This window comes from Dysidea avara, chromosome 4 (genome assembly GCF_963678975.1).
Source record: "Dysidea avara chromosome 4, odDysAvar1.4, whole genome shotgun sequence".
NCBI lineage: Eukaryota > Metazoa > Porifera > Demospongiae > Dictyoceratida > Dysideidae > Dysidea > Dysidea avara.
The window spans coordinates 27,788,859-27,933,037 of NC_089275.1; the positions used below are offsets into that span (position 1 = coordinate 27,788,859).

At 37.6% G+C, this 144,179-nt stretch overlaps 3 protein-coding genes across 3 annotated transcripts; all 3 read left to right on the plus strand.

Moving 5' to 3' along the window:
- The first annotated feature begins 6,184 nt into the window (after window positions 1-6,184).
- On the plus strand, window positions 6,185-7,838 carry LOC136253722 (uncharacterized). The gene is made up of 3 exons (XM_066046380.1): window positions 6,185-6,218; window positions 6,495-7,790; window positions 7,834-7,838. Exons 1-3 carry the CDS (start codon window positions 6,185-6,187, stop codon window positions 7,836-7,838), a joined length of 1,335 nt encoding a protein of 444 aa, XP_065902452.1.
- A 17,768-nt stretch (window positions 7,839-25,606) lies between these two features.
- Window positions 25,607-91,161, plus strand: LOC136253723 (adhesion G protein-coupled receptor L2-like). Its single transcript, XM_066046381.1, has 30 exons — window positions 25,607-25,664; window positions 27,841-28,110; window positions 29,158-29,420; window positions 30,608-30,866; window positions 39,310-39,413; window positions 39,463-39,570; window positions 39,629-39,707; window positions 39,836-39,946; window positions 40,009-40,294; window positions 40,400-40,457; window positions 45,316-45,387; window positions 45,542-45,671; window positions 48,645-48,803; window positions 48,851-48,911; window positions 48,971-49,067; window positions 49,240-49,292; window positions 49,386-49,509; window positions 49,596-49,690; window positions 49,747-49,858; window positions 49,914-50,070; window positions 50,119-50,185; window positions 50,229-50,295; window positions 50,343-50,440; window positions 53,209-53,335; window positions 53,396-53,437; window positions 77,883-77,933; window positions 78,005-78,089; window positions 90,570-90,680; window positions 90,747-90,866; window positions 90,929-91,161. The coding sequence occupies exons 1-30, from the start codon at window positions 25,607-25,609 to the stop codon at window positions 90,997-90,999; spliced, it is 3,495 nt and encodes a 1,164-aa protein (XP_065902453.1). The 3' UTR covers window positions 91,000-91,161.
- A 44,561-nt stretch (window positions 91,162-135,722) lies between these two features.
- LOC136253724 (uncharacterized) lies at window positions 135,723-137,708 on the plus strand. The gene is made up of 4 exons (XM_066046382.1): window positions 135,723-135,755; window positions 135,797-136,166; window positions 136,231-136,571; window positions 137,142-137,708. Exons 1-4 carry the CDS (start codon window positions 135,723-135,725, stop codon window positions 137,706-137,708), a joined length of 1,311 nt encoding a protein of 436 aa, XP_065902454.1.
- Window positions 137,709-144,179: the final 6,471 nt, after the last annotated feature.

Consider the following 144,179-nt stretch of genomic DNA (forward strand, 5'->3'; position numbering starts at 1 on the left):
TGTAACATTTGCAAGACAAACATATGCATACTCTTCATTGTAAGTTTAAATTTAAGTTGGATGTATACCACAAGCAAAAGCTACTCTTGTTTATCAGGTTTTAAATACATTTTACAACTGCTTTACAGTTGAGACAAGTGGCTGGCACAGCACAGAAACCTTAAAACCTCCCAGTTTACTTTGGGGTTGGCTTGTTTACCACACTATACCATCAACACATAACTTAATTAAATGCAAAATACCATATGTCTGGCCTCCCCCACATCATTATACCAAGCAGCGCCACTATTGTGCAACTATCGATATAACTGACTAGCTATATCATATCATATCACCACCTTGTTATATCGATACTATCGATATATTGATATATCGTGGCAACACTAGTGCAGTATAATTTATCCATGGCAGTGGATGCCTCGGTGGTAGGTCTGTAAATGGGAATATGTGTCCGAATTTGATAAAACAAGGCTCCCACACACATCCACTTCTATAACTTTGAAGCACCGTAACTCATTGTAGGAGTACGCCATTAGTTTCAAATTTTGACCTGGTATTTTACCATGCTATGGAAGATTTGTGTGAAAATTTAGGTAAATAGCTTGCTGACTAGTCAAATTACAGTTGGTTACATTCAGAGAATTGGATGTGTCCAGAAGCCTTGTTTTGTCAAATTCGGTACTTCAGATTGCAGCATTAGAGACTGACAATGAAGGTACTAAGGTGGTAGTAGTACTGGCAACATGTCTGCAGGTTAAGACAACACATTAATAGTTGACAATTGATAGTCACTGGAGTTGTGCTGGCAAATTTTTGGACACTACATAACATACTCAAAACATGTGTCGGATGTATATAAGTGTGCATGTGAATACCACAAGAGAAGATGACTATATGCACAAGCACATGCATCCATACAACAATTAAATAATGCATTTTGGATAGGTTTTCCACAAGGGTTTATAAAAATTACCCAAATGTTAATGTGGTGTGGGTGGGGCTGGGGAATAATTACAAGAACCTTGTTGTGAGCATGTGCTACTGTGCATGCGTCACTCTTATTGATGGCTGACATTATCCCTCCCCTACCCTGATCTGTATCATCCCCAACTGTATGTTGTTCACTCCATACATTAACCTTGTTTAAAAGGTTTAAACTTCATCTAATAATGTCACTCATCCATTGTCCTGTTAGGATGCACTATCTGGCTGGAGCTCCACTTCAAGTGCCTTACACAGTCTGTTGATTGTGGTATGTAAATGTAAAAGGCCTCAACTGTGATGGAGTAAAATAATTTGATACTTTTCAGTGGCCAAATATCTGGGTAAGAAAGATTTTGGGGCAAGGCAAGCTTTGTCCCTCCAAAGATCTTTCAAATTAGGCCAGAGAAAGCAAGCTGGTTGCTCTGGCCAGCTTTCACCCAACTATTCCAGTGATGAGATGGCTGACTATTCCTTGGTATAGAATGGTTGTCTATGCAAGTGAGACTGTGTATTGATTGTAAAGGCAAATAATAACAACAAAACAAATTAACCAATATCACATGCAGGAGTTACATGGTCGGTTGTGTTCTTACTGATCTAATGTATAACATTACTGTAGTACTCGCCTATAAGATGCTACATGATGCACATTAATTTATGGCTGGTTTTATTCTGCAAAGTTACAGGGAAAGCATCAGCTGAGTCTTTTTAGTATAGTGATAATTGGAAACCTGTTTTTCAAAATAATAGTTAATTCTGCCTATGTACACAGTTCTCCTTCACTATACCAACAACAAAGGAATGCTGCACATTACATAGACAGGTAAGCTAGATTTCAGGTGAAGACCAAAAAAAAAAAAAGTCGATACTTCCTAAGAATGGCTATACTCTCCACTAAATAATATTTGTATCACTATTAATTTAAATGCACATAAAAATCTTTATTCACAACTTCATAGTTTGCTACACTTTTTCTGAATACTGTGACTGCTCTATTAGAGTATCTTGATCTGAACGTGACCGGTTTCCGGAAACCTCAGAAACTCCCCTGGAGTTGCCCCCGACAGCCTATGCCTCCGCCTACAATTCAATGATAATTAGTTATTATTGCAGGAACCTAGCTCAATGCATTTTGTTCTACTTAAAGAGCTACGTATAAAGTGGTTAGTTTTGATTACATGCCTTCTCAACTAGTTCCTAATTTTACATTCTCTTGATTACTTGAATTGTGTGCTAGCAGAATCATTGGAATTTTGGTTTCACAAGCCTTATTTAAATCTCTGAGATCATTGCAAGTGTTCAAAATGAAATTAATTCTTGCTGAGATGTAGTACAGGTTTTTGGTTCTTCAGAGCATACGTATTTCAACCTGTCCTGGTGCCATCAGCTTTAGAAACTAAATAGCTATATAATTACACTGTACCTGCAGCTTTATTTACAACAGCTGTGTTTTTATAGTGCCTTTGAGCCTAAAACACTCTTACAATTACGGCACTTCCTTTAGAGGGTTGATGCTATGTGCCTTCATTGTTTTGCTCAATGTATGGCTCACAGTTTGCCTCTCCAAAGACTGATTTTAAACAGAGGGTCCATGGGTGCCATCTTTTGGCATAAAATAATTCTGGCCATTAGATACTGAAGATGTGCTGAGTCTCACCTACCTACTCTGATCTTGAGAAATATTACACCCTTGCTCTGCAGTTTTATTTGAAAATGACAAAAAATAAAGCATGGTTGAATGCATGAGATGCATTAATAATAAAAATTAAATATAGTTAGGTATGTAGTGGACTATAAGCACCGATCTTGTTATAGCTACACAGTGATCAAAAAGATGATGCTAAATTGCAATTCATTTATTCTTAACAGGAAGTGCATGAATGTCTGTAATGTACTTATCAATATTATTCTCCTCCTCTCCTCTCAAAGGGTGAATATAGCTAGCCATGGCTTCTGAGCACATTGATTGTGTTCATAGCAAGTATATTTGTTGTTCTACTGTATTTCACAATTCTCTTACAGTAGCCTGAGTTCATAATTTGGGATGTGATAACAAATGATGCTATATGGGTAGGGAATCTGATTGGAAAAAGTCAAACCCCTTACTATGGTTGCTGTGAGGTCAAGCTGATCACGCATTTACAGTTACACATCTGAAAGACATCCGAAATTGGTACTGGGATTCAATTAATAACTGCTTTAGGTTTACCAGATTTCAACTGAATTGGAGTGCGTGTTTGTGTTTTATAGCAGATTTTGCAAAGTACACAAAATGTACCGTAATAGAAGGAAAAAAAATACTGAAAATTTGGTCACCCTTATCTAAGAAATGGCTGGAACAATTTTCTTTGTATGTGGACTCCCATACAGTATCTGATGGACACCTCTACAGCAAAAGTGATCACAATCAGTTAAGGGATACATATTTGTGAGAACCACATTTCTTACTTCCTGTCATTATACCTACAATGTGGTACGCCAGTTTCTTGGAGTGCACAAAACACTACCATGTGTTTTGGTAATAATACTTTTCCAACCGCATGTTATTCTATCATTACCAGTACATCAGAAATGTACTACCATAAGTCTTTGAATTACTGTTTCCTTTTACTTCAAACTATTTAACTTACCTATGTCACTTGTAAATTACAGTATGTTCTGAAGCTTGTTTTGAGATTAGGGGTGTACTCTAAGGTAGTTATTGGTATGCATTGTAGCAGAAATTAGAATTTTATTCAACTGATTTAAATCTCAATAGTAGAACTGGCAGAGCAGCCCTAAGTATGCATGTGACCTATGCATAGCAAGAGTTTTGAGAAGCAACCTGGTATATAATAATGGCTTGCAAACATTCCTATATGTAGACAAGATAAAGATTGATAATTTGAAAAATTTTGACTATATAAATTAATGGTATGCTTCCCATGGTCACTTAGTATGATCTTCACACTTCACAGTATGAATATACAAACGTACTTCAGAAGTACACTGTATGTACATGTACTGTGAAATAGGTACATTGCACTAAGTGACTGCAGGGAGCATACTGTTAATTTACAGTGTTGAGTTTAGCCAGATGGCAAACAATTTTGGAATATGGTGGTATTTTGTCTGATAGTAGCTAAACCCATGCTGCACATGTATGAGCTGGGACTGATAGTTTGGAACCATTGCTGTATATATACTCCAACAGTATCAAAATTTCAGTTTCACACTGCTGTGGCTAGAAATAACTCCTAGTGTTGACAATGCAACAATTTATGCTTACAGTGTAGTATACACTTTGTATATCAGACATTTCCTTCAAGATCATTGTTTTGATTGATTTGCATAAAAGAAAAAGCTATTTACAAATTTATTATATAAAAAGTAATAGCACCATCTTTTATATTGCGCCTACAGATATCTAGCATCTGTCAGTGGTTTAGTAGTTCATTCTTGGAGGTCAAAGTTTCTCATTGCAGACCCTATCTGATAGAGGGACGTCATGTGGTTGCTATTCTTGACTATATCTAGTTCAAGTAATGTAGTTTTTGGATACTAGCACAGGATGCCAGTATTCCAATAGTGTAATTTTTACATAATATAATTAGTTTATTTCATTGTACAACCTTTTGTCTGTCACTGCTTTTTACACTGTAGAGTCTTCAAATAAGTAAATAATACTTATTAGACATTCACTAATTTTCAGGTTGCTCTTCAATTAGAACATTGATGTAAAATCAACTGCTGCATTAATTATCAAAAACTTGCCAACTGTAAAATCAAGTCAATTCCTAGCATTTCATACAAACATACGTATTTGTATTTTACACACAAATATATTTATGAAAATTTGCATGACAATCAGAGGAGGTTGGTACGCGTCATAATCCTATGCCGCAAAATTATGCAACCAAGCATTGTTCTACGTGTTAAGGCTTGTTTAGCAGCTAGGAAAGCAGGGCTAGGCCTGCGCCTATTATGCCGGAATAATCTTGAGAATAATAGGTCACCAATTCCGTGAGAATAATTCCGGAATTATAGGATGTTACAGGCATAATTTTAGAATAATTGGACGACCATGGGAATAATCGGTGGAATTAGGGGGCGTGTCTCTTTTTGATTACCTAGAAGAATGAGTTAAGCTACTACAAATGATATAAAGCTGACAGGAGTGCTGGCTGAAAGGAGCTGAAATGCCTCTAAAAGATCGATATACTCTAATAGAACGCTCAAATACTCTAATAGAGCAGTCAGATCGTTTCATGTTAGCCAGCATCAGGGATTTAACTGCATGATTATCTGCAATTCTGAAACTTGTACATCTTATTCCAGTGTATCTTCTTTAAGTCTTTGAGCATTATTATCTACCTAACTTAGTAGCTATACCAGTAGTTACAGCATATTATTAAAATACACTAATAATTAAATACACTTGAATTATTGCTGTACATAACTATTCTAAGTTTGCTGTAACTATTATGGATAGAAAAAATTGTGATGTGTAAGGTGGAATGCTTCATATAGCTATGGCTATTAATAATTCAGACAAAACTACTTATAGCAGCATCTTGAAAACTAAACGACTAGCCACAGATATATACTGAATGAGAATAATTATGGAATAATAGGCTGGATACAAGAATAACAAAAAGAATGATAGGAGAATTTTTTGGGAAATTCTGGAAAGAGTAATGGGTAAAATTTTGAGCATAATAGGCTCAGGCCTAAGCAGGGCATTGTACTGAGAAGGCTTGTAATATCACTGGGACGCTCTGGTATAGATATACAATCCGTCCTTTAGAATATTAAGAGGTGTGAAGGTTGCATTAGTTCAACCCTTCCTTTGAGATCACGAGATGAATGATGACATGTGACCAACCTCCACTGCATGATAATTATGGTATAAGCTATTATAGTATTTCTGTACATACACTGTATATCCTACATATATGACACAGTCTGGGAAAACCGGTCTTATCAACTATTTAAAATTATCGAGAAATACTGGTTTTAAGTGTTAAGTGTGTTGTGGCTCACCAATGGTCAAGGCTACTGTACATGTACCAAATTTTCACATGTGTTTACACCAAGATCTGGAAGCAGGCAAGGGACTGTTTAAAATATTAAAGGGGAGGCGTAGGGAAAAATTAGGCAAAGTTATGGGCCATTCAGGTCTCAAAACTAGCTCCAACAGCGCTGCTCTTTATTCAATATCATGGAGCTACACAGCCACACACAGCCATACCCAGGTTAGCGAGAGTTCCATTAAGGCCCACACCACTCATATGGATTGCCATGGTACTTGGGAAAAGAAAGCAGACCACTCAAGTTTGCTAATTTTGATTATAAAATATGATAGCTTATTCATGTAGCTTTGTGTTCTTGGTGAAAAATCAAATCTGCTGTCATGGGAAATAAGACCAGTTTTCCCAGACTGAGTCACATATTGGTATTGGTGGCGTAGTTTTAAAAACGATTCAGTCTGAAATGCACAATAATATGTGTTATTTGACCTATACATATAGGTGGTATTAGTACTAAAACAAATTACTACTTCGGATACTTCCCTAAAAGGAATCAACAAGGACCATCCCTCATAATAACAACATTAGAATCACAACCAGTGAACTATTCAATTGAGGCTCCAGGAGTACGATATTATACTAGTGGTAATGTTACAAGTGATAATGAGGTCATCATTAATCTTCCTACTACTCTGATAACATTATCACATACTGATCAGGATAAAGGAATTCATCTGATGATCAGTAGTGATAGAGTGACTGTGATTGGTCAGAATTTGGCACAGACATTTCTTTGTTTACCCATTACAAATGTGTGTGGTGGTGAATTTTTGTATTATGGGATATCTGTACCTAGGGCACCTTTTGGTGAATTCAATAGTAATGACAGTAGTTCTGTTTTAGTAGTTGGTACAGAGGATAACACAATAATGAAGTTGACAGTCACACAACCAGTCACCATTAGTGTTAGTAACTCTACAGTTGATCTCACTGCTGGTATACAATACTCATTTGTGATCAACAGGCTCCAAACTGTGTTGATTCGATCAGTTGATGACTTGACTGGAACTAAAATTGTTACAGATAAACCAGTATCTGTGTTGAGTGGTCATCAGTGTGCTAGTGTACCCAAAAACTCTGGTAGTTGTGAGTATCTAATAGTACAAGTTCCACCCACCACATTATGGGGTAGAGTATATTATACTGCACCATTAGCCACCAGAAGGTCATATACTATTAAAGTACTGGCAGCATATAACTCCACTGTTGTTGATATTTACTGTAACAATACAAGGGAGTCTTATAATATTAGAGAAGGAGAGTCTGTTAACAAAACTCTATCACTACAAGAGTATTGTGCCATTAATTCCAGTAAAGAAGTGCTAGTTGTTCAGCTCAGTCATGGACGCCAGGATGATGGTGTTGATAACATCTATGGTGATCCAATGATGACACTAGTACCAGCCACAAATCAGTATAGTAGCAAATTTCAGTTTTCTACACTTCAAGGTCGAGCAGGTTACACACACTATATGAACATCATAGTGTTAGCACAGTATTATCAATCTGACACAATCTACCTGATATCAGGAGGAGTAAACAGGTCACTAGATACAAACCAATGGGTACCAATTATGGTCAATAATGTTACTGAAGCTTATAGTGTACAAGTGATGATATCAGAGGTTGTGGCTGCAATCATCCAAAGCAACATTCAGAATTTAATGAGTGCAATAGTCTATGGATTTGCTAATTATCATGGATATGGTGATCCAGTAGGGAATTACACCATTACAGGTTATTTACATGATTGTGTTTATATAACTGTGTATGTATACAGCTTAGGCATGAGGCTATTATGCTCCAAAAATTGAGCATTATGCTTTTGAGCAGTGCTCAAAAAATCACCTATTATGCTTTTGAGAATTGCCCATTATTCCCAAAATTATGCCACCATAATTGGCTAATAATGCCAGTTTATTGTTGTGTCAGACCATTTTCATTGATGTTTAAGCTTTAAATAGTCTTGAATTCTTTAGCTGGTTGCTGTATTAGAGTATTTCATGTCAATGTGACTGTTGTATTAGAGTAAATCATATTCAGTGACTGTTCTATTAGAGTTTCTGACTGTTCTATTAGAGTATCTCGATTTTTAACGGAATTGTGGTGTCTGCAGATTTCCTACTGTTAAAGCTTTATAATCACCTCAAAATGCTAGCATAATTCCTGATTCTCACACATACCCATTATGCTTGAGATTATGCTGGCATAATCGCCGCATCCCTAATACAGCTGTATGTGTTAAGGAGTACACTGTACATGTTGCTACTAAACAAGTATAAAGCACTTTAATAATGTCGGTAATGGGGATGTGTATACATGTACATCTGTAGATCATAAATGGAAGGTGTGAGCTGGCCTGCATATCTAAGAATCAATTCAAAAGTAAAATGTATAAATTGTTTTAGCCAAAATAATTAAAAATAACATTTGGGATTAAAGGAACAGAGAGCAGGTATTCTGCAAAGACTGAAAAAGTCAGTGTCAAAAGATAGAGGTCAGCCCTGTATTCACTCAGTTGAGGTCAATGTGATTTTAAGTTTAGGCAGGAGTCTATTATGCTTTTTATGTTTCCAATTATTCTTTCTGGCAAAGTAGAATTATTACTGGGAGTTGACTGTTCTATTAGAGTAAGTGACTGCTCTATTAGAGTATCTCGATCTTTTTAGGCTTGCACTACTTCAGTGTTGTATCCAAAAGATATTTACATTACATCACAAGGAAAAACTTAAAATTTTGCACCAATTATTCCTAGAACTCATCAAATTATTCCAGAATATTCCCCAATTCTTCTGACTACCTATTATCCTTGAAATTATTCTGGCATAATAGACATGTCCCTAATACTAGTGTTTCTGTAAAATTGATATGACATCAGATACATGAAAATTTGTGAAGATATTTTATGAACAATACTTCTATAATAGTTGTTTTGTGACAGCATATTTTTAGAGATAACATGTCGTTTGGGATATTTATACCATTAATTAAGTACAGCTGTACTGACAATACAGGTGCGTGTATTGTCTACGCTCATATGTTAGCCATATTGTTGGTCATCCGAGGCCTCAAAGGTTGAGCATGAATACAAAAATACTGAGAAAACCTTAATACATTTAGTATTGTTTTTTCAGTGGCACATAGCACATGTGTATAGATTAGAGGTTACAGACCTATATAGCTATAAGGACAAGGGTCTTTGTGGATTTTAAAAATCAATGCAAAACCAAAGCAAAAAGTTGCAAGGGCATGGACTTAGATAATGAGGGTATTAAATATGGGTATGATGGCTAGGTGAAGTCATTGCAAGAATTTTTTTTAAATTGATGAACTACTGATGCTTATTGCATAAGGCATTGGTTAAAAGTTACACTTTATTGTTGTTCCTAAATGATTAAGGATCACCAAGGGAAAGCAAGATAATGAATAATGTTGATAAAACATTTTGAAGAGTTGTGTCACCTAATCACAACACTGTCAAAACCAGGGTGTATCCATTCACTGGACTGGATTACTGGACTAGATTACTTGACTGGACTACTGGACTAAATTTTTTTTGTTGTTTATTTGTTTTCTTACATTTCATTGCCAAACTTAACAAAATATCTTAGAAACTGACACCATTCACCATGGGACATTAAATTTGATCACAAAAAAAACTACACTAAAACCTTAATACAGTTTGTTATCAATAACAGTGGCGATTCTAGACCTGACCTACAGGGGGGGGCCCAGTAGGGAACAGCATAACTATTGTTGTTTGGCTATAGTATAAAGTAGAATTTTCAGGGGGGTCTGGGGGTGCAACCCCCAGAAGCTGCAGGATTTTTGCAATTTAAAGGCTTGAAAACAGCCTAAAATTTGTTCTAAAAACATGAAAAATGCTAAAAATAACAATGCCAATCTATACAGCAACTTTTCCCCAAGATTTTTTAAAAGTTATTTTTTAACAGGGGGGACCATGGCCCCCCTGGCTCCCCCTTAGAATCGCCTATGGTAATTATGATGGAATTTTGTCTGGTCCTGGTGCTTTATAAAATTCCAAAGTGGGAGACATAAGCATAATTAAAGTAAATAGGCTGATTATCAGGATAAGGACTTTTATCTGTTGTGAGAGTAGACTGGGTGTTTTCAGTGATAAATGTTATGCTAAAGTAATCATTGAGGATATTGGCTTTGTGTGTGGAATCACTGATGGTATGACCATTTTGTGACTGTAAGGGTAGTCCAATGTGATCTATAATTTTTTTGTCTTTTGATATATGACCATAGTTTTTATAAAAATTAGCTGTGGAACTGGAGTCAATGAGCTTCAATAAGTAGTCATTATATGCTTGACATCATTCTTTTAGAGCAAGATTTAGAGTTTTATAATGATGCAGGTGGTAGTCATCTGGCAACATAGAATTTATAGAGTCCTGGGGTGAGGGTCTCTGCACTGGTGCCAGGAGAGTTACCGGAAACATCTGGTGCTGCAGAGCTTTCTAAGTGCGATCATAGTAAGCTGCTGCATTGAAATAAAGTAACCCTTTTGCACATCTTGGTTGCAATACTTATTGTTCCTTGAAGTACCGGTAGATCCTGTTCATGCTGAAGTACTCTTCTCTGCTATCCAGTGTTTCAGCAGTCCAGATCCTTGGTGGGTATATACTTCCCATACTCAAGTTCCTCTAAATAAGATTTCTTGCAGCCGGTATTGATTTACTACTAACACATGTTGAGCATGCAATGCTGCACATGTGTTGTTCTTATTAGAGGCCACTCTTGCATTCAAGGACTTATGCAACCAGTGTTTCATAGCATTACAGTAAATACGTTTAATAAATTAATAATGGTTTTTTTCAATGGTGCACACTGCAAAAAGTGAACAAACAAGTGTAAGAGTAAAAAATTAAGAATTTTCCTAGCTGGTAGGATTACCATAAGAATCATTACAAAAAGTGCTTAAGTAATAGTTAGACATCAAAACACAAGGTTCTATGGAATTTAGAAACCCAAAAGGCCCTGTATCGTGGTGCATGAGTGAAGCAAAGGCGCTACGTTACTATAGGGCCTGAGAGTTTCTGATTTCCATAGAATCCTGTGTTTTGATGTCTAAAACTAATTTTGATCACAGTTCAATGTCGTACTGCTGCTTGTTGTACCTTCACAGCTACTTGTTACACAAGAAATGTAGCATTAGCAAGCCCAATACACCTCCCTGTAACTTGTAATGCATGTTATGGCACCATGCTATCCAGTTAAACGCCTGTGCGTTACCAATGTTACAGGGGCGTAATTGCCGTGTTTTGTATCGCCCCAGAGACAGGGATCTATTGAGACATGAACAAGGGATCTACAGGGTTTAGATACCTGTAAGTAGCCGATGAAATTCAAGCATTTCACCTTGCTTTGGTCTAAACAAGGAGGTCATTGTGTGAAGGGAAAGTTTAATTCCATGATAGCAGTTATGTAGCTACATGTCTAAAGTAGGAATACTATTTGTACTTCAGGTGATGCTCCTTTTTAAAGCACTTTCTTTTATAATGATTCCTACTAGCTAGCTTGTAAAATTCCTTTTATGAAATGCTGTCACAAAAGTATTATTTTTTGCATAAAACTATCCTCTGGTGTTTCTTGACAAGGAGTATACTGTTAGACAATAGTTAGTATCAAATTAAATGGTAACAGTAGCTAAGTGGTTTTTTAACAAAGCTGAAATTCATATAATTATTATTATTATTTATATTACGCTTTATGTATTTGTAGCACCAGTACTGCACAGTCATCAATGCTACTCAAATAGGCAGTACTTACCAAGTTATAGTAAGCAAAATTGCACACTTTGTGTGGCTTAAGTTTATTCTTTTCCTGATGTAAAGAAGTAGAAAAAAGAACATTAGCACTGATAAAATACAAACGAGGATTACTGACTAACAATGAACACAGAACATACACAGACAGAAAAACATGCTTACGTGCATTTATATATTTATTTATTATAGGTTCTAATAAATCATAATAGTAGAGTGGCTTAGTGAAATATTGTCCACTTTGTACAGAAAATATGAAACTTTGCACATAGTACCTACCTACTATGAAGTGTATTTTGAGACATGGAGCCATCACAGATTTAACTTTTGGTGTCCTCTACAGTTCATTTTATGCTCAAAAATATTGACCTGTGTCTGTATATCACCCGTACAAGACTCAATTTGTTCAAACGAGGTGCCAAATTGAAGATCTTTTTTCCAAAACACAATTTGATACTTGTTTCAAGTTCATAGCATATTACATTTCAAAGTTATGGTACTTTTTTACCAGCAGCAAATTCATATAAAGTCAACCACCCACACAATTGCACCCTTAATATGCATTCTTTGTTTTCATTCAATAATTTTTTTTTAAATTTAGCCATGAGCACTGCAGGTTACATAGCGCGGGCTATACAACCAAAACATGGAAAGATATCCAGGAGTGAGGCATGGGGGTTATGTACAATACTCCTGTAAGATAAATCAACAAACGTCATAATTTACAGTATGTAGTTTTGTCGTCAGATTAAAATCAAATTTGAGGTTGTTTATGTTATCTATATCAAGACACACGGTAGTGTGTCGTGCAGCCCAAGAAGCAGGCACACAACACCCGTGAGTATATTGACAGGAAGAACGAAAATGCAATTTTCGCACCTCCGTAGCTCTGTGCTGCCATGATGAAACAAGATGATTTTTGCTGTGGACATGCGCTCTAACTTCAGTACTCTACATTCCAAATTTGAGCGATATTGCTTCAAGCGTTCTCGAGATATGCGACTTCAAAAATTGGCTTAGTTTCTTAGTTTTTTTTCTTCCTATTTTCTTCCTCTTTTTGCACACTTACAAAATCTGCTATAAAACGCGAACGTCATATCCGATTGCCCTTGAAATTTGGCACACATAAGGGGGTATAAAAGTGCATCGCGGTACCAACTTTGGCTGGAATACGATGAACAGGCAAAGAGTTATGAGCGATTATTCACTTAACCTTTTTTTTTTCTTTACCACAGGAAGAAGAAAAGGTGAAGCAGATGTACTAATATTTCTGATTTTATCAGTAAAGTTTTAATGTACAGATTATTAATATAATACATATATTTATTACGGAACTCTCCATGGTGGTTTCTTTGTAACTGAACACTCTACAAGGTGACTTCTTCTAGCTGCTCTTACTACAGGGTGATTTGTTTGTAGCTGAACTATCTACAGGAGCGTAGGGAGGGGGGTTCCGGGGGTTCAGGAATCCCCCCAGTAAAATTTAGACTTCTGCAAGCAGGATCCTAACACAACATTTAGTGTGGCAGGACAAAATGAGTGAGCAATATAGTGTAATGGCACAGCACAACAGTTGATAAAACGTACATTCATCTCTCAGGGAAGGATTTACAGACGTACCATGAGCCCTCTTCAAAACTTGTTAAAAAGATCGATATACTCTAATAGAGCAGTCAGGTATATACTCTAATAGAACATGCATGTAAATATCCATGTCCATAAATTATGAAGTTTTTCAGACATTCCAACATTAAATGAAAAACTTAGCGTGAGTTTATACTACTATAGCTTTGGTGTGCAGTGTTTAAAGATATAGAGCTCCAGTAATTTATCACTTGTATTGTGCAAAATGAATTCATGCTATGCATATTTGTATAGTTATATTGTTTTGATTGTCATTTGTATCAGTGAATCCATGGCTCCTATACCACAGTGAGGTATAACCATCACTTACAGATTACTATATGTGTCTCTATGTGTTATGCTGTCTGTTTCCACTAGATGAGTTTATCTAGTACCACCTTCATCCCAGGGGCACTTAATGCATCATATTTAATGTACTTTTGCATAAAATATAGCAATTTGCTGAGTTTTGATTTCTTAAAATATTGAAAGTCTCAGAGGCTGGGGGCTGTGCCCCCAGACCCCTACTCCTAGTAACTCAATGCTGGTGCTGGAACCCCGCTTCAAAATATCGTGGCTACGCCTCTCATCTAAAAGGTAACATCTTCTAGCTGATCTCTCTACAGGGTGATTTCTTTGTAGCTGAATTCTGTATATAGGTGATTTGTTTGCAGCTGAGCTATTTACAGAATGGTTTCTTTGTAGCTGAACTCTGTACAAGGTAACTTCTTCAAGCTGATGTCTCTACAGGGTCACTAGTTTGTAGCTAAATTCTCTACATGGTGGTTTCTTTGTAACTGAAGTCTCCACAAGGTAACTCCTTCTAGCTGATCTTTCTACAGGGTGATTTTTTTGTAGCTGAATTCTGTATAGGTGATTTGTTTGTAGCTGAGCATTTTACAGAATGGTTTCTTTGTAGCTGAACTCTCTAAAAGGAAACTTCTTCTAGCTGATCTCTCTACTGGGATATTTGTTTGTAGCTGAACTCTCTACAGTTGTTTGTCTGCAGCTGAACTCTCTAAATGATGGTTTCTTTTTAGCTGAACTCTCTACAAGGTAACTTCTTCTAGATGATCTCTCTACAGGGCGATTTGTTTGTAGCTGAACTCTCTACATGATGGTTTCTTTGTAGCTGAACTCTCTACAAGGTAACTTCTTCTAACTGATCTCTCTACAGGGCGATTTGTTTATAGCTGAACTCTCAACATGGTGGTTTCTTTGTAGCTGAACTCTGCAAGGTGATCTCTTCTAGCTGAACTATCTCTTTCCATACTTGCATGAACTCTCTACAAGGTAACTTCTTCTAGCTGATCTCTCTACAGGGTGAATTGTTTGTAGCTGATCTCTCTACAGAGTGACTTGGTTGTAGCTGATCTCTATACAGGTTACTTGATCTCTTGAATTCTCTTCATTGTGACTGCTCTATTAGGATGACTGCTCTATTAGAGTATCTCGATCTCGCACTTACTACACCAAGTTGGATTTCGTGTTATAACTCCGTGGCTTTATGTCTGATTCTTCTACATCATTGAAGAGCCTTTTAAAGATGATTACTCCATCTATACAGCAATATTCAAAGCATTACCCCAAGCGGTTTATCTGGTAGGCGTGGCAAGCAATCGTTTTTTATTAGCTAATCTTGATTGCGTAATTGTTACACACTGTTGGTTTTTCGTTGTATCTTCCTGGTTTTTAGCTAGATTCCTTTCAAATCACAAAGGGTTTGAGGCTCAATAGTTAACCTATTCACCCACCGATTTTCAGCTTCTTCCCATGCGCGGTTTATCCTGTATGCGTGACAACATATTGGTGTTATATTTGCCTGTTTATTGTATTCCAGCCAAAGTTGGTACTGAGATGCGCCTTTGAACCCCCCTTATGTGTCCCAAATTTCAAGGCAATCTGATATGGCGTTCGAGTTTTATAGCAGTGTTTTGTAAGTGTGCGAAAAGAGAAATAAAAATAAGAAAAAAACGAAGAAACTAAGCCAATTTTTGAAGTCGCATATCTCGGGAACGCGTACAGCGATTTCGCTCAAATTTGGAATGTAGTGTACTGAAGTTGGAGGGAGTGTCCACAGCAAAAATCGTCTTGTTTTATCAAGGTAGCACAGAGCTACGGAGGTGCGAAAATTGCGTTTTCTTTCTTCCTGTCAATATACTCACGGGTGTTGCTCGCCGGCTTCTTGATATACTACCGTGTGTCTTGATACTGTATCAGCACATAAATAAAAGGTTCCGATCCAGTGTGATGAAACTCATCATGAAATCACCCACCCAAACACACATGAGAGTATTTAACTTCTGGAATGCACTGCATTAACACATACACAAAAGCTCTTCTTCACCTTTGATCACAATGATACATATTCAGGTTATTGAGAACTGTTCTGTAGTGTTGGAATGGTGAGGAATATGGTTATTGTGAATCACCACAATAACCATATTCAAGTTGATTCTTCTACCTCTTCAATGGTGTAGAAGAATCAGACTTAAAGCCACGCAGTTATATCACGAAATCCAACTTGGTGCAGTAAGTGTAAGATCGAGATACTCTAATAGAGCAGTCATTCTAATAGAGCAATCACCCTAAAGAGAATTCAAGAGATCAGCTAGAAACAAGTAACTTGTATAGAGATCAGCTACAAACAAGTCACCCTGTAGAGAAATCAGCTACAAACAATTCAGCATGTAGAGAAATCAGTTAGAAGAAGTTACCTTGTAGGGAGTTCATGCAACTATGGAAAGAGATAGTTCAGCTAGAAGAAATCACCTTGTAGAGTTCAGCTACAAAGAAACCATCATGTAGAGAGTTCAGCTACAAACAAATCACCTGTAGAGAGTTCGGCTATAAACTAGTGACCTTGTAGAGACATAAGCTAGAAGAAGTTACCTTGTAGAGAGTTCAGCTACAAAGAAACCATTCTTTAAAGAACTCATCTGCAAACAAATCACCTGTACAGAATTCAGCTACAAACAAATCACTCTGTAGAAAGATCAGCTAGAAGAAATTACCTTGTAGAGAGTTCAGCTACAAAGAAACTACCATAGCTGTAAAGAAATTACCCTGTAGAAAATTCAGCCACAAACAAATTTCCCTGTAGAAAGATCAATTAGAAGAAGTTACCTTGTAGAGAGTTCAGCTACAAAGAAACCATTCTGTAAAGAGCTCAGCTGCTAACAAATCACCTGTACAGAATTCAGCTACAAACATATCATTCTATAGAAAGATCAGCTAGAAGAAGTTACCTTGTAGATAGTTCAGCTACAAACACATCACCCTGTAGAGAGATCAGCTAGAAGAAGTTACCTTGTAGAGAGTTCAGCTACAAAGAAACCACTATGGAGAATCCTGTAATAAATATCAAGACACACGGTAGTGTGTCGTACTGCCCAAGAAGCCGGCGCGCAACACCCGTGAGTATATTGACAGGAAGGAAGAAAACGCAACTTTCGCACCTCCGTAGCTCTGTGCTGCCTTGATGAAACAAGACGATTTTTACTGTGGACACTCCCTCCAACTTCAGTACTCCACATTCCAAATTTGAGCGAAATCGCTTCAAGCATTCCCGAGATATGCGACTTCAAAAATTGGCTTAGTTTCGGTGGGTTTTTTTTTCTTATTATTAATTTTTTCTTCCTATTTTCGCACACTTACAAAAACTGCTATAAAACTCGAACGCTATATCCGATTGCCTTGACATTTAGCACACAGAAGGGGGGTATAAAGGCGCATCTCGGTACCAACTTTGGCAGGAATACGATAAACAGGAAAGGAGTTATGATCGAATATTCATGAACAATAACACCAATATGTTGTCACGCCTACAGGATAAACCGCGTATGGAAAGTAGCTGAAAATCGGTGGGTGAATAGGGTAACTATTGAACCTCAAATCTTTTGTGATATGAAAGAAATCGAGCTAAAAATCAGGAAGAAAGAACGAAAAAACCAAACAGTATGTAACAATTATGCAATCGAGATTAGCTAATAAAAAACAACTACTTGCCACGCTTACCAGAAAAACCGCTTGGGGTAATGCTTTGAAATTAGCTGTACAGATGGAGTAATCATCTTAGAAAGGCTCTTCAATGGTGTAGAAGAATCAGACTTAAAGCTACGGAGTTATAACACGAAATCCAACTTGGTGTAGAAAGTGCGAGATCGAGATACTCTAATAGAGCAGTCATCCTAATGGAGCAGTCACCCTGAAAAGAATTCAAGAGATCAGCTAGAAACAAGTAACCCGTATAGAGATCAGCTACAAACAAATCGCCCTGTAGAGAGTTCAGCTACAAACAATTCACCCTGTAGAGAGATCAGCTAGAAGAAGTTTCCTCATAGGGAGTTCAACTATGTAGTTCAACTAGAAGAAGTCACCTTGTAGAGAGTTCAGCTACTAAGAAACTATCATGCAGAGAGTTCAGCTGCAAACAAATCACCTATAGAGAGTTCAGCTACAAACAAATCACCCTGTACTGACATCAGCTAGAAGAAATTACCTTGTGGATAGTTCAGCTACAAAAAAATCACCCTATAGAGTGATCAGTTAGAAGAAATCACCTTGTAGAGAGTTCAGTTACAAAGAAACTACCATGTAGAGAGTTCAGCTGCAAACAAATAACCTGTAGCTAAAGAGTTCAGCTACAAACAAAATCACCCTGTAGAAAGATCAGCTAGAGGAAGTCACCTTGTGGAGAGTTCAGTTACAAAAAAACCACCATGTAGAAAGTTCAGCTACAACTAGTGACCCTGTAGAGACATTAGCTAGAAGAAGTTACCATGTAGAGAGTTCAGCTACAAAGAAACCATTATGTAGAGAGTTCAACTACAAACAAGTGACCCTGTAGAGACATCAGCTAGAAGAAGTTACCTTGTAGAGAGTTCAGCTACAAACAATTCACCCTGTACAGAGATCAGCTAGAAGGAATTACCTTGTGGAGAGTTCAGCTACAAACAAATCACCCTGTAGAAAGATCAGCTAGAAGAAGTCACCTTGTGGAGAGTTCAGTTACAAAGAAACCACCATGTAGAGAGTTCAGCTGCAAATAAATCACGTGTAGAGAGTTCAGCTACAAACAAATCACCCTATAGAGAGATCATCTAGAAGAAGTCACCTTGTAGAGAGTTCAGTTACAAAGAAACCACCATGTAGAAAGTTCACTACAAAGAAATCACCCTGTAGAAAGATCAGCTAGAGGAAGTCACCTTGTGGAGAGTTCAGTTACAAAAAAACCACCATGTAGAAAGTTCAGCTACAACTAGTGACCCTGTAGAGACATTAGCTAGAAGAAGTTACCATGTAGAGAGTTCAGCTACAAAGAAACCATTATGTAGAGAGTTCAACTACAAACAAGTGACCCTGTAGAGACATCAGCTAGAAGAAGTTACCTTGTAGAGAGTTCAGCTACAAACAATTCACCCTGTACAGAGATCAGCTAGAAGGAATTACCTTGTGGAGAGTTCAGCTACAAACAAATCACCCTGTAGAAAGATCAGCTAGAAGAAGTCACCTTGTGGAGAGTTCAGTTACAAAGAAACCACCATGTAGAGAGTTCAGCTGCAAATAAATCACGTGTAGAGAGTTCAGCTACAAACAAATCACCCTATAGAGAGATCATCTAGAAGAAGTCACCTTGTAGAGAGTTCAGTTACAAAGAAACCACCATGTAGAAAGTTCACTACAAAGAAATCACCCTGTAGAAAGATCAGCTAGAAGAAGTCATCTTGTATAGAGTTCATTTACAAAGAAACCGCCATGTAGAGAGTTCAGCTACAACTAGTGACCCTGTAAAGACATCAGCTAGAAGAATTTACCATGTAGAGAGTTCAGCTACAAAGAAACCATTATGTAGAGAGTTCAACTACAAACAAATCACTCTGTAGAGACATCAGCTAGAAGAAGTCATCTTGTATAAAGTTCAAGTTCATTTACAAAAAACCACCATGTAAAGACTTCAGCTACAACTAGTGACCCTGTAAAGACATTAGCTAGAAGAAGTTACCTTGTAGAGAGTTCAGCTACAAACAAATCACCGTATACAGAGATCAGCTAGAAGAAATTACCTTGTGGAGAGTTCAGCTACAAACAAATCACCCTGTAGAAAGATCAACTAGAAGATGTCACCTGGTAGAGAGTTCAGTTACAAAGAAACCACCATGTAGAGAGTTCAGCTGCAAGCAAATAACCTGTAGAGAGTTCAGCTACAAATAAATCACCCTGTAGAAAGATCAGCTAGAAGAAGTCACCTTGTAGAGAGTTCAGTTATAACGAAACCACCATGTAGAGAGTTCAGCTACAAACAATTCACCCTGTACAGAGATCAGCTAGAAGAATTACCTTGTGGAGAGTTCAGCTACAAATAAATCACCCTGTAGAGAGATCAGCTAGAAGAAGTCACTTTGTAGGGAGTGTTCAGTTACAAAGAAATAATCATGTAGAGAGTTCTGTAATATTATATATATATATAATTTGTACATTTACTAATAAAATCAGAAATTATTTAAAGTATTTATCACCTGCTTCATCTTTTCTTCTTCCTGTGGTAAAGAAAAAAAAGATAGGTTAAAAAAGTCCCAAAGTCAAATACAAAAAGAAGTGAAATCTAATCCAAAACAGCCAAGCCGTAATAAAAGTGTGTGGCCCTCAAAAAGGCAATGGTGAAAAGATGTGAAATCGAAGGTGGCGGCAAAGAAATGGCTTTGATGGTAGGTTAATGGTAAAAATTTTAATAATGACAATTCAGGTGTATTTTGTGCCAAGACCAAGCGGCACCAAATTCATCTGAATTGTCGTTATTAAATATTTTTTTACCATTAACCTACCATCACAGCCATTTCTTGGCCGCCACCTAAGCCCACCTTGGATTTCACATCTTTTTTCACCATAGCCTCTTTGAGGGCTGCACTCTTTTTTTACAGCTTGGCTGTTTTGGATTAGATATATATAACAATAATATTTTGATGCATAAAACTCTAGTGTTATACATGCTACTATCGGTCACATTTGTTGAAAAGCCTTTAAAGCCTTATACTTATGTAATACTGTATTGATAGCTAATTTTGTGGACTGACTATAGGGAGATTATGGTCATGAACTATACCTACATCTTGTATCCCCTTAAATATATATTTGCCTTTAGAGAGACACACACCCAAGATGTGGTGGAGTCTGAGTGCTTAACCAATTAGACAATTTGAATTTCACAATTTGGTTCTATATAGCAAAACGTGTTCCTTGTTTGCAAGTATAGCTAAAAAGCTAACGACTTCGATAAAATATTTTCCAAAGCTTTACAGCAATAAAATTTAGCATACAGGTTTTATAAACAGTACTAGCAGAGACCTTTATCTAGGAAATGACTAAAGAGGAGTCACAATGAGAATAATGGGGGACGATGGTTTTAAACATCTTTGCAGTCATGGCTAGTTCACACACGAGGCATCTAAAGGGGCATGCCATGCACCTAGGATATTTTAGATTCCATCAGGTGCATTCTCAGATACAATCCTAAAGTACCTGAGAATGATCTACAGTACCTGAGAATGATCAGAAGTAATCTCATGCTTGTATTCTCAGGTACAGTTCTGGGTTATTGTACATACCTGACAAAATACACGTGTCATGTATTTCATTCAGTTGTTGTTGACATATTCACTGAGATTTTAATTTAGAGATTAAGGAGTTCATTTGTCAAAGGGGGTAAAGGGGGGGGGGGGGGGGGGGGGTAAAAAAGCACTGACCCAAATGTACATGCCCCACCCCTGGATATCTCTCCACTTTTTGGTTGTATATGTAACCTGCAGTACTCATGATTAGCTTAAAAAATATACAAAAATTGAGTGGCAAACGAAATGTAGATGAAGAGTGTAATCACGTGGGCAGTTGGATTTATATGAATTTGCTGCTGGTAAAAAATTACCATAACTTTGAAATGGGATATGCTATGAGTTTGCAACAAGTATCAACTTATTTCATGGATAGAGATATTCAAAATGTGGCACCTAGTTTGAACAAATTGAGTGTTGTATGGGTGAAATATATACAACGGTCATTATTTGTGAGCATAAAATTAGTTGTAGTGGATACCAAAGGTCAAATATGTGATGGCTCCACATCTCAAAATACACTTCATGGTAAGTAGGTAGGTAGGTACTATGTGTAAAGTTTAATACTTTCTGCACAAAGTGCACAATTTGCTCATTTTTGCTAGCTAAGCCGCTCTACTATAAAGGATCAGTTCAGATCAACTAAGTTAACATGCTTATGCCTGCCCTATGTATTATTATGCTATATACTCTTTCTTCTAGCATTGACCTTATAAAGCCTTAAAACTGTACATATGGTTAATTCTTTCACTTGTAATTCTATAGATGGTTTTACTGGAATGAATTGTACAACAATTAACATAGATGATTGTAATCCTAATCCTTGTATGAATAATGGAACTTGTACAGATGGAGTTAATTCTTTCACATGCAATTGTGTGGATGGCTTTACTGGAGAGAACTGTACAACTAACATAGATGATTGTGATCCTAATCCTTGTATGAAAAATGGAACTTGTACAGATGGAGTTAATTCTTTCACATGTAATTGTGTGGATGGTTTTACTGGAGAGAACTGTACAACTAACATAGATGATTGTGATTCTAATCCTTGTATGAATAGTGGAACCTGTACAGATGGAGTCAACTCTTTTACATGCAATTGTGTGGATGGTTTTACTGGAGAGAATTGTACAGCTAACATAGATGATTGTGATCCTAATCCTTGTATGAATAATGGAACTTGTACAGATGGAGTTAATTCTTTCACATGCAATTGTGTGGATGGCTTTACTGGAGAGAACTGTACAACTAACATAGATGATTGTGATCCTAATCCTTGTATGAAAAATGGAACTTGTACAGATGGAGTTAATTCTTTCACATGTAATTGTGTGGATGGCTTTACTGGAGAGAACTGTACAACTAACATAGATTATTGTGATCCTAATCCTTGTATGAATAATGGAACTTGTACAGATGGAGTTAATTCTTTCACATGCAATTGTGTGGATGGCTTTACTGGAGAGAACTGTACAACTAACATAGATGATTGTGATCCTAATCCTTGCATGAAAAATGGAACTTGTACAGATGGAGTTAATTCTTTCACATGTAATTGTGTGGATGGCTTTACTGGAGAGAACTGTACAACTAACATAGATGATTGTGATCCTAATCCTTGTATGAATAATGGAACTTGTACAGATGGAGTTAATTCTTTCACATGCAATTGTGTGGATGGCTTTACTGGAGAGAACTGTACAACTAACATAGATGATTGTGATCCTAATCCTTGCATGAAAAATGGAACTTGTACAGATGGAGTTAATTCTTTCACATGTAATTGTGTGGATGGCTTTACTGGAGAGAACTGTACAACTAACATAGATTATTGTGATCCTAATCCTTGTATGAATAATGGAACTTGTACAGATGGAGTTAATTCTTTCACATGCAATTGTGTGGATGGCTTTACTGGAGAGAACTGTACAACTAACATAGATGATTGTGATCCTAATCCTTGCATGAAAAATGGAACTTGTACAGATGGAGTTAATTCTTTCACATGTAATTGTGTGGATGGCTTTACTGGAGAGAACTGTACAACTAACATAGATGATTGTGATCCTAATCCTTGTATGAATAATGGAACTTGTACAGATGGAGTTAATTCTTTCACATGCAATTGTGTGGATGGCTTTACTGGAGAGAACTGTACAACTAACATAGATGATTGTGATCCTAATCCTTGCATGAAAAATGGAACTTGTACAGATGGAGTTAATTCTTTCACATGTAATTGTGTGGATGGCTTTACTGGAGAGAACTGTACAACTAACATAGATGATTGTGATCCTAATCCTTGCATGAAAAATGGAACTTGTACAGATGGAGTTAATTCTTTCACATGTAATTGTGTGGATGGCTTTACTGGAGAGAACTGTACAACTAACATAGATGATTGTGATCCTAATCCTTGTATGAAAAATGAAACTTGTACAGATGGAGTTAACTCTTTCACATGCAATTGTGTGGATGGTTTTACTGGAGAGAATTGTACAACTAACATAGATGATTGTGATCCTAATCCTTGCATGAAAAATGGAACTTGTACAGATGGAGTTAATTCTTTCACATGTAATTGTGTGGATGGCTTTACTGGAGAGAACTGTACAACTAACATAGATGATTGTGATCCTAATCCTTGTATGAAAAATGGAACTTGTACAGATGGAGTTAATTCTTTCACATGTAATTGTGTGGATGGTTTTACTGGAGAGAACTGTACAACTAACATAGATGATTGTGATCCTAATCCTTGTATGAAAAATGGAACTTGTACAGATGGAGTTAACTCTTTCATATGCAATTGTGTGGATGGTTTTACTGGAGAGAATTGTACAGCTAACATAGATGATTGTGATCCTAATCCTTGTATGAAAAATGGAACTTGTACAGATGGAGTTAACTCTTTCACATGCAATTGTGTGGATGGTTTTACTGGAGAGAACTGTACAACTAACATAGATGATTGTGATCCTAATCCTTGTATGAAAAATGGAACTTGTACAGATGGAGTTAACTCTTTCACATGCAATTGTGTGGATGGTTTTACTGGAGAGAACTGTACAACTAACATAGATGATTGTGATCCTAATCCTTGTATGAATAATGGAACTTGTACAGATGGAGTTAACTCTTTCACATGCAATTGTGTGGATGGTTTTACTGGAGAGAACTGTACAACTAACATAGATGATTGTGATCCTAATCCTTGTATGAATAATGGAACTTGTACAGATGGAGTTAATTCTTTCACATGTAATTGTGTGGATGGCTTTACTGGAGAGAACTGTACAACTAACATAGATGATTGTGATCCTAATCCTTGTATGAAAAATGGAACTTGTACAGATGGAGTTAATTCTTTCACATGTAATTGTGTGGATGGCTTTACTGGAGAGAACTGTACAACTAACATAGATGATTGTGATCCTAATCCTTGCATGAAAAATGGAACTTGTACAGATGGAGTAAATTCTTTCACATGTAATTGTGTGGATGGCTTTACTGGAGAGAATTGTACAACTAACATAAATGATTGTGATCCTAATCCTTGCATGAAAAATGGAACTTGTACAGATGGAGTTAATTCTTTCACATGTAATTGTGTGGATGGCTTTTCTGGAGAGAATTGTACAACTAACATAGATGATTGTGATTCTAATCCTTGTATGAATAGTGGAACTTGTACAGATGGAGTTAATTCTTTCGTATGCAATTGTGTGGATGGTTTTACTGGAGAGGACTGTACAACTAACATAGATGATTGTGATCCTAATCCTTGTATGAATAATGGAACTTGTACAGATGGAGTTAACTCTTTCACTTGTAATTGTGTGGATGGTTTTACTGGTGAGAATTGTACAACTAACATAGATGATTGTGATCCTAATCCTTGTATGAATAGTGGTAAGTATAATGAGGGAAGTAACTCCAATAATATTTTATGTTTGTTTAGTAGAATTTTAGTGGTTTTGCTAAATGTTGTAAAGTGTAATTAGTTGATATGCTTTGATTGCCACTGTTTTTTAGCTTACTTTATTTATTCCGTTTAGCTACAAACTATACCCAAATTTCTAGTACATATCATTCATATGTACATATCCAGTAAAGTAATGCTTGTAAGCTAAATCCATGAAATTGTCATTTGCCTCCTTTGTTTCATAATTTTTTATTTCTTTCATCCCTACTATTATTTAATGTATGCTAAGTTCAGAGAGGAAAAGTGTGGTTCATATTCCATACTGTGCCATAGTGTGCTGTAGTTTATATCAAAGTGTGCTTTATATTCCTTTGTAGCCATGTGTATCACATCAAAGGAAAGGGCAGTAAAAAACCTGATAAAGTTTGTGTCTAGTTGTGTACCAAGTCTATAAATTGCTAAAATGTAAAGTGGCCATTGTACTTAGCTTTCAGCTATGTTTGGTCAGTCACACAATGCTATAAATGAAGAACAGTACAAGAAGTGCCTCTGAATTCACTCTTGAATACACTGATGCTCATGATAGTATATAAGCAGGAATCCATGACGTACTACCCACAAATCATAATCTACTGGTGTAGTGGAGAGCACAAGGAGAAAGGTAAGTCCATGATACACGCATTGTAGCTGCATCAGCAGATGAAATGTACTTCTTGGGCCTAAGCAATGCTTAACAGTTAAGAAATCAAGTTTGTTGCATTTAACATAGTGGAGTTATGCTTGGCTGAAGCGTCAGTCATTTAGTCATATAATTTTAGTCAATAGGAAATCGGTTAAATGACATTTTTAAAAATCCATTAAACCTACATTTAGGTCTGAAATTTTTGGCTTGATTATGCCTATCCAATATTGCTAAGCTTTGTGAAGAAAAGGTGAGGCTAGATTTTTTTGTTTTTTTAAGAAAGTGCAAATCTTTGTGACTTCTACTGTGCTATACAATACTGCCTTGTTGTATGATAAGTGGAATACTGAAGTACATACATGCAAGTGGCAAAGGGAAGTTAGAAGTTTATTAAGTTCAAGAATAGATGCTGACCTGTATAATATGCACTTATTCAATGGGGATGCATGAAATTCTCCCACACACCCTCAAAAATTTACTACGTATATACCTGAAAGTTATACCTTCTATATACTGTAAATCATAGCACAACAATTCTTTTGGAATTTCTTTTGGTTTGATGTGTAGTGTGGCCTAGTGGGTAATTAGCTAGAAACATGTTTAGGCCTGAGTCATATATATGCAAACTTTTGCCCAAAATGCTTTCAGAATTTCCCAAAATTTTCATCTATTCTGCTCTTCAGTGTTCCCATTGGCTTGCATTATACTTGTAGGTTAGCAACATTTCTTACAATTGTCTTGGAACATTTTAATCAGTGAATGCTCTAATATTAAAAGTATTTCACTACAGAGTGACTGTTCTATTAAAGAGAATTGATCTAAGATCTATGTATCATAAAGGGTATTTTTTGATGGGGAGCCACCTCAGATTTGACTTTTTGTGACTTTTACATCCAATTTAATACTTAAAAGTGGTCATTTTTTCATCTGTATTACCCATAAATGGTTCAAAATTCACAAACTTTGGTGTCAAATTAATGCTCTTGCTCTGAAGAGTACACTGACATTTAAAGAAAGTCCATGTATAATACACTTGAGTACTCTATTGCAGTTTGTAGTTTCCACTGACTGCTAGCTCTGTTAGGAAGCATTTGTGTATTTCATGGAATTAAGTTTCACAGTTTGAAATATCCACCTAATATGCTAGCATTATGCTGGCATCCACTCTAGCCTATTATGTTCGGCATATTTGTTACCGAATTTTGGATAATCACCTTTATGGTCATGCCTGAAACATCTGAAATTTTTGAAACTAGCTAGCATGGTACTGTTAATAGCAGAAAAATATTTTTCTAATATTTTAAATTTTTTCTTGTAATTCAAGGTATCTATGGTTTATTCTACCCATAAATAGGCAGGAATTTAACTTATAATGCAATGTTTCAGAACTAAATATTTAATGTGTTAAATGTACCCATAAGACTGATTACGAATACATGAGGTGAATACATGAGGTGAATACATTGCTACAAATATTTAAAAATTTTTTATTCAATAGATTTTCTGCTGCCTGACTGGCTTACTAATGCCTTTGTACAAGCATGGCTAAGGTTACGGTCTTGATTTTTTCATTCTTTGACATTACTTCAGCCTGACAAATGCCTTTTGGCCCACTGCTACATGTATCATGAACTTATCGTTGTCCTCCTTTGTGTCCCATTTCTTTAGCTGACAGCCCAAGGTGTTGATTTGCAGTAGCACATGATAGCTTCCTTGTATTTCTAAATGGGAATCATCCGTATTTTACATGACAACTGGATTGTTAGCAGAGGTGCTTCTTGTAATGCTGTGTAACAGCTGAAAAATAATGATGTGTAATGGTCACTTCACTTTCAAGTCGTCAATTGATAGTTGAGGTGCTCATTAGGCATGAGACTATTGTGCTCCAAAATTTTTCTTGAGAAGTGCTCAAACTCACCTATTGTGCTTTTTAAGAAATGCCCGTTATTCCCAAAATTATGCTACCATCTATGCATATAGCCAATAATGTTACTTTAGAAACTACTGAACTGCAGTACATATGTACAGTGTACTGTAGCTATACAGATGTACCTACTGTACTAAGTAATGATTTGAAAGGAAACTAGATTATGCCATTGAGAATGTAAAGATGTTGGATGTACTATTTTAAGGTAATATTAATATTTTTGTGTAGAATTAACAATTACAAGATCATTCACATCAGTTACAATACTGGAAGGACAATCAGTTAATATATCATGTTCACCATCCATAATTGAACTCTCCTTGATTTGGTTACACAATGGAACAAACATTGTAGTAGGTAGTATTACATTTTCTTCACCAAACAATCACAACCTTACCATTGGAAATGCTCTACCTACTCACAGTGGAGTGTACACATGTATAGCCACAGCTGGTGGGACAACAGCAGAACAACATATTTCCGTAAATGTTGTACAAGGTAAATACCGTACTGTAAGTTCTTATGCAAATTTAGTACCATAATATTATACTGTGGTACAAAGAGCAATACTATATATTCATGTGGCAATCATGTGAAAGTTAGTCTTAAAATTGCTGAACAAAAATAATGCAAAAGACAGGAATACACCCAGGTATACAACTGAAAAAGCTAACCAAGCCTTCATTGTTGAGCATATGATATCTTTCACGAATGTACACATGAAGGCTTGTGAGCTACGAGTGTATGAAGGTAAGTTATGGTGAGTTTGGGGATAGCTACTACTAAAGGTAAGTTTTTATTGAGATTAAGGCAAGCTAGGGTTTAATGATGTGAAACATCTGTTCCACCAAGAGTTGACCAGTTAAGATGGATTGGACAAATAGTAAAAAAAATTGAATTCTTCTGTTTGCTGTACAAATAGCCATGCCATAGTACAAAAATTTAATGAGGTATATAAAATTGCAATCCAGTAAAAATTGCTCCTTAAAATGTTTCATTAAAGTGTTATATTCTGTACTACAAATATTTCACTCTTCAAAATCTGATTCATAAAGAAATTTGCATATTAAACTTTTGCACTATACAGTGCAGTGGTTGTGATGTATGATAGTGCTAAACTATATTATATTAAATTAATATATTAATATAGCATTTAATATATTATATTAAATGCTATTATATTAAATTGTGATATTTATTTGCACTAATAGACATTATATAGGTTATAGTATTCATGGTTTTTATTGCTTATCACACTTTTAAGCAATGCTTCAGAACTTCTCTCAATTATGGTCTGATTGTTGTAGAGTATATATCAGAATAGTCATATATACGTATTATTATCATGTGACTGTTGTATTAAGTGAACCTCAACTTTTATGTATGTTATGTTCTGCATGTTGTGTGTTGTATACTGCTGTTGGTTCTAAAGTTCTGTCATACACAATACCAACTAAAACTTTGCTTGATAGTTTCTCAACCAATACTTCTAGCATTATGTTATGTAGCTTATTTTAGCATTCTATTTTTTCATTGTTTTATCAGTGTGCAAAGAGGATTTCTCAGAAGCTTTGTTCTGGCCTAACAGTAGACAGGATTCACTATTCACTCAATCATGTTCACAACTTCATCCCAGTTTTCGTTCTGGTGTTAATGTTGGTCGACAGTGTAGGAGTAATGGAAGTTGGTCTCCGGTTGATCTAAGAAACTGCACCATGTTCATAGGCTCAAAACCCGTTGTGATAGTTTACTTTACTGTGGCTACGAACAATACTGATGTGGTAACTCCAGTGAACATTACTGATAATGTGAGCGACTGTTAGTTAATGTGAATTGCTGTTATCAATGATCTTATTAAAAAATTGGTTTACCATCCAATGAAAGAGAGATTAAGTTGTGATTCCATGACAAATTGAGAAAACTTTAAGTACACACTGGAATAACAAGCTGTGACCATAGTATCTACAAGTCAGAGTATGTACAAGCTGAGCTTAGCCCTGTGAAAACAGAGAAAAAAGAAAGTATACCTTAATAATTATGATTAGTTATGAAAATAAAGATGTCAAGAGCAAACATGTGCGGTTTGGTTCCAATACAAGTGTGGGAAAGGGAAACAGTACTTTTATGGCTTCTAGACTTGTACCAATTATGCCACTATAATTTCAAGTATAATAGGCCAACAAAAGCATCAAGTATTATGGCAGCGTATATAGGATGACTTTCAACATTTAATTGAAATTCACAATGCATGTGCCATAGGGATAGCAAAACATGAGCACACAACACATTGTCATTGTATTTCATAGCAAGGAAACATTTAATGTTTATTGTTTTCACTATTTTTGGCTGACTATTTCCACTTTTCCATAGCAAGATCGACATACTCTAATAGAGCAGTCACTTACTGTAATACAACAGTCAGGAAATGCCGGTATGCTGCAACAAAGCTCTTGAGCATAACCTTGATTTTGAAAGCATAATTTTGAGCATATTAGGCTCAATCTTTAAGTACTGCTTAAAGCATAATAGGCTATTGTCAAAGTATAACTAATGAAGTTTATGGTGAGAATTTTGATTGGTCTTAAATATTAATTGTGTCAACCAATTAAATGAAAAGATTTTGATATATTTTTAGCAGATCAACCAGGACTACAAATGAGCAAAATTTCCATAACATGAGTAATTCCATCCTAGCATAATTAAATGGTTTGAGTGTTCAGCTCATCATGTACATACTTAAAGCAATTCTTACAATTTTAGATGTTTGAGGAGATTCCATATTCTATATTGCAATTCATAGCATTGACAAATAGTATAGCACAAGTTTTACAGTCTTTTAATGAATGATGATAATTATTGTAAATTGACTTCAATGTGGTTTTTGCTCTGCAATCATAAGAAAATCCCATGATAAAGTTACCCGTAGACCATTAATATTTTTTTGCAATGTCATAACATTTCATATAATTATATTTGGTATATATAAATTATACAGGTATTAGGAGTATTACAGGATGATCTTACACTGGATATTGGTAATGCTGTGAATAGAACTTGGAATTATTATAGCTCAAACACTGGAGTGATGTTTATGAGTTTTTCAATATCTTTTAATCTGCAAACCATGCCACTATCCAGTGCAGATATTTTGACAGATATCCAGAATATACTGACAACCAACCATAGCACACTTTTCCCTACTGGTTTTGACTTAACAAATCAAGGATTTCAAGTGTTGTCATTCCAGTCAAGCTGTAAGGATACATGTTTTATTATCACATTTCCTTGAAGGATATGAATGAATGTGAATTAAATGTAATTTTCTGCATTTATAGAACTTTGCGTGGGTGAGATCAAAAGAAAAAGTGTACTTTAAATTTCATAAAGTACACTTTAGGGCAAACAGTACTTTATTGCCCACAAAAAGTGCTTTATTGCACCGCAAAGAGCGCTTTAATCCTACAATAAAGCACTCTTTGTGGTACAATAAAGCACTTTTTGTGGGCAATAAAGCACAGTTGCCAAGTGCCTTAGTGCAGACTAATAGCCTGCGGCATTCATTCCAGTACAACTAATCCCCCAAGCCAGAGAAGGCTGATAGCCCTCGCCACGCTGAGTAGTCAATCACCCCAGCCGATACGAGTTCTACTACTGGATCGCATTTATAGACATAGGTATTTAAATGCTTCTATGATGGGTGGGAGAAGGTAACGTTGCTGTTACGTTTGTTAATGTAAGCGGACAAGTCCTGGAGATATCACGGAAATACTTCACCATGTGTCACAATAGAATCAATTGTGGGTTGTGACAAAACCTGCCAAAATACGCAGTAAACTACTATGCCAAACTATGGTGAACTACGCGTGAGTTACTTTGTTAAACTAGTTTGTGTGCATTCAGGCTGCTAATAGTTCATGCAATGCATGTTAATTATGAGTCCTAGTGTATGGTGAAGCTACACAACTAGAAAGTTCCATAAATTATTCAAAGCATTTCCTTGCTCGTGCTATATGAAAAATAAAACACTCAGAGCTTGGCCTCAATGCTAATAAAGCATTCGGCTTCATCTCATGCTTTATTAGCCTCTCAGCCATGTGCCTCGTGCTTTATTTTTCATATAGCACTCGTGGCAATGCTTTCACATAATACAAAACTGAGAATGTGGGCACCATAACAAAAAAAATAGATCATATTCTAGTGCTTGAATAAAATATCTTCATTCTGTAATTTGTATTACAAAGCCAAATAATTGTTATAATAAGGACAGTCATATCTTAATGAGAATGAATGTTGCAAGTAGGGACCCTCAGAATAATTATGTCTTAATCACTCCCTCTAGCAATTCTGTTTTCTTTATATACTATTCCCATAATTAATTTTTAAAGTGATTTGCATTTTACTACTTTTAATGCAGTTTCTAGTGTTAAACTGCAACTTACAATATCAAGACACTCTAATAGAGCAGTTGCAAACTCATCTGTGATTTTTTAGTAGGATGAGTACTTGAGTAGCAATTTCAATAGAGGTTCTCATTCCTTTTCATTCCAGTTTTACACCAGAAGTATTAAAGAAGTGTCTCCAAAAGAACTTTACTACATACTGCAAGTGAAATTGTTGATTATTCACAATTTATTATGTCAATTCTCAGAATATATCTCTACTTCCTTATACCATATATTATTCTCAAAATCATTCTGTGGGCCCCTAGTTATGAGTCAAAGGTTTGCAAAAGTAATGCCGACAACAGCTAGAATTCTCCAAACAATAAATTAATAGCATCCCCAAAAAGCTGCCACAGAATCTTGCACAATGAATTTATATACCTCAGTAAGTGATAGTATAATATTATTTAAATCCGTATTGATAGTTATTTTAATTATCAAAAAGTTAGGTGGCTGCCATGAAATGGCTGCAATGATGTTAATGAAAATAATTTTAATAATGACTTTGTGTATTGTTTAAATGTATTATCATTAACAAAATGGCCACCACCTTTCATTTCACAAAATCAGTTGTAAACTAGTTTACAAATGGTTGTAACAAGGCTAACTATCTCTTTTTGGCCACACAGTCTGGCCACTAATTAGTTACAGACATCAAACAAAACGACATACCAGACCAACAAAGGAAATCACAATACAAAGCAATGAATTTGGCTAATACATCAAGGAAATGAATTGCTTTGGAACAAATAAACATGCAGCACTCACTCATATGGACACAGTACAACTGGTGGACTGAGTCGGTATTTGTATACCACACGCTCGTTTGCCAATAAATCCAACTAACCAAGACTACCATAGCACTGCACCACTCAAAAATGAATATCAGATACTTTGGCTACACCTGTCTAAATGTGAAGTAGTACAATGGCTGAGTGGTTGGCATCAATATACCTGACCTCGCACTTGCACATGGTATATTTCATGCATTGCCCTGACCACAGGGCAATATCATGATATCGCCCTGTTAGAGCAAGATCATGATATAGCCCAGACCACTACTGCCTGTGATGCTGAGGCAATTACAAAGCATCAGTTTCCTTTAAATATTAATATAAAGATGCTTAAAATTTTGAATTGTGTGTTTGAGTTTAACATGTTTTTTTGGTTAGGCTAGGTGTTGTTTTGAAGGAAAAACAATGGAGCGAGTCAGCATTGCATACGGTAGTTCAGTTACTAGGCATCACTAGATAATCTTTTTCGCAATGTGGGAATTGTTTTTCTATACAGCACATTTCAACCACATGACAAGATGGCTCAGACATTCTAAAACTATATGCCTAAATAATCATTTATTTTAGCACCTTAGGTTACTTTAGGCATCCACAAAGTAGTTATTTGGTTTAAACTGGTATCACTACAACCAGCAAAACCCACAGTAATTTCTTTTCATGCCGACAATTTAAACCCACAATTGATGTTTGCAAACGTCTGTATAAAAATAATGTGGTGAATGCAGGTTTGTTCTTCACCTATTAGGTGAGAAGTGGTATAATATTACTTACATGTGGTCCAAGGCTGCAGGTATATAAATCAGGCAAATCTCAAGTGGCCATAGTATAACTATTAAATGTGACCAGATGTATGAAAAGGGGCCGTATAGCCTTTCCAATTGTATGTACTTGACAATCCATAACTTGACTTGTGAGTATGGTGGTACCAGCCTGAAATTTGGTCACTTTACACTCCTAACATAACACAATTCCTGGATGTAATTAAGATAATAGGTTGAACACATGATTGAGTTATGACTTGTCAAATTTGGAAAGACTATAAGACCCCTTTTCGCCAATCTGATCACAAATATATGTACAAGGTAAAGGATTTTTTAATAAAGTAATCATAGTCATAAAAAGTAGTAGTTACCTACACCTGTAGATATACTGCCTATTTCAGTCTCTACCAGGGATTAAATGTTCACCAGTATATGTGACCGGATTTGCGTAAAGGGGTCTTCCACACACATCAAATTGAAAGTTCATAACTTGGAATTGGAAAAATATATTTACTGGAAATTTAGCCAGTATTGAACACCAACATAATATTTTAGGTTTGTACCTTTCTTGAACATGAAGCTATGGTCTTCCAAGTTCATAGAATTGGATGTGTGTGGAAGACCCCTTTTTGCAAACCGGTCACATATCTGCAAATAATAGGAACCTCCCTTGTTTCATTACTTTTTACTATGTCCATAATCCCTAATCAAACTCATAATTTTTCTTGTACTTGTTTGTTTACTTTTCATATCAAGACACACGGTAGTGCGTCGTGAGGCCCAAGAAGCCGGCACGCCACACCATGAGTATATTTACAGGAAGAAAGTAAACGCAATTTTCACACCTTTGTAGCTTCATTCCTTATCCAATTGAAATCAAACTTGCTACAGAAGTGCCTGCTAGGTAGGGGAGCCCACATTCCAAATTTGAAGAAAATCGCTAAAGCCATTTCCGAAATAAGAACGGCCAAAGTTTTTTTTTTCTTAGTTTTTTTCTTCTACTTCTTTTCGCACACTTTGCAAAACCCGCCATAAAACGCGAATGCGTACTCAAATCGGGCTGAAATTTGGCACACTTAAAGGGATCATTAAGGCGAATCTCAGTACCAAGTTTGATAGGAATCCGATGAATATTCATGGTTTATGACCAATTATTTGCGTAAAATAAGGTCGAAGGTCTGTCACGCCCACAGGGTAAACCGCTTGAAGGAATGAGCTGAAAATTGCTATGTAGATGAAGTAACTATCGTAGAAGTGCCTTTTTGTGGTTTGAAATGAATCCAGTTAAAGGCCATCGAAATATGACACAAAACCCAACCTATGTCACAACTACGCGATCGATTTTTATGAATAAAAAAACTATTAGTTTTCACGCCTACCAGGCAAACCGCTTAGAGCAGTGAGCTGAAAATCGGTGTGTAGCTGGAATAATTATCATAGAATGTCCTTGCAGTAGTACAGAAGAATCGGACTACAAACCACTGAGTTATGATTCCAAAGCCAACTACGTGTAGCATATGCGAGATCGAGATACTCTAATAGAACAGTCACCCTAATAGAACATTCAGCTACTTTTATAACTTACTCCATTATAGAATTATATTACATTGCAAGTTATTCTGTAGGAGTTCAGCTACAAACAGTTAATCTTATAGACAATTCAGCTACAAGCAAGTCACCCTGTAGAGAGTTCAGCTACAAATATGTTGCTGTAGAGATTCAGAAAATTATAAGTCACACTGAAGAGAATTCAACTATAAACAAGTCACCTTGTAGAGACAACAAGTCACTCTGTAGAGAATTCAGCTACAAACAAGTCACTGCGTAAAGGGTTTAGCTCAGCGGCGGAGGAAGTAGTTGATATGAGGGGGGGCTGGGCTGACCCAGACTTATTTCTATAGTTTGGTAAGGTGAGACCAAAAAAAAAAAGGTCGCAACCAACTGACAAGAGCTTTCCACCTCACCAGCTACCATTTCTAGCTGATAAACTACATAAAAATCCTTTCATAGCTCGCTACACACTGACTACTTTATTAGAGTGACTGCTCTATTAGAGTATCTCGATCTTTATCACGGTTTTCAGCCCCACTCCAAGAAAGATAATTTCGGTGTGATATCATTCTGAGGGGGGGCTTTAGCCCCCTAGCTCCCCCCTTTCCGCCGCCTATGGTTCAGCTACAAAAAAGCTACCCAGTAGAGAGTTCATCCAGATCAGCTACAAACAAGTTACTTTATGCAATGTTCACTGAGCTACAAGTAAGTCACTCTGTAGAGACTTCAGCTACAAACAAGTCACTCTGTAGTACAAACAAGTCACCGTGTAGCTGGAGAGTTCAGCAACCAATCAAAAAAACCACTCTGTAAAGAGTTCAGCTATACAAACATGTTATAACTCTATAGAGAAATTTAGAAGTCTATAGAGAGATCAGCTAGAAACAAGTAGTCATCCAGTAGAGAGATCAGCTACAAGACATCACATTATAGAGAGTTTAGTTACAAAGAAACCACCATGTAGAGAGTTCAGCTACAAAGTTATCACTCTGTAGAGAGTGCAGCTATGAACAGATCACCCTGTAGAGAGTTCAGCTAGAAAAAGTCATCCTGTAGAGAGATCAGCTAGAAGGACCACCTTGTAGAGAGTTCAACTACAAACAAATCACCCTGCAGATAGTTCAGCTACAAACAAGTCACCCTATAGAGAGATCAGCTAGAATAAATTACCTTGTACAGAGCTCAGCTACAAAGAAACCATCATATAAAGAGTTCAGCTGCAAACAAATCACCCTGTAGAAAGTTCAGCTATGAACAGATCACCCTGTAGAGAGATCAGCTAGAAGAAATCGCCTTGTAGAAAGTTCAGCTACAAAGAAACCACCATGTAGAGAGTTCAGCTGCAAACAAATCATCTGTAGATAGTTCAGCCAGAAACAAGTTCACCCTGTAGAGAGATCAGCTAGAAACAAGTCACCCCATAGAGAGAGCAGCTACAAAGAAACCATCCTGTAGAGAGTTCAATTACAAACAGATAACCCTATAGAGAGTTCAGCTAGAAACAAGTCACCGTGTAGAGAGATCAGCTAGAAACAAGTCACCGTGTAGAGAGATCAGCTAGAAACAAGTCATCCAGAGATCAGTTAGAAACAAGTCACCCTGTAGAGAGATCACCTACAAAGAAACCATGCTGTAGAGAGCTCAATTGCAGACAGAAAGCCCTATAGAGAGTTCAGTTATAAACAAGTCACCGTGTAGAGAGATCAGCTAGAAAAAAGTCACCGTGTAGAGAGATCAGCTAGAAACAAGTCATCCAGAGATCAGCTAGAAACAAGTCATCCTGTAGAGAGATCAGCTAGAAACAAGTCACCGAGATCAGCTACAAAGAAACCATCCTGTAGAGAGTTCGATCGCAAACAGAAATCCCTATAGAGAGTTCAGCTAGAAACAAGTCACTGTGTAGAGAGATCAGCTAGAAACAAGTCATCCAGTGATCAGCTAGAAACAAGTCACTCTGTAGAGAGATCAGCTGGAAACAAGTCAACCTGAAGAGAGATCAGCTACAAAGAAACCATCTTGTAGAGAGTTCAATTACAAACAGATAACCTTCTAGAGAGATCAACTAGAAACAAATCACCATTTAGAGAGATCGGCTAGAAACAAGTCATCCAGAGATCAGCTAGAAACAAGTCACCCTGTAGAGAGATCAGCTAGAAACAAGTCACTCTGTAGAGAGATCAGCTACAAAGAAACCATCCTGTAGAGAGTTCAGCTACCATCAAGTTACACTATAGAGAGATCAGCTAGAAACAAATCATCTTGTAGAGAGTTCAGTTGCAAACAAATCACCCTGTAGAGAATTCAGCCACCCTGTAGAGAGTTCAGCTTGAACAAGTCACCTTGTAGAGAGTTCAGCTACAAAGAAATCACCATGTAAAGAGTTCAGCTAGAAACAAATCACCCTGAAAAGAGTTCAGCCACAAGCAATGAGATTTTCAGCTACAGTTCTGTTATGTAAGAAGTCACCTTATTAACTACAGTATGTGATAATCATCATTCAATGTTAAATATATAAATATTTCATCAGACAGAAGCTATACACACAATTATTTCCTTTCTTCCAAAATTCCTTACAAGTTAAAAGGAAGCAGCATCAAAGCCATATGGCCAGCTTTGTGACTTGCAATACAAAAAGAAGTGATATCTAAGCCAAAACAGCCAAGCTGTAAAAAAAGAGTGCAGCCCCCAAGGTGAAAAAAGATGTGAAATCCAAGGTGGCGGCCAAGAAATGGCTGTGATGGTAGGTTAATGACAAAAATTTTAATTATGACAATTCAGGTGAATTTGCAATTGGTGCCGAATCCTAGTGGAGGAGGCAACACAAATTCACCTGAATTGTTGTAATTAAAATTTTTGCCATTAACCTACCATCACAGCCATTTCTTGGCCGCCACCTTGGATTTCACATCTTTTTTCACCTTGGGGGCCGCATTGTTTTTTTACAGCTTGGTTGTTTTGGCTTAGATACCAGTTAACAAACACGGACAACTATTGTGATGGCATAGTAGTATGCCCTGAGTATTTGATTATAGGGCATGTGACCAGTAGTTTGCCTCTAGTCTTGTAGTTTAAGGCATGTGACAAGTAGTATTAGCATTAGGGTCATAGTCAGGTTCAGGTTTGGTTTATTCTTCACTTCAGTTGGACATTTATAAGGTAGAAACTAAGGCAGGTGGTTGCTGCAGCACCAGTGGTACAGCGCTTATGAGTATGGACCATGAATAGGGATGCTAGGGTTCAAGCCCCAGCTGAGGTAATTTTTTTTGTCTAAGTTTTTTTTAATGTACATAACATTTCAGCGCTCCACTTTCCATAAGTCTGGATCCGCCCCTGACTGAGCTATCTCTTCACCAACATTTTAATAGGGTTTGATTGAAACTACCAAAACCCACCACTAAGTCAATGACATAGGCAGTGGAGACAGGGGGCCATGGCCCCCCACTTTTTTGGGACACTGTTTGCAAGAAAAGATCAAGATACTCTAATAGAACAGTCATGATCTGAATACTCTAATAGAGCAGTCACATTATTCAGAGAAGCAGTATAGCAAATTACTTTGCTATGTATGTGTAATTATAAATAAGGAGATATAATTGGTGGTGAGCAGCTATTGTTAGCAGGTTGTGACCTTTTATTAATTTATTTTTTGATCTTCAACTCACAGCTGGCCTTGCCCCCTCACTCTTTCACCTGCCCCGCCGCCCCTGGTCAATGATATAATATGCTAATGAGTGAACTTAAGTGCTCTCCCAATTTATTGTTGTAGTGTGGTAAAATTCTATTCTGTGATGTATACACTAGTTTTACAAACAATTATGCAAAATTAATACAAAAAGTAACACTGCTGAATGCTATTCAGTTGATTACAAATTTTACAACACATAATTACAACAACACAAATTTTACAACACATTTTTTATTCAGTCAACTCATAATTTATTTTACTTGAATATTGCAACTGAACAGCTGGCTACAGTCTAAAGCAAAATAATTACAGTAACAAACTACCTGCAAAACATAATCACAATCATGTGTGTGCATTACTAAAAATAATCAGTCATTACTATATTCCTCATATTCAAGTTCAGGGGTCAGAATAATGTTGTGCAACATTCACTCTATGTAAAATGTTTTGGTATTTATTTATAGTAAGCTGTTCATGTTCTGTTGACATCAAAAATGATGATAGAAACTTCACAGTTTGCAGTGGACCTAGTGTTGCTCCATGTTTGTGTGGTTCTAATAGTTGCAAGGTATGCATAATAGAACCTATAAAGCTATATAGACACATATCCTATACAGTGTAACAGTCCCACTTTTGCTGGTGATGGAAATGTGTGTGGACTAGACTCTGACAGTGATGGATTTCCTGATGGTGATCTGGGTTGTGATGAACCATCTTGTGACAAAGTTTGTTTAGTAACAAATTGTTTTGTTATCTTTACAATAAGTATGTTTTGATAACTAGGATGAATGTCCAGAAGTGTTTAGCGTTGATAGTAATGGTGTACAAAATGATGCATTTTGTAAAGAGATGGATGATTCAGGTATACAGTGTATGTAATAAATATTTATTTTGCCAGAAGCTGTATATTGATATTGTTGCTACATGTATATATAGTCTTCCTTCAGTTTTCTTATTATGATAGTAGAATGAATATTATTTTTTTCTAAGACATTATTGGGTGCCAGTTGGAACAAGATGAAACTTGGAACATAACATGGCCAGCAACTGTTGTTGGCGAAACTGCCATTCAAAAATGTCCTGGAGGAAGTGAAGTGGAAGGTATGGAATGATCAAGTAGTAGAAATATTTACATAGCTGTATATGTTTCATTGTGAATGTAGGTCTAGCAAGCAGAAGATGTGTTAGTGATGATCAGTGGACATCTCCTAATGTATCACAATGTCAAACAATAGGGCAAATACGACTTTTGATGAGAGCTGTAGAGTTGAGCAATCTGGTCAATAACACAATTACATCTGAAGACAGAGATTTGACAATAATGTTTATGCCTGAAACTTTAGTGGAGATTGCAATTGAATTGAATGAGATAACAAATCTTTCAGAATCACAACCATTATTACCAAATGATATTTCTTCTTCAGCTATTACTTTGGATATTATTACTACGTATGTTTGTTCCTGATATAAAATATTAACTATGTACACAGCTGTGTCTATCTTTATGTAAACTATGTATTGATCTTTGTTCGATTTCTCATTTTTTGTTCACAGGGTAACTGAAACTGTTAATGATGAAATTGGTCATCCAATGTCCATGCAAATAGCTGAGGTAAGGTCTATATACTAAAGAATGAGTTCACATAATATAGTATAATGCTATGAGTGTAGCAGGTTGTTGATGCAAGCCTATAAAAGTTTTTGTACTTTATTAAACTGATTGTAAGGCAAGTAGTTTTGACTAAAAAATATTTTGCAAACACTTTGAGTATACTAACACTTCAGTTTCTTCTCAAAATGACCATATTCCTCACCATACCAACACTACAGAACAGTTCTCTATAGCCTGAATAGGCATCATTGTAATCAAAGGTGAAGAACTTTGTGCATGTATAATGATGTGTTCATACTGTAACAGCACATTCCAGAAGTTTAACTCTCAGTAGCAAGCATTACCGGCAATTTTCAAATAGCATTGTGTACTTAAGGGGTTAATATATTAACACACTCTGCTATTCACATAAAAGAGGTAATATTGTTATAATTATTACTGTTTCTTGGCTAATATTTTGTACCATACAGAAATAAGATCAAGACACTATAGAGCATTCATTTACTCAAAGGCAACAATCACGAAAACACTGTCAGCTCTTAATATTTAAAGCATACTACTAAGCATAAATAGAACAATACTCTTAATTAGACTATGATATAGCTCATTTAGAGGGTTACTAAATCACTTAGTCACCTGACATGCTCATTTAGTCACCTACACATGTTCATTTAGTAACCCGCCCTCAGGCAATTTTGTATGTGAAAAATAATTATAACACGAAAGGTACACTGGAGTACTTGATAATACTGTAATACAATTCTTCTCTGTGTTCTGTGAACAATTCTGGAGAAATAGTAGACTAAGCGGCATATCTACTATAGCTCTAGCCGTTACTCTGGTTACCGGTAGAATATTTATTTTTGTGGGCGCTGTAAGGACTTCAGGAAGAAACCGTTCTGCTGTTCTGCATTGCTCTTTCACGCCACCCTAATGCTCTGACTATAAAGGTATGTACTTTAAACCATAGTCTAAATAAGTTAGACACCGCGACCAACGGGAACTAAGCGATTTAGTAACCCCTCTGGCCCTTAGTAGCGCCCTCGCTGCGCTAGGGACGCTACAGCCTCAGGCCATCGGGGTTACTAAATCGCTTAGTTCCCTTGGTCTTGGTGTCTAACTATTATTTAAGCCATTTAATAAAAGGCTTGATTAAGGGCATTGTTCTAAGCTTATTAGGCTATTTTCAAAGCACTTGTATTTATAAAAAATTGTCAATTTAAGAATGAAGTAAGGATCTATGCAATAAAAAGTAGTGAAACAAGAGAGGTGAATGATGCATGCTATTACAGCATAGCTCGATGGTAAAGTCCCTACTTTGGCATTGAACAAAATAATTGCTATAGTTAATGTGCCAAAGTAGGGACTTTCCCATCAAGCCAATGCTGCAATAGCATGCATCATTCATTTCTTATTTCACTACTTATTATTGCATAGATACCTACATTATTAGTTTGTTTAGGTTTTTTTTGTTGTAGCACAGCTAGCTACAATGTAACTTCTATTAGAATCTCTTACATGACTGTTGTATTAGAGTATATCTTAAGTCAGCCAAGAGGTGTGCAGTGATAAGGGCTGCTGGGGTGAGGTTATCTTGTTTATTGATAAGTAAATAACTAGATTGTTAAGAGGTACATGTGGTCTCCATACTCTATCGCTATTAGTCCACCTATATAGATCTTTATTTGATGGGTGTGGTCACGAACCTATCACAAACGGGATCCCAATCACGAAGTTGCAGATATCTAGCTAGTATATCTCTTCTATAGTAGCACTTGAATTAAAGCGCTTCTGAAATGCAGCTCTGAAATAATTCTGTGGTGTCTAAATATGCAACTGAAAGAAGGTGTTGATATGGAAAATTAAAGCCTCTATATGGATTCGTTGGATAAAGAAGAAGACAAGCAGCCTAATTGAAGATAAAGTAAAGACAAGGCGCAGAGGGCCTACACTTGTCGAAACCTCAAAAGGCACTTCCCACTGGTGAGTTTGTTATTGTGGCATAAAATGGTGGCTGTGTGCTGCTTTGTTTGGCCTCTAGCTTTGCGACTGTGGTCTGGCAGTGAGACAGTGAAGCAGTACGACAAAATTTGAGTTTGGGCAATTTTTAAAAAATTCTATATACGGCCACCCATAAATGTTTTGTTATAATAATTTTAATATTTATATGGACTAGTACTATTCCATAAAGATGATTTTTTTCGTCTTGTAAAATGTTTCTAGGATGAATTTTAAAGGCAGGATTCTGGGGAGCACGCAAAATTTTCAGGGCGATCCATACTTAAATGCTACTACCATACCGTTACAATACCATTACATAAATAGCTCAAGCGTAACTTTAGTTGTAAAAATAATACCATCAGAGAATACATACCATCTATATTGATCTGTGGTAATGTGTTTGCATAACAAACAGCCAAGGTGTAGAAAAGGCTGTAACCTTCACAATATCCATGGTTTTAAAGTTCTAAAATTAAAGTTGGTGTCAAAGAAATGGCTACAATGATGTTAACATCAATACCAGAATAATATACTGTCATTATTTTTAACTGAATGTGCAGATGCAATAAAGACACAGAGATTATAATTGTATTGTATTGCATGTTTTATTTGACTAATATTATTGTAATACTCTAATAATAGAGTGCACTTTTTTTAGGATGTCTAATGGAAAGCACATAGAATGTACTAAAAAATCTAGAATTTCCTTTGGTACCTATGAAATTATGAAATTTTACTATTAAGTAGATTTTTCATTTAGAAAGTAGAAATTAGGTGAGGTGATCATCTGTGATAGTAGCGGCTCAGTATTTATAGATTTGGGTAGTCAGAATGGAGGTCCCTGATTTGAACTCAGGTAACATTTTTCATGCACTTTTAACTCTGCAATGACTGTTCTATTAGAACCCCGCAATTTACAGTTGTTTGGTTTTTTTTGCTTTTTAACTCTGTAGTGGTTAGTGTAGGGAATCAATTACTGACACCCTTATTATCACAGAACATACCTTCCACTGCAAACATTCCTCAGGCACACATTTTGGCAGAGGTATTCCCCTAGATATCATCCTTCTGTCGAAAGGAAAGTCTAGTTTGATGTCAATAGCTGGTTTCCCTGACCAGTAACAAATGAAAAGGTGTGGAGTTGAAATAACCAGTTAACGGAACCATAACGTGTTTACCGGAACTCACATACGCTTGCGTGTTTCAATTACCGGAACAATTTCTTACTACCAACGAAAAGGTTATTCCTGAAACCATCAAAATTTTGACAATATTCCCACACAATTATACGTGCCTATAACGGACATCCATGCATAATTTTAGAATGTCAGAATGCGTAATGTAGGAGTTACGATTTTTTTGGTAAAAATGTACATATGAATTGCTTGATAATTGAACACACAATGGTCATTTAACAGTTCTACAGTAATATTAATTAGAAGTGAAACAACAAGCTCCCAACCAATTCTAGATCCTTTGCTTTGCACTGTTCTTGATCTCTTGGTTTCAGATGTTTTGTAGGGATATCATGGTGGGATATTTCACTTCCAGTGATGAAATTGAGTACCCACACTTCTAAACAGTTGGCCTGATGGTAGTACACTATTCTGAACTATATTCTCACCAGCGTCTGCCTTCACCACAGTCGCCGTGTCATCTACGAACATGCCAGTTCAACTGCCATGTTTGATAGTAGCCTTACCATGTTTATTCGTGGAAGTTTTATCAAGTCCTGAACTTGGCCATGGCTTGTCTTGTTTCTTTTATTGTTTGGTGACTAACATTGAAGTAGAAATCAACAGTACTCTCTCAGAGCGATGGAGAACAAATGCCATTGATGGCGCACGGTAAACTATACATCCCCAAACTGTACAGAAGTCAAACAAGCTGTAAACTTTTGTCCATTCCTTTATCAGTAGAATTATAACCCTCAACAAACATAAAACAATTTTGTCGACTATTCCACTTCTTTGTACCACAGAATTCCGCTGTTTTTATTAGTAAAACACCTTTCCAATAATTGAAAAATATGTTTCCAGTAATTGAGTCAATCCGATAAATGATTGCTTATGCTACTCCTTTGTTTTTAAAACCATCAAAAGGTACAGTAACTGTTAGGATGTCTAGTCTGCACGCACCAAATTTCAAGTTATTTCCATGAGCGGTTTGTTTACCCTGTAGTCATGATAAAATTTTGATCTCTTTTTGCAAATAACATTCATAGCTCTGTTGCATATTCATCAGATTCATTGCAAATTTAATATGTTAATTCACCTTTATAGGCTTTTTATCTGCATCAAATTTCAAGATAATGCATTATGTAGCCTTCAAATGCTTGCCCATGTATTTCAAATGTTTGTGTACCCTCCATCACCACTATTTTTAGTTATTCTGTATAGTCCATACAATAAGCATTGATAACTGGAAATTTGTCCAACTAATCTCTTGGACTCACCCAGTAGGAAACAGAGGATGAAAAATACATATGAAGAAACTATGACAAATTTTGAAGTTGTTTATATACCTTGGGATGGCCAGAAAAATTTTGCTGAACTTTGGAATGGCCACCCTAAGAAATTTCCACTGCAAAATCATATCATTTGTTTACAGTAACAATCCTGTGTTCTTGGTTCTTGTATAAACAGTCTCCTGTCTGTCATGTGTCAATAGCATCATCTTCCCTTTTGAACATATGATACATTAACATATGTCCGACTCATAACAGTACTGTATGTTTAGACTGCACTGTATTTATTCTAATAGTAATTACAACCAATCTTCCTTAATTATTACATACAATGTACTAAAATATTATAATTATATCTTTGTCTTGTTGATCATTGTATTTCAATGATAGAATGTTGTGGATATACTGGATAACTTGCTTGATGAGAGAAATGATATTTCATTTCAAGACATGATAGATGAAGTATGTATTAAAGTCATAGTGCATTGATTAATTTTAAAATTGCACCCACTCCTGGTGAGGTGACGTTTATGTATATAAATGTGCAATTTGTCTAGCTTTGACACATGGAATGCTGGTACTAGCTCATTTATTATTTTCACAATGCCACTTACAGGAAGATGACACAACATCAACCAGTGAACTCTTACAAATGGCCACTGAGAGAATTGGCATACTATATAGTACCACGTTAAACACTAGTAGTAATGAATCTATGCCAGTAAGTTTGGTGAGAAATAATATTGGTAAGTTGACAAGTGTACTAATCAGATTCATTTGTATGTACCATGTCCTAACTCATCTGCTCAATTAGAATACCTAACGAGCCTTTTAGAATGTTCTACAGCCCCCCCCCCCCCCCCCTTCATTTCCACCATTTATGAGCAAAAGGATAAGTAATATGTTCTACAACTACTGTGATATATGGTAGATTGCTTATGTCCCATAAGGGTCAGACCTCTGTAATGCAACTGGCTTTTATTGACTCTTGTTTTAACACCTTTCATTGAGATAAAATCTAGCAGTAATTGTTTGTGCAATAACTATTGAGCAGTTCCAATATAAACTCCTTCACTAGGAATCTAAGTTTCAGTTAAACACCATCATCGGTACTATATATCAAACTGAGGTCGAGGCAAAGCCGAGGGCAAATATCCTACAAGTACAGGTGGGGCTTCTATCCTGCACTTTGAAGCACTTAATAAATGAACATTCTAAAACTTGTGGCTGTAAAAAGGGCTCTGCCAAGCAAAGTAGGATCAACATGACTGGTAAAAAGAAGGAGAGACATAAAGTTATGGCCAAATAGATTGGAATATTACCATCATCAATCTGTAAAACAACTGGTAAGAACAAGGACTGATATCAAGTTACAGCCAAGTGAATGCAACATTACCCATTCTCTTTGTAGGTAGCTATCTTTGATTTAAAAAGCAACTGTCTCTGATTATAGAGCAACTGTGATTAATACTTGGCCGCAAATTGATATCAGTCCTTGTTCTTACCAGTCGAGAGTCACTCATTTTTCACTGATGTTACCTATTAGAAACCATACAGCTAATCCTGACAAATTTTCACAGATGAAAATTTTGTGGACAGCCAAGCAACAGTGAAATCCACGAAAATTATATCCCCAAAAATTTGTATGTATACGGTAGTTATTTAACAAAGTGCATGCTTTGCAAAGCATGTATCAACCTAGAAAATTAGATAGTTTAGCTGAGATAAAACCTGTTTGATGGTAAGGTGTATTAAATGTGACCGGGCCTGCGAAAATAGGGCATGTGGGCACATGATTTTTGCCTACTTTTTCAAACTTCCATCGCTCATAACTTTTTATACCATTATGCCATTGCGGTCCAATTTTCAGCTCTTGGTTAGCATTTAATTGGCATTATGATGCAAGTTACAGAATGCAGATATTCTGTACCAGTACTGAGATATGACCTGTAGAGTGACGGGGTGTAGTTTGTGCCCACATGCCCTGTTTTCGCAGGCCCGGTCACAAATAATAATTTGGTCATTTGATGATATTAGAATTTTGATTGTTCTATTAGAGTAGTGACTGCTCTATTGGAGTATCTTGGTTGTTACACAAAAAATCAAACAGTTTGCCCAATCAAGCGGTTCAACACCACCCAAAAATCACATGTAAGATTACCAATTTTTTTGTGAAGATTTTGGATTTCCAGCTAAGATTCCAGATTCGAAATTTAAATAGCTGGCTACACATATGTGACTGTCTCTGGGAAAACCGGTCTTATTGCCCATTTAAAAGTATCGAGAAACGTCGGTTTTAAATATTCAGTGTGCTGTAGCTGGCCAATGGTGGTAGCTACGCATACCAAATTTTCACACGTTTCACAACAGTTTCTTACCTTCCTGATCATCCACTGAAGAAGTAGTCAACAGCTAAGTTTCCCGCCATTTTAGATAGTTTCTAAACCGAGGTTGTCTGTATCAGGCGAGTTCCAGAAGGGTGGGAGGTGGGGGCCCTGGAAGGAGGACAAGATGGTGTTCAAAAATTGAAAAGAAATGAGCTGGGATGAATTAGGCCAAGTTATAGGCCATTCAGGGCTCAGAACTGGCTAAAATGAAAGGAAATTTACAGCACAGGTCATTGTCCAACACCACGGAACTGTACAGCCACACACAACCATCTCCTGGTTGGCCAGGGCTCCATCAAGACCCCAGACCACTCGTACGGCTCGCCACTGTGCTCTAGAAAAGCAGCCAGCAAAAGCAGACCACTTTACTTTGGTTGACTGTGGCAGTGAAACTTGATGGTGCATTCATTAAGCTTTGTGTTTGTGTGAAAAAATCTAACTTCCTGTCTTGGGCGATAAGAACGGTTTTCGTAGATCCAGTCACATATATTAACACTGTTTATGCACTCAGCTGGCTTCCAGACTAATTGGATCACTGGCGAGGTTGTACAAACATGCTGAGATACATGCACAGTGCTCATGAGACTAAACTAGTTGCAACACCTAATTATACGGGAATAATTGGACTTAAGAACATTTATCAAAATTCCATTTGATTTAGAGTCTTGCCCAAGATTCCAGATTCCATTTTGGGATTCCAAGTGATTTGTGTTGGAATCCAGATCCCCTGGCCTCAATTTCTTCACAATGTATAGTTTATAAATATAAAATGCATTTATACTGTAACTGTTGTCTCCTATTTGTCCATCGCTTTCTGTACTCCAATACAGTGTGAATGATTCCCAGCTTGTTTTTAGCATCAATATAGTTCTGTAAGTCCTAGGGGGCATGAGAAGGGCAGAGGTAGGGGCACCTTCAGATTTACTTATGTCTAAGATTGTGCCATGAAGCGCACAAGTGACTGAAACTGACAGCCTTCGATTTTGAAACACAAGTTCTTTGCCTAGTTAAGTTTTTTCAGTACAAATCTTGTAGCTCCACCTCTCTTGTGAGAGCCACCATAAGCAATTTTCTGAAACTAACACAGCCTAAGATAAAAATGTTTGCCTCACAAGCCTATTTGTGCTAATGAGAATGCGAAGAAGAAGGAGGAGAATAATACGACATTTTGCACAAAATGTCATGGGGCATTACTAAAATAAGAGAGGGATTATTTTCTAATATTTAAAATTAGTTGGGTTAGAAGATTGGTGCATCTACTCTGCAGCAAATATACAGTAGTTTTACTACTATTATGATGTATGCTGTGATATTTTTGTTTTATTAATGTAGTTATTGAGGTACAGATTCCTACAGAAGAATATTTGATGAACATTGAAAGTGTGAGCTTTCCATCAGTTTTAAACACCGCTGGTAATAAGATGTTTGATAAAATGACACCCATGATTCAAATACCAAGCTCTATACTCCTTAACCAGATAATAGCCCAAGGTAATAACATGCATTATAATAAAAAATTAACAGTAATTTATTGACAGGAAGAAGAATTGCTGTGGTTAATGCTGTATCCAGAAATGTACATCTACCAACTGATCCTGGGTAATGGCAATTGTCTCTACATTTAATTTATGTATAGAAAATATATCTTGATATTTTAGGACAAGAATTGAAAGTCTGATCTTATCTAGTCAAATATCTACAGAGAGAGTAAACCTGGGCAATGACAGTGTTTCTTTATCATTCAACATTCAATTGGTATGTATATTTAATGTGTACACATCTGGTTGTCCTTCTGATGTTTATTCTAAACATTGCTGAAGTGACAAGATAATTACAAAATCACACTGGGAATAGTTTACATACAGTAAACTATTCTATAAACTGTAGTTCTAGTCTGGAATTGTTGTTTAACAATATTGTTTTGTAGGCTGAAAATCAATCATACTCTAACATACGTTGTGTCTTCTTTGATTTTTCAAGGTAAACACATATTGCCAATCTACTGTAATAATAATGTTACATTGATATCTGAAAATATCTGTGCACAAAATGATGTACTTTATATAACAATAGTTATCAACGTGGTCAGTTTTCTGAAGATGGTATACAACAGATAGGAAGCAACAGAAGTTTTGTTCAATGCACATCATCTCATTTGACCAGTTTTAGTGTTCTGGTAGATACAACAGGACAAAATGTAAGTTATAGTATGTTGATCCAATTCAATTCAATGATTCAACGTTGTACTGTTTTGCAAGTATAATCTATTTATGCTGCATGTAGGCTGAGTCTAAAGCACTCTCTATTGTTAGTTATGTTGGATGTGGAATATCTATTGTGTGTTTGACATTCACTGTAATAGTGCTGATTGTGTTACAGTAAGTGTGTTCACACCCATTGAATACAAGAGGCATATTATTTTATGTTTATGCAGTAAGCAAATCTTCCATAAAGTACCAGATTTTAATCACTTGAATCTTTCTATTGCATTGTTGATGGGTCTAATAATTTTTGTCAGTGGAATTGAGACAGCTACTGATAATAGGGTAACAGATTTTGAAGTATTTCATTGTAAATACATATCACTTGCTTTTCTTTTAGGCTGGCTGTCTCATCATAGCCATCTTGCTTCATTATTTTTTCATGGCTGCATTCAGCTGGATGTTGTGTGAAGGAATAATGCTATTCATTTGGTTGAACTTTGTTTTGTACAGTGGAATTTTCAAAACCAGGAAATTTTTCATGCTACTTGGTTGGGGTAAGTAGCAACAAATATTATTGTATTGTTTACTAGCATAATGTACAGGTTTACCTCTTCCCATTGTTATTATATCTTCTGCTGTATCACATGAACAATATGGGAGTAATGATAGGTGAGAAAATATGTTGTATAATTAAAATAAATCATAATTTTAGGTGTTGGATATCTGAAGAGAAAGGTGCTATTTGGGCATTTATTTCTCCAATGCTTTTGATCATATTAGTAAGATAACTAGGTTACAATTAACTAGTCCAGAGATTATTTTATAGATCAATGCATTTTGTTTAATTGCATCGCTATATCGGATTTACTCCAGCAAAAGTAATTCAGTGAAAGCCGCAAAGACCTCCAACATTGAAATTGCAAAGTAAGAAATGAATTAATGTATAAACACCTCAGTATATTGGATTTGAAACTGAAGTGTTGTGAACTATATTTGGCACGATTGTTGTTTGTAATTGCATTTTGAGAGTTGAAAGAAGATGGTGAGTATGATCAGTGCACAATTGAAAAGAACTTGTGAAGTTGTGAGCCTACATAATAGATGAACATAAGTACTCATAAGTGGGTGCATTAATGGTGATTGATATTGTACTTGAAGACAAATGTGACTGGATTTGACAAAATCCACCTTTCAGGTGGTGGTCAAATGGTTAATGGGCACCCTCATTGTTAGAAATCTTGTAGTAATTATTTAAAACCACATTATGCAATCTGTTACACCACAAGTACATATGATTAGTTACTGCATGGGCATAATTAAAGCTAACTGTCTCAAAGAAAATCTTGAGTGAATGGACAGCCAATAAAGACATGTCCTTCATAGAGGTATACATATCAGCAGCAAACATCCATGGCTGGCTGCATCTCCCGATGGTCTTGCAGATGATCCAACGGCAGAGGTCCAATTTTGAGTATCTGTGAGCCCTCCTTGCACTCAAATCACTCCAGACTGAAGAAGAATGAGAGCAGCCAGCTCTCCATAGTCTGGTACCACTTGACCCTTATGCAAAGGGTTGAATTCCACCAGCCTGGGCTTTTCCAGCTCACTTGATGCCCTTCTACCAAAGCAATGGCATCAAATCTCCACTTAAGGCCTTTACTGTGTCTGAGAAAAGCTGCTGCAGAGAGGAGACTTTCCAGCTTTGGAGAAATGACAGAGTGAAATATCATTGTACTGTATATTAGGCCAGCAATCTAATTATGATAAATATATGAGTTGATTTTGTGTGCATGTATGGAATCCTACTTATCAGGAGCTAAAAGGGGGCTAGTTGTGGCCCAAAAGCTAGTTGTAAATGACTTTTGGCTAGTTGTAATGGGATTAGGCTAGTTACAAAACTTAGACACAAAAGTAGCCAGCTGTACCACAGAAGAGTATAAAACTTTACTACAGGGATTGGACTAAAAGTACCTCCTCAAGATCCAATTTTGAGATAGTCACTTTCAAAAATTTTCCATTTTGTGGTTTACTCTTTAATTGAAAATTGCCTTACAATCCAACTAGTTTTAATTTTATTTCTAGCAGTACAGCATAAAATAAAATTGCCTTAACTCTGATAAAACAAGGCTTGCATGTAAATACAGTGTGTATTGTACATAGTTCTTATTTTTAAATTTGTCTCTTCAGTTTGCTAATTGCTTCCAAATCTCAATTATTTCACTACAATTGTTTCCAGATTCAATCTTGGCACACTTACATACATTTAAAACATTTCCTGGGAGAATATACCCCAGACCCCAGTTTAGTCAGTCATAAATCTTCCTCTTTGTCAGACAAGCCCTCTCTTTACTTTAAGTGTTTGGACAATCATAGAAATATACAGCACAAATCAAACACTATGTGTATCCCCAGTTAGGGCTAGTTGTAAAAATAGTTTTTTTAGCCACTGCTACTTATAAGTATATGTCAGATTTGGTCACAGATATTATCATTCAGTACAGTAGTACTGTACTGTATTTTTATTAGAGATCATGAAGTTATGGGCTTTCTTTCTCTTCAAAATCACCCTAAAACACCCTCATTTTTCCTTTAAAACAGCTTGCCAGTATTGGTTAAGCATAACCAAGCCCAAAAGTGCCATCAGCAAATCTTTCCAACAAGTTTATGTGAGATTTCTAACTGACTAACTAACTGATGCCTATAGCCAAGCATAACTCAACATTGCACTAGGCTACAGGCTAGATTTTTTCACTGTTCATCCCAGCCTATTTGTCAACCACAGTACGCATCACAGACTTACCTTTGTCCTTCTTTGTGTCCCAGTTATTATCACTACCAAAGCAAGGTGTCAGTTAGAGGTAGTTTGATATGGCTTCCGTGTGGCTGTGTTGGTAGATGTTACATTTATCACCCATATTTTCTGCAGTGATTGCAGGGACACTTATCGTACTGTTCTTCATTTGCATTGCTGTGTAATGCAAAACATAGCTGAAGACAGTGTAATGGCCACTGCACTTTCCAGTAATTGATGCTGGGGTATGCATTTAGATGCAAATTTATTTTATGCTATGCTGTTTTCTTTCTTTTTATGCAGTATGTGTGGGTTTGTTAGTCATAACTACTGTATGTTATAAACACATGCAGAAGGAAAATTACAAACGTTTAGGTGGATTAGGAATCAAAGCATATAAAAGTAGTGAAACAAGAGAAGTTGCCTATACCTGCAGGTTAAACTGCTGGACATTTACTTAATGCCTAATTCAGTCATAGTTTATAGACTGAAGTATACGGATTAAATGTCTATTAGTATATTCTGCAAGAATAGGTAAGCTCTCTTGTTTCACTACGTTTTGGCCTCACTGCTTTTGATCCCTAATCTAATTTCTAATTTTCCTTCTACAGTACTTGCATAACTTAAACCTACTAAGCATTTTGATTTGTTATATAATTTTTTTACTATGCTATACCATTATTGTAGCATGTACAGTATGCAGCACATTCAGTTATGTACACTGTGTTTTACAGTATTTGTACGTCATTGAGTGATTCAAAGATAATCATTGACCTAAACTTTTATGTACTATAATTTTTGTAATAGCATTATTGCAGAGTGCATGCAATACATTCAGGTACTGTATATATGTATATATTTGTGCATTATTGAGTGTTTCATATTTGGAGTTTTCTAATAGAGTACTGGTCAAGGCAGCTGTGTTAATACTTCCACTACTTGGACTAACTTGGCTTTTTGGATTATTGGCTGTGAATGAAGACACTGAAGTGTTTGCATGGATATTTACAATACTGAATACACTACAGGTAACAGTTATTCTATAATTTTATAATTATATGCAAGTATAAAATACTTTATACATTTAGGGTGTATTTATCATGTTGTTCTATGTAATCAGAAATGAAGAGGTAAGCACCAGTATAGCTGTCATTAGCAGAATCTATTTTAAGAATAGCTGTTATGTTAAGAATTTTTTGCATATTATTGTCACACACAAGATGGCTAGACCACATTCAATGCAACTACTATAACAGTAGCTAGAACAGTGGGTGTAATAATGACTGTTTATTAGACATAACTTTTTGTTGCGTACTCTCCCTTGCTCAAGAACATGCATGTATATTATGTTTAACATTTCTTTCTCTTACTACAGTACAATAGTGCAGATCATGGAGTTTTGTGCTTTTCACAAAATATATTGACCAAAAACCAGCCTCGCAATACTTTCATGGGGCCTTGGTAATGTTGCTTAGGTATAGTATAGCCAAGCTCAAAAGTGCCTTCAGTATAACTAGAAATGATTCCAATACATTGCTTCAGATTTTTAATATTTTGGTGGTGAAATTTTCTACTGCCTGAATGACTGACTGACTTACTAATTCCTTCAGACAAGTGTAACTCAATAATGGTTAAGGCTACAGGCTTGATTTTTTCACTGCTAGATATTACTTCAGCTCAACAGGTTCCCTTTGTCATACCACAGTACATACAATGAATGCATCATGGACTTACCTTTGTTCTCCTTTGTGTCCCAATTTCTCTTTGCTGACTGCAAAAGTTGTCAATTCACAGTAGCGCATAATAAAGGGGGTATCCAGGATATTTCAAGGGGGGTTTGAATTGGTAGCAGGTGTCTGGGACACAGTCTCCCGCCACTAACAGATTTTGAACATTAAATGCTTCAAATCTATGGATAATACAAACTATCAATATATAATCAGTATATGCTTAGTTGCTTAGCTCCCTTTAAATCCTGGTTATAATATGGCTGCTCAGGAGTATTGTAGTGATCCAAATAGCTACATCCAATTCTCCATGCAGTTAAAAACTCAAAATTTAAAGCTAGTCTTGCATTAACATTATTCTTTATTGAAACTATACCTGCAATCTATTATGAATAAGTGCTTTTTGACTGCTATATCAGAATACATCTGACTGCTCTATTCAAGTATCTTGATCTTTATTAACATTTTTCTTGTATAGTTAATTATACTCTTGTTCTCCCTAAAACCTTTAAAGCAAGCCTATTACATGCACTGTAGCCCTGCTCTATTCCAATCTTTCTGTATAATTTTGTGCAGCCAAACTGATGGTTTTACTTTGGTGTTCTTGCTGCAAGCCCACAAGTTCAAATTTCAAAGGGGGTCCCAGGAAACTCCCATAAATACACCCTTGTAATAACTTCCTTACATTTGAAATGGGAATCTTCTGTATTTTCCATAGTGAGTGGATTAATTGCAAAGGTTCTTCTCGAACTGTTCTTCATTTGTAACAATGTGTAACTAGTAAAAAAATTGTTCACTAAGCAAAAAAATTGTTCACTTTTCGATTAAAGCACCAAACTTGGCACAACATTTACTTGGTTCATACTATTTCATATTAGATATGGTGCCATTAAAATTACCAGCCATCTCATGCTTAAAGAACCTGACAAATAAAACAAATAGAAAATGTATTGGGAAGCCATAAAAGTACTCTATAGTTTTAATAATTGTGACCGGGCCTGCGATAATAGGGCATGTGGGCACATGATTTTTGCCTACTTTTTCAAACTTCCATAACTCATAACTCTTTGTACCATTATGCTATGGCAATGTAATTTTCAGCTGTTAGTAAGTATTTAATTGGCTTTATCGATGCAAGTTACAGAATTCAACTATTCTGTTTCAGTACTGAGATATGACCTGTAGAATTATGGGGTGTAGTTTGTGCCCACATGCCCTATTTTCGCAGGCCCGGTCACAATTATATAGTCTGTTCGCTTTCACCTGAGCCCTGGTTTCTTGTTAATAACTCTTGTTACATGGGTCAGCTTCCCAAACATTTAGTAGCGCTGTGAAGCCCTTTAAATGCCGGAACTGCTAATCAAAAAGCGCTTTGATATGGGTAAGAACAAGCAAGTTATGAGGCTTTAAAAATAGCCCATACATTTAGTATGGATGATTCAGGCGCACAAACATGTTTACAACATGAAAACATGCTTGTTCCAGTACAAAACCATTGGGAGTGAACACATGTTCACCTATTTGATATTACTATATTTGGTGGGGCTCAGGTGAACGCGTACCAACTATAATGGAACTTGGGAACTGCGTAGACAAGCGAGGGTTATTCTATAACTGACCAAGGGAGGTATCCATCCAGGTCATTAGCTTGCAATGTTAAGAAGCACAGAGGGTCAAGATATATGAAGCCGTAGGTATGCAATATAATATTTTTATTGGATTGTGTATACCTTTTATACTGAAATATTGGCTCCATTAGAAGTGTTTTTAATAAAAGCTTATTATACCATATTTGAAAGCTTTTCTGATTAGAGGTGTACCGATAATCGGATCGGCTACAATATCGGCCACCGATATGGCATTTTTTACCAATATCGGTATCGGTACAGAACAGCAGGAGGACCAATATCGCTACCGATATTTATACAGTAGCAATAGTTTGTACACAAACGTATTATGCACTGGTTTTCTACGTTATCCATGTGGCTCTGGCTTATTGTTTACTCTGCAACAAGTGCTACGCTACGAGAAGCCATATAATTACATGCAATTCTAGTGTTTGTTGCTGGAAAGCTTATCACAGTCTTTAGTTATAGAGTACCTTTGTAATAAAAGAAGGATCACAGGATAACCAAGGAAACTTGCTGTACCAGCTTTCTCACAAGCCATTAGAATGCAGAGTAATGCAGAAATATCCGTTTAAGGCTTCATGGGAGTATACATAAAAATGTTTGTAGGTGCCTAATTGTCTGGATTGCACAATAGAAATCCAAACTGTATACCACCACAGGCAATGAATACATGCACATGTTGTTGTAGGGTAGGTAAATGTACACTTTCGTTTGCTTAAAGTATTAATGCAAATATCGGATTGACTATCGGTTATCGGCTTCTTTTGGTTGCATCAATATCGGATATCGGTACATGCCAAAAACCCATATCGGTACACCTCTATTTCTGATTCGAATGTACTTGTATGGTTTCTTGACCAGCTAGAAATGGGTTTATAACCTAGTTTAAAGTTTCCAACCATGCCCTAAGGTAATGATTGTGATGTGGCACCATATCTCAAAAGATTAAGTATAGCTTCCTCAACTTCCACAGAAAATTTGGTGCTTCTATCACAAAGTGAATGATTTCATCAAAATTTGTTGCTTAGCTACTCTACTAAATGGGCGGAACATCTGCAACTGAATGCAAACTACAAAGGATGATGGCCACTTCAATTGCAGTAATTGATAGTTGGGACACAATTCAGATGAAAACATTCAGTCTAATGCCATTCTTTGTATTGGTATGGTATGAACTGGTTCACCAGTCATGATTAATATGTTACAAAAAAGTTAACAACAAGTAAAAAGAATGAATTTTAACTTTGATTAAGGATCATAAAAATAGAAAGTGGTAAAACAATGGAGGTCACTTACACGAAGTAGACATTTAATCTATACAAAAACAGCCAAACTGTGAAAAAAGGGTGCGGCCTCCAAAAAATCCAGGGTGAAAAAAGATGTGAAATCAAATGTGACGGCCAAGAAATGGCTGTGATGGTAGGTTAATGGCAAAAATTTTAATAACAACAATTCAGGTTAATTTGGTGCCAAATCCTAGAAGAAGGCAACACAAATTCACCTGAATTGTCGTTATTAAAAGTTTTGCCATTAACCTACCGTCACAGCCATTTCTTGGCCGCCACCTTTGATTTCACATCTTTTTTCACCCTTGCTTTTTTGGAGGCCACACCCTTTTTTTGCAGCTAGGCTGTTTTTGTATAGATATCACTTCTTTTTGTATTTGTATACTCCAAAGCTATTCTGTGGCCAGCTTTGTAGTTCTTTTACTTGTCTTTTTCTGTGGAAAGGAGAAGACATCAAGACCTGAATTCAATGGATACTTTATTATAATGATGCATTTTTTTTACAAAAATTAATACTGTATGAAAGTTATCACATGTACTCTCTCCTACAGGTAAACAACTTTGTAGCAGAAATCTCCACAAGGTAACTTGTTTGTAGCTGAAGTCTACAGGGTGACTTGTTTATTACTGAACTCTACAGGGTGACTTGTTTGTAGCATGAACTCTCTATAGGGTGACTTGTTTGTAGTTGAACTCTCTACAGGGTGACATATTTGTAACTGAACTCTCTACAGAGTGATTTATTTGTAGCTATTGTCTACATGGTGACTTGTTTATTGCTGAACTCTCGTCAGGGTAACTTGTTTGTAATTAAACTCTCTACAGGTGACTTGTTTGTAACTAAACTCTCTACAGGGTGATTTTTTTTGTTGTAGTTGAACTCTCTACAGGGTGACTTGATTGTAGTTGAACTCTCTTTTGGGTTAGCTGAACTATCTACATGGTGAATAGATTGTAGTTGAACGTTCTAATAGAAAAATTTATTATGAAGTTGAATGTTCTATTAGGGTGACTGCACTATTAGAGTATATCTCGATCGCGCACTTGGTACACATAGTTGACTTTCTTAGTGGTTTTTTAATCTGATTCCTTATAAGCTTGTTCTAAAACAATTAATCTACCTATGTACCTATTTTCAGCTGATTCCATAAACTAGTTTGCCTGGTAGGCGTGATAAGTAATGTATATATATATCAAGACACACGGTAGTGTGTCGTGAGGCCCATGAAGCCGGCGTGCCACCCGTGAGTATATTAACAGGAAGAAAGAAAACGCAATTTTCACACCTATGTAGCTCTGCGATCCCTTATCCGATTGGAACCAAATTTGCTAGAGAGGTGCCGGCCAGCTAGGGGAGTCTACACACCAAATGTGAAGAAAATCGCTCCAGCCATTTCCGAGATACGAGCGAACAAAATTTGTGGGGTCCTGTATTTGTGGGGTCCTGTAATTCTTCCCGTATTTTAGTGTCACGTTTAGTGGAAACTTTTGATGTTTTAATGCCATTTCCCGGGGAGGATTGTTCCCTCGCTTTCTTCGAAGGTATGTCTGTTTCTGTGTTGCAAAACTCCTCTCAAACTGACCTTCAAGCCATTTTAGATGATTCACTTTTTAAACAGCTTGTAAGCAGTTCCACCATTCGTGATCAAGCACGTCTGCGTGCTTTATCACATTTTTCTGGCACCAGCAGTGGTTGGCTTAAAGCACTTCCACAGCCTGCTTTGGGTCTAGCTATTATGCCCCAGGCGGGCTCTGCTAATTAAACAATATAATAATAATAATAATAAATTCCTCCTCACGATTTTACTATAGCTTTACGTTTGTGGCTTGGCATTCCTTTGTTCCCTTCTTTACCACTCTGTACTTGTCTATCTGTCATTGACCAGTTTGGTGATCATCTGCTGGGGTGCTCTCATGGTCCCTTGAGGATCCAGCGTCATAATGCTTTAGTGTCTGTTGTACACCATGCCTTGCTCCAAGATCACCCTGGTGTTCTTAGGGAGCAAGGCATTCCATCTGACCGATCTCGTCCTGGCGACATATACCACCCTGACTTTCATCTTGGTTGTCCTGCCTATTTTGATCTCTCCGTCAGGAGTACCACTCAGTCTGCTGTCATATCTTCTGCTTCTTCTCAGGCTGGGGTGGCCGCTGCTGTTGGTGAGATAGCTAAGGACAACCAATACCAGGACATTGTGAATGATAATGGAGGAGATTTTATCCCTCTTGTATGTGAGACCTTTGGTGTTTGGTCACCATATGCCCTATCAATTTTAGGATCCATAGCTGACAGAACAACTGTTAGAAACAGTTTACCTCGAAAGTTTGCTAGGCGCCAACTTCTCCAGCAACTGTCTGTGACTTTGTACAATGCAAAAATGATACTCCGCCAGTATTCGCTTACTGCTGAGGACGAATTTCCTGACTTTGACATTGGTTAAGTTAAGTACGTATAGGTAGTAATAAGTATATAGTTAGGTAATAAGTAGTAGTATGTTGTAGTTTTCAGTATGTACGTGTGTTATGATCAGCGAACAAAATTTCGTTTTAATTTCTTCGTTTTCTTCTTCATTTCGCACACTTCGCAAAATCCGCCATAAAACACGAATGCGTGCTCGGATTGGGCTAAAATTTGGCACACTTAAAGGGCTCATTAAGGCGGATCTCTGTACCAACATTGGTAGGAATCCGATGAACATTCACGGAGTTATGACCGCTTATTTGCGTAAAATAAGATCGAAGGTCTGTCACTCCTACAGGGTAAACTCCTTTGAGGAATCAGTTAAAAATGATATGTAGATGGAGCAACCATCGTAGGAGTGCCTTTTTGTGGTTTGAAAGGGATCGGGATAAAGACCATGGAGATATGACACAAAACTCGACCTGTGCCTTTTGTGTATGCCTTCCTTTTTGGTAAACTGTGTCAAAATTACGCGATCGATTTTTATAAATAAAAAAACTATTAGTTTTCGTGTCTACCAGGCAAACCGCTTAGAGCAACGAGCTGAAAATCAGTATGTAGCTGGAATAATCATCATAGAAAGTCCTTGCAGTAGTACAGAAGAATTGGATCACAAACCATTGAGTTATGATTTGAAAGACAACTACGTGTAACAAATGCGAGATAGAGATACTCTAATAGAACAGTCACCCTAATAAAGCATTCAGCTGCATTTATAATTTACTCAATTATATTACATTGCAAGTTATTCTGTGGGGAATTCAGCTACAAACAAGTCACCCTGTAGTCAGATCAGCCAGAAGAAGGTACCTAATAGAGAGTTCAGCTACAAAGAAACCATCATGTAGAGAGTTCAGCTCAAACAAATTGCCCTGTAGAGAGATCAGCTAGAAGAAGTTACCTTGTAGAGAGTTCAGTTACAAAGAAACAATCATGCAAAGAATTCAGCTGCAAACATATCACCCAGTAGAAAGTTCCGCTATGAACAAATCACACTGTAGAGAGTTCAGTTAGAAACAAGTCATCTTGTAGAGAGATCAGCTAGAAGAAGTCACCTTGTAGAGAGTTCAGCTAATAAGAAACCACCATGTAAGAGAGTTCAGCTGCAAACAAATCACCTGTAGAGAGTTCAGCTAGGAACAAGTCACCCTGTACAGAGATCAGCTAGAAACAATTCACCGTGAAGAGAATTCAGCTACAAACAAATCACCCTGTAGAAAGATCAGCTAGAAGAAGTTACCTTGTAGAGAGTTCAGCTACAAACAAATCACCCTGTAGAGAGTTCAGCTAGAAGAAGTTACATTGTAGAGAGTTCAGCTACAAAGAAACTACCATGTAGAGAGTTCAGCTAGAAACAAGTCACCCTGTAGAGAGTTCAGCTAGAAGAAGTTACATTGTAGATAGTTCAGCTACAAAGAAACTACCATGTAGAGAGTTCAGCTGCAAACAAATCACCCTGTAGAAAATTCAGCTACAAACAAACCACCCTGTAGAGAGTTCAGCTACAAACAACTCATCCGGTAGAGAGATCAGCTAGAAGGATAACCTTGTAGAGAGGTCAGCTACAAAGAAATCACCCTGCTTCATCTATTCTACTTCCTGTGGTAAAGAAAAAATGATAGGTTTAAAAAAGCCCTAAAGCCGGCCATAGGCCAGCTTTGGGGTATACAAATACAAAAAGAAGTGAAATGTAATCAAAAACAGCCAAGCTGTAAAAAAAGAGTGCAGCCCTCAGAAAGGCTATGGTGAAAAAAGATGTGAAATCCAAGGTGGCGGCCAAGAAATGGCTGTGATGGTAGGTTAATGGTAAAAATTTTAATAATGACAATTCAGGTGAATTTTGTGCCAAGACCAAGCAGCACCAAATTCACCTGAACTGTCGTTATTAAAATATTTACATAAAACTCGAATGCGTACTCGGATAGGGCTGAAATTTGGCATACTTGAAGGGCTCATTAAGGCGGATCTCAGTACCAACGTTGGTAGGAATCCGATGAACATACACGGAGTTATGACCGATTATGTGCGTAAAATAAGGTTGAAGGTCTGTCACGCCTACAGTACAGGGTAAACCCCGGAGAAATGAGTTGAAAATTGATATGTAGATGGAGTAACCATCGTAGGAATGCCTTTTTGTGGTTTGAAAGGAATTGAGATAAAGACCATGGAGATATGACACAAAACCCAACCTGTGTCAAAATTACGCGATCAATTTTTATGAATAAAAAAACTATTAGTTTTCACATCTACCAGGCAAACCGCTCAGTATGTAGCTGGAATAATCATCATAGAAAGTCCTTGCAGTAGTACAGAAGAATCGGATTACAAACCACTGAGTTATGATTCGAAAGGCAACTACGTGTAGCAAATGCGAGATCGAGATACTCTAATAGAACAGTCACCCTAATAGAACATTCAGCTACGTTTATAACTTACTCCATTATAGAATTATATTACATTGCAAGATACTCTGTACGGAATTCAGCTACAAACAGTTAATCTGATAGACAATTCAGCTACACGCAAGTCACCCTGTAGAGAGTTCATCTAGAAACAAGTCAATAAATAAATAAATAAATAAAGTCACTCTGTATCAGCTAGAAGAAGTCACCTTGTAGAGAGTTGAGCTACAAAGAAACCATCATGTAGAGAGTTCAGCTGCAAACAAATCACCCTGTAGAGAACTCAGCTACAAGCAAACATGCCCTGTGAAAAGATCAGCTAGAAGTTGTGACCTTGTAGAGAGTTCAGCTACAGAGAAACGACCTGTAGAGAATTCAGCCGCAAACAAATCACCCAGTCGAAAGTTCAGCTATGAACAGATTACCCTGTTGAGAGTTCAGTTAGAAACAAGTTATCCTGTAGAGAGATCAGCTAGAAGTATCACCTTGTAGAGAGTTCAGCTACAAACAAATCACCTGTAGAGAGTTCAGCTACAAACAAATCAATCTGTAGAGAGATTAGCTAGAAGAAGTCACCTTGTAGAGAGTTCAGCTATAAAGAAACCACCATGTAGAGAGTTCAGCTGCAAACAAATCACCTGTAGAGAGTTCAGCTAGAAACAAGTCACCCTGTAGAGAGATCAGCTAGAAACAAGTCACCCTGTAGAGAGTTCAGCTAGAAGAAGTCACATTGTAGAGAGTTCAGCTACAAAGAAACTACCATGTAGAGAACTCAGCTGCAAACAAATCACCCTGTAGAGAACTCAGCTACAAACAAATTTCCCTGTAGAAAGATCAGCTAGAAGAAGTTACCTTGTAGGGAGTTCAGCTACAAACAGATCACCCTGTAGAGAGTTCAGCTACAAACAAATCACCCTGTAGAGAGTTCAATTACAAAGAAACCACCATGTAGATAGTTCAGCTGCAAAAAAAAACAATCACTCTGTAGAGGGTTCAGCTAGAAGAAGTCACCTTGTAGAGAGTTCAACTGCAAATAAATCACCCTGTAGAGAATTCAGCTACAAACAAATCACCCTGTAGAAAGATCAGCTAGAAGAAGTTACCTTGTAGAGAGTTCAGCTACAAAGAAACCACCATGTAGAGAGTTCAGCTGCAAACAAATCACCTGTAGAGAGTTCAGCTAGAAACAAGTTACCCTGTAGAGAGATCAACTAGAAACAAGTCACCCTGTAGAGAGTTCAGCTAGAAGAAGTCACATTGTAGAGAGTTCAGCTACAAAGAAACTACCATGTAGAGAGTTCAGCTGCAAACAAACACCCTGTAGAGAACTCAGCTACAAACAAATAGCCCTGTAGAAAGATCAGCTAGAAGAAGTTACCTTGTACAGAGTTCAGCTACAAACAAATCACCCTGTAGAGAGTTCAGCTACAAAGAAATCATCATGTAGAGAGTTCAGTTGCAAACAAATCATCCTGTAGAGAGTTCAGCTATGAAAAGATCACCCTGTAGAGATTTCAGCTAGAAGAAGTCACCTTTTAAAGAGTTCAGCTACAAAGCAACCACCATGTAGAGAGTTCAGCTGCAAAAAAAAATCAATCACTCTGTAGAGAGTTCAGCTACAAACAAATCACCCTGTAGAGAGTTCAGCTAGAAACAAATCACCCTGAAGAGAGATCAGCTAGAAACAAGTCACCCTGTAGAGAGTTCACACAGCAAAACTCATGTATTGATACTAAAAAATACTGACTGATACTAACTCTGTATTTATTGAATTTTACTCAGTATCACTCTGTCTTGGAACAATTTTTTTCAAGTAAAGCTTAGCAAGAAACAAAACTAGATTACTAGTCATAGTAGTAGACTATTAGTGTACAAATTTTGACAGAATTTGAATAATGGTCCCAAGATGGTCCCAAGATGGTCCCAAGACGGAGCAATACTGAATAAAATACGGAGTTAGTATCAGTCAGTATTATTTAGTATCCATACATGAGTTTTGCTGTGTCAGCTAGAAGAAGTTACCTTGTAGAGAGTTCAGCTACAAAGTAACCACCATGTAGAGAGTTCAGCTGCAAACAAATCACCTGTAGAGAGTTCAGCTAGAAACAATTCACCCTGTAGAGAGATCAGCTAGAAACAAGTCACCCTGTAGAGAGTTCAGCTAGAAGAAGTCACATTGTAGAGAGTTCAGCTACAAAGAAACTACCATGTAGAGAGTTCAGCTGCAAACAACCACCCTGTAGAGAACTCAGCTACAAACAAATCGCCCTGTAGAAAGATCAGCTAGAAGAAGTTACCTTGTAGGGATTTCAGCTAACAACAAATCACCCTGTAGAGAGTTCAGCTACAAAGAAATCATCATGTAGAGAGTTCAGCTGCAAACAAATCATCCTGTACAGGGGCGTAGCAAAGCAAAAAACTATAGGGGGGCCACTGCTGGTAAGTAAAGCAGTGGTGAAGGAGAATGCAGCTATACTTGTGGGTACATGTATAGTGCGCGAAGCGCACTCAGAGCATGCTCTCCTTCTAGGGGGGTCTGGGGGCAAGCCCCCCCCCCCCAGGAAATTTTTGAAAAATAGGAGCTATGAGGTTGAATCTGGAGGCAATTTTAGCCAATAATCATAATCACAGTTATGCTAGATAAGTAATCTTATAGCAACCTTGTATACCACGTTAATTATGTGATAGAATGATGACATCACAAAACACAATTAATAAAGCTTTTAAGGGGCTGTTACTTGAATTAATTTCATGTTGTTAAATATACCCCCAGAAATACACATAGATAGGATAGCTAGTTATAAATTACTTATATGGTTGAATTAATGAATTAACATCTCCCCCCTGAGTAGCTATTAGCTACATTCTGTGTTAGTTCGCAGATCCGTAGTTGTCTGGAAAGTGCAGGGGGAAGTGGGACTGCTCTGATTCAGCTTCTTCCATCACAGGTTCGTTATTATGGATAGAGCCAGGGCTAGAACAATACTACCTCTGCTAGAACCGCTTGGGAACCACTAGAAGCTCCTTCACTAACAACTGGACTCATTGAAATAGGTCTACCACGACTACGAATTAATTCTGACAAAGTTTTCTGACAGTGAGACTGAGATATAAGTTAACTCTCTGCAGCTGCACAGTTCTTTAATTATTTTCTAACACGAATCACACGTGAGGTGTAGCTTATTATCACAGCATTTTAAGCGCCTCTAATATTATTTCAAATAAACTAGGACCAACATTTCACTCGGTGAGGAAGGAACATAGCTTATCAACATCCAAGTAGGCCAATGATCTATAATTATTACGTGTCACATGGTGCATTATTGTAAAAATGATTCCTGCTGCAAACTGGAGGGGCCCTGGCCTGTTATATCTATCCATGGCCACAGACTAGGGGGGCCCTGGCCCCTGTGCTACCCCCTGTTCCTATGCCCATGCTGTAGAGAGTTCAGCTATGAAAAGATCACCCTGTAGAGAGTTCAGCTAGAAGAAGTCACCTTTTAGAGAGTTCAGCTACAAAGAAACCACCATGTAGAGAGTTCAGCTGAAAACAAATCACCCTGCAGAGAATTCATCAGCTACAAACATATCGCCCTGTAGAGAGACCAGCTAGAAACAAGTCACCCTGTAGACAGATCAGCTAGAAGAAGTTACCTTGTAAAGAGTTCAGCTGCAAACAAATCTTCCTGTAGAGAATTCAACTACAAACAGATAACCCTGCAGAGAGTTCAGCTAGAGTCAAGTCACCCTGTAGAGAGAATCCTGTAAAGAGTTCATCTACGTACAAGCAGATCACCCTGTAGAGAGTTCAGCTACATTTCAAGCCACCCAGTAGAGAGATCAGCTGCAAATTATCATGTGGGGATTAATTGACATGCAATAAAATATGCAAGAGTTCATAATATAAAAAAAGAGGAGAGTGTCCTACTTCAGTATAGCCTGTATAAATGCATATCTCAAAGTAATACAGTAAAACTTTTATTACTTTAGGATATCATGTCAACACATAAAGTGTTAAGGAGTGTTGACACTGTCATCAGTAGGCTGCTTATTGAAGCCATAACAGTCATTGAAACTTAATGCTGAGTACATGCCTGACCAACTAGCACATTGAAAATGACTATAGGTATTACATCATAACTTTGAGATTCGCGTTTGTACAGGCTATACTGCAGTAGGACACTCTCCTCTCTTTTTATATTATGAACTCTTGATATATGCATTATATATATATATAATTTGTACATTTACTGATAAAATCAGAATGAGTTAAATTATTTATAAAATCTGCATCATCTTTTTCTTTTTCCTGTGGTAAAGAAAAATATATACATTAAAAAGCCCCAAAGCTGGCCATAGGCCGGCTTTGGGGTATACAAATACAAAAAGAAGTGAAATCTATTCGAAAACAGCCAAGCTGTAAAAAAAGAGTGCGGCCCTGAGAAAGGCTATGGTGAAAAAAGATGTGAAATCCAAGGTGGCGGCCAAGAAATGGCTGTGATGGTAGGTTAATGGTAAAAATTTTAATAACAACAATTCAGGTGAATTTGGTGCCGCTTGGTCTTGGCACAAAATTCACCTGAATTGTCGTTATTAAAATTTTTACCATTAACCTACCATCACAGCCATTTCTTGGCCGCCAACTTGGATTTCACATCTTTTTTCACCATAGCCTTTTCAAGGGCCGCACTCCTTTTTTTACAGCTTGGCTGTTTTGGATTAAATTTCACTTCTTTTTGTATTTGTATACCCCAAATAGGACTTTTTAACCTGTCATTTTTTCTTTACTACAGGAAGAAGAAAAGATGAAGAAGGGTGATTTCTTTGTAACTGACCTCTCTGCAAGGTGATCCTTCTAGCTGATCTCTCTACCGGATGACTTGTTTGTAGCTGAACTCTCTACAGGGTGATTTGTTTGTAGCTGAACTCTCTACAAGGTAATTTCTTCTAGCTGATCTTTCTACAGGGTGATTTGTTTGTAGCTGAATTCTCTACAGGGCGATATGTTTGCAGCTAAACTGCTGAACTCTCTACAATGTAACTTCTTCTAGCTGAACTCTCTACGGGTGGCTTGTTTCTAACTGAACTCTCTACAGGGTGATTTGTTTGTAGCTGAACTCTCTACAAGGTAACTTCTTCTAGCTGATCTTTCTACAGGATGATTTGTTTGTAGCTGAATTCTCTACAGGGCAATTTGTTTGCAGCTGAACTCTCTACATGGTAGTTTCTTTGTAGATGAACTCTCTACAATGTGACTTCTTCTAGCTGAACTCTCTACAGGGTGACTTGTTTCTAGCTGATCTCTCTACAGTGTAACTTGTTTCTAGCTGAACTCTCTACAGGGTGATTTGTTTGTAACTGAATTCTCTACAAGGTAACTTCTTCTAGCTGATCTTTCTACAGGGTGATTTGTTTGTCTCTACAGGGCAATTTGTTTGCAGCTGAACTCTCTACATTGTAGTTTCTTTGTAGCTGAACTCTCTACAATGTAACTTCTTCTAGCTGAACTCTCTACAGGGTGACTTGTTTGTAGCTGAACTCTCTACATGGTAGTTTCTTTGTAGCTGAACTCTCTACAATGTAACTTCTTCTAGCTGATCTCTCTACAGGGTGACTTGTTTCTAGCTGAACTCTCTACAGGGTGATTTGTTTGTAGTTGAACTCTCTACAAGGTAACTTCTTCTAGCTGATCTTTCTACAGGGTGATTTGTTTGTAGCTGAATTCTCTACAGGGCGATTTGTTTGCAGCTGAACTCTCTACATGGTAGTTTCTTTGTACCTGAACTCTCTACAATGTAACTTCTTCTAGCTGAACTCTCTACAGGGTGACTTGTTTTCTAGCTGATCTCTGTACAGGGTGACTTGTTTCTAGCTGAACTCTCTACAGGTGATTTGTTTGCATCTGAACTCTCTTACATGGTGGTTTCTTTGTAGCTGAACTCTCTACAAAGTGACTTCTTCTAGCTGATCTATCTACAGGATGACTTGTTTCTAACTGAACTCTCTACAGTGTTATCTGTTCATAGCGGAACTTTCTACTGGGTGATTTGTTTGCAGCTAAACTCTTTGCATGATTGTTTCTTTGTAACTGAACTCTCTACAAGGTAACTTCTTCTAGCTGATCTCTCTACAGGATGACTTGTTTCTAACTGAACTCTCTACAGTGTGATCTGTTCATAGCGGAACTTTCTACTGGGTGATTTGTTTGCAGCTAAACTCTTTGCATGATTGTTTCTTTGTAACTGAACTCTCTACAAGGTAACTTCTTCTAGCTAATCTCTCTACAGGGCAATTTGTTTGTAGCTGAATTCTCTACAGGGTGATTTATTTGAGCTGAATTCTCTACATGATGGCTTCTTTGTAGCTGAACTCTCTATTAGGTACCTTCTTCTAGCTGATCTGACTACAGGATGGCTTGTTTGTAGCTGAATTCCCTACAGAATAACTTGCAATGTAATATAACTGTGTAAATTATACATGCAGCTGAATGCTTTATTAGGGTGACTGTTCTATTAGAGTATCTCGATCTCGCATTTGCTGCACGTAGTTGCCTTTCGAATCATAACTCAGTGATTTGTAATCCGATTCTTCTGTACTACTGCAAGAACTTTCTATGATGATCATTCCAGCTACATACTGATCTAATCAAAAACAGCCAAGCTGTAAAAAAAGATGCGGCCCCCAAAATGGCCATGGTGAGAAAACGATGTGAAATCCAAGGTGGCGGCCAAGAAATGGCTGTGATGGTAGGTTAATGGTTAAATTTTAATAACGACAATTCAGGTGAATTTGGTGCCAAGACCAAGTGGCACAAAATTCACCTGAATTGTCGTTATTAAAATGTAACCATTAACCTACCATCACAGCCATTTCTTGGCCGCCACCTTGGATTTCACATCTTTTTCTCACCATAGCCTTTTTGGGGGCTGCACCTTTTTTTACAGCTTGGCTGTTTTTGATTAGATATCACTTCTTTTTGTATTTGTATACTGCAAAGCCTGCCTATGGCTGGCTTTGGGGCTTTTTTAACCCATGTGTTTTTTTCTTTACCAACAGGAAGAAGAAAAGAACTTAAAGAAGATTTGTAATACTTCAATTATTTTTGATTTTATTAGTAATTATACAAATTATATACATATATTTATTACATGCCCATTATTCCCCACAGGATATTTTTTTTGCAGCTGATCTCTCTACAGGGTGACTTGAAATGTAGCTGAACTATATACAGGATGGTTTCTTTGTAGCTGAACTCTCTACAAGGTGACCTCTTCTAGCTGGTCTATCTACAGGGTGATTTGTTTGCAGCTAAACTCTCTACATGGTGGTTTCTTTGTGGCTGAACTCTCTACATGATGGTTTCTTTGTAGCTGAACTCTCTATAAGGTGACTTCGTCTAGCTGAACTTTCTACAAGGTGATTTTTTTTGTAGCTGAACTCTCTACAGGGTGATTTGTTTGCAGCTGAACTATCTACAAGGTAACTTCTTCTAGCTGATCTCTCTACAGGGTGATTTGTTTGCAACTGAACTCTCTACATGATGGTTTCTTTGTAGCTGAACTCTCTACAAGGTGACTTCTTCTAGCTGATCCCTCTACAGGGGGATTTATTTGTAGCTGAACTCTCTACAAGGTGACCTCTTCTAGCTGATTTCTCTACAGGGTGATTTGTTTCTAGCCGAACTCTCTACAGGTGTTTTTTTTGCAGCTAAACACTCTACATGGTGGTTTCTTTGTAGCTGAACTCTGTACATGATGGTTTCTTTTTAGCTAAACTCTTTACAAGGTGACTTCTTCTAGCTGATCTTTCTACTGGGTGATTTGTTTGCAGCTGAACTCTCTGCATGGTGGTTTCTTTGTTGCTGAGCTCTCTACAAGGTGAATTCTTTTATGTGATCTCTCTACAGGGTAATTTGTTTGTAACTGAACTCTGTACAAGGTGCGTTTTTGTGGGTGATCTCACTGCATGTTGATTTGTTTGTAGCTGAACTCACTAAAGGGTGATTTGCTTGTAGCTGAACTCCTTGCATTGTGTCTAGTTTCTAGCTGATCTCTCTACAGGGTGATTTGTTTGTAGCTGATCTCTCTACAAGTTGATTTGTGTGTAGCTGATCTCTCTGCAGGTTGATTAATTTGTAGCCGATCTCTCTACAGTGTAGTTTGTTTGTAGCTGAACTGTCTATAAGGTGATTTGTTTGTAGCCGATCTCTCTGCAGGTTGATTTGTTTTAGCTGAACTCTACAGGGTGATTTACTTGTAGCTGAACTCCTTACATTGTGTCTAGTTTCTAGCTGATCTCTCTACAGGGTGATTTGTTTGTAGCTGATCTCTCTACAAGTTGATTTTTGTGTAGCTGATCTCTCTGCAGGTTGATTTGTTTTAGCTGAACTCTCTACATAGTGATTTGCTTGTAGCTGAACTCCTTACATTGTGTCTAGTTTCTAGCTGATCTCTCTACAGGGTGATTTGTTTGTAGCTGATCTCTCTACAAGTTGATTTGTGTGTAGCTGATCTCTCTGCAGGTTGATTTGTTTTAGCTGAACTCTCTACAGGGTGATTGCTTGTAGCTGAACTCCTTACATTGTGTCTAGTTTCTAGCTGATGTCTCTACAGGGTGACTTTTTTATAGCTGATCTCTCTACAAGTTGATTTGTGTGTAGCTGATCTCTCTGCAGGTTGATTTGTTTGTAGCCGATCTCTCTACAGGGTAATTTGTTTGTAGCTGAACTCACTATAAGGTGATTTGTTTGTAGCTGATCTCTCTGCAGGTTGATTTGTTTTAGCTGAACTCTCTACAGGGTGATTGCTTGTAGCTGAACTCCTTACATTGTGTCTAGTTTCTAGTTGATGTCTCTACAGGGTGATTTTTTGTAGCTGAACTCTCTACAGGGTGATTTGTTTCTAGCTTATCTCTCTACAGGTAGATTTGTGTTGATTTGTTCATTGCTGATCGCTCTAAAGGTTGATTTGTTGTAGCTGAACACTGCAAAGTGTTTTATTTGTAGCTGATCTCTCTACAGGGTAATTTGTATGTAGCTGAACTCTCTCCACAGTGACTTGTGTGTAGCTGAATTCTGTGTAGCTGAATTCTCTAGAGAGTGACTTAATTGTAGCTGAATTCTCTACAGGGTGCATGACTTGTTTATAGCTGAACTTTCTTCAGTGTGACTTGTAATGTTCTGAATCTCTATAGTGATATATTTGCTTAACTCTCCACATGGTGACTTGCTTCTTGCTGAACTGTCTATAAGATATTAACTGTTTGCAGCTGAACTCCCTACAGAATAACTTGTGATGTAATAAAATTCTGTAATGGAGTAAATAAATTAGCGGAATGCTGTATTAGGGTGACTGTTCTATTAGAGTATCTCGATCTCGCATTTGCTACACGTAGTTGGCTTTAGAATCATAACTCAGTGGTTTGTAATCCAATTCTTCTGTACTACTGCAAGGACTTTCTATGAAGATTATTCCAGCTATACACCGATTTTCAGCTCATTGCTCTAAGCGGTTTGCCTAGTAGGCGTGAAAACTAATACTTTTTTAATCGTAAAAATCGATCGCGTAATTGTGACACAGGTTGGGTTTTGTGTCATATCTCCATGGTCTTTATCTCGATTCCTTTCAAACCACCAAAAGGCACTCTTACGATGGTTACTCCATCTACATAGCAATTTTCAACTCATTCCATGAAGCGGTTTACCCTGTAGGTAGGGTTACCACAAAGTTTCAAATTAATTTGCTAACTGTTGTTATGCGTTGAACTAACTCTCACTTGAATACAGCTGCAGTGGCGGTAAATTCTATTAATTCCTTGGGGTGGAAATCGATCGAAATGTCTGCAAATTACAAGATTACGAGCTGCAACTCCCAGAAAAAATGATCTATTATCGCAATACTGCACTTCAACCTTCCTCTGTGAGCAAACCTTCACCAAAAAGTATTAGTGGTTTGATTGGTGAAGCATGATTGCTGCAGTTGCATCATTGAGACAGGATTTTGGGGTCCAAAAACAGGTTTTCGTCCACAAAGACCAAAAAAATGATAGCCAAAACTTCCTCACACCATAGTAGTAATCACTCATCAACAAAGAAGTCACATACCAAGTATGGTTAAATTCTGAAGATGCTAACCATCTGGGTGGACCCAGTGTTGGGCAAAAATCACCCAAAATGGCACCCTTTTATCGTCACTTGCTCTCTCAACTACTCAAAACCAGAATACTTGGAGTATAACAGTGTTAAGGTCTAGAATAAACAATTAAATAGTACTAGCAACAAGGATTTGTTGTTAGAAACTGTAAAAATAAACTAATAGGCGTCTATCCTAATGACTACAGGCTCACGTGATTGAGTATGGCTATTGCTACTAATAGCACTATAGACCAAAATCATGTCGTTGTATGTATGCTTATTACTTTTAAAGGTGTTTAAACCACTACAACAGACATCAAGTGTGATATCGAGTGTTAAATCACTATAAGAACGAAAATCACGTGAGCATGGATTTATTAGGATAGACGCCTATTAGTTTATTTTTACAGTTTTCTAACAACAAATCCTTGTCGCTAGTTATACATTCTAGATGTTAACACTGTTATACGCCAATAATTCTGGTTTTGAGTAGTTGAGAGAGCAAGTAATGGTAAAAGGGTGCCATTTGGGTGATTTTTTCCCTACACTAGGCCCACCCAGATGGTTAGCATCTTCAGAATTTAACCATACTTGGTACGTGACTTCTTTGTTGATGGGTGACTACTACTGTGGTGTGAGGAAGTTTTGGTAATCATTCGTTTGGTCTTTGTGGACGAAAACCCGTTTTTGGACCCTAAAATCCTGTCTCAATGATGCAGTTACGGCAATCATGCTTCACCAATCAAACTACCAATACTTTTTGGTGAAGGTTTGCTCACAGAGGAAAGTTGAAGTGCAGTATTGTGATAAAAGATCATCATTTCTGGGGGTTACAGTTCGTAATCTCGTGATTTGCAGACATTTTGATCGTTTTCCACCTCAAGGAATTGATAGAATTTATTGCCGCTGCAGCTGTATTCAAGTGAGAGTTAGTCCAACATGTAACAACAATTAGCAGATTATTTTGAAGATGTTCATTTTTTACGTTGGAAACCCTACTGTAGGCGTGACAACATATCGATCTTGTTTTACGCGAATAATCAGTCATAACTCCTGAACCATTCATCGGATTTGTACCAAATTTGATGCTAGAATTTGCCGTTGGACTCCCTTTCTGTGTGCCAAATTTCATGGTGATCGGACTACGCGTTTGCTTGTTATAGCAATTTTTGCATGTGTGCGAAAAGACAAAGAAGAAAAAAAACGAAAAAGAAAAAACGAAACTTTGGCAGCTCGTATCTCGGAAATGGCTGGAGCGATTTCCTTCAAATTTAGAATGTTGACTCCCCTGGCTGGCGGGAAACTGTGTAGCAAATTTGGTTCTAATCGGATAAGTGATCACTGAGATACAAAGGTGTGAAAATGAGGTTTTTGTTCTTCCTGTCAATATACTCACGGGTGTGGCGCGCCGGCTTCTTGGGCCGCACGACACACTACCGTGTGTCTTGATTTTCAGCTTGTTGCTCTAAGCGGTTTGCCTGGTAGACACGAAAACTAATAGTTTTTTTATTCATAAAAATCGATCGTGTAATTTTGACACAGGTTGGGTTTTGTGTCATATCTCCATGGTCTTTATCCCGATTCCTTTAAAACCACAAAAAGGCACTCATTGTTTATTTTTTTCTGGATTATTTGGGTGATGCCGAGAATTTTAAGGAGGCCGACATTTTAGTTACTCCTATTCATATTAAACCGGAATGGTATTTTTTATTTATGTATGCCATTTTGCGATCTATTCCGAATAAATTAGGGGGGGTTGTTGCTCTTGCAGCTAGTATTGTTGTTTGATTTATTTTACCATTTTTATATAGAGGGCGGATGTTCAGTTTGGGGATGTATCCGATAAGTAAATTGGCTTTTTGGTTTATGGTGGGGGATATTGTTTTATTAACTCTAATTGGTGGCCGACCAGTGGAAGAGCCGTATGTAGTTATTGGGCAATTTGCGACCGCCTTTTATTTTATTTATTTTTTAGTTTTGTTTCCTTTATTAAAATATATTGAGGATAGGATGATTTTTAATCACAATTAATATATTAATTGTTTTTGCTAATTGAAAATGTTAAAAATTGTTTTATTATTACCTTGAATTAGTTGTATTAGTATGAGTATTATTCCCTTTCGGAACACAAGAGAAGTGTTCCGAATGGGATTAATATGGGGGTTTATAATATTATTTGTTGTAATATTATTAGGTGGAATAGTGGGGCCAGACTTGGTTATTGGGTGAGAAATAAGTGTAGGACCAGAGTTGGGGAAAATTGGACCCACTCCTACGATGGTTGCTCCATCTACATATCAATTTTCAACTGATTCCTCCAAGGGGTTTACCCTGTAGGCGTGACAGACCTTCGACCTTATTTTACGCAAATAATCGGTAATAACTCCGTGAATGTTCATCAGATTCCTACCAAAGTTGGTACGGAGATCCGCCTTAATGAGCCCTTTATGTATGCCAAATTTCAGCCCAATCCGAGCATGCAGTCGTGTTTTATGGCGAATTTTGCGAAGTGTGCGAAATGAAGATGAAGAAGAAGAAAAAAAGTGAAGAATTAAAACGAAATTTTGTTCACTCGTATCTCGGAAATGGCTGGAGCGATTTTCTTCAAATTTGGTATGTAGACTCCCCTAACTGGGCGGCACGTCTCTAGCAAATTTGGTTCCAATCGGATAAGGGATCACAGAGCTACATAGGTGTGAAAATTGCATTTTCTTTCTTCCTGTTAATATACTCACAGTGTGGCGCGCCGGCTTCTTGGGCCGCACGACACACTATCGTGTGTCTTGATATAGATTAAGGAAATCATCAGTTTTATTGATGAAAAACACAGTAACAGTATAATTATATCCTCGGACACATGCTACCACAAATAGGGCAATATAAGCTCCACAAGTGGGCATGGCAAGGGTAACAAAAAACAAAAAAAACAGCATTATATATATATACTCAATTAAAAAAGAAAAATTAATTATATTGTACAAATACAACGTTCAAGTCTCCACACACCATTCTTGACAGTCCTTCACCATAAGTATCCTCCTAGAGGAAGAGATTGATATCGCTGCCGCTGAATCAAAGATCCTTTTACTTCTAGATTTAGTCATCTTAAACTCATTTTGAATGAAATTCACACAGTTTTATTAGCAAAACTCGATTGTGCGCTTTTAACATAGTTCGCGTTTTGTTATAATTCCATGACTGTTAATGCGATTTCTTTCAAACCACAAAAGGTTTGCACTATGATAGTTACTCCATATACAGACCGGTTTTAAAATAATTCTGTCAAGCGGTTCACCCTGGAGGCGTGACAACAAATCGCCCTTGGATTTTTGAAACATCGCGCATAGCTCCCTTGTTCTTTGTCTGATCTATACCAATATTGGACTGTAAATGTGCAATACTACGTTCCTACTGCCCTCCAAATTTTAAATAAGTCGACCAAAACACGCGAAAGTTATCACAATTTTTCTAAAGTGTGCAATACGAAGAAGAAAAAGATTACGAAGAAAATAAGACGGAACTTTGAATGCGCGTATCTCAGTGATGGATGATCGTATTCATCTCAACTTTGGAATGGAAGGTGCCCTACGCCGAGGGAGTTTCCACAGCAACACTGGTTAATTTCCGTCCTGCCATTATCGAGTTACGGATGCGTGAAAATGGCATTTTCTTGGTTCCTGTAAAATACACACTTGTCTGTCGCGCGCCCGCACTACCTGTACTTGGCCGCACGACGCACTATCGTGTGTCTTGATCCCTAAGCAAGGGCGGATTTAGGGGGGTGCTTCGCACCCCTCCTCCAAAATTTTACCATGTGCAAGCTAGGAAGCTTCTAGAAGTTTCAGTATAGAATTATTTGCATCTTATACGTATGCATGGGCAATGAAAAGATGGAAAGAGAAGGGAGAATGGCTAATCTTTTCTTAGAATTACTAAGAGGGGTTCAAATTATACTTTTGGTGTGAGACTTAACCTAAAAGCTGCTAAAAATCGAAATACTCTAATAGAACAGTCAACCACTCTAATAGAGCATCCATCATAATTTTTTTCAAGAAGTTGCCAGTGTGTTTTCTTGACCTGTGCACTGCTATCTTACCATTGTTCCAAACATCCTGCCATATACTAATCACTTTCTGAGAGCAACTTCTGTCAAATGGTTTAATGTTATAGTAGGCATCACTTGTTGCTACAAACCTGATGCTTGGGTTGACATGCTTAAGTAAAACAGTTAACATCTGAGAACTGTTTGTTTTTGCTTTATCAGTACCAAAGTTCCATGCTGCATTTATCTGAATTTAGCATCAATTGAAGCTAATAAAATTTAATGTCATACAGGGTTTGCACTCCCAAACCCCTTGAAGCTCAAATTTATAAGCTCAAATGATACTGCAGCATTTATGCTGTCACACTATAAGGGGTTAGTTGTGGCCAAAAACTAGTTTTATATGTAAGTGACCTTGTACTCTGGTTATAAAAAATTAACATGGTGATGGGGCCATAGTTCTAAAATGTCAGATTTAAATAGCAACAGAACAGTCTGTGGCTATACTACAAAGTTGAAGTTATTTTGTGCTAATTTTTAATCTCTACAATGACTTTAAGATCCAATCTTGCATACTGTCTTTGACAATCCATTATTATGTATTTCCTTATAATCCAATAGCATTAAAAGTATAGCTATCTTGTTCTGTTTTTTCTAAAATTGCTTACCATTGCACTCATCCATCTTGTACCCACAGTCTTTCAGTACAATAGAGTATTTGATTAAAAATAGCTTCCAGATTCAATCTTGTGATAGCTATGTTCCAAAAATTTCCAGAGGAAGCATCACTCCAGACCCCGGCCCCCTATCTGGAAAGTTCTATGTATGTGTACTCTACACACTGCATGGTGTGTGTATAGTGCCTTCTCAAGCCCTATCTTCATTGTTACTGTTTGGACGTCATAGTTTGAACCATGAGACTGTAAAGCACACTAGCCATACCTTAAGTCAGGCAATACACTAACCAATCTTGTATATTGATGAATTTACAATATAAATTTTATTAATTCATGCATTGATGTAATCAATTAGCAAAAAAACCAAAATGCTAAAATTGTTAAATTTAATGTACCGTTAAATTAATGTATTTCAAACATAAAATTAATGAATCATGTATAGCAGATATTCATATCCTTCCCCTTTCTGTTCTTTATGTAAAGAATAGATATTTAGTTACTGGCTGTGCCCTTATATGACAGCTAGTATATTACAGCTGTTCTGGAATAATCGTGTCATTTCATCATTATTACACTTATATGACTCACAATCACTTAAACAAAGTGGCATCATTTTTCAGTCAAAATATAACCAAATTTAATACTGAATAGACTAAATTTGCAAAATTATTCTGTGGGGGCATGCCCCCAGACCCCCTAGATAGAGCAGGCTCTGCATGCCAAATGTGCTTTGCACACTATAGCTATATAGCTAGTTGTATTAACCAGTTGTCGCTTTTCTTAGCCAACCAACCATTCATGTTAGTACCCCCCCCCTTTGAAATCCTAGATCCGCCCCTGCTAAGGGTATAGAGTGGAGTGAAGGTTAATGTCTACTAGTATATCTGCAGGTGTAGGCACCTCTTACTTGATGTTAGATTCCGTAAAGATGATTTTCGTTGCATAAGATGTCTATTGGATGATTTTTAAAAGTCGCATTTTAAGTGGCGTATGCCATTTTAGGGACGATCCCAACTTAACAGTATTGCGATGCTGTTTGATATTTTCAACTACGTGCAATAATATACGTATTAGTGACTATTGTCCCATTGAGGTTTCAAACTCTTGTTATGCAACTTTTAATTTAATATTCTGTTTGTTTTAACACTTTCCTTTGAGCTCATATATACTACTGTGATTTAACCATTACTTATTCTATGCTCTTATCATACTTACAGTTTTTGAAATGTGTTAAATATCATGGAAAGAGGGATAGCTTAACCACAAATGTGAGGAAATATAAGAATACACACTATATATTAATTGTGGGTTATGACTTGCATATTATATTCCTACCCAGAGTAAATTTAATACAATGCGAACAAGTAGTGATGCCAATACATTAAGCAATAAGAAAAACTCAATGGCAACTTCAACACTTGAAAGTAAGTTGTTAAACTATGCTACAAAATCTTTCATTGGTAAATGCATAGTTACAATATGTGACCCAGTCTGAGAAAACTGGTCTTATCGCCCATGTCAGTAGATTCGATTTTTCACCCAGGACACACAGCTACATGAATAAACTATCTAATTCCACATTTAAAATCAGCTAGACTTGAGTGGTCTGGTTTTGCTGGCTGCTTTTCCCGAGCCCAGTGGCAATCCGTACGTGTGGTGTGGGGCCTTAATGGAGCTCTGGTCAGCCTGGGAATGACTGTATGTGGCTGTAAAGCTCTGTGGTGTTGAATAACTACCTCTGCTGTGAATTTCCTTTCATTTTAGCCAGTTTTGATACCTCAATGGCCCAAAACTTGGCCTAATTCATCCCTTGGCCTTCCTTTTCAATTTTTGAACATCATCTTTCCTGCCTTCCAGGGCCCCCGCTTCCCATCCAATTTGCAGCTCGCCTGATACAGTCAACTGACCTCGGTTTAAAAACTATCTAAAATGACGGGAAACTTAGTTGTTGGCTACTTGCACAGTGGATGCTCTGGAAGGAAAGGAATTGGTGTAAAACGTGTGAAAATTTGGTACACATAGCCTCAACCATTGGTGAGCTACAACACACTAAATATGACTTAAACCGGCATTTCTCGATACTTTTAAATAGGCGATAAGCCCGGTTTTGTCAGACTGGGTCACATATGTTGTCATGTCTTTAGTACATAATGTACTTCGTTACTATGTAATAAACATTTTTAGTGGCACAGCACCCTCAAATACAGTAGTGCTGCATGATTTGTATGTTACTAGTTCTCTTGTATCTTTCATATTCATTTCCATGTTATTTGTGACCAGATGGTGGAAAATCACTTAGGCATATCGGCACTTTCACGAATCAAAATCAAGACACCACATGGTAATGTGGCGTGCGGCCCAAGAAACTGCCACATCACACTGTGGGTATATTCCATAGCCTAGAAATGATCGATGCTTCACAGTTTGTGTTGAACAAATCATGGTGGAGGAATCATAGAGTCAGTATAACTGACAAGCTACAATACTAATATTGAATTGACCATCACTTGAGAAATGTAGAAGACACTCATATTAATTCTGCTTTTCAAGTTTCTGAACAGGATCCCACTCAGTACTTGCCATTGCCACCACTCTTAACAACTACCAGGGCATATCATAATCAAAAGCTTTATGCAACTTTATGCAAAAACAAATCAATACCACTATTCATTTCTGTCAAACACAACCATAGATTGAAAAAATTATGTTAATTCGGATTGTTGTTTGCTTTGAACCCCTTGTACTGTGTACTAGGTTATAGTGGGAATGATCTCACTCCTGGTTGTTCAAGATATATAGTGCTGATCACTTGTCATTACTTTTTCGGTATGTGTGGTGCTTTTTAATTGGAAATCAGAAAACAGAAGTTACTTTGGTGCGCTATTACTACAGTTCCTCAAAGTAAACAATCATTACTTTTAGGCTTGTGCCAACTATGTCAGCATAATTTTGAGCATAATGGGCTAGCAATATTATGAAACATTATGCCAGCATAACAGGACGATTTTCAATATTTTTAATTAAACGGACAATGCGTGCACCAAAAATACAGCAAAACAAATACAATACACCTTAATACTGCATTTAATATCAAAAAATAGTGCATTGTTATTGTTTCTTGGCTGATTATTCACACTTTGTGGAAATAAGATCGGGATATTTTAATAGAGCAGTCACTTACTCTAGTACAGCTGTCAGGAAAGGCTGATATACTCTAATAAAACAGTCAACTCTAGAGCATAATCTTGACTTTGAAAGTATAATTTTGAGCATAATAGACTAGATATTTGAGCACTGCTCTAAAGCATAATAGGCTATTTTGAAAGCATAATTGTCTAGAGCCTAACTAATTTCATGTTGTACCATTACCATGATTCATGATAGTTTCGTAACAACAACATTGCTGCTCTGGTATGAACTTAATATGCTGTGGTTGAAACATATACAGTAGAGTTTCCAAATGGAAATGTTAATGTGAATAGATTGGGTTCTATTTAATACATTTTTATACTATGCGGTAGCTTAAGAAGGATGCAGGCGGTGGATGACAAACTAATAATCACCAAATAGGGGCCTAAATCGCAATGAGTTGAAATCTTGTACAAGATTTTTAGGAGTAGTGGACCCCCTGGTAACTCATTACTTATTAAGACACTCGTGCGGCTCATATACTCTGTGTATGCTCAGAAGAACACGTGATGCCAAACTGTTATAATTTTTTGTTGATAAACGCTACAATGCGCTATATATCGCCAAGAGAACTGTTGTTTTCCTTAGCAAATTGCTGCAATGCCAGTTGCAATCATGTTCTATCGACTTTGCTTTCAGTTGACTGTTGAAAAACAGTTGGCAATCACGAAAAGTAGAATCAGCTGGTGAAGGAAATGTTTGTAGTAAGAAAGAAAGACAATTTGGACAAGGTCTGTACATCAGTGTGTTAATATTATAAAATAATGGCATAATGGTAATCTAATCCAAAACAGCAAAGCTGTAAAAAAAAGTGTGCGGCCCTCAGAAAGGCTATGGTGAAAAAAGATGTGAAATCCAAGGTGGCGGCCAAGAAATGGCTGTGATGGTAGGTAAATGGTAAAAAATTTAATAACGACAATTCAGGTGAATTTTTGTGCCGCTTCATAAAATGTACCTAAATTGTCATTATTAAAATTTTTACCATTAACCTACCATCACAGCCATTTCTTGGCTGCCACCTTGGATTTCACATCTTTTTTCACCATAGCCTTTCTGAGGGCCGCACACTTTTTTTACAGCTTGGCTGTTTTGGATTAGATTTCATTTCTTTTTATATTTGTATACCCCAAAGCCGGCCTATGGCCAGTTTTGGGACTTTTTAACCTATGTTTTTTTTCTTTACCACAGGAAGAAGAAAAGATGAAGTAGATGTACTTTAAATATTTTATCAGTAAATGTACAAATTATATATATAATACATATGTGACCGGATTTGCGAAAAGGGGTCTTCCACACACATCCAATTTGCCAACTTTGACAATTGATAACTTCAGATTGGAAAGAGCTATATTGCCTTGAAATTTGGGCAGTGGTGAGCACCACTATAGCTGAATACATGGTGAAATTTTCAGGTTAATATGTTACTTGAACACTGAGTTATGGTCTCCAACGTTTACGGAATTGGATGTGTGTGGAAGACCCCTTTTCGCAAATCCGGTCACATATATTGATTACAGAAATCTCCATGGTGATTTCTTTGTAACTGAACACTCTACAAGGTGACTTCTTCTAATTGCTCTCTCTACAGGGTGAATAGTTTGTAGCTGAACGATCTACAAGGTAACTTCTTCTAGCTGATCTCTCTACAGGGTGATGTGTTTGTAGCTGAATTCTGTATAGGTGATTTGTTTGCAGCTGAGTTCTTTACAGAATGGTTTCTTTGTAGCTGAACTCTCTAAAAGGTAACTTCTTCTAGCTGATCTTTCTACAGGGCAATTTGTTTCTGGCAGAATTTTCTACAGGGTGATTTCTTTGCAGCTGAACTCTCTACATGGTGGTTTCTTTGTAGCTGAACTCTCTACAAGGTAATTCCTTCTAGCTGATCTCTCTACAGGGAGATTTGTTTGTAGCTGAACTATCTACAAGGTAACTTCTTATAGCTGAACTTTCTCCAAGGTAACTTCTTCTAACTGATCTTTCTACAGGGTGATTTGTTTGTAGCTGAACTATCTACAAGGTAATTTCTTCTAGCTGATCTCTCTACAGGGTGATTTGTTTGTAGCTGAATTCTGTACAGGTGATTTGTTTGCAGCTGAGCTCTTTACCAAATGGTTTCTTTGTAACTGAACTTTCTCCAAGGTAACTTCTTCTAACTGATCTTTCTACAGGATGATTTGTTTGTAGCTGAACTATCTACAAGGTAATTTCTTCTAGCTGATCTCTCTACAGGGTGATTTGTTTGTAACTGAATTCTGTACAGGTGATTTGTTTGCAGCTGAGCTCTTTACAGAATGGTTTCTTTGTAGCTGAACTCTCTACAGGGTGATTTGTTTGTAGCTGAAATCCCTACAAGGTAACTTCTTCTAGCTGATCTTTCTACAGGGCGATTTGTTTGTAGCTGAGTTCTCTACAGGGTGTTTGTTTGCAGCTGAATTCTCTACATGGTGGTTTCTTTATAGCTGAACTCTCTACAAGGTGATTTGTTTGTAGCTGAACTCTCTACAAGGCGATACTTCTAGGTGATCTCTCTACAGGATTCCTTGTTTCTAACTGAACTCTCAACACGGTGATCTGTTCATAGCTGAACTTTCTACTGGGTGATTTGTTTGCAGCTGAACTCTCTAAATGGTGGTTTCTTTGTAGCTGAACTTTCTACAAGGTAATTTCTTCTAGCTGAACTCTCTACAGGGTGACTTGTTTCTAGCTGATCTCTCTACAGGGTGATCTGTTCATAGCTGAAATTTCTACAGGGTGATTTGTTTGCAGCTGAACTCTCTACATGGTAGTTTCTTTGTAGCTGAACTCTCTACAATGTGACTTCTAGCTGAACTCTCTACAAGGTGACTTGTTTCTAGTTGATCTCTCTATAGGGTGACTTGTTTCTAGCTGAACTCTCTACAGGTGATTTGTTTGTAGCTGAACTCTCTACATGGTGGTTTCGTTGTAGCTGAACTCTCTACAAGGTAACTTCTTCTAGCTGATCTTTTTACACTGCATATTTGTTTGTAGCTGAGTTCTCTACAGGGTGATTTGTTTGCAGCTGAACTCTCTACATGGGAGTTTCATTGTAGCTGAACTCTCTACAATGTGACTTCTTCTAGCTGAACTCTCTGCAGGGTGACTTGTTTCTAGCTGAACTCTCTACAGGTGATTTGTTTGCAGCTGAACTCTCTACATGGTGGTTTCTTTGTAGCTGAACTCTCTACAAGGTAACTTTTTCTAGCTGATCTTTCTACAGGGTGATTTGTTTGTAGCTGAATTCTCTACAGGGTGATTTATTTGCAGCTGAACTCTCTACAAGGTGACTTCTTCTAGCTGAACTCTCTGCAGAGTGATTCACTTTTTTTTGCAGCTGAACTCTCTACATGGTGGTTTCTTTGTAACTGAACTCTCTACAGGGTGATTTGTTTGTAACTGAACTCTCTACAGGGTGATCTGTTCGTAGCTGAACTCCCTATAAGGTAACTTCTTCTAGCTAATCTTTCTACAGGGCGATTTGTTTGTAGCTGAGTTCTCTACAGGGTGATTTGTTTGCAGCTGAACTCTCTACATGGTAGTTTCTTTGTAGCTGAACTCTCTACAAGGTGACTTGTATCTAGCTGATCTCTCTACAGGGTAACTTGTTTCTAGCTGAACTCTCTACAGGTGATTTGTTTGCAGCTGAACTCTCTACATGATAGTTTCTTTGTAGCTGAACTCTCCACAAGGTAACTTCTTCTAGCTGATCTCTCTACAGGGTGATTTGTTTGCAGCTAAACTCTCTACATGGTAGTTTCTTTGTAGCTGAACTCTCTACAATGTGACTTCTTCTAGCTGAACTCTCTACAAGGTGACTTGTATCTAGCTGATCTCTCTACAGGGTAACTTGTTTCTAGCTGAACTCTCTACAGGTGATTTGTTTGCAGCTGAACTCTCTACATGATAGTTTCTTTGTAGCTGAACTCTCCACAAGGTAACTTCTTCTAGCTGATCTCTCTACAGGGTGATTTGTTTGCAGCTGAACTCTCTACATGGTAGTTTCTTTGTAGCTGAACTCTCTACAATGTGACTTCTTCTAGCTGAACTCTCTACAAGGTGACTTGTATCTAGCTGATCTCTCTACAGGGTAACTTGTTTCTAGCTGAACTCTCTACAGGTGATTTGTTTGCAGCTGAACTCTCTACATGATAGTTTCTTTGTAGCTGAACTCTTCACAAGGTAACTTCTTCTAGCTGATCTCTCTACAGGGTGATTTGTTTGCAGCTGAACTCTCTACATGGTAGTTTCTTTGTAGCTGAACTCTCTACAATGTGACTTCTTCTAGCTGAACTCTCTACAAGGTGACTTGTATCTAGCTGATCTCTCTACAGGGTAACTTGTTTCTAGCTGAACTCTCTACAGGTGATTTGTTTGCAGCTGAACTCTCTACATGGTTTATTTCTTTGTAACTGAACTCCTTGCAAGGTGACTTCTTCTAGCTGATCTCTCTACAGGGAGATTTGCTTGTAGCTTAACTCCCTACAGGTGATTTGTTTGTAGCTGAACTCTCTACATGATGGTTTCTTTGTAGCTGAACTCTCTACAAGGTGATTTCTTCTATAGCTGATCTTTCTACAGGGTGATTTGTTTGTAGTTGAACTCTCTACATAATAGTTTCTTTGTAGCTGAACTCTCTACAAGGTGATTTCTTCTATAGCTGATCTTTCTACAGAGTGATTTGTTTGTACCTGAACTATCTACATGATGGTTTCTTTGTAGCTGAACTCTCTACAAGGTAACTTCTTCTAGCTGATCTCTCTACAGAACAATTTGTTTGTACCTGAACTCTCACATGATTGTTTCTTTGAAGCTGAACTCTCTACAAGGTGATTTCTTCTAGCTGATCTTTCTACAGGGTGATTTGTTTGTACCTGAACTATCTACATGATGGTTTCTTTGTAGCTGAACTCTCTACAAGGTAACTTCTTCTAGCTGATCTCTCTACAGAACAATTTGTTTGTACCTGAACTCTCACATGATTGTTTCTTTGAAGCTGAACTCTCTACAAGGTGATTTCTTCTAGCTGATCTTTCTACAGGGTGATTTGTTTGTAGCAGAACTCTCTACAAGGAAACTTCTTCTAGCTGATCTCTCTACAGGGAGATTTGTTTGTAGCTGAACTCTCTAAACGTGATTTGTTTGTGGCTGAATTCTCTACATGATGGTTTCTTTGTAACTGAACTCTCTACAAGGTAACTTCTTCTAGCTGATCTCTTTACAGGGTGAATTGTTTGTAGCTGAACGATCTACAAGGTAACTTCTTCTAACTGATCTCTCTACAGGGTGATTTGTTTGTAGCTGAACTCTCTACAAGGAAACCTCTTTTAACTGAGCTCTGTACATGGTGAATTTTTTGTAGCTGAACTATCTACAAGGTAACTTCTTCTAGCTGATCTTTCAACAGGGTGATTTGTTTGTAACTGAACTCTCTACAAGAAAACTTCTTCTAACTGATGTCTGAACAGGGTGAATTGTTTGTAGCTGAACTCTCTACAGGGTGATTTGTTTGTAGCTGATCTCTAGAGATACAGGTTACTTATTTCTAACTGATCTCTTGAATTCTGTTCAGGGTGACTGCTCTATTAGGATGACTGCTCTATTAGAGTATCTCGATCTCGCACTTGCTACACCAAGTTGGATTTCGTGTTATAACTCCGTGGCTTTAAGTCTGATTCTTCTACACCATTGAAGAGCCTTTCTAAGATGATAACTCCATCTGTACAGCGATTTTCAAAGCATTACCCCAAGCGGTTTATCTCGTAGGCGTGGCAAACAGTCGTTTTTTATTAGCTAATCTCGATTGCATAATTGTTACACACTGTTGATTTTTTCGCTGTACCCTGTCACTCTACAGGCCATATTTCAGTATTGGAACAGCCTATTTGCATTCTGTTAGTAACATATTAGAATATACGCATGCGCATATGTAACACGTGACACAATTGTTGTATTCGAAGTATTTCGTGTAGCGTCTATCACATGGTGTCAGAATGGACAAGTTAACGCCACCTGATCCGCTAGACTTGGATGGCAGTAACGTTTCTGATGCTTGGAGGAAGTGGAAACAACGTTTCGAACTCTTCTCACTTGCCAGTGGCCTCAGCTCGAAAGACGAAGGAATCCAAGCTGCGACTCTACTACACGTGGTCGGACCCGATGCTCTAGAAGTCTACAATACGTTCTCGTGGGAAGATGGAAGTGACAAAAATAAAGCAGCAAAAATACTGGAGAAATTCGAAGCATATTGTGTGCCGCGGAGAAACATCACGTGGGAAAGACATATGTTCAATACGCGCGACCAACATGACGGAGAAACAATCGACCAGTATGTCACAGACCTCAAGACCAAAGCCCAAACATGCGAGTTTAAAGATCTTAAGGACAGCTTAATAAGAGACAGAATAGTGTGTGGCATACACTGTGACAAAACACGCAGCAGACTCCTCAGAGAACCTGATTTAACTTTGCAGAAGGCAGTTGACATATGTAGGGCAAATGAAACGACATCATCCCAAATGAAGCTGTTCACCGGTGACCAAACTAATGGTCTACCTGCCATTCATGGAATACGGTCTCAGAGCAAACAAGTTCAAAAGGTATCTTGTGACCGATGTGGAGGTTGGCACACCAAGCAACAAATCTGTCCTGCATTTGGAGCAGAATGTCGAAAATGTGGCCGAAGAAACCATTTTGCCAAAGTATGCCGCACAAGGGTAACTCAACCACTACACAACTACAGTATCCAAAGAGAGACACCTGACAGTGATGATCTGTTTATCGGCACACTCGGACAGGCTCACGGAGTAAAGGACTGGTCGGTTACTATCTTAATGAACCAACAGAAAACCACTTTCAAGATTGACACTGGCGCCCAATGCAATGTGATACCTCAGTGGCTATATTACCAAGTGTGCAAGGACCCACTCAAACCATCCTCGGCTAGCCTAGTAGCATTTGGTGGCCATAAGTTACACACTTGTGGCAAGGCTAAAATACCATGCCAATACAAAGACCTGAATTACCTTGTCGAATTTGAAGTCATGGACCACAACGTTCCAAACATTCTAGGACTCATTACATGCATTGAAATGAACCTTGTACAACGCATAGACACTGTTGGTAACAGTCGTGCTAATTTGTTTGAACAGTACTATGATGTGTTTGAGGGACTGGGGTGTGTCACAGATGTGCGTTACCACATAAGGATTGACCCAATAAAAACACCAGTAATCCATCCACCACGCCGTGTGCCCATTACACTCCGTCCAAAGATCCAAGAAGAGCTTGCACGTATGGAAAGCCTTGACGTAATAGAGAAGGTCACTGAACCTACAAGCTGGGTGAACAGCATGGTGACAATAATCAAAGCTAATGGCTCTTTACGTATCTGCATTGACCCTCGTAATCTTAATGAAGCCATTCAGCGGGAGTACTACCCCATGCAAACTATAGAAGAAGTAACTACGCGGATGCCAAATGCCACCTACTTCTCAGTTCTGGATGCCAGTTCAGGCTATTGGCAAATCAGCCTTGACCAAGAAAGTGCCAAGCTCTGCACATTCAACAGCCCATTTGGTCGCTACATGTTCAAACGCCTTCCATTTGGCTTATCATCTGCACAAGATGTATTCCAAAAAGTGATGACAGAAATGTTTGAAGACATTGATGGCGTGGAGGTTGTGGTTGACGACATTCTTGTATGGGGAGCAACTGAGGCTGAGCATGATGCTGGGCTGATTAAAGTCCTCGACAGAGCTCGCCTACGAAACCTGAAATTGAACAAAGCTAAGTGCCAATTCAAGAAACAAGAAATCACTTACCTGGGACATGTCCTGACTAAAGATGGATTGAAGCCAGACCCCAAGAAAACACAGGCGATTAATGATATGACACCTCCAACAAGCAAAGAGGCCCTACAACGTTTCCTTGGCATGATCACATACTTATCCAAATTCATTCCTAACCTCTTAGAGCACTGCTAGAAAAGGATGCAAAATGGCAGTGGCATCCGGAACACCTACAAAGCTTTTCGACATTAAAACGCCTAGCCAGCAGTGCTCCTGTTCTTGCATACTTCAATCCCAGGCAACCAGTCAAACTCTCAGTTGATGCCAGCTCCAAGGGTCTAGGTGCTGTCCTTCTCCAAAATGACCACCCTATAGCGTATGCTTCAAGAGCCCTTACAGACACTCAACAACGGTATGCTCAGATTGAGAAAGAGATGCTCGCTATAGTATTTGGCTGCACAAAATTCCATGACTACATCTATGGCATGCCTGATGTTGAGGTAGAAAGCGACCACAAACCACTTGAAGCAATCCTAAGAAAACCTCTCCACCAAGCCCCATTAAGGCTACAGAAGATGATAATGACTACACAAAAGTATTCACTCAACGTTACTTACCGACCAGGCAAGCAACTTGTATTAGCTGACACACTATCACAAGCTTTCCTACCAGAATGTGGAGAATCAATAGAAGAGAAATTTGACATCAACATTTTACAAACTTTGCCTATCTCCGAAACAAAGCTAGACCAACTAAGAGAGGAAACCAAAAAGGACCCACACTTGCAACAACTAGCATCAGTGATTGCCACAGGTTGGCCAGAGACAAAGCAAGAAGTGCCAGCAAACTGTTTACCCTACTGGAACTACCGTGATGAACTATCAATTTGCAATGACATCATATTCAAAGGTGAGAAAGTCATAATTCCCAATAATTTGAGGCATGAGATGCTGCACAATATTCACAGTTCACATCTAGGGATGGAGAAATGCAAAAGAAGAGCAAGGGATGTTATGTTCTGGCCTGGGATGGCCGCCCAGATTCAAGACATTGTTGCAAACTGCCATATCTGTAGTACGCACCAGCGAAACAATATGAAGGAACCAATGATATCGCATGAGATTCCAACCAGGCCATGGTCTCAGGTTGGTGCCGACCTGTTTGAAATCAACAACCAAAAGTATCTAGTTATGGTTGATTATTACTCGGGTTTCATTGAAGTGAATTTGCTCCAAAATGGAACCACCAGTAAGCACATTGTTACACATTGTAAATCACAGTTCTCCAGGCATGGAATCCCAGACAAATTGATAACAGACAACGGTCCACAATTTTCTAGTGCCGTTTTCAAGCAGTTCGCACAAGATTATGGATTCCAGCACCTAACATCAAGTCCACACTACCCACAGTCTAATGGCATGGCAGAGAAAGCTGTCCAAACAACTAAGAACCTTATTAAGAAAGCCATTCTAAGCAAAAGAGATCCATACTTAGCTCTACTTGAATATCGAAATACACCTATCTCCGATACATTAGGATCACCAGCACAGAGGCTCATGGGCCGAAGGACAAAGACTCTACTTCCAACCACTGCCAAACTCCTGCAACCTAAACTCATCAACCCACAGACTGTTCGTAAGGAACTCAGACAAAGGAAAACACGACAAAAAATTTACTATGACCGCCACACAGCCACTCTCAAACCATTAACAGTAGGAGACACAGTCATGATGAGAGCAAAAGGGAAATGGGAACCAGCAACAGTTATTGCCATTAGTGCAGATGGACCTCGCTCCTACATAGTCAATACTCCAAGTGGACAAAAGTACCGTCGGAACAGACGCCATCTAAAACCAGCACCTCGCAGTCTGGATGCATCTCACCACTACACAGCTAATCAGAGCTATGATAACTGGCTGGATGAGGACAGTATTGCTGATTACAATGACACTGCTGAGATGGAAATACCAGCAGAACAAGACAGTAACCCATCACCCCATTTACAACTTCGCAGATCACAGAGAACAATTCGGAAGCCATCAAGATACACCGACACAGATTATTGAACTCTAATATGCAAACACCATAATGCACAATTTGTTGTAACCGTATGAGTGCACACTCAAACAACAAGGGAGATGTAACATATTAGAATATACGCATGCGCATATGTAACACGTGACACAATTGTTGTATTCGAAGTATTTCGTGTAGCGTCTATCACAGTTACTTGCATCATAAAGCCAATTGAATTCTTACAAGATGCTCAAAAGTGCATTGCCTTAGCATAATGGTACAAAAAGTTATGAGTGATGAAAGTTTGAAAAAGTAGGCAAAAATCATGTGCCCACATGCCCTATTATCACAGGCCCAGTCACAATTAATGTTAATTAAGTATGAAATCATAGCTGTTTACAGCCTGCTTCTTCACACCTTCCAATAACCTCTTTCTCTCCTTCTGGGCTCCTGCCTCTCTCCCCTTTTGGAGCTCACCTGATACAGTCAACTACGGTTTAAAAACTATCTAAAATAGTGGGAAACTTAGTTGTTGTCTACTTGCACAGTGGATGCTCTGGAAGGTAAGAAATTGTTGTAAAATGTGTGAAAAGTTGGTACACATAGCTTCAAACATTGGCGAGCTACAACACACTAAATACTTAAAACCAACATTTCTCAATACTTTTAAATAGGCGATAAGACCAGTTTTCCCAGACTGGGTCACATATATAGGCTGGTTTATATAATCATAGTATAGAGCAGCCTTAAATGATATTGCCTTGCATGCAGTGAAGTTTTAACCTTATTTTGTGGATACAGCACACTTTTTCAGTAATAGCAGTATGTATTATTTCACTAGTATAGCTAACACTTGTGACTGATGTAAATTACATAATTATAATTATGATGTAGTAGTTGACAAATTGGACACTATCAAAGTGCGATCAACTACTGATGATGTGGTTGCCAATGATCATATGATGTCAACGCAACAGAATTATCCAATTAATAGCATTGCCACAAGTGAGCTTCCAGATTTACTTAGTAATTTCACATACCAGATATTTTTCTACACATTAATTTATCTAGCTGTCCATGAAGCATTTGGGATGACTTCACTATGCACAGATGATGAAGTTATTAACAACAAGTATGTGTTTTCACCAACTCATTTTACACCAGGGATCAGTGGAGAACAAATTGTTACAAGTGAGTTTGTAGATATCTAAAGTGACATGTTGTATTCCATCCTATCTACTATGTGCTTACAGCTACTGATGTTGATGAACGATTCAAGAATGATTCATCATCTCCTATAAATGAGGAAGAGAGTAGTTTGTAACTGCTATGTATCATAGTTTATAGACATACACACACAAACTAACAGTACCTATGCTACTGCTACATTATAGCTTGTTATTTTAGTCCATGCGCACAGTACTCTAGCTAGTTGTAGTTTGCACAAACAGAAATGCTCATATCTATAGCACATTGGTATGTTTAAATAAAGCACTTGGATTATATTTACTTCGTTACTAATAGTTATGCCTGTCGTCACAAGTGCAAGAGCAGTTATAATAATATTAATGTGTGCCCCTGACAATAGTAACACCCTAATTAACCCAAATGTGATCTACCAGGTGAATGCATAGCATTGAAGAGGCAAGTATACTTTACATATACGAATACAAACAAACATATACAAATTCCTATGTATATGTTTGCTTGCAAGGATAGTGATAACTTTTTCAGTACTGACAATTTCTAGACATTCTGCAATGAAGTATTTTTGAACATAATTAAGTAAATATCCAGGGATTAGTGGAAAGGTCAATCAGTCTTCCATCAGAGTTTAAAAGTACAGTGTATTTACACAGTGAAAAGTTACAGTCAATTTTGTAACTAGAGATGGACCAATTTTTCATGAAGTATTGTAGTCATAAATCAGAGACTGTATGGGGTATATGAAGCTAAAATTTTGCATGAGTGATAAGCACCACAGGTACTATAAACACACCAAGTTTTGTCAAAATCTGAGAGGTGACCCTAAATTCCTTGTTGATTTGACCATATTTATAATTTTTCATCCCATTAGGCTATTATTTATGGCCATGAAATCTTCAGTACCTCTTACCCATTCCATTGGCTGTATAATGCAAGTGATAGAATGCAAATATTCTGTTTCAGTATGCCTTGTTGTGTAATGGGATGTATAGTGTGTCTACATGCCATATTTTTGCAGGACTGGTCACAATTACCCTGTAGTATGCTTTTCTTAAGTGTCCAAAAACAAGTTCAATGAAATGCAAGTTGCTTTGTAGAAAAAATATTATTTTATTATTATTATTAACGCTTTACAGTGACCAGCACTGAAGGTCTGACAGCAACTTGTGCTGCAGCCTTATTAGGATTACCTAACCTAGTTACAAGGACTCAAACTTAACCAATAACTTATAGCAAATAAGGTGTAACAAGAAAAGGGGCCAAAGTAAGGAAAAAAAACCCAGGATTCGAACTGCAGGTCACCCAATTTCTAGTCGGGGCCACACTCAGTCTTCCTCCAGGAGGGATAGATTTTCTTCCTAAAGCCTGCAGTATTTATTATTAACACTTTACAGTGACCGGTCTGACAGCGACTTGTGCTGCAGTCTTAGGATTACCTAACCTAATTACAAGGACTCAATAACTTATAGCAAATAAGGTGTAACAAGAAAAGGGGCCAAAGTAAGGAAAAAATCCCTCCAACCCCAGAATTCGAACTGCAGGTCACCAATGTCTAGTCGGGGCCACACTCAGTCTTAGGGATGGATTTTCGAATAGAAGATATAGCTACAGACAGTTTTCTTACTGGCATCATAGGTATTGATAAGTTCAATACTAAAGAATGTCAACATTTCAACAATGTATAAAATAGTATGGTAGCTATAAAACATAGTAGACAGTTCTATGAAACTCAGAACTCACATAACTGTCTTAGTACAAATGCAGTCACTTCCTATGAAATTGTTAATACTGGGTAAGTACATCTCAATAATTAGATCAAGAATCAGGTTAGTGTCAAATTCATGAAACCTTGGTAATTTGTAACAAGAGCTAAATCGTTTTATTTGATACCTTCTGTCTGTGATAGGCTTGTAGCATAATAGTGTAATATTTGCTATAAATGTCAGTACTCAGCATAACACCGTGTCTCTTCTTCATGTGTCAATAATACTGATTTAGCTAGCTATAGATTGTAGAATGCTGTCTTATTGTGATATACAGTGCAGTATTGTATGCATTATTAATAGGATGGTGGCACTTTCAAATAGCTGCACCATTCAAGTGTCAGATTGTCAAGTGTTCAATGAATAATAATAAACATGTACATCATATCAACAGTACTGTTGTAGCTATCTACTTGTATCGACCACAAACATGTATGTGGGAACCTGGAGTCCCGAATCTTCACCCCTTACACAAGACATGTACAGTGGGTATTTGTTTACCCTGTTAGCACCAGGTACCCATTGGTCGTTGATGTAACAGGTGTAGGCATGGGTTGCTTCCCCAGTTGACACCATGGCCACATCATAGCTGGATACATTGAACTCTACACTGAAGTAATTTGAGCCAGTACACATTTTAAATATTTGTAATAGCTAGTTGCAGGAATTACAGTAGCAAGAAAACCCAACGATTGGCTAATTTTACACAAAGCATGAAAGCACTCGCTGATATGGTTTCACAATGGCTTCTGTTTACACAGTCCGCGATCTTCAAAGATTTTCGGTGGAAGCTGTCACGTTCGGGGAGCTCATTTAAGTCACACAAGATAGATTAATAATCTTAATCACACAAGATGAATCACAGCAACTACAATTAACAGCAAATTACACTCTAAAATTGCGGTGGGGTCTATTCTACGGAACGGAACGATGGACTAAACCACGGAACGGAACGCTTTCTCAAATTGAAGCTTGCAACTTACCATTGTTGAAACTGCCCTTATAAGTTAGCAGTGGCACCTTCAGTGGGTGATTAAACATAAAATACTTTAGGATTAAGGAAGAAAATCCATCCCTCCTGGAGGAGACTGAGTGCGGACTGAGTGTGGCCCCGACTAGACATTGGGTGACCTGCAGTTCGATTCCTGGGGTTGGAGGGATTTTTTTCCTTACTTTGGCCCCTTTTCTGTTCCACCTTTTCAGCCATAAGTCACTAAGTGTAAGTCCTTTAAATTAGGTTTGGTAATCCTAAGGCTGCAGTACATGTTGCTGCAGACCTTCAGTGCTGGTCACTGTAAAGCATTAATACAATAATACAATAATACAATACAAAGATAAAAAAGAATTAACGGATCGATTGTGGGTTTTTGTTGGTTGTCATTAGTAACGAAGTATTATTGTGGGATGAGCTGTATCAGTGATGTTCATCCATGGTTCATCTACGGAAGGGAACTTTATGTGAGCTGTTTTTCTTATTTAGACTTTAGAAAACAGTCTGGGCCGGCCCTTCAAGTCATAAGTCAGTGTACAAATAAAGCAAGCAGGAAGATACTGGTAACAGGAAAGAGCCAGCTGAATTAAAACTTGAAGAATTCTGTACAGTGTGTGAGGAGCAAATATTTTGGCAGACCGCAAGGAGGGTATATTCTGCAAACATCACTGAAGTGTATGCATGGAGTTATTTATATATTAACAGCTGGTGCAGTGGACTAATGCCGTATTCAATAGTGGGCTGATTTTATCTGTTGCACAATTCAAGGATGTGTCTGACTGCTACCCTTGAATCAGGCTAAATGCCAAAACTCCAAGATCAGTCAAATCTCAATTATAAGCCGCATGTGAAACCATACTCGTAGCCACCAGGCAAACGAGATTGGACCAGGATGTGTGTGTAATTTCAATGTATCTAGTCAGACCTGAAATGGAACACTCACATTAATTACATACCACCTAAGAATCCTAAGATTTCTTAAGTGTAACATTTCACATGCTTCACTTCAAACAAAACAGGTTAAATTTTTTCATCTATTTTCAAGTGATTCCCAGTCCAGCTGGTCTATGAAATTACAGTGGATGTATTTGTTACAGTGCGGGCTGTCCTGTATTGGATCTACTCTAGAGTTGAGATTTCAAGGTAGACTCACTGCCAATGTACTGACAAATGAAGTGGAGTGGAGGACAAATGAATACAGTTATTTATGTATGCAAATTTTTCATAATGAAATTGATATCCCATTTTGATTTGTACTTCCACTTTGCAACATATTTAAGAACAAGAAGCTACCACACTTAATCTCCAACCACTGTCGTTAATTAACCAAGATCTCACTAGTCTGTAATTCACCTTATTGTAGTGATTTTATTGATTCATCTGTATGTTTTCTTCATTTTCCTTTGAAGTTGCACCAAGAGTTCATAATAAGGTGGAGAGTGTCTAACTTGAATGCATTCACCAAACACCCTGCTTAAAGTAACACCTCAGCCTTATTTCAGAACAAAGGCTTTACCTTCAGCAACACTAATCAACAGTTTTCTATCCCCAGTAAAGGTATTGATTTGATGAAAGGTGAGCTTTAAGCAGGGTGTGTGTACAGGCCATACTGAGAGTTAGACACTCTCCCCCATACAAATATTAAACTCTTGGTTGTACAGTATAGGTAAACAAAGATAAGTTTCTCTCCCATCTTATTCTAGGATTTCTATTGACTAGGAAAATTCAGTTATTTGTATACAGGCTCAAAATTGAGAAAATATAAAGAAAGTGAATTAATATTATAGTCAGTTTGCTTTTGGATATTTAATGTCTCCAACCGCAACAAAAATTTGATGAATCCATGCATCTCATCACTGGTTGACTGAACATTCTGAAAGTGATACCTCACTCAATCAACCATATATTCTGTTTATTAGACTGAATAAAGTCATGATCACCTAGCCTTTTCCTGTCACCAGTAACTTTCTAGTTAATTTCTCTGTGGATATAATCCTCTGAAACTGAAGAAATTGAGTGGTCTTCTAAACTATTTATCTTGTCAAGATAAGCAGAAACAACTGACATCCAATCGGCTACTGTATTGTAGTAACAAAACTTGCCTTGGTCATGCAATAAATGAATTGAAGAGGCCTGCTTAATTTATCAGGTAGTAGAACAATCACTTAATTAATGTTTTATAATTATCCTATTCCATTTTCCTGGAGGTTCTACTGATAAAATGTAATTTCAGCAATGATAGCAGCTAGCCAAGTTGCAAGTTGATTCAGAAAGCATTCCATTCTGTAAAATAGACCCCATCCAGAATTCAACTCAGTACTCAGGCTGAGATATCTGGCTATAGTCCACTACTCTGTCAATGAATCATTGATGTTCACACAATATAGCCTCCTTGAGGTATCTGAATGTTTGCTCCTCACACACTGCACAAAATTCCTTTAGATTCTGCTTAGACTGAGTTGATTCAGCTTGTCACCATACTTGTTTCCTTTGTAGTGTAGCTATACACATACTGATTTATGCCGATTAGGAAGGCTGGACCTCAAACTGTACATTCTAAAGTCAAAGTAAGTAAAAATAACTCACATACTAGTAAAAACAAGTTATGCATTAAGTTCCCTACTTGATATATCCGAAGATGAACACACTGAGTCAGCTATTCCCACAATTAGTACTTCGGTACTAATGACAACCAACAAGAACCCACAATCGATCCTTAAATTCGTTTTATCTTTCTTGGGGTACGTTTGATTACCTGCTGGAAGTGCCACTGATAACTTGTACAGCAATGGTAAGCTGCAAGCTTCAATCTGAGAAAGCGTTCCGTTCCGCAGTTTAGTCCATCATTCCGTTCCGTTCCGTAGAATAGACCCCACCTACAATTGCCATATAAGCAGCAGAGACTTACATCACGTCAATGCAATCTAATCCAAAACAGCCAAGCTGTAAAAAAAGAGTGCGGCCCTGAGAAAGGCTATGGTGAAAAAAGATGTGAAATCCAAGGTGGCGGCCAAGAAATGGCTGTGATGGTAGGTTAATGGTAAAAATTTTAACAACGACAATTCAAGTGAATTTTGTGCCAAGACCAAGCGGCACCAAATTCACTGAATTGTTGTTATTAAAATTTTTACCATTAACCTACCATCACAGCCATTTCTTGGCCGCCACCTTGGATTTCACATCTTTTTTCACCATAGCCTTTCTCAGGGCCGCACTCTTTTTTTACAGCTTGGCTGTTTTGGATTAGATTTCACTTCTTTTTGTATTTGTATACCCCAAAGCCGGCCTATGGCCGGCTTTAGGGCTTTTTAACCTGTCATTTTTTTCTTTACTACAGGAAGAAGAAAAGATGAAGCTGGGTGATTTCTTTGTAGCTGACCTCTCTGCAAGGTGATCCTTCTAGCTGATCCCTCTACTGGATGACTTGTTTGTAGCTGAACTCTCTCCAGGGTGATTTGTTTGTAGCTGAACTCTCTACAAGGTAACTTCTTCTAGCTGATCTTTCTACAGGGTGATTTGTTTGTAGCTGAATTCTCTACAGGGCGATTTGTTTGCAGCTAAACTGCTGAACTCTCTACAATGTAACTTCTTCTAGCTAAACTCTCTACGGGTGGCTTGTTTCTAGCTGATCTCTCTACAGGGTGACTTGTTTGTAGCTTAACTCTCTACAAGGTGATTTGTTTGTAGCTGAACTCCCTACAAGGTAACTTCTTCTAGCTGATCTTTCTACAGGATGACTTGTTTCTAGCTGATCTCTCTACAAAGTGACTTGTTTGTAGCTGAACTCTCTACATGGTAGTTTCTTTGTAGCTGAACTCTCTACAATGTAACTTCTTCTAGCTGAACTCTCTACAGGATGACTTGTTTCTAGCTGATCTCTTTACAAAGTGACTTGTTTGTAGCTGAACTCTCTCCAGGGTGATTTGTTTGTAACTGAACTCTCTACAAGGTAACTTCTTCTAGCTGATCTTTCTACAGGGTGATTTGTTTGTAGCTGAACTCTCTCCAGGGTGATTTGTTTGTAGCTGAACTCTCTACAAGGTAACTTCTTCTAGCTGATCTTTCTACAGGGTGATTTGTTTGTAGCTGAATTCTCTACAGGGCAATTTGTTTGCAGCTGAACTCTCTACATGGTAGTTTCTTTGTAGCCGAACTCTCTACAGTGTAACTTATTCTAGCTGAACTCTCTACGGGTGGCTGGTTTCTAGTTGATCTCTCTACAGGGTGACTTGTTTCTAGCTGAACTCTCTACAGGGTGATTTGTTTGTAGCTGAACTCTCTACAAGGTAACTTCTTCTAGCTGATCTTTTTACAGGGTAATTTGTTTGTAGCTGAATTCTCTACAGGGCGATTTGTTTGCAGCTGAACTCTCTACATGGTAGTTTCTTTGTAGCTGAACTCTCTACAATGTAACTTCTTCTAGCTGAACTCTCTACATGGTGACTTGTTTGTAGCTGAACTCTCTACAGGGTGATTTGTTTGTAGCTGAACTCTCTACAAGGTAACTTCTTCTAGCTGACCTTTCTACAGGGTGATTTGTTTGTAGCTGAATTCTCTATAGGGCGATTTGTTTGCAGCTGAACTCTCTACGTGGTAGCTTCTTTGTAGCTGAACTCTCTACAATGTAACTTCTTCTAGCTGAACTCTCTACGGGTGGCTTGTTTCTAGCTGATCTCTCTACAGGGTGACTTGTTTCTAGCTGAACTCTCTACAGGGTGATTTGTTTGTAGCTGAACTCTCTACAAGGTAACTTCTTCTAGCTGACCTTTCTACAGGGTGATTTGTTTGTAGCTGAATTCTCTACATGGTAGTTTCTTTGTAGCTGAACTCTCTACAATGTAACTTCTTCTAGCTGAACTCTCTACAGGATGACTTGTTTCTAGCTGATCTCTCTACAGGGTGACTTGTTTGTAGCTGAACTCTCTACAGGGTGATTTTTTTGTAGCTGAACTCTCTACAAGGTAACTTCTTCTAGCTGACCTTTCTACAGGGTAATTTGTTTGTAGCTGAATTCTCTACAGGGTGATGTGTTTACAGCTGAACTCTCTATATGGTAGTTTCTTTGTAGCTGAACTCTTTACAGGGTGATTTGTTTGTAGCTGAACTCTCTACAAGGTAACTTCTTCTAGCTGATCTTTTTACAGGGTAATTTGTTTGTAGCTGAATTCTCTACAGGGCGATTTGTTTGCAGCTGAACTCTCTACATGGTAGTTTCTTTGTAGCTGAACTCTCTACAATGTAACTTCTTCTAGCTGAACTCTCTACATGGTGATTTGTTTGTAGCTGAACTCTCTACAAGGTAACTTCTTCTAGCTGATCTACTTTTCTACAGGGTGATTTGTTTGTAGCTGAATTCTCTACAGGGCGATTTGTTTGCAGCTGAACTCTCTATATGGTAGTTTCTTTGTAGCTGAACTCTCTACAGGGTGATTTGTTTGTAGCTGAACTCTCTACAAGGTAACTTCTTCTAGCTGATCTTTCTACAGGGTGATTTGTTTGTAGCTGAATTCTCTACAGGGCGATTTATTTGCAGCTGAACTCTCTACATGGTAGTTTCTTTGTAGCTGAACTCTGTACAACGTAACTTCTTCTAGCTGAACTCTCTACAGGATGACTTGTTTGTAGCTGAACTTTCTACAAGGTGAATTGTTTGTAGCTGAACTCTCTACAAGGTAACTTCTTCTAGCTGATCTTTCTACAGGGTGATTTGTTTGTAGTTGAATTCTCTACAGGTGATTTGTTTGCAGCTGAACTCTTTTACATGGTGGTTTCTTTGTAGCTGAACTCTCTACAAAGTGACTTCTTCTAGCTGATCTATCTACAGGCTGAACTCTCTACAAGGTGATTTCTTCTAGCTGATCTCTCTACAGGATGACTTGTTTCTAACTGAACTCTCTACAGTGTGATCTGTTCATAGCGGAACTTTTTACTGGGTGATTTGTTTGTAGCTAAACTCTTTGCATGATTGTTTCTTTGTAACTGAACTCTCTACAAGGTAACTTCTTCTAGCTGATCTCTCTACAGGGCAATTTGTTTGTAGCTGAATTCTCTACAGGGTGATTTATTTGAGCTGAACTCTCTACATTATGGCTTATTTGTAGCTGAACTCTCTATTAGGTACCTTCTTCTAGCTGATCTGACTACAGGGTGACTTGTTTGTAGCTGAATTCCCTACAGAATAACTTACAATGTAATATAACTGAGTAAATTATAAATGCAGCTGAATGCTTTATTAGGGTGACTGTTCTATTAGAGTATCTCGATCTCGCATTTGCTGCACCTAGTTGACTTTCGAATCATAACTCAGTGATTTGTAATCTGATTCTTCTGTACTACTGCAAGGACTTTCTATGATGATTATTCCAGCTACATACTGATTTTCAGCTCGTTGCTCTAAGCGGTTTGCCTGGTAGACACGAAAACTAATAGTTTTTTTATTCATAAAAATCGACCACGTAATTTTGACACAGGTTGGGTTTCGTGTCATATCTCCGTGGTCTTTATCCCGATTCGTTTCAAACCACAAAAAGGCACTCCTACGATGGTTGCTCCATCTACATATCGATTTTCAACTGATTCCTTCAAGGCGTTTACCCTGTAGGCGTGACAGACCTTCGACCTTGTTTTACGCAAATAATCGGTCATAACTCCGTGAATGTTCATCGGATTCCTACCAAAGTTGGTACGGAGATCCGCCTTAATGAGCCCTGTATGTGTGCCAAATTTCAGCCAAATCCGAGCACGCATTCGTGTTTTATGGCGAATTTTGCGAAGTGTGCGAAATGAAGATGAAGAAGAAAAAAACGAAGAAATTAAAACGAAATTTTGTTCGCTCGTATCTCGGAAATGGCTGAAGCGATTTTCTTCAAATTTGGTATGTAGTCTACCCTAACTGGGCGGCACGTCTCCAGCAAATTTGGTTCCAATCGGATAAGGGATCACAGAGCTACATAGGTGTGAAAATTGCGTTTTCTTTCTTCCTGTTAATATACTCACGGTGTGGCGCGCCGGCTTCTTGGGCCGCACGACAGTGTCTTGATTACAATAATTACATCACACTGATAACATACACATACAACAATACATCACAGAAGCCGTGTGAAGAAATAGTTCTATGGTCAGCTATGAGCTAGATACTCGACTCAGTACTGAATCAATATTTGAAATCATCTTCTTTTTTCCCTATTTAATTATCTGAGGTGGTCCTCTCAAGCAACTGATTTAACTAGGCTCAGTTGATTTTCCAAGACTGGCGGTTATTATCGAAGAGTGGCGATCGATCACCAGTTGTCAAGTGAAATTATCCTTTAGCGAATGTCTGACGTAAGTAAGTTTTATGTTTAGTATGTGTATTAAAGTGAAGCAATGATTGTAATCAGTTAGTTTAGTACGAACGTAGCTACGTACTTCACTTTTCACCAGCGAAAAACTGGGCCGTTTTCCCCCCAAAACTAACGCGAAAATTGATATCGTAACTACTGTAGCTACCTACACTAGTCATGTGTTAGGCTATTAATGCCGGTAACTTGAATGGCACCAGCGTGGCAAGTTTTAAAAATTACGTGAAGTTGTTGTAGCTTGCTTCATTCTTACGTCTCGATGTTGTTCAAGTACGAAGTCTGTCAAGTAGTCTGTTGTAAACTCAGTGACAAAGCATGACATATCAAAACATATGTAGCTATGGGATTTGTCAAATCAAGCATTTTCAGGTGGTTAACATTAAAAGTTTTCAAAACACTAGGTTCAACTTGGTTCAACCCTTAAAACTAGAGAATAATGCATCAAATATAGGTCTAATATCTGTTTAATATCTTTTGAAACCTCAGCTTGGTAAAACAGACTAATCATAATATAAAATCTCATCATTCCTTGTCATTTGTTGTCCAATGGAAAATATATGTATTTTACACCACATACAAAGACACTAATTTACAACTTTAACTCACAAAATCTCTACACCACATCATACAACAAAAGAAAGCCCTTGAATTTCTCTATCCAATTCCAACCCTACAAGTGGGAAATGTTGCCATAGCGACAGTTATTTACTGCTGATAATGACATAATACACACTCCATACATTAATATAACCTATTGGAAAATATAATTATGTCAACGTGAAAATCCCAATTTACAAGTTGTTATCCTCAACCAAATTCACTAAATTTGGTATCATTCTATGCAGTGAAGGATGCTTAAATTGACTCTGACTGTACAAATTGTTAAACAGATTAGTTTACAGAGATGTATTGAAAAACGTGTTTTATGGATATTCTGATCACGTAAATTTTGCAGTACAAGGCTCTTTTTAAACTTCCCCTTCGTTGCTACACAAAGAACTTACACATGAATCGAATCATCTTTCATCGAGGAATCTGATAAACCAAACCTTGAGTCTGTCTACCACAGTACGCGGACATTATGGTGCCTTGTTTAGAAGACGGTATTATTTTATAGGAAACGGGCGTAACTTATTCAGAAATTCGGAATACCTTACATAAGTTTTGATATGAAAAGTGGTCTGGTTTTTCCACCAGTTTTTGGTGTCGGCACAATCTGTGTGGCAAAAGGTGTAGCATTTTGACATCAATAAAAATTCTTACTCTGGAGCCAAGCCATCTGGGTAATAGGCCAGCAAGAATCAGTACTATCAATTTATACAGTAGCTATATAGGCCTAGCTAGTTAGAGTACATACCTGCATATGGAGTGTGCATGGTTAAAATTAGCCAGCTTGAAATTAGCCGGCTTGAAATTAGCCATCTGATCATTGATTTGAAATTGAACAAAATATAAAGTTTATCTATACATCACATCACATCCTGCAACTCTGTTACACCGCATTGTTGAATGCACTACAGCAGAATCTTTCAAATTATCATTATGAAACTATTATTGTGGACTTTATAGTTAGCTATATCTGTGTATGATCTTCATTTTTGAAATCTTCACGGTATTAATAAATGATATGAATAAGGAAACCTTTTGGATTTAGGCGAACCTCTGATACCAGAATGAGTAAACAGGTTGTGTACACCGTAAACGTTACTCACCAGTGATAGGAAATACTTATAGCTAATGCTGCAATTCAGTGTTATAGTTTTTTTCACCTGGGGTAGATTAATTGACTGCCCTTGCCTACCACCCCCAGCACTGGCTGTCAGCTGGAGAATTCAGTGTTATAGTGAGTCTCTGGCATGTTTTCATGTTCAAGACACATGGTAGTGTGTCGTGCGGCCCAAGAAGCCAGCACGCAACACCCATGAGTATATTGACAGGAAGAACGAAATCGCAATTTTCGCACCTCTATAGCTCTGTGCTGCCTTGTGCTGCGTTTTCTTGTAGAGAGTTCAGCTACAAACAAATCACCCTGTAGAAAGATCAGCTAGAAGAAGTCACCTTGTAGAGAGTTCAGTTACAAAGAAACCACCATGTAGAGAGTTCAGCTACAAACTAGTGACCTTGTAGAGACATCAGCTAGGAGAAGTTACCTTGTAGAGAGTTCAGCTACAAAGGAACCATTCTGTAAAGAGCTCAGCTGCAAACAAATCACCTATACAGAATTCAGCTGCAAACAAATCACCCTTTAGAAAGGTCAGCTAGAAGAAGTTACCTTGAAGAGAGTTCAGTTACAAAGAAACCACCATGTAGAGAATTCAGCTAGAAACTAGTGACCCTGTAGAGACATCAGCTAGAAGAAGTTACCTTGTAGAGAGTTCAGCTACAAAGAAACCATTCTGTAAAGAGCTCAGCTGCAAACAAACCATCTATACAGAATTCAGCTACAAACAAAATTATATATAATCACCCTGTAGAGAGATCAGCTAGAAGAAGTTATCTTGTAGATAGTTCAGCTACAAACAAATCACCCTGTAGAGAGATCAGCTAGAAGAAGTTACCTTGTAGATACGTAGTTCAGCTACAAACAAATCACCCTGTAGAAAGATCAGCTAGAACACACTACTAACTCATAAACCCATGGTTTTCCTATGAACTCAAATTCACGGGTTATTCATATTTCTGACCTTATGAATACTTTCTGTTTGATAGGCTATGAATTTTATACACCCTATGAATTACACATTAACAATCACATGAAAACACCGTGACTTTAATATGAATTATTATTCCATGACTCCCATATGAATTGACCATGAAACTACTACAATACAATGGATGAATATAGCATGAATACTCCATGAAGTGCTCTATGAAATTTACATGAATGTCTTATGAATTTATTAATGAAATTTACATGAATTAATTAATGAAATTTACATGAATATATTAATGAAATTTACATGAATTTAGTAATGAAATTTACATGATTATCTTGTGAAATTCTCAATGAAATTTACATGAACATCCTATGAGATATCATAAAAGTGTTCTGAATCTGACATCATGAAATAATGTCAATGCCAGACAGAAAATGCTTTGTTATTAAGAATCACAAAGCAGCCACTCCAAAACACCTACAAATTGAAGTTCAGTGTGATTACAACTTATCATGAATTATAACAGTTCTACGTAAATGAAATGATACACTTAAAAAAATTAAACACAGATGTATTAATATTTGTAGTAAGATGAAAATAAAACCATCTGTTTCAATTACTAATACATAGGGCTAAAGAGCAAAATAAAAAAAAATTAATAAAAAACAGCTAAACACTTGTAGTTCCACAATAATATTTGAGGGGCAGGTACCTGTAACCAAAGTAATGAATACAGCTAGTGCTTAGTCTACTATTTATTCAAGTTAAACAGAGAAAAAAGTACTACAGTATTAGCAATAAATATAAAGATGAAATAAAGTCCAACTCTGCTCCCAAAATACTACTCGACAATTCATGACAGCAAACATTAGCCATGCAGTTCAGCTAAGTTAAAGATTATCACAAGCAAAATTTCTTGAGGGCACACAGGCAACTAAGTGAACATGTGTAGGTGACTAAGTTAACATGTCAGGTGACTAAGTGATTTCATAAACTATAGGTTAATTTTGAAAAGTATGTAAATGTTGCAGTGACAAATAGATTTGAATTTGTATCTTGTCATACCCTATGGCTGCTTATTGCTAATTGGAGCCATCAAACACAGAAAGACCTATTTGTATTGATTCACCAAACACTCGACACTACTCACAAGACAGCATGTGTAATTAAATTAGTCTTTGATTCAGGTGTTGGAAGTATGGCAACACCAATACGTGAACATGTTTACTTTTCCAAGACCGATTAATATTCTTTCCCTTGGTCTCACCAATGTTGCTGCACTAGCAACACGTAATAATGCAATGTAACACTTTCTATGTACTTCATTCGATCTGGTATAGTGGTAACCCTTGAAGTTTGCATCTTAAACAAAATTTCCTTACAATTATTCAGGGTGCTTACTTATGTACTAGACAACAGTTGGGCCCTAACAGTTAAGTAGCTAAAAATAATGTAGCTATTTAGTACCATAACAGGGAAAACATCTACAATAACTTCATGTACTAGGATGGTCTTCTTCACTTCAAACTTCACCTTTCGCGAGGTTCCCATCTTTATAAACTGTATTAGCATTTCTCTTCCTTGTTTGCTAGTAGAACACAAGGTGGGTGAAAGTTTCGATATGAACTGAATGCCTCCTTCACTTCAATTTGAGCTTCACAATAACCTTTCGCGAGGCCCCCATCTTCACAAACTGCATTAGCATTTCTCTTCCATGTTTGGTAGTAGAACACTAATTGATAAACAAGCGTGGCTTGTTCCACATGTTAGTTGGTGTAACAAAACATCACGCGATAATTAGCATTTCAGGTGAGCCTTCAGACCAACAGCCAGACAAAACATAACCAACCCCAAGAGTTAAATAGATTCCTTACTATAAAGTACACATTGTAAACTACTTTAATTACTCAGCTAAAACCACTAGTACTTTCACCTCAACTTTCACTGTTGCTATGACTGACTGTTTACTAAGCATTATCGTGTGGTGCACATTAATTAGAGTTATTAACAATTTATGGAGTTTTCATAGGCTGTATTCCAGAAAAGTTATATCCATGGTTATTTTATAGGTTGTATGGCATGGCAAATCATCAATGTGATGTATATTATATCCACTAAAATTCATGTGCATTTCATAGAGCGTCAAGAAGTGATAAAATTGTTTTCATATGGTTTCCATGACCATATAAGATGGAAAAATTATTTTCATAGGTAACAAAGGAATTCATGTGCTTTTCATGGGGAACGCAGGATCACTGATGTCACCCATGTTTGTAAATTCATAGGAATTTCATAGAATATTGTGATAAATTCATGGGAATTTCCCAACACTATGAATATACCGTGAATGCTTTTCAGGGTAAATTCATGTGTAATTCATAAAATTCATAGATTATTCATGGTGATTTCATGGCTAGAAAAGTTTCTAGTAACAAGTCACCTTGTAGAGAGTTCAGCTACAAAGAAACCATCATGTAGAGAGTTCAGCTGCAAACAAATCACCTGTAGAGAGTTCAGCTACAAACATATCTCCCTGTAGAGAGATCAGCTAGAAGAAGTTACCTTGTAGAGAGTTCAGCTACAAAGAAACCATTCTGTAAAGAGCTCAGCTGCAAATAAATCACCTGTACAGAATTCAGCTACAAACAATTCACCCTGTAGAGAGATCAGCTAGTGGAAGTTACCTTGTAAATAGTTCAGCTACAAACAAATCACCCTGTAGAGAGATCAGCTAGAAGAAGTTACCTTGTAGATCATTCAGCTACAAACAATTCACCCTGTAGAGAGAGCAGCTAGAAGAAGTCACCTTGTGTAGTGTTCAGTTACAAAGAAACCACCATGGAGAGCTCTGTAATAAATATATGTATTATATATATATAATTTGTACATTTACTGATAAAATCAGAAATATGCGGCACCAAGCGGCACAAAAATTCACCTGAATTGTCGTTATTAAAATTTTTACCATTAACCTACTGTCACAGCCATTTCTTGGCCGCCACCTTGGATTTCACTTCTTTTTTCACCATAACCTTTTTGAGGGCCGCACTCTTTTTTACAGCTTGGCTGTTTTGGATTAGATAATATATACACAGTAGCTATATGTCACTATTACAGATGTTTGCAGTACATGCTAAGCTAATAGCCTACATTGTTCTATATAGCTAAGCATAACTATATACTTAAAATGTATGCAGGATACAGGGACGTAGCCAGGATTTTTTGAAGGGGGGTTCCAAGAGTAGTATAGAATTACCAGAAGTTGGGGTCTGGGGGTGTAGCCCCCAGCTGCTGAGAGACTTTCAATATTTTAATGAATCAAAATTCAGCAAATTGCTATATTTTATGCATTAATTATAAGCATATATGTGCCTTTGGGATGAAGCTAGTACTAGATAAAGCTACCTAGTGGAAACAGACAGCATAACACATAGAGACACATATAGTAATCTGTAAGTGATAGTTATCTCACTGGTATAGGAACCATGAATCCACTGATACAAATAGAATGACTTACAATCAAAACATTACATTTAACTACAAAATATGCATAGCATAGATTCATTTTGCATAACAAATTATTGGAGTTCTATGTCTTTATACACTGTATAAGGTCATGCTCAGTTTTGTATTTATTGTTAGAATGTCTGATAAACTTCACTAATTCCTTAACATATGGATATTCACATGCATATTTTATTAGAGTATACATGACTGCTCTATTAGAATATATCGATCTTTTGAAGAGGGCTCATGTAACTTGTTACCTCAAATCCTTCCCTCAGAGATGAATGCAAGCTTTATCAAATGTTGTGTTGTGCTGTACACTATATTACTCGCTCATTTTGTCCTGCCACACTAAATGGTATGTTAGGGTTCTGCATGCTGTAAATTCAGAAGTCTAAATTTTAGAGGGGGGATTCCTGAACCCCTCGGAACCCCCCTCCCTACGCACCTGGCTGATTTCAGGCTTCAGTGGCATAGCATGTGATATACTATATTGTATGTCATGTATGTTCTTTTGCCTACTGGATATCCCATACATCTGTGAGGACCATCCATACGTATACCAAATATTAGACCTCTAAATACAGGTGATGAAGTACTCAGCTCTTAGAGCTCTAGCTATGTACAGCAGAGAAAGCTGATACGGTGCAACCAAAAAAATTACGATGACTGATGTGATTTGTTTTATTGCTTAATACTGAATCAGATATGGATAAGGGGAGGGGTGTTCAGCTACGTGACCCACGAAATTACGTTCAGCGTACACAATTTAAAGTTTCATTGTCTAAATGCAGCTGTTTTAGTCCATCTGCCAGTCATACATGCTTCTAAATCTCAGATGTTTCAACCAGAGTGTCACAATCCATTATAGTAGCCCCCAATTGGAAATAGCCTGGGGATAATGTTATTCCATTAGTAATTAATTTGACAATGTCAGCAGTGGTACTGTATTTAACGAAAATGGTGAGCTAAGTGATTAAAACGAATCATTGTGTAAATAATATTCTGAAATAATCTGGTGTGCCTTGATGTATGAATAACTATCTACATTGACACTATAGTACAATTAAAATTATAATGAATGATGATAGCTATTACAACATAGCTACGGTAAGTGGTAAAATGACATGTTACTACTATCTGTCGTGCCAAAGTAGGGAATTTTCTACATATGTGACCCAGTCTGGGAAACAGGGCTTACTGCCTATTTTAAAGTATCGAGAAATGCTGGTTTTAAGTATTTAGTGTGTTGTAGCTCACCAATGATTGAAGCTATGTGTACCAAATTTTTACATGTGTTGCACCAGTTCCTTACCTTCCAGAGCATCCACTGTATAAGTAGCCAGCAGCTAAGTTTCCCACCATTTTAGATAGTTTTTAACATGTATGGATGGATTAGGCCAAGTTATGGGCCATTCGGGTCTCAAAACTGGCTTAAATGAAAGGAAATTCACAGCACAGGTCTTTATTCAACATCATAGAGCTGTACAGCCACACACAGCCATCCCCAGGCTGACATAGCAGTGCTCCCGATAAGAATTCTTAAGTGCCAGGACACAATGTCCTAACAAATCCAAACTTGTCCGGACAAATTTATATTTTGTAAGGACACAAGTGACCTATAACACTGCCTGTAGTAATCATTTTCTGATGTAAGGCACTCTGGCTGTAGGCATTCCTATTGTTGTGCTGAGGATAGACATTCTTTTATGTGCTGAGACACTATTACAAGTGATTTTGTAAGGTTTCTGTACAGCAGAGGGGTTGGCATTGGTACATTAGTGGTCACTCTCTTTGGTGGCTTGAATGTTTAATCTCCTAGCAACCAAGAGACAGCTATTAGTAAACAGTAAACCAAATATGCACACCTTGGACTTTTGGGCTCCTTTGATAGGACATTATGTCCTGCTAAATACAATTATGGTCAGACATTTGCTAATTTGTCTGAAATTGTCCGTTGTCCGACCGTTATCGGGAGCACTGCATAGCTCGAGTAAAGCCCCACACCACACATACGGATCACCACTGGGTTTAGGAAAAGCAGACCACTCAAGTCTAGCTGATTCTGATTGTGAGATTTGATAGTTTATTCATGTAGCTATATGTTCTTGGTGAAAAATCAAATCTGCTGACATGGGCGATAAGACTGGTTTTCCCAGATCCAGTCACATATATACATGTACTGTAGCTCTGTTGTTATAGCTACCACCATTCATACATATGTGTTCAAACTGTCTAGTGCTATAACTCCATGCTGTAGATAATAGAGAAGCAATAAAATGGAATTTGAAAACAACTGGCTTTTGTCCAATGGGTCACCAGTAAGTTCATTTTTAGCAGCAACAAGCAGCAAGTAAATTTCAAGTGCTTACATAATTAATTGATAAGTCACAAGTGAAAATAATCTACTAAGATGGGACTTGCAATCTGAATAGCAAATCCACCAAGGTATATATTTTCCTGTACTCATCCATGTAGACAAAAATATAGCCATTCCCACAAAGAAATGACAAAGGTAACTTTATTTCTACTGAATTGTAATAAGAGTCCATAACTCGTACACATTTTGCAGTACAAACACAAAACAAAAAAAATTCTTACTCTCCATGACCTAAGCAAATCCATTGGTGTATAGGCTTTATTGATTTAAGCTCATAACAAAGTGATTAAAATGTGCATAATTTTATAATGTAGCATGCATATATTTACCTAGTATGTATAGCAAAATAAAATTTTGCAAAATGCCCAGTTTTTGCTCAGCTGGTCGCATATCTTGTTTTGCTACTTTTATCGCTGGAACCCTACTTCATTTTTAACGTAATAATTTTTAGTTTGTTTACTTTTTTGCTATAGCATAGCTATGTTATACACGCATGACTGTGACTAATTTATTACAGTATCTTGATATCCTCAATTGTCTCAACAGTTATGCAATAATAATATTAAGGAGCATGTTTTGCCATATCTAGTTTTCTACAACATAACCACAGCTTATAGAAAGTTTATCATTAAGGAGGGTGGTTATGGCATTCTCTGATCATTAAGTGCAAAGCAGCATGCTCTGATCAATTATGGAGCATGATTAGTCCATGTGATCATTTTATACAGTGTAAGTGCAGCTACATGTATCTACTCCTCTTACAGTTGCTAAAGCACTTCAAATATTTTGTGGCTTCTAAATATGCTCCTTTAAAGAATGTGTTGATGTGGATAGGCATGCGTCTATTATGCTGTAATAATTTCGGGAATAATAAGTACTGAAAAGCATTAGGTAATATTCCGGAATAATCGGATGAATTCTAAGAATAATTGGTACAACATTATAAGTTTTTGTTGTGGTGCAATGTAAAAATCCTTTAGATTTACTACCAAAACAGTGCAAGCATAAAACCGGTGAAAACGATCGAGATACTCTAATAGAGCAGTCACTTACTCTAATAGAGCAGTCAACTTCGAGTCCATAATTCTAATAGAGCAGTCACTTGTTTAAATACCCTAACAAAAACACTAATTTGGCACACATATTTGGGAATAATTTGAGACTAATAGGTAGACTTAGGAATAAATTTGAGCATAATAGGTGAATAAAAAAGAAGTGCCAGAAAGAATAATAGGAAGATTTTGGAGCATAATAGACTAAAGCCTAGATGTGGACAATGAATGCCTTGGTATGGTTTCCTTGCATTATGAAGAAGACGACCATATAATTTAAGATTAAAAAAATGAAAGGCGCAGAAGGCAGACACTCACCAAAACCAGAAAAGCCACATACCACCAATGAATTTGCTATTGTGGCATGAAATGATTTCTGTGCACTGCTTCATTTGGCCTCTAACCTTGCGACTATGGTCAGGTAAGCAGGCATCCAAGCAGGGGGAAGCCGAGTGTATTTTTGACTGTTACGTCTGCATGCCATGCATGTGTGTTGTGTCTGTGTGTGTCTGTGTCTGCGGTGTGTGTATGTGCGTGCGTGCATACACGCGTGCATGTGATATCTTACTAATCACACATAGTGAGCATCCTTCATTCTTTGTAGTGCACATGTATCCAGTTCCGTATGACCATTAACCCATGCACTTGAAAGGCTTCTTAACGTGATCATCTACATATGATATCACTAGTTGAAACACTTAATATGTGTTGTATACAATCACTGGACTGGACTGGTGGAATGGACTACTGGACTCAACTTTTTTTCAACACATATTTGGCCAACTGGTATTCCGTGTAGCTATTGCTACATATGAATACAGACTATGCAGGTGGACTATTGCTGAGCGATTTTTGATATTCATAGACAGTGCGATATTGTTACTTGATATTGTGGAGTAACTACGCCTTAGCTAGTGCTATTTTAGACCTCTACTATTAGATCCAGATACAAGAAAGTACAGTTTCTAAACATTTTTACTCAAGACAGAATTGTGTTGGCAAGCTCATTGTAGTACGTATTTTTTAAATCCACGGTTAAGAAATAAGACGGTATCAACAACAGATATCACGGTTTAACTATTCAAGTACTAATGTGAACCTGTTTACTTGGCACTGCCTGTTCATATTAGTATTGTGTGCAATTAGCAAAACAATTAGTTGAGCAGGTATCATTTGTTAATCAATCTTGATTTCTGAGCAGCAGTTGTTAGCTATATCACTGATATATTTGATGATGAAAGATCCATTTACCATTTTACAGTCTCTCGGTCCATTGTATGACTACTTTTCTTCTTATCATGGTGTAGAGTTGGGAAATATTTAATTTGTGACTTTGATTATTGCGTGAGCTTTTAATGCGATTATTGCAATATTGCATATGAAAATTGAAACACAAATACACAGTTTGGAAAGTCTGTAATGTCAATATGAATGCTTGTTTTCACTGAGCATTACTTGCAAATAAATTAATAAGTTAACCAACTGACATGGTATGCACAAACTGTATCAATTATGAGGCCTAGAATAGACACAAATTAGACAATAAGTGTGATAATTATAATTTTGTAATTTGAAAAATGTGATAAATATTGCCTATACAAAAAAATTACAATGCAACGGCTAAATATGTGTGATAATTAGACAATAATATATTGGTAATTTATTGAAATATTGTCCAACCCTATCATGGGGTATAAATTGTACAGTACATATTTTAGTACGTAGTGGCCATGCATCCTGATGGTCATTCAAGGCTACAAAATTGAGAGTAAATATAAGTGGCAGTTAACTGTTTTGCCATTGGTAGTCATACATAGCTGCAGTGACAAGTCTGGCATTGCCACACTGCTTTCCTGTGTGCATGTGTGTGTGTATGTGTGTCTGTGTATATGTGGGAAGGGATAACAAGAGAGGGTTAACCCTTAAACCCACACGTAACTTTTAGTAACAATGAATTGAAAACGCATATTCATATATATATATCTGTTTTTACTCATGGCCTCAACAAAGTGCTGTAGCTGTCGAACAATAACTGTATGGCTACGAAATTTCTACCTTGTATTCGTGATGTAATAAGGAATAAAACAGTACCTAGGGGTTTATCCTTCGACAAAAAGCTTGGGACTAAAACTTGCCGAGAAACAATGTGAAAACACGCATGCTAATATAATACAGCGCACGAGTAACGTCGCATGTACAGTCACGACGCGCGTGACGTGCACTCGAGTGACCCGTGTGGATACAACAAGGCTACAGTAATGCTCGACGATAGCTAACTTTACTCGAGAGCGTCACGCAAGATGAGATAACAGGTCTCACCTATGGTAGGGTCCGCAAACCAAAAAATCGATATCTTCAAATCGACTTACAAACTATAGTCATGTGTAGGGGTAGGTCTAATCAAGAAAACACTAGAGTGGCAGCATATGTCTTCTATTGAAAATAATGCGAAATACCTTGAATTTGATCGATTTTTCGCTGTCGTAATTTACAATGTTATTCCTTTAGGCCAAAGCTCTTTCTCAAGCTTTGAGAGGTTTTCCACTCTTCCTTTGGAGTATAGGTAGTTTAATATAATTAATTAATATTTGGTAGTGGCGTCGCGCGCATCACCCATCGTCGAAAAAAAAGACATTTCGTGATCTGGAGCACAGCAGACTTGCAGGAAATACTGCAACATTTACTGCAGTGATCACCTCCAAGTCAAGTACCTGTGTGCAGAATAAGGTGTGGATTGAAGTTTGTTGACCATCTGGCTGAGGCCAGCCTCGCCTGATTTAGCAAAAATTCCTCCGCAATCCAACAAATATTGCAGTCTCGTGCACATAAGCACCTTTAAGTATGTTGAATTATGGAAATGATTACTCAGTACAAGTACAAACTTCCAGCAAAGACTAGATTACGAACACTTTAATCAATTACGGCATGCGAAACGCGATTTATTGCACTAAACCAAGGCTCTCGTTACTAATATATAATTTTACAAAAATATTGTGAAATATACTTGACAACCACTTTGAGTGCAGTTAAATAAACATGTTTGTGATTGTTAATAAATTTCAGTGACATTATGTATAAAAAATCAATTTCTGACTGTTCTATAGGAATATCTGACTGCTCTATTGGAGAGTTTCCTTCATGCAAGTTATACATATTATAGCTATGTGGCATTGGTGTAAATTGACCTATATAATTAATTTTAATGCTGGCATATTGCATGCTATAGTAAAATCACTGTGCCTATTTCTGAAAATCTTCCTCATAATTCTATACTCAACAGGGCTAAAAGGTATAGTCTAGACATAGCATCTGCATTTTCATTTTGATATGCAATGTACTATTTGGTATGTATAATACTGATCCTACTTATGCATGGGGGCAGTATTAGCAATAATTATAGTAACTATCAAAAGCAGAAACCAAGGGTTTGCTCTAATTCCATAGTTGATGGTATAGGGAAGAGTGGCTCTGCTGATTACTGAAAGGATATGTAAAATAAAATCAAAAGTTGAGATATACGCCTAAAAGCAATCTTCAAGACAACAGTTTAATGTATGTACATATTTGTATATCCTATCTGTGTGGGCCACTCTTATACATTCTATGTAATGTTCCAAGCTACTAAAATTCTACCTCAAAAACTTCAAAATCAGGACCCAGTGCAGGACAAATTTTCAACTATTTGAATTTTGTGAACAGATCTATATTAGTATGACAAAGTCATTGTGATAATTACTCTAAATTCAGTGGCATGTGACTACTGCTCTTATTAAAACTAATGTTGATCTAATCCATTATAACTATGCCAATTTTTAAGTTCCAGTAAATCATCCAATTGGCATCTCATTATAGCAATTAAAATCAAAATTTCTTCCAAATCACAAAATAATAAACTTCATTTTTAGAGATTTTGTGTCATGGAAGTAACACTATGTATTTAATTTCTTGCACAGGATAGACATGATTGAGACTGAATAAGTTGCAATTGGCACTTTGGTACAAAATTAGCTACCAGGAAATATCACGGCTTTGTATGATAGTTTTCCATGCAGATGTGATTTCAAGGCATGTAAAAACTTGTCTGGGGAGCATACCATTTGACCTTGCATGCTAATGCATCTGAGTATCACATAAAAATAGATGATCAGATAATTATAAAGTTCTAATTTAAGGCCACTCCAAATAAATTCTCTGTTTCCCGTCCTGGACTCAGGCATATTTGCATGCGGGTGGGCGGTCCATTTCCATTATTTCATTATAAGATTGGCTAGCTTTTCAAGCCATTATTTGCCTGGCACAGCCAAAAAGGCTGGATAAAAGCATGCTTAAGCTTGTTCCTTCCTTTTTAAGTTGCAAAAATAACTCAAACATGAAGTTTGTGTTGACTTGAGACACGTGAGCTGACACTGTTTCAAGATAGCTTTTACTGAGCCTATCAGCATGCAAGAATAACCGGAAAATAATGGAAGAATACGGAATAATGGAGTATTTAGAGCTGGCAGTAACCAGATGTGGGCGGTGGACGGGAAACAGAGAATTTATTTGGAGTGGCCTAACTATCAAAAAGGTGTGCATGATTATAACTATGCTGCATGACCTGCATAGCTATAGCTATATAGTTCTGGCCATGTACTCAAGACCTCTGGACTCCATCCTTGCTACAGAAATGATCATCTTACTGCATGTGCTCACAGTGATTTATAATCATATCAAGTCAGTAACATTCAGGGGCGATTCTAGAGATTTTGCTGAGTGGTTTCCAAAAAAAATTATGGACCATAGTGTATGATTTGCACACTGATAATCAGGTGATTTAAGGGTGGCACACTGGAATCACCGCACAGTGCGCGAAGTGCACTCAGTGAAATGCGAAGCATGAGCCCTCTAGGGGGGTCTGGGGGCATGCCCCCCCCCCCCCCCCCCAGGAAATTTTAAAAAATTATGATAGTTGAGATTGAATCTGAATGCATTTTCAGGCATCTCACTATGCTCACAAAGTGTAAAAAATTCTATTCAATCTGAATAAAACAACTTATTTTCTTATAAGAGATACATGTACAACAGAGGTAGTAAAGTACCGTAGCTACACAACAATATAAAAGTAAAAATTATTAATCTTCTCCATTTTCATGCACCCGGAATGTTTTGTAGCAAAGATAGTTATCACTTTGTCAATGTCAATGTCTATTATGGCGATGGATGTTCATCAGTGCTAACCAATGAAGCCAAGCATAAACAAAGGATTGCTTTTTCCCATATTTGTGTGTGATGGAAAGCAAGTACCTTTAGTTGGCTTAAAATGATTGGTAATTGCATTCAGCCGCTTGTGATCACTTAACCTTTTACCAACATATGAACTAAAATCATTTGGTCTAGTAGGGTTTATAAGGTGGTGCAGTAGAATAGTACTTGAACAATCTTAAGAATTAATGCAGTCCTTGTTTGCACCCATGTCTTCAATTGTCGCTTCATTAGATACTTCAATTATGTCTTCATCAGAACTGTCATCTGAATCTATGATCACACAAACAATCTCTTCTTCATATTCTCCTGACTGCCCTCACAAACATCAGAACCTACAGACATGCACAAGATTAACTGCTAGCACTATATCCTATAGCGTAATAATGTAAACACCTCATTCTTGGTTGTTTGCAATACTAAGCACGATTACGTAGTTGGTACTTGCTAACGCTGAGGTTGAGCATTTGAACACACTACTCCAATTAGCTAGCAGCATTTGATAACTCACAATTCTTTATAATGAGCTGCATCTAGCTATATTTAATGAAGTCACTAGCATTGCTATTAAAAAACATTCTTTCACAAAGCCACACTGTATAATTGTAATTGCTATTTCACTAGGCATAGGGACTCACACATGGATATCCATGCAAAGGGTAACTACTGCAGTGGCAGAGGAAGTAGTTGATATGAGGGGGGCTGACCAGGAGCGGATAAATGAAGAAGAAAATAAAGGTCACAGCCAGCTGACAATAGCTGCCCACCTCACCAGTTACACATTTATAGCTGATAAACTATATAAAAATCCTTACATGGCTCACTAAACACTGCTCTAATACTGTGACTACTTTATAGAGTGACTGCTCTATTAGAGTATCTCGATCTTTACAAAGGTTTTCAGCCCCACTCCAAGAAGGATAATTTCGGCGTGACCCCCTCAACAGACCGAGGGGGTGTTCAGCCCCCTAGCCCCTCCCCTCCTTTCCGCCGCCTATGAGCTACTGTCTAGCTCTCCCAGACAAGCAATTATAATATACACAAATCACTTACCTATCCTCAGTCAGGCTTTTTGAGCTCCTGTATTCGCCAAACTGCTTCTCATCTTCTTCTAACAGTTCTGCCACGTGGCACATGGAGTAAAATCAAATGTCTCGTAGTGTGCTTTAATTACAATAATCATAAAAATTCTGAGTGGTTTCCGGAAACCCCAGAAACCTCCCTAAAACCGCGCCTGGTAACATTATGCTGAATTCCGTAGAACTTTCATTACAAGAGTTTTAGTTTTGCACCGGAAATAAATTGCATTATCGGCTAACTGTAAAATTTCCGTCAGTAATCAAGCCATTGCTGTTAGTTTATACTTGCTCTGAGCAATCATTTCCATACTTCAACACACCTAAAGGTGTTAATTTGCACGAAACTGCAGTATTTGTTGGATCGTGGAGGAAATTTTCGCTAAATCAGGCGAGGCTAGTCTCAGCCAGATGGTCAACAAACTTCAATCCACACCTTATTCTGCACACAGGTACTTGACTTGGAGGTGATCACTGCAGTAAATGTTGCAGTATTTCCTGCATGTCTGCTGTGCTCCAGATCACGAAGCGTCTTTTTTTTCGCCGATCGGCTATGCGCGCGACACCACTACCAAGTATTAATTAATTATGTTAAACTACCTATACTTCAAAGTAAGAGTGGACAACCTCTCAAAGCTTGAGAGAGTGCTTTGGCCCAAAAGAATAATATTGGAAAATACGACGGCGAAAAATCAATCGGATTCAAGGTATTTCGCGTTATTTTCGCTAGAAGACATAGACGAAATTTGCTGCCACTCTAATGTTTTCTTGATTAGACCTACCCCTACACATGACTATAGTTTGTAAGTCGATTTGAAGATATCCATATTTTGGTTTGCGGACCCTACCTAAGATCTTGGGAGGCGACACTGGCTCAGTTCCGCCAGCTGTGTAGTCTCCTATTGCAATGCCTGTGTTCAACCGAATACTCGGTAACTTAGCTACTGACTTGACCTCGACTCTGTCACGGACTACAGTCAGTACTGTAGCTAGCAGTAGGCGTAAACCTAGATGGATTGGTCGCCAAGTAATGCCAGTTAGTGCATTTTTCTAATTCGTATTTTCTTTATCTAGATAGTTAAAGGAATGGTCAACCGAAGTTTCAACTCTAGAAGCCAAAAAATTTCGAAGTTACAGCGCTACGAAGGGGCTTATAAGTGCTAACAGCAAAAAATCGATTTGTAAACAACAGGCGTTTAATAAAACGATCATAACATACGGATGTAGTCCTCTACCAAGATGAAACTTGCACCATCGAATTCTCCACGAACAAGCAAATCCATTGCTGGGTAGGTTTTGTCTGCCAGGCCTTTCATATGTCCACGACGTACCGGGGAAGGCGAACGAACTTGAGAAAAAGCGATAGTGAACGCTCGTCCAACGCAAGGCAGACTAACGTTGATATCTTTTGTCTCCTTGAGAGTACTGACACGAAACAAAGATTTTGGAACTCCTCTTGCTTTTGGGATCACGATGCTACCAAGTTTTGTGGTGTTATCACTTTCCTTCATTGTGAAACAAACGCTTTAGAGTTTACGGATTTTTTTCGTTTTCATAAATATTCGACCCATTGCGTTCTGCGGGCTCAGCATGCGTTTATTGCATTCTACTGTATAATTAACTAGCTAGGCTTGCACGAACATAATTATGGGACCTATCACAAATGTTTATGTGATTTAAGTGTTGTATGAAGTTACTAAACTCAGTAGCGAGTGTTCTCATGTGTGGTGAGTTTCTCGCGCGGCTAGTGCATATCCGCGTAATATTCCACAGGTATTGTACAGTACATTGCAAAATAATGATCCCGCGAGAAGATGCGAGCATTACTCGCATGTGTATACTCGCGACGTTACCTTTGAGCTGTACTGTACATACCTACAGAAAATAAATCATAACTCCCTCCCAATTTACTGTAACAGGTTGAAATAAACACTAACAGTTTTGCCATTCCTGGAGAATCATGGCACAAATTATAAGCCTCATGCGCATCAGACATTTATAAAAATAACTGCCAGGCTATGCACTTATGAAGTAGGAGAAACCAGACATTGACCTTCAGTGCATCATAACAAGTGAGTGTGCAATGATTATTCATCATTGTCTAAGTAGCCCAATGAATATAGGTGGTTTTTGGGCTAAATTAAAATTAAAATTAAATGTATAATATGTGACCAAATTTTGGACAATCACCCATATGGGCGTATGTGAAATAATTAGAATTTTCATGTTTAATGAGTTACTATTAAGAGGAGAGTACAGTTTTAAAACATTTCAAGAATTTTCTTGTAATTTAAGGCATTGAGAATGGCTTACGATCATTAACAAGTAGATTTACGCAGTAAATTGTGTTATTTGATCATTAAATATTTTAGATGTCAAATGCGCCCATATGGTTGATTTTCCAAAATTTGGTCACTAATGTAGTTAGACAAGCTTCATACACTGCCTTGTTTAGAAGCCTTCACATAATCATCCATTAGTACTAATAATTGTGTGTATTTCAAGCTTTATAAAAAATACTAATATATCGGCATATATGGGTTTAAGGGTTAACCATATGAGACTAGCATATTCTGCTTTCCAACCAGTTGCCAAAATGGTTGGTTGAAAAAGGAAAAAAATGAGTTCAGTGACCCAGTCCACTAGTCCAGTCCAGTGATTGTATACAACTCTTAATGGCTCCAGCAATTCAGGTTGGCTAGTGCACTTAAAAGGATTCTATTGTCATTGTGTTTGATTGGCTATTTATATTATACCACTTTCTTGTAATACTTCAATGCTTCTGTGATTCTGTCATTTCATTGGCTGTTTCACAGTGTAATTACAAAACAAGCCATGTGATTTGGGATTAATTGCACTCCTACTATTGGAACTACGTAATGTATAGCACACTAAATTGGTGATTAGTCCTTGGTTTCCCAAATATTACAAATTTCTTTAACCATAATTATACTCCTTGTTTTTAGTCGCATAACTCTTGTATAGCTGCAGTTGTCATTACAAATTTTTAGCAGTGCTTTTTACATAATTATATGGATAAATAATCAAATTAGATTTATGATGTCGTAAAATTTGCAAAATAGCTATATCAATGTGTGTTACAATAAAATTAATCTGTTTATTTAACTGTTGGAATTTTGCTGGATTGTTACACTATTTAGGTACAATCAAAAAATCAATGCAAATGATTATTGTATGATGATTTTATAACAATAATACTGTTATGATGTAGATGTGGGAAAAAAATAGATGGCTTGTTCTAATTAATCCTTATAAGCACTTTTTATACTAAGAAAGTGCATATCTGTTAATAAAACCCTTGCATTTAGGTAGCTATGTGCTATGTGTAATGCTTTTCAGAAGATGGCGATTCAGCATCTGCAGTGTGACAACCTGTTAAAGAAACATAATACGTAAATTAGGTACATTTCTGCAGTAGCTTCTTGCATTTGCTCTTGGATGTACTGTCTGTCACAAGTGACAGGCAAAGGCAGCAATACTCCATCACCACTTGGGGTCCAGAGAACTGAATCGCGGGCCAAAACTTCGCAGCAAGCAGCCCTTACAATGCGATGACAACATGCATCCTCCATTGACACTTCTTCAGTTTGTGCCCAAAGCCAATCAACACCAACCATGCCGCTGGTGAATTCTGGACACGAGTTTTCTATTGTAGAGTTACCAGACCGTTTCGGAGCAGGCGCTTATAATTTCCAATCGATAAGCGCCGTGCGGAGAAATAGGGTCTGGCAATGCAAGACTAGTGGGAGATGAAGTGTTGTTGAGGGTTTAATAGCTATAAATGGTGTCAGTTAAGTGTAGCTACATGCATGCTACTGAAATACAGTGGTATAATAGTTGTTTGATATGACAAATTGTTAGTACAACAATGTTTATATATTTAGACTGTAACCGAGCTAAATTTAAAAGGGGGTTTCTGTCAAAACCCCAGAAACCCACCTAGATCCGCCACTGCCATTTAATTCACCATTAAATTTTCCATCAATCCATATTATGACTCATGTGAGTAAACCCACAATTGAAATTGAAACACATAGATGCAACTAGCTGTTGTTAATGTTGGTAGTAGGACTAATGGTCCTTGGATACAACCCCCATCCTAGGATGGTGGTTGGGTTTGGTAAATGTATAGGTTCCCAGAGTCCCACTGCAGCACTTCCAGTATTCGCAAAGTCCTTTCTCACCTTCTACTGGTATAATACTACAAACCTAAGTACCACACTGGTCTCATTTACCAACCAACCTAATGGCTTGGGGATGACCTGTCCATATTTACTAGTGCCATGGAAAGGTGAGTGATTAGCGAACCTTTCCCCAAAGCCAACCCAATTAGGAAACCTGTAACACAACTGGTTCATATGTACGGTGCTAAACTGCAACATTGGAGGTCCATACTGACAAAGATGCACAACAAAAGATACACTCACCCAGATGAGGATGCAGTATTGTGTAGCAAGTAATGATATGATTGAAATATACTTATAGTTATAGGTAGCAAGCCTTAGACAAATACAGATCAGTTGGAATATACGGCACCTACCTAATATTAGGAGAAGCGCTCGTAGGATTAGGAAAAGCGCTAGTAGGATTAGGAAAAACGCTAGTAGGATTAGGAAAAGCGCTAGTAAGATTAGGAAAAGCGCTAGTAGGATTAGGAAAAGCACTAGTAAGATTAGGAAAAGTGCTAGTAGGATTAGGAAAAGCTCTAGTAGGATTAGGAAAAGCGCTCCTAGGATTTAGGATTAGGGGTAGGGTATGGGTTAGATATATAGACCACGCAGGTGCCGTATATTCCAACTGATCCACAAATACTACTCAGGGTGGATTTGGAGCAGAGTTGGTGAAGTCTAGTGGAGGCGGCATGGCTGGATCAAGCGGACATTGTGGATGTTTGGCTGCCCCGTGAAAGATGGGCAGAGCCTTCTGCCAATTCCGTGAATGTTGAATAGGGTTTTCTTAGTTAGGCGATGACTACCGTTGATGATTCTCGGTGAGTCTGTTCCATTATAAAACTTTTATATAATAAATTATTTCCACGTGCTGTTGTGGTTACGAAGTGTTAAACTATCATCAGTATTACGTAATCAAAAACGAGCTGGCATCTAGTTTGACACAACATATTGTTGTGGCTGAGCATTTTCAGTGTTTTCAGCAAATTCAGTGTCATTATAGCGTAGTGCAGAGCTGTCTTACCTCTGCTCGAAAAACAGGCCTTTCGTCGGCCGCCCACGTATATAATTAGCGTTTAAGGAGCAAAAGCCTCTCATATGCATATAATTGTACCTATTGGTATTTATCTACACTGGTCAGCAAATTTAGCTTTATTGTAGCGTAGTGCTTAGGCCATACCTAATTGAAAAATAGTTGCTCAGATTTTTTAAGGAAAAGTTAGGGTTGGTAGGTCGAAAAAAAAGCATATGTTTAAAAAAAACATTCTAAACGTGTCATTCCATTGTTGACAATGAATTGTATGAGGGTACACAACAACAGCTCCTTTCTTCGCTATAACAGATAACCACGCATTGGCCGCCATTTCTGCTACAGGTCCACCAACATCACGTGATTGTTAATCACGTGAGGTTTTTTTTGGTCTTTTATAAAAAGAGGGTCGGTCGAGTCCGAGCAACAACTTTTCAAATCTAGGCGTTAGGGAGAGCACGTTAGCACTCCGTAAAATTAAAGCTCACGTGATTTCACGTGACCTGATGATGTCACACAAACCCACGTTGTGTGATACATCATCGTCCGGGTGCATTCACTCCGGACTTGCAGCTCCAAGGCTACATCAAGTGTGAAATTCAGTGCATCGTTTTTATACCCCTCCTAGCTGAAATCGATGGTGGGTATCTATAGACAACGTTTTGAAAACGTTTTTAGACTGTACTGAACTTAGAAAAAAACTGAAAAGTCTCGAGCGAAAAAAAAGGTGAACTACAGTGGGAATCGAACCTTCGACCACTTGATTTCAAGCCTCATGCACTACCGCTTCGCTACTGTGACTACTTGTATAATATTTACTAATTTTAGCTATAAAAGTCTAACACTCTTACCCTAACCCTACCTAGCAGATTATAAATGATTGCCTAACTCTTACCCTAACCCTAACCTAGCAGATTATAAATGATTGCCTAACTCTTACCCTAACCCTAACCTAACAGATTATAAAGATTGCCTAACTCTTACCCTAACCCTAACCTAACTTTTACTACCCGATGTGACATTAAAGTTAGTCAGTTCTCTAACCTCGAGACGAAACAGGCTCAGGAAAGTGTTCCTTCACTACCATTCTAATCTATAGACTAAATAAAAGACTAACCAGTCGTATGAACATCCGTACTGTATTCCGCGAGGCATTTCATCATTACTTCGTGGCCAGGAAGACCAGACTAATCATGTGATATAGATTACGGGATAATTTACGGTATGCTAATGTGCTTTCCCTAATGGTTACTCTTTTCAAATAGGTATGGCCTTACCTCTGCTCGAAAAATAAGGCCGTTCTTAGGCCGCCCACGCATTGAACGAGCAAAAGCCTCCCATATGTACATATTGGTGTTTATCTGCACTGGTTGTAGATGTGCAGTTCAGCATACCATTCATAGTAAATTTGAAGATATAGACTATCGTTATCTTCCACAAGCCTACAGCCAGGCTTATCTACAGCCAGACTTATCTACAGCCACGCATACGGCTATGTTCATCATGGTCTGAACTTTTCTTAACTTTCCACATGGTAGGCAAGCACCTATATCACTCCACTAGCACATTTTTGTTGATATCTCATTTCTGTCATCTCACGGTTTTGTGACCAATGTTGTGACTGACCAACACTAATACATGGACTGTTGCTACCTCATTGTAGGGTTAGTTACTGAGGGTTAGGGATGGTGTTATCTGGCACTTTAATACTAAACAGTGGCTTCGATGAATACCGCAAGCTAGGCAGCTTGTATTTGCTTTATGGCTTATTCAGCATGATATTTGCATGTGTGTTATTGCATGCGTGTTATTTGCATACTTGTTATTGCATGCGTGTTATTGCTTGCTTGTTATTTGCATGCGTGTTATTTGCATGTGTGTTATTGCATGCGTGTTATTTGCATGCGTGATATTGCATGAATGTTATAATCACAAGATATTATGGCTGCTGCTTGCTGTTTTGCTTATACGTATGCTATTACCGTTGTTATTACATGTTTAGCTTTAGTGACTGCTTTCTCTTGCCTAGCAACAACCATAGCGAATGTTGCTAGGCAAGAGAAATTCAAATAATCACTGCAAAAGACCTATCACACTTAGCAACCATTGCTATAGTCTCAAAATGACATTCACCTTAGCAATGGTTACCTAGCAACCATTGCTACACTGTTGTTATTCCAGGGTATCTATCACTATGGTAACACTAGTTGTCAAGTCGGATATTTACTTTAATATAAACACACCACACTTTTTTAGCCAATCAAATTTGTATGTTATAGATTTTTGGCAAAGAACCTTGACAAACAAGTGTAATACTAATTCTATAGGCTAATTGCTTGACATATTTCAATATAATATGTCAAGCTGCTATTGAGAGTATTATGTTGTAACACATTCACTTGTTGGATTATATAGTTAATGTTCCCATTCGGTGTTCAATAATATAATTGTACCTACTGTTTAGGAATGAAGAAGATATTACATGTTTTGTTGTTACTGTTGTCAGCCTTTGTTGACATCAGCATTCAAGAAGGTTAGTCAATGATGAGTATGTGCATTATGCAACTGTATTATAATTCCATTGACACACAGTGTTGCATCACATAGTTTTGTAGCTGCATAGCTGTTTAAAAGGATGCGGCCAGGAAAGAATTGTGAAATCAAATGTAGCAGCCAACTGTAATGATGTTAATTCCGATCAGTTTATAATAATGCATCCCTGGCCGTTGTTAAACTTGGTTGTCATTAGCATGAATCCAGGCATCAATGCAACTATTTCTTGGCTGCCACTTTTGATTTCACAGCTTATTTCACCCAGGCTCTTGAACGCCACACATTTTTTTACAGCTCAACTGTTTTTGAATATATTTCACTTTGTTTTTGCATTTTAAACACCCCAGAGCCAGTCATAAGCTGACTTTGGGGCTTGCTTTTTGACCAGTTTCTTCTTATCTACTATGATTGTGATGATTATGGAAGACAGAAGTTACAATAGTATTGTATTTGCAGATTTTATCTGATTATTTGTTGTAATACTTTATTTCTTATTGTATTTTAAATACTTCCAAACTCAGGTATTGGGGCTTATTTACTGTTGCGTCAATTATACTGGCATAATTTTTAGGCACATTAGAGGATGAAAAACAGAAAGTATAATGGAGCATAATTGGCAGCATAATGGAGAATGTCCACTACAGTAAATATAATTTCTGCTACAACAGTCATAATGTCAATAGCTGACCTGTTTATGACAGTGAAGTAGTTCCTGACGGCAGTAGAAATGATGCACTGTAGTGTTAGGAGTAATATTAAAATATGAAAGGCAATCCAGGACTGCAGTGAGACTGAGGGTAATATCAAAGCCAGGAAATATTTCATACATAGATTGAGATTCTCTAATAGAACAGTCAAACACTCTAATAGAATAGCCAGCACACGCAACAGAGAGATTTAGATTTAGGAGGCTTATGTATTCATGGCATGGTACTGCAAATACATGCTACTTATTATACTAAGCAATCGCTGTTTGTATACCAATTTCATGTCTAATGAAAACCACTCAGAAACCGTAATTGTTTTATGCATATATACTTGTACACAGAGCTACAAAATATTTAATATGGAAATTAAGTGTTTATAGCTTCTGGGACTAGGTGTGCAGGAGTTTTACATGTTATGCATTTAAGTAAGGTGATAGATAAATTGTTGTGACTGATACCTGTGCATTCCTTACATGCCATTAGTTATACAATTGATTTCTGTATTCTTAATGATATCTTATTCTTATCAAAGCTTTCAGTGGCCAGTACTGAAGGTATGACAGCAACATGTGCTGCAGTCTTTGGATTACATAACCTAACAAACTGGAACTTGAGACTACAATTACTTAACTTAGCTAACAATAAGGTGAAACAAAAATGGGCCAAAACACTGAAGCAATTAATGTTAGCCTATATAATGTACTAAAACAACACTATATCTTGTCATCACCTCAACACTTTTTCTCAGTAAAATGTAAGCTGTATTGATTGCAAGGACAAGAACACTTGGAAAAAAAACAATATTTAAACAGGTAAACAGGTCTCCAGTGAGAGAATAATGGTATATGGTATATATGTGCAGTACATGTAACAGTAAAAAGGTGTAACCAAAACAGGTTGCCAAAACAAAATTCAAAGTTGTAACAAAAAAGGTTGTTGAAGCAAAACAAGTTGTAACCAAAAAGGTCAGGTTAAGAGAAAAAAGACAGAGGCAATGCTACGTACCACAGAGGCAATGCTACGTACCACAGAGGCAATGCTACGTACCACAGAGGCAATGCTATGTACCACTGTGATTCAATGAGGACTGAACACTTGCAAGTTGAATGCTCTACCACTTTTACCAAATGTGACCTGTGGTTTACTCACACCTATAAGTTGTTTATAAAGGCCAGCTTAAGTTGAATGAATGGAAAGCTGTTTACTTGTGGTTTGCATGCAGTTTACAGAAAGAATTCAAGCGAATTTTTGTCTACACCCTTGCACTAATTGAGCTGTAAATAACGAATGACAGCAGTTAGAAGCTTCATTTAAAAACAATGTAATTCTTAGATGATGAGTGCTTTGTTTGACACAGCAACTCTTTCAATACATGCATCGTTAGCAAGATAATTGTCTGATGTCAAAGGAATTTAGACAGATAGACAGACAGATGGCTTTTCAGCTTTATATATTATATATATTATATAGATTGTAAGTAAATACAGGCACTATAATAAAACTTTATATAGCCATAGCCATGAACAATCAAGCACAAAACTATAGAGCAATTATCAGTATTGGTTGTTGAAAAAGATACAGTACTTTGGCTTTGGTATCAGTAGGTATTTTTTAGAGCACTAGCTTATTATGATAATCACTTAATTAATTTTTATTAGTTTAATCACAAAGGTAAGGTGAATACAAAAGGCAACAAGCCTATAGAGGTATGTACCACCAACAAAAAAATTAATATACCAAACAACAATGAGGTATACAGCAAAAACAGACAAACAAAGTACAATAAAAGTAATAGTTACACAAAAAATAAGTTATGTAGGCTTACAAAGAAAAGTATACAAAAGATACTTAATAGTGACACAGTGAGGTACAAACAGTATATTAAACGGAATCGAGTTCAAAAAGAAAATACTATTAACAAAAAAGGAAAACCTATATGAATTTTTTGAGGATTGTTTACACAATAGGGAGAGTGAGTGAGATCTCGTTATGAATTGGAAAAGTATAGAAATCCAATACAGTGCAAGGCAAAGGCATGTAATACATGGTGGTCAATGACAAATACTTACTACAAATGGAAAGTGATGGCCAATGTAGCATTCTTCAGATGACTTTGACCATTTAAAATGTTAGTGTTTATTCTGCTCCCGCAAATCCAACAAGCCCCACGATTTAGAATTTTTTCAAGAGCTATAATTTTTCTCTACATATGAGGATTCCAAGCAATGCTAGCATAATCAGGAACAGGTAAAATGAATAACTGTATCTGTAGAGAAGAAGAAACAATAATTTGTGTAAAAACAAGTGTCAAAGACAATTAATGGTTGGATTTGAAGTATTTAAAATACAAATGAAGTGAAATTCATGCAAAAACAGCCAAGCTGTATTAAAAGGGTGTGACATTTACAAACCCAGGGAAAAGGTTGTGAAATCAAAGGTGAAAGTCATGAAATGGCCACAATGATGATAGCGAAACTAATCCGAATCACAGATCGGGCAAAATCAAACTGACACCACCAAGTGGGTAGTCGTGCTACCAGTTTTGACCCTCAGTACTACTCTAGGCTGGTTTTAACTGACGTCTTTTCTGGGTGATGTGGGGAGCTCGAGTAATGGTTTCCGGTCTTGTGAAGGACCTGACTTGGCAAGAATCAGCGGTTAACTGGTGGACAGCCTAATAATGTTCGTCAGACATTTTTCTGTTGATTTTGCTACATATCAGTCACTAAGGAGCCAGCTCAGCCTTGTAATCTTGTGTCTCGACTCCAATCATAGTCTGCCTCCATTTTGAAATATATATTTATTTTTTATTTATTATTTATTAATGCTTTACAGCACAAGTGCTGAAGGTCTATAGGACACCTGGTCCTACAGCCTGCTCAAAGACTTTAGCTACTTAAGGTGTGTTTGAAAAGTTGACGAAAGGAGAAAAAAATCTTTCCCACCACCAACCCTCCACCCCTTTGTGAGCACTCATGATCAAGAGCGGCCCAAGAAGCCGGCGTACCACACCGTCAGTATATTAACAGGAAGAAAGAAACGCAATTTTCACACCTATGTAGCTCTGTGATCCCTAATCCGAGTGGACCAAATTTACTAGAGAAATGCCGGCCAGTAGGGGGAGTCCACATACCAAATTTGAAGAAAATCGCTCCAGCCATTTCCGAGATATGACAGAATGGGCCGATACTTGGCAACTTAAGTTCAATATTAGTAAATGTACAGTTATACGTTGCACGAGATCCTTATCACCACTCACTTACGACTACACACTTCACAGTCACATACTAGACATATCTGATCAACATATGTACCTAGGAGTCTTAATTCATAAATCACTGTCTTGGTCACCTCACATATCAAATGTTGTCAATAAAGCATCTAGAACACTCAATTTCTTAAAACGCAATCTAAACAAATGTTCAAAACAAGTTAAAGAATCAGCTTACCTAACAATGGTGAGACCACAACTAGAGTATGCATCTGCTGTCTGGGATCCCTACCACGTTGGAGATATTTCAGAGTTAGAGAAAGTACAACGAAGAGCAGCGCGCTGGGTGTTGAATGACTATGGCAGATTCAGTTCAGTTTCTCTAATGTTGGATCAGCTGAAATGGCCTACATTACAAATTCGTCGGAAATTATCTAGGTTACAAATATTGCATAAGATACACTACCAACAGTTATCACTCCAAATTCCTCATTATTACTTACCAAAAACACGACCAACAAGACAATACCACCATCTTCACTATATTTTACCTACCTCATCCACCACGGCATACCAAAACAGCTATTTCTCAAGAACAATAAACGAGTGGAACATACTACCAACTGACACAATTGAAATTGCAGATACTGATCTATTTACAGCTAGACTCCAATCATATTATTGTACCTAATGTATTTGTTTATGTGATTCCTGAGCACACCAGCAGGGCTGACTGCTCAGTAAACAATAATAATAATAATAATAATAATAATATGAGCGAACAAAATTTCATTTGTTTTTTTTCTTCATTTTCATTTCGCATACTTCGCAAAATCCGCCATAAAACACGAATACGTACTCCAATCGGGCTGAACTTTGGCACACTTGAAGGGCTCTTTTAAGGTGGATTTTAGTACCTACTTTGGTAGGAATCCGATGAACATTCACGGAGTTATGACCGATTATTTTCGTAAAATAAGGTCGAAGGTCTGTCACGCCTACAGGGTAAACCCCTTGGAGGAATAAGTTGAAAATTGATATGTAGATGGAGCAACCATCGTAAGAATGCCTTTTTATGGTTTGAAAGAAATCGGGATAAAGACCATGGAGATATGACACAAAACCCAACCTGTGTCAAAATTACGCGATCGATTTTTATGAATTAAAAAAAAAACTTAGTTTTCGTGTCTACCAGGCAAACCGCTTAGAGCAACGAGCTGGAAATCAGTATGTAGCTGGAATAATCATCATAAAAAGTCCTTGCAGTAGTACAGAAGAATCGTATTACAAACCACTGAGTTATGATTCGAAAGGCAACTACGTGTAGCAAATGCGAGATCGAGATACTCTAATAGAACAGTCACCCTAATAAAGCATTCAGCTGCGTTTATAATTTACTCAATTATATTACATTGCAAATTATTCTGCAGGGAATTCAGCTACAAACAAGTCACCCTGTAGTCAGAAGAAGGTACCTAATAGAGAGTTCAGCTGCAAAGAAACCATCATGGAGAGAGTTTAGTTGCAAACAAATCACCTTGTAGAGAATTCAGCCAGGGCCGCCCACGGGGGGGGGCAACTGGGGCATTTTGCCCCGGGCCCCAGCCTGAAAGGGGCCCCAGGAGGCCCCATGAAGTGCCCCCTGAATACCTGTTTAAAAGATCAATATACTCTAATAGAGCAGTCAGATCTAAATACTCTAATAGAGCAGTCACAGTATTCTTCAGAGGAGCAGTGTAGCAAGCTTATAGATAAGGAGATATGGTTGGTGATGGGTAGTTATTGTCATTGCCAGCAGGTTGTGACCTTCTTTTTTTTTTTTTTTTTTTTTGGTCTTCACCTTACAACTTGGGTGAAGGGCCCCACTTTAACTCTTTGCCCTGGGCCCCTTAATTTCTCTGGGTGGCCCTGAATTCAGCTACAAAAAAATTGCCCTGTAGAGAGATCAGCTAGAAGAAGTTACCTTGTAGAGAGTTCAGTTACAAAGAAACCATCATGTAGAGAGTTCAGCTGCAAACAAATCACCCAGTAGAAAGTTCCGCTATGAACAGATCACCCTGTAGAGAGTTCAGTTAGAAACAAGTCATCCTGTAGAGAGATCAACTAGAAGAAGTCACCTTGTAGACAGTTCAGCTACAAAGAAACTACCATGTAAGAGAGTTCAGCTGCGAACTAATCACCTGTAGATAGTTCAGCTAGAAACAAGTCACCCTGTAGAGAGTTCAGCTAGAAGAAGATACATTGTAGAGAGTTCAGCTACAAAGAAACTACCATGTAGATAGTTCAGCTGCAAACGATTCGCCCTGTAGAGAATTCAGCTACAAACAAATCACCCTGTAGAAAGATCAGCTAGAAGAAGTCACCTTATAGAGTGTTCAGCTACAATCAAATCATCCTGTAGAGAGATCAGCTACAAACAAGTCATCCAGTAGAGAGATTAACTAGAAGGATCACCTTGTAGAGAGTTCAGCTACAAAGAAATTACCCTGCTTCATCTTTTCTTCTTCCTCTGGTAAAGAAAAAATAATAGGTTAAAAAGCCCTAAAGCCAGCCATAGGCCGGCTTTGGGGTATACAAATACAAAAAGAAGTGAAATTTAATCCAAAACAGCCAAGCTGTAAAAAAAGAGTGCTGCCCTCAGAAAGGCTATGGCGAAAAAAGATGCGAAATCCAAGGTGGCGGCCAATAAATGACTGTGATTGTAGGTTAATGGTAAAAATTTTAATAACAATAATTCAGCTGAATTTTGTGCCACTTGTTGGATTAGATACTACTTTTCTCATCCAACTGCTCAGATTTTCTATCTTGTTTAGCAGGAAACTCTACAAGCAGCTACAAGTATTGGAAGTGGTCTGAAAGGAAACGGATTGATGCATATTTTGTGTAAATCTCATACACATGCTTGCTATCCTTGTCAAGTTATGCTGCCTTGAATTCTTTAAAACCATTTGTTTCAAAACTTCTATTGTGCGATTTGGATCGTTTTTCCAAACTCCAGTCACAAATTTTAATGATGGCTTTGTGCATTATTGAAATCAACATCATAGCAGCCATTTAACAGCTGCCACTTTTTATTTCACAACTTTTTCACCCAGGCTTTTGAAGGTTGCACCCTTTTATACAGCTTGGATGTTTTTACATATACAGTATGTGAAGTAGTACCTACAGTACCTCAATCTTAGGTCTAAACGTGCAGTAGCAGTGAAATACTGAAACTAGCCTCATATCTTATTTCAATCAAATTTGTATTTCAGGTGACGAAATCTGTGAAAACCTTGCATAATGGCACATTTTTGAATTCTTTATTATTCAAAATTTATATTCTACATAGCCAAATGTATGCTCTGGAAAATTTCAGCCTTGTATGCCAATAACATTTGGAGTTACAGCCCTAAAAAGTAACAATAACAGAAAGATCGATTTGTACAGTAAGTGTAGGGGAAATAAAGTTACAGGTGTTTACAAAAATGGTTGTAACTTATGAATGCCATGATTATGCCAGGTTTTCACAGATCCTGTCATATTTTTAATTATTATATTAGTTTGTCAAATTTTAGTAAAGTTCTACAATACAGCATCAAATGAAATGAATGATTCTAGATGTAAGAGGCTATAATTGCATGACAAAACGATCCTCTCTTTTTATTACCAGTAAGCAATGCAGTCATTTTGCTTACTCTTCAACCCATTACACAGTCCTACACATGGAGAATGATCAAGACACACTGCTCTGTGCTGCCTTGATGAAACAAGATGATTTATACTGTGGACTTGCCTGCCAACATCAGTACTCCACATACCAAATTTGAGTTAAATCTCTTCAAGCGTTCCCGAGGTATGCGACTTCAAAAATTGGCTTAGTTTCCCCATTTTTTTCTGACTATTTTCCTTTTTTGCACACTTACAAAAAACTGCCATAAAGCGCAAATGCCATATCCGATTGCCTTGCAATTTGGCACACCGAAGGAAGATATAAAGGTGCACCTTGGTACCATGTTTGACTGGAATCCAACAAACAGTCAAGGAGTTATTAGCAATTACTTACGAGAAATAACACCGATACGTTGTCACACCTACAGGGTAAACTGCTTATAGTAAGAAGCTGAAAATTGATATGCGAATAGGTTAACTATTGAACCTCAAACCTTTTGTAGATTGACAGTAATTGAGTTAAAGACCATGAAGATACCACAAAAAAACTAACAGTCTATAACAATTATGCAATCGAGATCAGCTAACAAAAAAACAACAAATAACCATTACTTGCCACGCCTACGAGAAAAACCGTTTAGGGGAACCATTTGAAACTTGGTGTGCAGAAGAATCAGACTTAAAGCAACAGGGTTATAACACGAAATCCAACTTGGTGTAGCAAGTGCAAGATCGAGATACTCTAATAGAGCAGTCATCCTAATAAAGCAGTCAGCTAAGAAACAAAAATTACCCTATTTAAACGTTTAACTATGTCCTGTAGATAATTTAACTCAATTATAAGTTACTCTGTATGCAACTCAACTATAATAAAGTCATCTTGTAGAAAGATCAGGTCACCCTGCAAAGTGTTAAACTAATGATACATTGAGTCACCTGTAGAGTATTCAGCTAGAGTCACCCTGTAGAGAAATTGACTAGAAACAAGTTGCCCTGTGAAGAGATCAGCTAGAAACCAGTCGCCCTAAAGAGAATTCAACTATATTTCAAGTCACCCTGTAGAGAGTTCAGCTGGAAGCAAGTTACCTTGTAGAGAGATCAGCTAGAAACAAGTCTCTCAATAGAGGGATCAGCTATGTAATCATCCTGTAGAGAGATCAGCTGTGTAATCATCCTGTAGAGAGATCAGCTGGACACAAAATTACCTTGTAGACCTAGAAAAAAGTCACCCTATGGAAAGATCAGCTAGATACAAAGAAAGATTAGGTAGAAAGAAGTCACCATATAGAAAGATCAACTAGAAACAAGTCACCCTGCAGAGAATTCAGTAGAAACAAGCTGTCCTGTAGAAAGATCAGCTATAAACAAGTCACACAGTAGAGATATCAGCTAGAGAAGATCTTTCAGTAGAGAGATCAGCTAGAAACAAATCACTCTATACAGAGATCAGCTAGAAAGAAGTCACCCTGCAAAGAGTTCAGCTACTTTCAAGTCACTCTTAGAGAGATCAGCCAGAAAGAAATCACCCTGAAGAAAGATCAGCTAGACACAAATCACCCTGTAGAGAGATCAGCTAGAGACAAGTCACACAGTAGAGGTATCAGCTAGAAGCAGATCTAGAAACAAATCACGCTGTACAGAGATCAGCTAGAAACAAGTCACCCTGCAAAGAGTTCGGCTACTTTTTCAAGTCACTCTTAGAGAGATAAGCCAGAAACAAATCATTCTGAAGAGAGATCAGCTAGAAACAAGTCACCCTGCAGAAAGTTCAATTATGTTTCAAGTCACCCTGCAGAGAGTTCAGTAGAAACAAGCTGCCCTGCAGAGAGATTAGCTAGAAACAAGTTACTGTGTATAGACCTTTTTCACGTAACACGGAAATATAACGTAATTATACGTACACGCTTCCAGTGGTAGGTTGTGCGTAACCGCAGTATAATTAATTATAATAATTAACGGCCACTAGGTAGACTAATTGTACGAATAAGTGGAGAATGCCAACTAGCTGTGTTGTAGTTGATTGCTACAACCATCACCAAACGGGAGGTGGCATAAGTTTCTATCGTTTTCCGTCAGAAGATTTAGAGAGGCGACGAAAGCGAGGGGTCACCAACTCACGAAAAAGGGGTACGGATTTCAAAATCTTGAACAAATTTCTCAAGATTTCACGGATTTCAAAAGATTTTACAAAATCGAACGAGAGCTGCAAAATCTGATTTTAAAGTACAGGTTGGTGTAGAGTGATAAGTTCTGAAATCACCAAAAATAGTGGGAGAAAGAAACAGAAGTTCAGCAGGCATGCAGGAGCAAAGCCTCACGAAATTGAGATCAATCGCGAAGCCATATAAAGCCAGGGGTAAAGCCAAGGAATAACTATTAAATGAAACCCTACAAAACCATGCAGGAGCAACTCGCAGCTGAAGCGCTATAAACAAAGAAACCTGAAGACCAAGCATTCAGGGGAAATCCCGTACGAAACCCCTCAAAACCAGGAGCAACTGTCAAAGCTCTATCTGGTGTGAAACCCCACAAAAACAGGAGCATCTGTATGCTTAAGTTGCTTTTGTAGTTGGTGTGTTGCTATTAAAGTTTATAAAGTTTGCTAAGTTTGTAGTTTGCTAAGTAAATTCGGAGCAGAACATCGGATTTCATTCTACTTACGTTTGTGCATGCAGGAGCGGTTTACATGGATTCTCCTGGTTTTGTGTAGCTTCTTTCCCACAGCTCCTGGTTTTGTTTGGCTTCCACAACTCGCTTAATACAAGTGCGAAACGGAGCGGAACATCTGATTTTATTCCTATTTTTGAACGGTTTGCATGGATTCTCTCCTGGTTTTGTTTGGCTTCTTTCCCACAACTCCTGGTTTTGTTTGGCTTCCACAACTCGCTTAATACAAATCCGAAACGGAGCGGAACATCGGATTTCATTCTTACGTTTGTGCAGGAGCAGTTTGCATGGATTCTCCTGGTTTTGTGTGGCTTCTTTCCCACAACTCTTGATTTTGTTTGGCTTCCACAACTCGCTTAATACAAGTCTGAAACGGAGCGGAACATCGGATTTTATTCTTACTTTTGAACGGTTTACATGGATTCTCTCCTGGTTTTGTTTGGCTTCTTTCCCACAACTCCTGGTTTTGTTTGGCTTCCACAACTCGCTTAATACAAATCCGAAACGGAGCGGAACATCGGATTTCATTCTTAATTAGATTCTCTCCTGGTTGTGTGCGGCTTCTTTCCCACAGCTCCTGGTTTTGTGAGGCTTCCACAACTTGATTATACAAATCCGAAGCGGAGCGGAACATCGGATTTCATTCTTACTTTTGTGCAGGAGCAGTTGAGTGTAAGCTACGGTACCAGCTTGAGTATAGAATCAGAATCACTATAACAGCATAAGATTTCGTATTTCAGGCAGGATTTCACTGAAGGTGTACGAGATTTCGAAGCAGTTGGTGACCCCTCGGACGAAAGTGGATTAACTTTGTATCACGAAAGAATGAAGATGGATCGCCCTGGGAGCCAGCAGATGGTGATAGAGTATGTTCTGTCCATTTTATCTCTGGAAAGAAGTCTGATGATTCTGGTGATCCCGATTTTGTTCCATCCATCTATCCCAAGACTGCTTCTAAAAAACTAAGTTCTACTCGCACAACGGCGAACGTGGAGAGCGTAGCTCGTTTCAAGCGTGCAAAACGAAGATCGTTGGCTAAAGAGATAGTAGAAGTGGAAGAGAGAGGAAAGGAAGTAACAAAGAGAAAGGAAGAAGAAAGACGCGCTATCGTCAACCAGCACGTTCGAAAGGCATTCCAGCACGACCACGGCAGTTACTGTAGCAGAAGTAAGCATCCACCAGCTAGAGATGAATCGATAGCATCCTCGTGTAGCCTGTACTTGCAGTCGAGTCGGAGTGGTGATGAGAGAGCCGTTTGTGCTGAAGTAGGTAGGTCATGTGGAATCATGAATATACTTACTGTAGGTGTTAACTATCATCATAACATTTTCAGAATGCCAGACGGATGAAGATGGAAATGTAGTTGCAAGACTGCAGGCAGAGAATAGAATGTTAAGATCTATGCTGTTGGAGAGACCTGAATTAGATGTACGATTGCTGGAGAACAATGATAGACTGACAAGGTTTTATACAGGAATTCCAACATTTGATTCCTTTTTAGCCCTAGTTGAGTACTTAACACCTAAGGCTAAGGAGCTCAGGGCATGGAAAGGTAGCAGTACATCATTAGAGGAGAAGCAGCAACATGGTTCACAGTGTTTTGGTGGCTTATCAATTGCCAACCAGTTGTTTGCCATTCTAGTACGATTAAGACTTGCTCTACCATTGATTGATGTATGCACTCATTTTAGAATGGCTAGGCATGAGGCTATTATGCTCCAAAAATTGAGCATTATGCTTTTTAGCAGTGCTCAAAAAATCACCTATTATGCTTTTGAGAATTTCCCATTATTCCCAAAATTATGCCACTATATTTGGCTAATAATGCCAGTTTATTGCTGTATCAGACCATTTTCATTGATGTTTAAGCTTCAAATAGTCTTGAATTCTTTAGCTGGTTGCTGTATTAGAGTATCTCATTTCAATGTGACTGCTTTATTAGAGTAAATAATCTTCAGTGACTGTTCTATTAGAGTTTCTGACTGCTCTATTAGAGTATCTCGATCTTTTTAAACGGAATTGTGCAATCTGCAGATTTTCCTACTGTTAAAGCTTTATAATCACCTCAAAATGCTAGCATAATTCCTGATTCTCACACATACCTATTATTCCCGAAATTATGCCGGCATAATCGCCGCATCCCTAAGAATGGCAGAGGGAACATACAGTCGAATGTTTACAACATGGATTTGCTTTTTATCTAAAGAACTTTTATTGATTTTTCCCTTCCCTTCACGTGACCAGGTTACACAATGGATACCAAGACGGTTCAAGAAACATTTCCCTAACACCAGAATTATCATAGATTGCTATGAAATAGAATGCCAGCGACCCTCAGGGCTAATGAATGCTTCAGTCACATACTCGCAGTACAAAAGCAGAAATACTTGGAAAGTTCTGGTAGGCTGTACTCCTTCTGGGTTGGTAAGCTTTGTGTCAGATGCTTGGGGTGGACGAATTTCTGATCGTGAATTAACAGAGAAGTCCGGACTTTTAGACTTGCTTGAATCGGGGGATATGATAATGGCTGACAGAGGCTTTGACATACAGGAAGCAGTATCCCCTAAAAGAATTTTGGTTAATGTGCCTCCTCGTTTGGAATCTAGACAGAAGCAGATGGCAGCACATGAAGTAGAGAGGACAAGGAGAATTGCTGAATTAAGAATACATGTGGAGCGCGTTATTGGAAGAGGTCGACGTTTTGATATTCTTAATCAAAAATTTCCCAACACTATGCATGATTTAGTTAGCAATGTTAACCTTGTTTGTATGTATCTTACTAATTTTGATGTACCACTTGTTTCATATTAAATATTAAAACCATTTACAGAAGTAGAATTAGCAAGTGTGTATACAATAGCTGATTACTATTTAAGTATGTACATGTTGTAATTACATCATAACAAGCATACATTGTTGTTAACAAGTACAGGACAAGATAACTAGTACATTATACATGCATAGCTTGTTGACCACAAACCAAATCATTGAACTAACACTTAGCACTGGTATTCCTCTAGAAAGATCCTTCCAGACAAGATCTCAGGAACCATATAACGGACATAGAACTCCTCCAGCTTTTCTTCTAGTGTACCCCAGTACTCCAGGTCTGCCAATATACGGTCAACAACCACTTCTCCATTGCTATACACAACAAAATCACACCATTCTCTGTTCATTACAGCCAGCTCTCCCTGCACTTGTGCAAAATAACGATGCTGCCGAGAAAGGTGCAACTCTCCATCTTCTCCTCTTTTCAGAAAAAACTTCTCTCCAAATTTGTCAGCAATTTCACCTGGTGTCATCTCCACAGTGATGCATTTGTCAATGCTGTATGGACACTTGATTTCCAAACAACCACTACAGCATGTGTCCACACTTGTGCAAGTAACTTTGCCATCAGATGATGCACCAAGATAAGCTTTTTCTGGCATAAGATGTAACCCACTGTCCTCTACTATCATTGTCTCACCAGCATGATGTCGATTATCTATGTAGCATTTCCGTGCCTTGTCTTCATTCTCCTTCCCCCATCTAATCTGTGGTGGTAGTATAGTCATTGGCCCACCATATCCCATAAAATCTCGAACTAGCCTTCTTGGATTGGTAGACTCTCTTCGATGGAGTATCTCTCCAAATCTTGAACTAGTTATCCTGCCATTCCTCAGTACTATCCAAAGGTCATTCTCTCCTTGCCCTCTTGTTGCTTCTTCAATCTTTGCAGCTTCATCACTTGATATGGTCATATCACGAAGGTAGTCGTAACACTGTGCAACCTCTGGAACAAAAAATTTTTCTTGCACTACTGTAGATGCATGCTGATGTGAAAAAATAACATGCTGCCACAAAGTTTCTATATGGACCTGGCTTCCTGAGTGACCAGGCTGCCAAAATTGCATCAGTCCAGTGTTTGGTACAGTTTTCTCCAGGTGGACCACGAGCTGTTGCAGTCTTTCTTTGTGTAATACACGATCTTCAGTGCGACGTGGATCAAATGCACTGCGACCTGTAGACTTGCTCACTTCTGGGACATCACCGTGACTTGGTTTAACAAAAGTCATATCACTTGCACAAGCCGGATTCACTGCTTTCTTGGGGGGTTGGTTCCATTTCATAGGGACAGAAGTTTTAGAAAGCTCCACTGGTAATTCAACATCTTTGGCATGGTAGTCAATGAAAAACAATAGTGCTGCAATATGGTTACAAGCTTGTCCCAGTCTGTATAATAAAATATAATTAATATAATTACAATCATAATGAATATAGATAATTAATACTGATTGATAATTTTAACAAATCACATAATGGAATCAATTATGTTGATACAATTAATGATTGTTGTTATCTCACAATGTTAGCTAATGACTTACCCAGAAACACAAGCACATTGTCCAGCATAAACATCTCCATTATCTCCATTGAGTGACACAAACACTTCATAAGGTGTATCAGTGGTGAAAGAGTGATAAACAAAGGCACGGAAATACAACACTCTCAGGTTTTCACTTGAACACTGGTACACCCAGACGTTCTTGACTTAGCCATCAAAGAAGTACTTGTATGCTTTCAGAGACTTGTGAGCTCTCAATGCTTGCATGTCAAAAGTCATATCAGGAAGTTCAGCTCAAAAACGGAAGTTTGAGGCCAGCTGCAGGTGATAAGTCTAATTATAATCAAAGCAATTTAGCAGCTGCAATTATTTTTACTTGTTATACTTCATTGATTAAAGACTTTACTGTGCTATTTTTCCACTTTTGTAGGTTTTGAGAGATTTCTACTTAAAGGAGTCATCACAGACTGTCTATGTTGCGTATAGTGTATTCATGACAGGTGTACTGGAACATTAGAACTTTAGTACGCATACAGAACTTCTTTAATAAAATCGTTTTAAAGCTCTGTATTAATTTTAAGGAGTTATTTATAGTTAAAGACTTGCTGTGCGTTACTACTCAGACCTAGCCAGATGGAGTCCATGCCAAATCGAAGCAATAATCTCGCTCAGAATCACGCACATATTTAACCTCCACCTTTGCCATTGTTTTGACGAGTGATAGTTTACGCTATATGTGCTCACTATGGCTTGTTGGAATCGCTCAAGAATAAGCTAAAAGAATCTAGCAGCGAATCCGGGATAATCCAAGCATTTCACGAAATATGAATGAATTTATTAGAATAATCAAAATGCCCATTGGAAATGTATAGCAGATGATTGTGTTCTTTTATTGTGAAAATGACGAGCGGAGTTTTCGTGTACTGAGCTTCACTTGGTACCATCCTGTTCGTCAAGAGTTGCTCTTCCTCATTGTACTCGCGAATCTGAAATTCGTCTTTTGAGTGAAAAGATATGTGAGTACAAAGTGTTAGTACAATAGAAACTGTGCAACTTATAGTGAACAAATCGGTGCAGCTGGACCAAATCTCCGCAAACTTCTTGATATGTTTATCCCGTCCATACACGAGATAAATTACTATATTGATCAATGTGAACTCAGCAAGGACGCCACTCAACTTCTTGCTCCACTGCGTAACGTTTGAAAACGACGGCAAACTCTTGAGAAAAGATTTTACTTCTTCGGTCAAGTACGAAATAGCTATCACATCTTCACCATTCTCTTCGCCGGATGAATCACGAACCGCCCCTATCTGTGCCATTCCAACTATCCTGTCTACGATGTCCTTCTTACGGGTGGAGCCGGTAAGGCGAACGGACAAGCTACTCGCAATCTTCCGCAGCTCATCGCTCTTCTTCACAACTAAATCGTCCCTTAGTACAGCTATATCGCTGTCTAATAGTTCATTTCCTTTCAGTAAACGAGAGTGAATAGATTGATCCAGTTGATCTGCCATGCATCGGTTAGTTTACTTCAAATTGTCATTAAAGTATAAACATACAGCTACAGCTTTGTTACAACGGAAGTTATCTATTACCTACCACGAAACGGAAAATTGCACTTGAGCGGCTTCTCCGTGTTACGTGAAAATGGTCTATACAGAGTTAATACAGTTATAAGCAAGTTGCCATGAAGAGAGGTCAGCTAGAAACAAATCGCCCTGTAGAGAGATCAGCTTGATCAAGTCACCCAGTAGAGAGTTCAGCTAGAAACAGGTCACTCAGTAGAAAGATCAGCTACATAATAATCCTTTAGAGAGATCAGCTGGACACAAACCACCTTGTAGAGAGATCAGCTAGAAGCAAGTCATCCTATAGAAAGATCAGCTGGAAACAAATCACCATGTAGATCTAGAAACAAGTCACCTTGTGGAAAGATCAGCTGGAAAAAAGATTAGCTAAATCACTATGTAGAAAGATCAGCTAGAAACAAGTCACTCTGCAGAGAGTTCAGTAGAAACAAGTTGCCCTGTAGAGAGATAAGCTATAAACAAGTCACACAGTAGAGATACCAAATCTCCTAGTAGAGAGATCAGCTAGAAACAAATTTCCCTGTAGAGAGATCAGGTCATCCTGTAGAGAGTTCAATAGAAACAAGTTACCCTGTAGAGAGATCAGCTATAAGCAAGTCACACAGTAGAGATATCAGCTAGAAACAAATCTATTAGAAGAGAGATCAGCTAGAAATCATTATCCTGTAGAGAGATCAGCCAGAAACAAATCAAGATCAACTAGAAACAAACTGCCCTGTAGAGAGATCGGCTATAGAAACCAATCACCCTATAGAGAGATCAGCTAGAAACAAGTCACCCTGTAAGGATTTCAGCTACGTTTCAAGTCACCCTGTAGAGAGCTAAGTAGAAACAAGCTACCCTGTAAAGAGATCAGCTAGAAACGAGTCACTGTGTATAAAGAGTTCATGCAGCTATGTATAAGCAAGTCACTATGAAGAGAGATCAGTAGAAACAAATCGCCTTGTGGAGAGATCAGCCAGAAATAAATTATCTTGTAGAGAGATCGGCTTGGTCAAGTCACCAAGTAGAGAGTTCAACTGCATTTCAAGTCACCCTGTAGAGAGTTCAACTAGAAACAAATAACCCTGTAGAGAAATCAGGTTACATTGTAGGGAGTTCAGCTAGATACAAGTCACCCTGTAGAGAGATCAGCTAGAAATATGTCACCCTATAAAAAGTTCAGCTACTTTTTGTAGAGTGTTTCGACTACCACCCTGTGGAGAGTTAAACTACAAACAATTCTCTCAGTAGAGAGATCAGCTACTGTAGAAGCAAGTTATCCTGCAAAGAATTCAACTACATTTCTATAGAGAGCTTGAGGTCAGCCAGAAACAAATAACCTCGTAAAGGTATCAGTTACATTTCAAATCACTTTGTCTTGAAACAGATCACTCTGTGGAGAGATCTGGTAAGAACAATTCACCCTGTACTGAGAGTACAGCCAGAAAGAAGTCACCCTGTAGAAATATCACTAGAAACAAGTCACCCTGTAGAGAGATTAGCCAGCTAGAAAAAGTCACCCTGTAGCGAGATCAGCTATATTTCAAATCACCCTGTAGAAACGTTAGCTTAGAACAAATCACCCCAAAGAAGAAACAAGTCACCCTGTAGAAAGATCAGCTAGATACAAATTACAGTGTAGAGAAATCAGATGGAAAAATCACTCTGTAGAGAGATCTGAGAGATCAGCTTGATCACTCTGTAGAGAGTCCAACCTCATTTCGAATCACACTGTGGAGAGTTCAGCTAGAAACAAATCTCTCAGCAGCTAGAAACAAATCACCCTGTACAGTATTTAGTTAGAAACAAATCACCCTGTACAGAGATCAGCTAGAAATAAATTCCCTACAAAGAGTTTAAAAATTTTCAAGTCACCCTGTATAAAGATTAGCTTGAAACAAATACCCCGTAGAGAGAACAGTTAGATACAAGTCACTCTGTGGAGAGATCAGCTTGAAACAAGTCATTGTATAGAGAGATTAGCTACATTTAAAATCATCCTGTAGAAAGATCAGCTTGAAACAAATCACCCCATAGAAGGATCAGTCAGAAATAAATCACCCTGTACAGAGATCAGATAGAATCAAGTCACTCTGTAGAGAGTTCAGCTAGAAACATGTCACCTTGTAGAGAGTTCAGCTAGAAAAAAAGTCACTCTGAAGAGATATCATCTAGACCCTGTCGAGAGGTCAGTTAGAAACAAGTCACCTTGTGGAGAGGTCAGCTAGAAACATTTCATCCTGTAGAGAGATCAGCTGCATTTCAAATCACCCAGTAGAAAAATCAGCTTGAAACAAATCACCCTGTACAGTGATCAGTCAGAAACAAGTCACCCAGTAGAGTGATCAGTTACCCTGTAGAGAGGTCAGGTCACCCTGCAGAGAATCCAGCTAGAAACATGTCACCCTGTGGAAAGATCAGCTACATTTCAAATCACCCTGTAGAAAGATCAGCCTGAAACAAACCACCCCACGCCATAGAGAGATCAGTTAGAAACAAGTCACCCTGTAGAGATATCAGCTTGAAACAGTTACCTTGTAGAAAGAGCTAGAAATACAATGTAATTCACCCTGTAGAGAGATCAGCTAGAAACATGTCACCCTGTGGAAAGATCAACTACATTTCAAATCACCCTGTAGAAAGGTCAGCTTGAAATATATCACCCTGTAGAAGGATCAGTTAAAATCAATTCACCCTGTAGAGAGATCAGATAAATCAAGATACTCCGTGGAGAGTTCAGCTAGAAACATGTCACCCTGTAGAGGGTTCACCTACAATAAAACTACCCTGTATAAAGTTCAGTTATCTTGCAATTCTTTCTGTAGAGTTTAGTTATGTTACAAGTCACTCTGAGGCAAGTTTACGTATAAATTGTTCACCATGTAGTCTAAGAGTACAGTTACATTATGATTTTCCCTGTAAAACTTTCAGCTACATATACACATTTCCCTGTAGAGTATTCACATTGCGTTAATAATCAACACAAATATTGTTAAATGTGCATGTATAGCTAAACTATATAGTTTTCTCCTTGATAGTCATCATTCCTATAGAAAAGAAAAAGACAAGTTAAAAGAATACCCAAAGCTAGCCATAGGCTGGCTTTAGGTATGAAATTACATAAAGAGGTGATATCTAATCAAAAACAGCCAAGCTGTACAAAAAGAGTGCAGCCTGCAAGAAATCCAGGGTGAAAAAAGATGTGAAATCCAAGGTGGCAGCCAAGAAATGGCTGTGATGGTAGGTTAATGGCTGACCAGGATGTCATGAGATGTTACATCACTCACATGTGTCGGATCACTGCTGGAATGGAGCGGTTTCTTGTTCACCTCGGTTTCTGGCAAGGAGTCTCCTGCTGCCTCAGTTGATAAAGGGAGA

Excerpts from the sequence above, each read along its gene's own strand:
- LOC136253724 (XM_066046382.1), top strand. The coding sequence starts at position 135,723 with ATGAAGATGGATCGCCCTGGGAGCCAGCAGATG. Across the intron at positions 135,756-135,796 it reads GCCCTGGGAGCCAGCAGATG|TCTGATGATTCTGGTGATCC; the intron begins GTGATAGAGTAT and ends TCTGGAAAGAAG. Across the intron at positions 136,167-136,230 it reads AGCCGTTTGTGCTGAAGTAG|AATGCCAGACGGATGAAGAT; the intron begins GTAGGTCATGTG and ends TAACATTTTCAG.
- LOC136253723 (XM_066046381.1), top strand. The coding sequence starts at position 25,607 with ATGACGTACTACCCACAAATCATAATCTACTGGTGTAGTGGAGAGCAC. Across the intron at positions 50,296-50,342 it reads CAATGCTTTTGATCATATTA|ATCAATGCATTTTGTTTAAT; the intron begins GTAAGATAACTA and ends ATTATTTTATAG. Across the intron at positions 90,681-90,746 it reads AATTAATAGCATTGCCACAA|CTGTCCATGAAGCATTTGGG; the intron begins GTGAGCTTCCAG and ends TAATTTATCTAG.
- LOC136253722 (XM_066046380.1), top strand. The coding sequence starts at position 6,185 with ATGGAGCTACACAGCCACACACAGCCATACCCAG. Across the intron at positions 6,219-6,494 it reads CCACACACAGCCATACCCAG|GTGGTATTAGTACTAAAACA; the intron begins GTTAGCGAGAGT and ends CTATACATATAG.